The sequence below is a fragment of the Pristiophorus japonicus genome, chromosome 3 (genome assembly GCF_044704955.1).
Source record: "Pristiophorus japonicus isolate sPriJap1 chromosome 3, sPriJap1.hap1, whole genome shotgun sequence".
Taxonomy (NCBI): domain Eukaryota; kingdom Metazoa; phylum Chordata; class Chondrichthyes; family Pristiophoridae; genus Pristiophorus; species Pristiophorus japonicus.
This window is the reverse complement of record NC_091979.1, coordinates 296071467-296215645: the sequence shown is the minus strand read 5'-3', so window position 1 is coordinate 296215645 and position 144179 is coordinate 296071467. Positions and strand designations below refer to the sequence as shown.

Here is a 144179-nt window from a genome sequence, read left to right as displayed (position 1 = left end):
CCCTCCTCTTCCTGGGCTGTTTCACAGGGCTCACTCCAGGCTTTCCAGGCAGGAGCTTCAGCAGGGAGTTCCTTCTCTCACAGCAGCACAGCTCCAACTGAATAGGCCACGCCTCCAAAGCTCCACCATTGGTCCACAGATTCCCTGAAAGTAGCAGGCCAGGTGGATAAGGTGGTTAAGTAGGCATACTGAATGCTCGCCTTTATTGGCCGAGGCATAGAATATAAGAGTAGGGAGGTTATGCTTAAATTTTATAATACCTTGGTTAGGCCACAACTGGAGTACAGTGTGCAGTTCTGGTCGCCGTATTATAGGAAGGACGTGATTGCACTCGAGAGGGTGCAGAGGCAATTTACTAGAATGCTGCCTGGAATGGAGAATCTTAGTTATGAGGACAGATTGGATAGGCTAGGTTTGTTCCCATTGGAACAGAGGAGGTTGAGAGGAGACCTCATTGAGGTGTACAAAATATTGAGGGACCTGGATATAGTGATAGCAAGGGCCATTGGTGGAGGGGTCTATTATGAGGGGCATAGTTTTAAGGTGATTAGTGGAAGGTTCAGAGTGGATTTGAGGGGGGCGTTTTTACGCAGAGGGTTGTGGGGATCTGGAACTCGCTGCCTGGAAGAGTGGTGGATGCAGTAACCCTCACCACATTTAAGAGATGGTTGGATGGGCACTTAAAGTGCAGTAACGGACCTAGAGCTGGTAATTGGGATTAGACTGGATAACCTCTTGTTGGCCGGCGGAGATATAATGGTAAGTACTGCAGGAAACTGAATACGGCCAGGGTGATCTCCTGGACTAGTTTCGATCACCTGGGTGGGTCGGAGAGGAATTTTCCCAGATTCTTTTCGCCCAAATTGACCTGGGTTTTTATCTGTTTTTTCTCTCTCCCAGGAGATCACATGGCTCCGGTTGGGGTGGAGTGTAGAATGTTTCAGTGCAAGTGGTGTCGCAGTTGTGTGGGGCGGACTCGTTGGACTGGGTGCTCTTTTCCTGTCCGTCATTGTACATTGTTCATAGGTTTATATGTAACCTTCAGGGCTGCTGACTGAGGGTCGTGCGGCTCTTTGTCGGCCGGCAAGGACACGATGGGCCGAAATGGCCTCCTTCCGCGCTGTAAATTTCTATGTTTCTATGTTTCTATGTTCTATTTTCCATCCCTCGGGAACCTACTATCAGCAAGGGCAGACATCAATGACGAGGTCCAACTCCGCCTCCAGTGCGCCAGCGCAGCCTTCGGTCGCCTGAGGAAGACCTTGTGTGAAGACCAGAACCTCAAATGTGACCCTTAGCTACAGGGCAGTAGTGATACCCGCCCTCCTATATGGCTCAGAGACGTGGACTATATACAGCAGACATCGCAAAGTGCTGGAGAAGTACCACTAACGCTGCCTCCGCAAGATCCTGCAAATCCACTGAGAAGACAGACGCACCAACATCAGTGATCTCGCCCAGGCAACATCCCCAGCATTGAAGCACTGACCACACTCGACAAGCTCTGTTGGGCGGGCCACATCGTCCGTATGCCCGACACGAGACTCCCTAAGCAAGTGCTCTACTCAGAACTCCTACACGGCAAGCGAGTCCCAGGTGGGCAGAGGAAACATTTCAAGGACACCCTCAAAGCCTCCTTGGTAAAGTGCATTATCCCCACCGACACTTGGGAATCTCTGGCCCAAGACTGCCCTAAGTGGAGGAAATGCATCGTGGAGGGCGCTGAGCACCTCAAGTCTCGTCGCTGAGAGCACGCAGGAATCAAGCGCAGGCAGCATAAGGGGCGTGCGGCAAACCAGACTCCCCACCCACCCTTTCCTTCAACGACTGTCTGTCCTACCTGTGACAGAGACTGTAATTCCCATATTGAACTGTTCAGTCACCTGAGAACTCACTTTTAGAGTGGAAGCAAGTATTCCTCGATTTCGAGGGACTGCCTATGATGATGGTGATGTTTTATGAAGCCAAAGTCCATTCGACTGGAATGCTGTTCCTGTATCTGGAAGGCCCTTACTGCATCTCTCTTGAGCTCCTGGGCAGTATACAGGGAAAATACTGTTTAACAATCCCTCGCTCACCTCCAGCTTGCAATAGTCTTCTCTCCTTTGTGACCTTTCTCAATTTTATGGATCTGCTGTGGTCTGTTGTCCTGTGAACATTCCCCCTTTGACTTAGTTCCATGTATGGCACGCTGCTGCAGGGAAAATGCCCTGCAAATGCCTGACAAGTACCCTCAATTCAGGTTCAGGTTAAAGAGGACCACACAAAATGGAGTTAGTAGTTAAACTGAGTAATCAAAACTAATTAAGACCATGAAGATGTTTATTTAAACAAACATTCCTTACCAGTAATAAGAGGACTGGACTCGGGAATGGCTCGTAATTGGGACATAGGAAGCAGAGTACAGTAATTCAATTAGATCAAGGCTATCTGCACCTCACCTCCATGTTACTGTTTGCTCCATATCCCTTGATACTCTTACCCCAAAAATCGATCAACCTCAGTCTTAAAAGCTCCAATTGCCCCCAGTATCCACAGACTTTGTGGGAGAGAGTTCTAGATTCATACTACCCTTTGTGTGAAAAAGTGTTTCCTGATTTCCCTCCTAAATGGCCTAGCTTTAATCTGCAGGTTATATCCCCTCGTTCTTGATTTCCCCACCAGAGGAAATAACATGATGACGTAAATATGTCATGCCCTATTTGATCCTGCAAATAACCCTTTGTTAAAGAAAGATTGAAAAGTTAGTGGAGTAAAGGTAGAACCTGGTATTCCTAGGTATCCATGCCTTATTAACTTTGACATCTTCCAGAATTCTTGCGTGACTGTTAGAAACGATTGACACCAAAACAGGTAAGCCCTTTGGACATGTGTCACCTGATTGGCCAATGGAATGGAAGGGGGGTTTTGCTTTGAATTTGGACTATATAAGATGGTGCTCAGTGTTGTGTAGGCATGCCTGTTCACTGTGTGATGTCTGTAACACTGCCATGCAACATTGAATGTACCCTTGTACTGTACACACCTTACCGGTACACCAGAGGGTGCTGTTGCTGGAGACCCAGGGGTTGCCTGCACACAGCAGGTAATCCAGTATAAAAAGGAACACACAGCTTGTTGTCAGCAATCAGGAGCTGTTAATAAAGGACTGCAGGTCTGCACAGTTTAAGTACCAAACCCTGCCTCGTGGAGTCATTACTAAAGGTGCCTACATACACGATACTCAGCACACCTCTAATTTGATTCTCTTTGTCATTGTTAGATATAGTTTCTCTTTGTTAGTTATAACAGTCAAATTATCTGGCTTTTCTCATTTAACTGTATTTGTTGTCTGAGATCAAGGAAGGTGAGAGTTAAGCTAATAAGTTCAGAGACAGTCATTCATGCATAATGTGGATTCAGCTGGAACAGAGGATCCGAGTGGAGCAGAGAACCCCACCGAGGGGGCTCATCAACGTGACATTCCACAAACTCACATTGTCATCCCAGGGAGGAAGATCAACTCAACCATGCCACTCATAAGGACAAGGTCAAGAGCTTTCTGGAACATTGCTAATCATCAGTACATAGATTCTAATGTAATTAATGTAATTGTGTTAACTTGTCAGCTATCTAAGGAGTTTACTCCTAGATTAATCTTCCCAATTTTCAGTCATCTCAGACACCGATCTTTACTATAATTTAACAGCTAGCGATTCCTAGCGATTCAATAATGCTGAAGTACAGTGCACTGAGCTACCTTTACAACTTCTGATACTCATCTTGTTAAGTAACCTTATATTATTCATTATTTGTTATTCAAATTGCTAGGTAACCCTGTCTATGACGATTTATGTCTATCATGTGTTTGCATATGCAATGTTTGAATTTACATAGTTATGATTATGTAGTCAATAAATAATTGTTGGTGCATACTTTCTTGTCTGACTTATTTCTTGATGACCTGGCAAGAAAGGGTTAATTTATTCCCTCAGTAGCTGGTGGGTAACCTAATTGAGAGTTAGTAAGGTAAATTCATATTCAATCCAAACTGGGTGATGTAAGGCAGTTCGGTAAGCCACATTTAGGCAGCATTCACTGCTAGACCTAAGCTTGCAGTAACCCCAGGTGATTCCTTAGTGAGAAGTTATGCGAGGGAGGGTTAAGAATTCACCTGGTTCCTTGACATAGATTTCTTGGGATGTCAAAACCAGTGTTCTTGCACTGCACTGTCCCTGCATCACCTCTGTATTGCAATCTAGATACATTGCAGAATCTTCTACTCGAACTCCACTTTTCCAAGGATTCAAATCTGTGAAACTTCTTCCAACATCAATTTTGTGTTCCCCTTACAACCTTCACACTTTTAAACCCACATTAATCACAACTTCTTGATTTATCTCACAAAGTTTTAAAAATTCTTTTAGACCTTTGTGGTGTTTGAGCTATGACCTTCACTTTAATTTCTCTATAAAAGATGAATAAAAGTTTGCTCAAGTTCTCGTCTAATTTTGTTGAATTCTCTTCTGTGCATTTTTAAGTAATTGGTGCTTAAGTTAGCGATATTGTTCCATCCTTACTATTACACTGATAATTGATATTCATGTTAATCTCCTGAGACCATTATCCTCTTTACTTGCAAAGAATTGAGTGAAGATGGGCAACGAGAAGAAGTCAGTGAAGAGGAAGGCAGAGGATATGAAAGAACTGGACCAGAAGAGAGAGATTGAATAATTTCTGTGGTGTATTGATTAAATAATTTATGGCTGGGGAGGGGGAACAAAAGTATATCTGGTATTGTGAAAGAGGAATGGTCAGTCAATTTATGGAGAAAGGTTCTAAGCGACACAGAGTCATGGTTCCATTCTTGCTGCTGCTCTCTGGTTATTCCCCAATGTTGGATGGAAGGCTTCACATGGTATTTCATGACATATCTCCTCTTTTAAGACTGTCCTTACAAACTACCTCTTTGACCAAGCTTTTGGTCACCTGCCTTAATGTCTCCTTCTTTGGATCAGTGTCAATCTCTTTTGTCTGATTATGCCCCTGTGAAGTGCCTTGGGACGTTTTATATGTTAAAGTTGCTGCAGAAATATAAGTTGATTTTCGAGTTGCAAACCTTCTATGATTGCCCTGGAGTCTCCAGGGTTTGAACAATAATCTCCTGGACACTGCTGTGGGCAACCCAGCAGAAAAATCAGAGTGACATTAAATAACAATTATGTCTTTTTCATATTCTTTGAACGCTTTTTAAAAATTATTTACAAAAATATTGCAGATGGGGGAGAAGGGTGTTTGATTGTCACCTGAGTGACAATCAAGAAACAGCCAATGAGTCTGTTCACTTTCCAATCAGTGTGGGAAGGCGGTGCTCTGTGAGGATGGACGTGTTAGGCGACCAATGGTGGAAGCATGGGGGCGGGACGGTTGGCGGTCATGTGATGAAATCCCCGAGAATACGTCCAACCAGAGTTGGCAAGCCTAGTTGTCATAGTAGTAGTAGTACTTTTTCTGCTAGGCCTCCATTGTACAGTCATCAAAATTGCCCACCAGAACAAAACAAAGCTGAACTTAACTACTGCCACAGCTGAGGTTGATCTTGCTGGGTGCTGGACTGTCAATGTCAAAAAATGAATGAGATTACACCCAAGAAATGGTTCAGCAAACGCCTGCATATATAATGTATTTGCATAGGACATTTGTTAGGTCAGTGACATGCAGGCACATATATAAAGATCTAAACTCCCTAGTGTCACAATATATTATTGAAAGCTTCTATCAGCACTTTAATGGTTTGCTTTTAGAATCGAATATTGCTGAGGCCCAACAGTATTCCACATGAAAGGGTTTTAAAATCATGTTGTAATTTATAAACCGTTGCTGACCCTTATAAAAAGATTGTTTGTATAGTGCTTACTCTACCAAAAAGCCAATAATACTGCCTTATTGATCAAGTCTTTTAATAAAATCAGCAGGAACCACATTCATAATCAACGAGCTGCTGACATAGCATCGCACCAATGTGTGCCAGGAAGGGCGTTGGGACAATACTGCATTATGTTGCCAAGTCTGATAGCTGTTTGACACTGGGATACATAACGATTCATCTGCAGTGTCTTACACAATTATGAAGACCAGGTTAATCATTTGAATTTATATGTCAACAGTAACTTGTATTTATTTATTGCCTTTAATGTAGTAGAACATCCCATGGTACTTCACAGGAGCGTTATCAAACAGTATTTGACACTGAGCCACATAAGGAGATATTAAAGCAGGTGCAAAAGCTTGGTGAAAGAGGAACTTCTTAAAGAAGAAGGAGAAAGTGGTCGAGATATGGAGAGGTTTAGGGAGGAAGTTCCAGAGCATAGGATTGAGACAGCTGAAGGCTTGGCCGCTAATGGAGGAGTGATTACAATTGTCGATGTGCAAGAGGTCAGAATTAGAGGAACGCAGAATTCTCGGACTAATCCTGTAGTTTGATTCCTTTTAAAAGCCGTTCTGCTCAGGGCTGAGCCAGATATTGAACTCTTACACCTTTTGAAGTTCAAGATGTGCCTTTGGAAGCTCCCCAGTGCATATATATTTTATGACCATGTCCAAAATTATGTCTGTCACTATTTATGAGCACTCCAGGACTGTTAAATTGAATTCTACCATATAAATCCATCAGCAATTTGGTCATGGTAATTAATAAATAGCAGTATTAAATAGTAAGGACGAGAAACTCCCATGGCTGACCCATTGCAAGAAACTGACAATCTATCCTGCTCTGAACCAACCAGGAACTGGTTTTGATTTTCATACTATCATTGGCTAGGGCATGGGAGGGTTTTTTTTTAAGTTTAAAGGAGATGTTTAAAAATGCATAGGCCGCAAAATTTGGCTCCATAGTGCCTGTAGTTTGGGCGCTAAGGGTGCTGATTTGGGTCCAAAATGGCGTCCACAGGGCGCATGCACCACCTTGGGCAGGTCGTTAGCGTGAGCGCTGGGAGCTTGCACCGGAAGTATGCAGAGTAGATAGATTGTGACATCATGCATATTTGACGCCAGCGCTGCCATTTTGGAGCTCAACGCTCCAGCTACTGCCCTCTCTGAACCTCGCACATTCAGCAGCACTGCTATTTAAAGGAATCATCACCAACTTGCAGCTTATTACTGATTGATTTCTACTGGCTGTTGCTGAGTTTATAGAGCTGTTTGTTGGGTTGTGCAATTATTTCAAGTTGTTAAAGTCTACAGGGAGTGGTGTGACGGGTGCTGAAGGACTTTGTCCTGACTGCAAGGATTCTGCACAAACAACAAGTTTTCCAAGACAAAAGTGTACGAGTAGGCATTCCACTTGGCCAACAGCATGACAGGGAGAATGAGCAGAGATGACATTGAGCAGGACAAGCTGCGGGGTGAGGAAGGAGCAGGAGGCCATAATTTCCAGGGTGTTTAGGGAGCAATAATCAGCAATTGATCATAACATGATAGAATTTCACATTCAGTTTGAGGGTGAGAAACTTGGGTCTGAAACTAGTGTCTTAACAACAACAACTTGTATTTATATAGCGCCTTTAACATAGTGAAACGTCCCAAGGCGCTTACAGGAGTATTATGAGATGAAAAATTTGACACCAAGCCGCATAATTAGCTTGGATGATGTGGAATCTATATGGGTAGAGCTGCAGAACACCAAAGGGCAAAAAACGTTAGTGGGAGTTGTGTACAGACCTCCAAACAGTAGTAGTGATGTTGGGGAGGGCATCAAACAGGAAATTAGGGGTGCATGCAATAAAGGTGCAGCAGTTATAATGGGTGACTTTAATATGCACACAGATTGGGCTAGCCAAACTGGAAGCAATACGGTGGAGGAGGATTTCCTGGAGTGCATAAGGGATGGTTTTCTAGACCAATATGTCGAGGAACCAACTAGGGGGGAGGCCATCTTAGACTGGGTGTTGTGTAATGAGAGAGGACTAATTAGCAATCTCATTGTGCGAGGCCCCTTGGGGAAGAGTGACCATAATATGGTGGAATTCTGCATTAGGATGGAGAATGAAACAGTTAATTCAGAGACCATGGTCCAGAACTTAAAGAAGGGTAACTTTGAAGGTATGAGGCCTGAATTGGCTAGGATAGATTGGCGAATGATACTTAGGGGGTTGACTGTGGATGTGCAATGGCAGACATTTAGAGACCGCATGGATGAATTACAACAATTGTACATTCCTGTCTGGCGTAAAAATAAAAAAGGGAAGGTGGCTCAACCGTGGCTATCTAGGGAAATCAGGGATAGTATTAAAGCCAAGGAAGTAGCATACAAATTGGCCAGAATTAGCAGCGAACCCGGGGACTGGGAGAAATTTAGAACTCAGCAGAGGAGGACAAAGGGTTTATTAGGGCAGGGAAAATGGAGTACGAGAAGAAGCTTGCAGGGAACATTAAGGCGGATTGCAAAAGTTTCTATAGGTATGTAAAGAGAAAAAGGTTAGTAAAGACAAACATAGGTCCCCTGCAGTCAGAATCAGGGGAAGTCATAACGGGGAACAAAGAAATGGCAGACCAATTGAACAAGTACTTTGGTTCGGTATTCACTAAGGAGGACTCAAACAACCTTCCGGATATAAAAGGGGTCAGAGGGTCTAGTAAGAAGGAGGAACTGAGGGAAATCCTTATTAGTCGGGAAATTGTGTTGGGGAAATTGATGGGATTGAAGGCCGATAAATCCCCAGGGCCTGATGGACTGCATCCCAGAGTACTTAAGGAGGTGGCCTTGGAAATAGCGGATGCATTGACAGTCATTTTCCAACATTCCATAGATTCTGGATCAGTTCCTATCGAGTGGAGGGTAGCCAATGTAACCCCACTTTTTAAAAAAGAAGAGAGAGAGAAAACAGGGAATTATCGACCGGTCAGCCTGACCTCAGTAGTGGGTAAAATGATGGAATCAATTATTAAGAATGTCATAGCAGCGCATTTGGAAAATGGTGACATGATAGGTCCAAGTCAGCATGGATTTGTGAAAGGGAAATCATGCTTGACAAATCTTCTGGAATTTTTTGAGGATGTTTCCAGTAAAGTGGACAAAGGAGAACCAGTTGATGTGGTATATTTGGACTTTCAGAAGGCTTTCGACAAGGTCCCACACAAGAGATTAATGTGCAAAGTTAAAGCATATGGGATTGGGGGTAGTGTGCTGACGTGGATTGAGAACAGGTTGGCAGACAGGAAGCAAAGAGTAGGAGTAAATGGGTACTTTTCAGAATGGCAGGCAGTGACTAGTGGGGTACCGCAAGGTTCTGTGCTGGGGCCCCAGCTGTTTACATTGTACATTAATGATTTAGACGAGGGGATTAAATGTAGTATCTCCAAATTTGCGGATGACACTAAGTTGGGTGGCAGTGTAAGCTGCGAGGAGGATGCTATGAGGCTGCAGAGTGACTTGGATAGGTTAGGTGAGTGGGCAAATGCATGGCAGATGAAGTATAATGTGGATAAATGTGAGGTTATCCACTTTGGTGGTAAAAACAGAGAGACAGACTATTATCTGAATGGTGACAGATTAGGAAAAGGGAAGGTGCAACGAGACCTGGGTGTCATGGTACATCAGTCATTGAAGGTTGGCATGCAGGTACAGCAGGCGGTTAAGAAAGCAAATGGCATGTTGGCCTTCATAGCGAGGGGATTTGAATACAGGGGCAGGGAGGTGTTGCTACAGTTGTACAGGGCCTTGGTGAGGCCACACCTGGAGTATTGTGTACAGTTTTGGTCTCCTAACTTGAGGAAGGACATTCTTGCTATTGAGGGAGTGCAGCGAAGATTCACCAGACTGATTCCCGGGATGGTGGGACTGACCTATCAAGAAAGACTGGATCAACTGGGCTTGTATTCACTGGAGTTCAGAAGAATGAGAGGGGACCTCATAGAAACTTTTACAACTCTGACGGGTTTAGACAGGTTAGATGCAGGAAGAATGTTCCCAATGTTGGGGAAGTCCAGAACCAGGGGTCACAGTCTGAGGATAAGGGGTAAGCCATTTAGGACCGAGATGAGGAGAAACTTCTTCACCCAGAGAGTGGTGAACCTGTGGAATTCTCTACCACAGAAAGTAGTTGAGGCCAATTCACTAAATATATTCAAAAGGGAGTTAGATGAAGTCCTTACTATTCCGGAATCAAGGGTTATGGCGAGAAAGCAGGAATGGGGTACTGAAGTTGCATGTTCAGCCATGAACTCATTGAATGGCGGTGCAGGCTAGAAGGGCTGAATGGCCTACTCCTGCACCTATTTTCTATGTTTCTATGTTTCTAAATTAGTGCTTGGTCAAAGAGGTATGTTTTAAGGAGCATCTTGAAGGAGGAATGAATGGTAGAGAGGTGGAGAATTTAGACAGGGAGGTCCAGAGCTCGGGGCCTAGGCAACAGAAGGCACAGCCACCGATGGTTGAGCGATTATAATCAGGGAAGCTTAAGAGAGCAGAAGTAGAGGAGAGCAAACATCTTGGGGGGTTGTGGGGCTGGAGGACATTTTAGAGATAGGGAGGGGCGAGGCCATAAACCTAAATAAATGCAATTGCAAAGGTATGAAGCTAGAGTTGGTTAAGTGGACTGGGAAAATAGATTAATAGGTCAGACATTTAAGGAGATATTTCATAATTTTCAATAAAGTTATATTCCATTGAGAAAGAAAGTCTCTGCGAGAAGGATGAACCATCCCTGGCTAACTGAGGAAGTTAAGGATGGTATCAAATTGAAAGAAAATGCATACAGTGTTGCGAAGATTAGTGATATGTCCTTACTATACAGTATAAATGCACACGAGGCCTATACTTGAGAGAAGGTCACTCTGTGACCAGTTACCTTTATTACCAAGACCTCAAGTGATGAAGGTGGGTGCAGCTTCCCCTTTTATACCTGAAAGTCCAGGTTAGGAGTGTCTCCCACAAGTTCACCCCCTTGTGGTTAATGTTCTCAAGGTGTACAACTTAGGTCAGCTTATACATGGGTTACAATGATAGTTGAATACATGACATCACCTCCCCCCCAAAGTCTTATTGGGATCACAGGTTAAATCTCTCTGGTGGATTACACTCCCTTGTAGAGCGCCTGAGTTGGGGCTCCGGTTGTTGGACACTGGCCTGAGTGTCTGCTGTTTGCGGTGCCTCAGGCCTGTCCGGACTGCCCACAGTGACTGGGCTCTCCTCCACTTGCTTCTGGTGTTCGGTCACCTGTGGTGGAGTAAACTCTATGTCGTGTTCTTCCTCTACTTCTTCTGTGGGGTTGCTGAACCTCCTTTTAGTTTGATTCACGTGTTTACGGCAGATTTGTCCATTGGTAAGTTTAACTACCAAAACCCTATTCCCCTCTTTGGCAATCACAGTGTCTGCAAGCCATTTGGGCCCTGCAATGTAATTAAGGACAAAAACAGGGTCATTGACATCAATACATCGCGCGCTCACATTCCTGTCATGGTAGTCACATTGTGACTGACGCCTGCTCTCAACAATTTCTTTCATAGTCATTAACTGGTGGCTACTTCAGAGGTCACAGTCAGTGCAACGTTTACACAGAGCACGGTGCATGAGCATCCCAGTTTGCGGTGGCAGACACACATAACAGTTCAGCTTGAGAAAAAGGCATTTAGAAAACTTTAATGGGGGCATTACTAGTTCACCAGCATCGCATTCTATATGCTCTAGCAAGGTGGCATGAAGAGAGAAGGGACGGTCAGAGTGTGTCGGGCTGTTGGCCATGTCGGCAGGCTGATGGAGGAGAGCCCATAGACATCAGAGCAGGAGGTCTTACCTGTCATGTATGTATGTTTGGGTTTACTAGCCACCAGGTGGCACAACTGTTGGAGGTCATTGGGCTGTGTGCACGTGTGGCGGCCCAGGTACAAAAGGCCAGCCATCTCGTAATGTAATCACTTTGGGCCCTAATAAAGTAGAGCCAGGTTTGTACCTGTTCGGAGTTTACAATATTCAGTCTATTGAGTTATTGCACATACAATATTTGGCAACAAGGTAATGAGAACCTTTGAATGCAAAAATGAGCACAATTGGAATTCTGGAGCGATTCGTGGAGGGAGAAGATTGGGCAGACTTTGATGCCCACTTGAACTAGTGCTTCGTGGCCAACAAAATGGAGAAAGAGGCAGATGCAGTTCGGCACCGGGCGGTCCTCCTCACAGTTTGCGGTCCGAAAATCTATGGACTAATAAAGAATCTCCTCTCGCTCTTAAGTCCAACAGACAAGGACAATGAAACATTGTGTACGTGACCATCTCAAAGCAGATGAAGGCATCATCATCTCAAGATATTGATTCTATATGCACGTTCGTTCTAAGGGCCAGGATGTATTGGAATTCGTTGCCGACCTAAGACATCTAGCTGGACCGTGTAAGTTCGAAACTGTGTTGGCAGACATGCTGCGGGACTTCTTTGTAATCGGCATTAACCACGAGGTGATCCTGCGTCAGTTACTGGCGGCGGAGACGCTGGATTTGAACAAAGCCATCACGATAGAACAGTTAGCCTGACATCAGTTATGGGGAAAATGTTGGAATCAATTATTAAAGATGAAATAGCAGCGCATTTGGAGAGCAGTAACAGGATCGGTCCAAGTCAGCATGGATTTATGAAAGGGAAATCATGCTTGACAAATCTTTTAGAATTTTTTGAGGATGTAACTAGTAGAGTGGACAGGGGAGAACCAGTGGATGTGGTGTATTTCGACTTTCAAAAGGCTTTTGTCAAGTCCCACACAAGAGATTGGTGTGCAAAATTAAATCACATGGTATTGGGGGTAATGTATTGACATGGATAGAGAACTGGTTGGCAGACAAGAAGGGGAGAGTCAGGATAAATGGGTCCTTTTCAGAATGGCAGTCAGTAACCAGTGGAGTGCCGCAGGGTTCAGTGCTGGGACCTCAGCTATTTACAATAAACATCAATGATTTAGATGAAGAAATTGAGTGTAACATTCCAAGTTTGCAGATGACACTAAGCTGGGTGGCGGTGTGAGCTGCGAGGAGGATGCTGAGGCTGCAGGGCGACTTGGACAGGTTAGGTGAGTGGGCAAATGCATGGCAGATGCAGTATAATGTGGATAAATGTGAGGTTATCCACTTTGGTGGCAAAAACACGAGGGCAGAATATTATCTGAATGGCGGCAGATTGGGAAAAGGGGAGGAGCATCGAAACCTGGGTGTCATGGTTCATCAGTCATTGAAAGTTGGCATGCAGGTACAGCAGGCGGTGAAGAAGGCAAATGGCATGTTGGCCTTCATAGCTAGGGGATTTGAGTATAGGAGCAGGGAGGTCTTACTGCAGTTGCCTTGGTGAGGCGTCACCTGGAATATTGTGTTCAGTTTTGCTCTCCTACTGTGAGGAAGGATGTTCTTGCTATTGAGGGAGTGCAGCGAAGGTTCACCAGACTGATTCCTGGGATGGCAGGACTGACATATGAGGAGAGACTGGATCGACTGAGCTTGTATTCACTGGAGTTTAGAAGAATGAGAGGGGATCTCATAGAAACATATAAAATACTGACGGGACTGGATAGGTTAGATGCAGGAAGAATGTTCCCAATGTTGGGGAAGTCCAGAACTAGAGGACACAGTCTAGATAAGGGCTTGGCCATTTAGGACTGAGATGAGGAGAAACTTCTTCACTCAGAGAGTCGTTAACCTGTGAAATTCTCTACCGCAGAGAGTTGTTCATGGAGTTCGTTGAATATATTCAAGAGGGAGTTACATATGTCCCTTATGGCTAAAGGAATCAAGGGGTATGGAGAGAAAGCAGGAAAGGGGTACTGAGGTAATGATCAGCCATGATCTTATTGAATGGTGGTGCAGGCTCGAAGGGCCGAATGACCTACTCCTGCATCTATTTTCTCTGTTTCTATGTTTCTATCATGCATGATGACGGAAAAAAGCTTAAAGCAGATATCATTGAAAAATCGGAACTCGGCAAGTACTGTAACCAAGATAGCATCATCATTTGGCAGAGCTGCACATGGCAGGGCCTACCCGACTGCATAACCGAAACCTGTCTGCCAATGGGAATAAATCCGATGTGGTATTGTGGGGGAAATCATTGGCATCAACAGTATTGGTTTAAACAGTATATTTGTAAAGGCTGTTCGAGAATGGGGCATCTCCAGTACATGTATCCGCAACTGAGCAAGCGTGCTGCGACACACCACGTGGAGGATGATGACCAGTCTAGTGCAGATCCAGATATGCAATCCGAGATACCAGAGGAGGAAGTGTATGGATGGTATTCGTTCCTAACAAAGAGCCAACAGATAATGATTAATGTAAAACTTAATGGTATGCCGGTATCGAAGCAATTCGACACAGGGGCGAGTCAATCAGTAATGAGCCAGAGGACATTAGACAGGCTGTGGGATACTAAGTCTGCCTAAGCTGAGTCCAGTCAATGCCAAGTTGCGTATGTACACTAAAGAACTCATAACAGTGATTGGCAGTGCAGTAATCAAGGTGTCGTATGATGGTGCGGTTCATGATTTACCATTATGGATTGTTCCAGACAATGGTCCAACGCTGTTCTGCAGGAACAGGTTAGAAAAAATCAAATGGAACTTGAATGAAATCAAAGCGTTGTCGTCGGAGGATGATACTCCATGTGCTCAAATGCTGAGCAAGTTCCCCTCGCTGTTTGAACCAGGCATCAGCAATTTCACGATAGCCAAGGTACAGATCCACGTGGACTCAGATGCAAGACCCATCCATCATAAAGCTCAGGCAGTTCTGTACATGACGAGGGAGAATGTTGAAATCGAACTGGACAGACTCCAGCGTGAAGGGATCATATCACCGGTCGAATTTGACAAATGGGCCAGCCCCATTGTTCCCGTGTTGAAAAGTGATGGCACTGTCAGGATTTGTGGAGACTACAAGGTTACGATCAACCGAGTTTCGAAACAGGATCAATACCCATTACCGAAGACTAATGACCTGTTTGCAACACTAGCTGGGGGAAAGTCGTTCACAAAGCTGGATCTGACATCAGCCTCCATGACACAGGAGCTGGTTGACATGTCGAAGAAACTTACGTGCATCAACACCTATAAAGGACTGTTTATCGACAACAGGTGCCCTTTTGGAATTCGCTCGGCTGCAGCCATATTTCAAAGGAACATGGAGAGTCTACTGAAGTCTGCTCCCAGAACCATCGTGTTCCAACATGACATACTGGTCACAGGTCGTGACTCCGCTGAACATCTGAACAACCTGGAAGAGGTTCTACATCGTCTGGACAAAGTGGGACTTAGACTGAAAGGCTCAAAGTGTGTCTTCATGGCACCGGAAATCGAATTCTTGGGGAGGAAAATTGCTGCTGCCAGTTTCAGGCCTACGGACTCAAAAGCCAAGGCCATCAAAAATGTACCCAAGCCTCAGAATGTGACGGAGATGCGTTCGTTCTTTGGTCTACTCAACTTTCTTACCTCGATTGAGCATCTTATTAGAGCAACTGCACGTGCTGCTAAGAAAAGGCAACAACTGGATTTGGGGTGCATCTCAAGATAGAGCTTTTGAGAAAGCTACCAATCTGCTTTGCTCAAACAAGCTGCTGGTACATTATGATCCATGTGAGTGTCTAGTATTCACCTGTGATGCTTCGTCATATGGAGTTTGTTGCTTGCTTCAACAAGCTAATGAGTTGGGCAAATTACAACCTGTTGCATATGCTTCAAAAAGTTTGTCTAAGGTGGAAAGAGCCTACAGCATGGTCCAGAAAGAAGCATTAGCCTGTGTGTATGGAGTTAAAAAGATGCATCAGTACCTGTTTGGTCTTCGGTTTGAACTGGAAACAGATCATAAGCCACTCATAAGAACATAAGAATTAGGAACAGGAGTAGGCCATCTAGCCCCTCGAGCCTGCTCCACCATTCAACAAGATCATGGCTGAGACCGTGGACTCAGCTCCACTTACCTGCCCGCTCCCCGTAACCCTTAATTCCCTTATTGGTTAAAAATCTATCTATCTGTGACTTGAATACATTCAATGAGCTAGCCTCAACTGCTTCCTTGGGCAGAGAATTCCACAGATTCACAACCCTCTGGGAGAAGAAATTCCTTCTCAACTCAGTTTTAAATTAGCTGCCCCATATTTTGAGGCTGTGCCCCCTAGTTCTAATCTCCCCGACCAGTGGAAACAACCTCTCTGCCTCTATCTTGTCCATCCCTTTCATTATTTTAAATGTTTCTATAAGATCACCCCTCATCCTTCTGAACTCCAACGAGTAAAGACCCAGTCTACTCAATCTATCATCATAAGGTAACCCCCTCATCTCCGGAATCAGCCTAGTGAATCGTCTCTGTACCCCCTCCAAAGATAGTATATCCTTCCTTAAGTAATGTGACCAAAACTGCACGCAGTACTCCAGGTGCGGCCTCACCAATATCCTATACAGTTGCAGAAGGACCTCCCTGCTTTTGTACTCCATCCCTCTCGCAATGAAGGCAAACATTCCATTCGCCTTCCTGATTACCTGCTGCACCTGCAAACTAACTTTTTGGGATTCATGCACAAGGACCCTCAGGTCCCTCTGCACCGCAGCATGTTGTAATTTCTCCCCATTCAAATAATATTCCCTTTTACTGTTTTTTTCCTCCAAGGTGGATGACCTCACACTTTCCGACATTGTATTCCATCTGCCAAACCTTAGCCCATTCGCTTAACCTATCTAAATCTCTTTGCAGACTTTCTGTGTCCTCTACACAACCCGCTTTCTCACTAATCTTTGTGTCATCTGCAAATGTTGTTACAATACACTCTGTCCCCTCTTCCAGGTCATCTATGTATATTGTAAACAGTTGTGGTCCCAGCACCGATCCCTGTGGCACACCACTAACCACCAATTTCCAACCCAAAAAGGACCCATTTATCCCGACTCTCTGCTTTCTGTTCGCCAGCCAATTCTCTATCCATGCTAATACATTTCCTCTGACTCCGCGTAACTTTATCTTCTGCAGTAACCTTTTGTGTGGCACCTTATTGAATGCCTTTTGAAAATCTAAATACACCACATTCATCGGTACACCTCTATCCACCATGCTCATTATATCCTCAAAGAATTCCAGTAAATTAGTTAAACATGATTTCCCCTTCATGAATCCATGCTGCGTCTGCTTGATTGCACTATTCCTATCTCAATGTCCCGCTATTTCTTCCTTAATGATAGTTTCAAGCATTTTCCCTACTACAGATGTTAAACTAACCGGCCTATAGTTACCTGCCTTTTGTCTGCCCCTTTTTTAAACAGAGGCGTTACATTAGCTGCTTTCCAATTTGCTGGTACCTCCCCAGAGTCCAGAGAATTTTGGTAGATTAGGAGGACGAGGAGGAGTGGGAGGACAAGAAGGAACAAGAGACTGCCGATGCCCCGAATGTCCAGCAAGACGACGAGGACCAGCAACAGCGATGGAGGAGGCAGCTTGCCAATGTTGGCAGTGGCAGGGCTATTCAATGGTGGCTCATAAGGGAACGCTTCGCTTAAATGGAGGGAGCTAAGGGATGCAGCTAATCATGAGCGCGCATTGTGCCACGATAAGTCCACATCAACATAACAAGTCACAGTCATACACCAGAGGTTGAAGGAAACAGTCAAAGTAATACTTTATTAAACACACAGCTGTAACATTCCCCAAACACCTCACACCTTCAAATAAATAAACATGGAGCACCTGCACCATCAAAGAAAAAAAGAAAAGAAACATCGGACTATAGACATTTTCACTGAGTTACCAGACTCTCAAATAAAACAAAATGGAGCACCTTGCCCCTTCAACTTATACAACATATCCACCATGCTGTAAATGGGATCAATGGATCCACCATGCTGTTAATGGGATCAATAGATCCATCATGCTGTAAATGGGATCAATGGATCCATCATGCTGTTAATGGGATCAATAGATCCACCATGCTGCAAATGGGATCAATAGATCCACCATGCTGTAAATGAGACCAATGGATCCACCATACTGTAAATGGGATCAATAGATCCACCATGCTGTAAATGAGACCGATGGATCCACCATACTGTAAATGGGATTAATATATCCACCATGCTGTAAATGAGACTAATAGATCCACCATGCTGTAAATGAGACCAATGGATCTACCATGTTATAAATGGGATCAATAGATCCACCATGCTGTAAATGAGACCAATGGATCCACCATACTGCAAATGGGATTAATAGATCCACCATGCTGTAAATGAGATCAATGGATCCACCATGCTGTAAATGGTATCAATAGATCCACCATGCTGGAAATTGGATGATTGGATCCACCATACTGTAAATGGGACCAATGGATCCACCATGCTGTAAATGGGACCAATGGATCCACCACACTGTAAATAGGATCAATGGATCCACCATACTGTAAATGGGATCAATAGATCCATCATGCTGTAAATGGGATCAATGGATCCATCATGCTGTTAATGGGATCAATAGATCCACCATGCTGCAAATGGGATCAATAGATCCACCATGCTGTAAATGAGACCAATGGATCCACCATACTGCAAATGGGATTAACAGATCCACCATGCTGTAAATGAGACTAATAGATCCACCAGGCTGTAAATGAGACCAATGGATCCACCATGCTGTAAATGAGACCAATGGATCCACCATACTGTAAATGGGATCAATAGGTCCACCATGCTGTAAATGAGACCAATGGATCCACCATGCTGTAAATGGGATTAACAGATCCACCATGTTGTAAATGAGACTAATAGATCCACCATGCTGTAAATGAGACCGATGGATCCACCATACTGTAAATGGGATTAATATATCCACCATGCTGTAAATGAGACTAATAGATCCACCATGCTGTAAATGAGACCGATGGATCCACCATACTGTAAATGGGATTAATATATCCACCATGCTGTAAATGAGACTAATAGATCCACCATGCTGTAAATGAGACCAATGGATCTACCATGTTATAAATGGGATTAATAGATCCACCATGCTGTAAATGAGATCAATGGATCCACCATGCTGTAAATGGTATCAATAGATCCACCATGCTGGAAATTGGATGATTGGATCCACCATACTGTAAATGGGACCAATGGATCCACCATGCTGTAAATGGGACCAATGGATCCACCACACTGTAAATAGGATCAATGGATCCACCATACTGTAAATGGGACCAATGGATCCACCATGCTGTAAATGGGACCAATGGATCCACCATGCTGTAAATGGGACCAATGGGGACACCTTTACTCAGTGGATCTTACATTGGCATTGCCCACCCCTCTGCCTCACCCCCCGCCCTCGCCTACTGCTCCCCGTCAAGGGGTCCTCAATGCCTGCAGCAAGGCCGCTCAAAGGTTAGAAACATAGAAACATAGAAAATATGTGCAGGAGTAAGCCATTCGGCCCTTCGAGCCTGCACCGCCATTCAATAAGATCATGGCTGATCATTCCTTCAGTACCCCTTTCCTGCTTTCTCTCCATACCCTTTGATCCCTTTACCTAAGGGCCACATCTAACTCCCTCTTGAATATATCCAATGAACTGGCATCAACAATTCTCTGCGGTAGGGAATTCCACAGGTTAACAACTCTCTGAGTGAAGAAGTTTCTCCTCATCTCAGTCCTAAATGGCTTAACCCTTATCCTTAGACTGTGTCCCCTGGTTCTCGACTTCCCCAACATCGGGATCATTCAGCTTGCATCTAACCTGTCCAATCCCGTCAGTATTTTATAGGTTTCTATGAGATCCCCACTCATCCTTCTAAACTTCAGTGAATACAGGCCCAGTCGATCCAGTCTCTCCTCATATGTCAGTCCTGCCATCCCCGGAATCAGTCTGGTGAATCTTTGCTGCACTCTGTCAATAGCAAGAACGTCCTTCCTCAGATTAGAAGACCAAAACTGAACACAATATTCCAGGTGAGGCCTCACCAAGGCCCTGCACAACTGCAGTAAGACCTCCCTGCTCCTATACTCAAATCTCCTAGCTATACAGACAACATACCATTTGCCTTCTTCACCGCCTGCTGTACCTGCATGCCAACTTTCTATGACTGATGTACCATGACACCCAGGTCTCGTTGTATCTCCCCTTTTTCTAATCATCGCCATTCAGATAATATGCTGCCTTCGTGTTTTTGCCACCAAAGTGGATAACCTCACATTTATCCACATTATACTGCATCTGCCATGCATTTGCCCACTTACCTAACCTGTCCAAGTCACCCTGCAGCATCTTAGCCTCCTCCTCACAGCTCACACCACCACCCAGCTTAGTGTCATCTGCAAACTTGGAGACATTACACTCAATTTCCTTCGTCTAAATCATGAATGTATATTGTAAATAGCTGGGGTCCCAGCACTGAACCCTGCAGCACCTCACTAGTCACTGCCTGCCATTCTGAAAAGGACCCGTTTATCGTGACTCTCTGCTTCATGTCTGCCAACCAGTTCTCTATCCACGTCAGTACATTAACCCCCAATACCATGTGCCATAATTTTGCACAACAATCTATTGTGTGGGACCTTGTCAAAAACCTTTTGAAAGTCCAAATAAACCACATCCACTGGTTCTTCCTTGTCCACTCTACTAGTTACATCCTCAAAAAATTCTTGAAGATTTGTCAAGCATGATTTCCCTTTCATAAATCCATGCTGACTGGGACCGATCCTATCACTGCTTTCCAAATGCGCAGCTATTTCATCTTTAATAATTGATTCCAACATTTTCTCCACTACTAATGTCAGGCTAACCAGTCTATAATTACCCGTTTTTTTCTCTCCCTCCTTTTTTAAAAAGTGGTGTTACATTAGCTACCCTCCAGTCCATAGGAACTGATCCAGATTCGATTGACTGTTGGAAAATGCATCCAATGTTTCTAGGGCCTCTTCCTTAAGTACTCTGTGATGCAGACTATCAGGTCCCGGGAATTTATTGGCCTTCAATCCCATCAATTTTCCTAACATAATTTCCTGCCTAATAAGGATTTCCTTCAGTTCCTCCTTCTCACTAGACCCTCGGTCCCCTAGTATTTCCAGAAGGTTATTTGTGTCTTCCTTCATGAAGACAGAACCAAAGTATTTGTTCAACTGGTCTGCCATTTCTTTGTTCTCCATTATAAATTCAGCTGAATCTGACTACAAGGGACCTACATTTGTCTTCACTAATCTTTTGCTCTTCACATATCTATAGAAGCTTTTGCAGTCAGTTTTTATGTTCCCAGCAAGCAGCAATACTCTATTTTCCCCCTTCTAATCAAACCCTTTGTCCTCCTCTGCTGAATTCTAAATTTCTCCCAGTCCTCAGGTTTGCTGCTTTTTCTGGCCAATTTATATGTCTCTTCCTTGGATTTAACACTATCCCTAATTTCCCTTGTTAGCCACGGTTGAACCACCTTTCCTGTTTTATTTTTACGCCAGACAGGGATATACAATAGTTGCAATTCATCCATGTAATCTTTAATTGTCTGCCATTGTCTACCCACTGTCAACCTTTTTAGTATCATTCGCCAGTCTATCCTAGTCAAATCACATCTCATACTATCAAAGTTTCCTTTCTTTAACTTCAGGACCCGAGTCTCTGAAATAACTGTGTTGCTCTCCATCTTAATGAAGAATTCTACCATATTATGGTCACTCTTCCCCAAGGGGCCTCGCACAACAAGATTGCTAATTAGTCCTTTCTCATTACACATCACCCAGTCTAGGATGGCCAGCCCTCTAGTTGGTTCCTCGACATATTGGTCTAGAAAACCATCCCTAATACACGCCAGGAAATCCTCCTCCACCGTATTGCTACCAGTTTGGTTAGCCCAATCTATATGTAGATTAAAGTCGCCTATGATAACTGCTGTACCTTTATTGCACACATCCCTAATTTCTTGTTTGATGCTGTCCCCAACCTCAATACTACTGTTTGCATGGTATGTACACAACTCCCACTAGCGTTTTCTGCCCTTTGGTATTCCGCAGGTCCATCCATACAGATTCCACATCATCCTTACTATTGCGTTAATTTCCTCTTTAACCAGCAATACTACTCCACCTGCTTTTCCTTTCTGTCTATCCTTCCTTAATGTTGAATACCCCTGGATGTTGAGTTCCCAGCCTTCGTCACCCTGGAGCCATGTCTCCGTGATACCAATTATATTATGTGTTGTTAATTGCTGCCTGCGCAGTTAATTCATCCACCTTATTACGAATACTCCTCGCATTGAGGCTTGTCTTTTTTAACACACTTTGCCCCTTTAGAATCTTGCTGTAATGTGGCCCTTTTTGCTTTTTGCCTTGGGTTTCTCTGCCCTCCACTTTTACTTTTCTTCTATCTTTTGCTTCTGCCCCCATTCTACTTCCCTCTGTCTCCCTGCATAGGTTCCCATCCCCCTGCCATATCAGTTTAACCCCTTCTCAACAGCACTAGCAAACACTCCTCCTAGGACATTGGTTCTAGTCCTGCCCAGGTGCAGACTATCCGGTTTGTACTGGTCCCACTCCCCCAGAACCGGTTCCAATGTTCCAGGAATTTGAATCCCTCCCTTCTGCACCACTCCTCAAGTCAAGTATTCATCTTAGCTATCCAAATTTGCTGACGACACAAACTAGGGGGGATTGTGAGTTGTGAGGCAGATGCAAAGACACTGCAAGGCAATTTAGATAGGTTGAGTGAGTGGGCAAACACATGGCAGATGCAGTATAATGTGGATAAATGTGAAGTTATCCACTTTGGTAGGAAAAACATAAGGACAAAGTATTATTTAAATGGTGATGGCTTGGAAAGTGTCAATGTACGGAGGGACCTGGGTGTCCTTGTACACCAGTCATTGAAAGCAAACATGCAGGTGCAGCAAACAGTTAGGAAGGTGTGATATATTCACAGAGCACAGCACACTCAGCTTTCTATACTGGCAGACAGTATCTCAGAAGTTCCCGAAGCTGACTCATTTATTCACCTTTAGTTGCAGTAACACAAAACATCCACATCCACAATGTGGAGCTATAACATTACAAGCTTACAGGTATTACACCTCGCCCTCCTTAATGAAGAAGTTGTTATAACAAACATCATACATAACTTGCATGTTTATACATAACAAAGGATATGGACTTATTTTGCCATATTTACAAATTTAACTTAACCATTTGTTTTTGGTTTCGAAGAGGATACCTTTGCTCTCGAACAGGAATTTCCTTGATTTTCATTTGAACTCACTCCAACTTCAGACTGTTTGTTTCCCTGACTCGGACTCAGACTTTCATTCTGATTCTCTCTTGGATTTGTTTCCAGTATATTGGATTTAGGATTTGCTACTGGTGTATCAAAACTATCTGATGAGTCAGAAATAATTGTTTCATTCCCACCTTCAACTCTTTCCATGTTTGTAGGTAAAATACGATCAATGTGAACAAACCTAACCTGTCCATTATCAAACATCCTGACCAAATATGTGCAAGGACCACATATCTTCACTACTCTTCCTAGTAACCATTTATGGTGATGGTTCTTCACTCTCACCTTCTGATTTAATTTCACACTTCTCTCTTTTACTCTACCTCTATTATGATTCTCTTTCTGTCTTAATTGTGTCTCTTCTATGAACTGTGCCAAATTTGGTTTTAACAACGAGAATCTGGTTCATAACCGTCGTTTGAGAAACAACTCTGTTGGTGTTCTACCAGTAGTTGTATGAGGAGTATTACGATACGTAATTAGAAAATTAGTCAATTTGTGATCCAATGACAACTGTCGTTTCTTTGGAATTGGATCTAACATTTGTTTTATGAGGGCACGTTTTACAATTTGTAGAGTGCGCTCTGCTGCACCATTAGAAGCAGGATGGTATGGTGGAACCTTGATATGTTTCACACCATTTTTGCTCGTGAACTGTGCAAATTCTTCTGAATGAGATTGTGGTCCATTATCCAAAACAATTTCTTCAGGGAGGGCAAATGAAGAAAATAACTTCGCAAAATGTCTAATGTTTTACTTGTTGTTATTTTCCACATTAGAAACACCTCGACCCACTTCAAATGGCTATCAATCACAATGAACAATTGTTGTCCTTCTAGCTCAGCAAAATTGATATGTAGCCTTTGCCACACCATGGGAGGCCATTTCCATGGCTGCAATGATACTGATGGTGGTTGCTTGCTTACCGATTGATATGTCGTACACTGACTTACGAGGTACTCAATATCTTTATCAAGACCTGGCCACCATAAGTAACTGCGTGCAAAACTCTTGGTCAAGCAATAATGTGGACTCTTGCACCCCACATGATACAATCTTTATCGACTGATAATTCATTCCTATGAATGAAGAATGGATGAATATCTTTGTCTGTTACCTAGTTTGGCCATCTATTTGCAATATAATCATACACCTTTGACATCACTGGGTCACATTTGGTTGCTCTACCAATCTCTTCAGCTGTGACTGGCAGTTCATCAGTGTATGAAAAATAAAACACTTCTTCCCTATTGTGTGTAACTTGTGATGGGGAAGGCAATCTGGACATAACATCAGCATTACTGTGATCAGCTGATCATCTGTATTCAATATCATATGTATATGCTGACAAAATCAAAGCCCATCTCTGCATTCGGGCTGCAGATAATGTTGGAACTGGGGACTTTGGATGGAGGATTGCTGTTAGGGGCTTATGGTCCATAATGATGATAAACTTATTACCATACTTATTTGTGGATCTTCTTGACCCCAAAAATTAATGTCAAAGCTTCCCTTTCGATTTACGCACAATTACTCTCTCTGGCACTGAATGTGCGTGAAGCAAAAGCAATTGGTCTCTCCTCCCCACTACTAAATACATGAGAGATTACTGCCCCAGAGGCATCACATGCTAGCTTAATCTCCTTAGATATGTCATAGTGAACTAACATGGTGCTCTCTATCAATTTGCTTTTACACTCCTTGAATGCTGTATCACATTCTTTTGACCACTTCCAATGGACCTGTTTTTTCAATAGGTCATTCATTGGAATTAATATTGTAGCCAAATTTGTAGGAACTTCTCATAATAGTTCAAAAGACACAAGAATGAACGAAGTTCAGTGACATTCCTGGGAGTGGGTGCATTTCTAATTGCATCCAGTTTTCCCATGGTTGGATGTAAACCATATTTGTCTGCTCTGTATATACGAGCAGACACTCGTACTCTGTGCTTCTCTAGCCATTTGAGGACTTCATTCAATATGTTATTATGAATTTGCCTATTTGGTGCTGAAATTAGTATGCCATCCAAATAGGAAACTACCCCTTCAATACCTTGCAAAATCTGGTTCATCACCCCTTGGAATATGGCAGGGGCGGAAGACACTCCAAACGATAGCCTATTAAATTGATATAGGCCTAGATGAGTTTTTATAGTCAAACATGACTTGGACTCCTTATCTAGTTCAAGCTGTAAGTAGGCATTCGTAAGATCCAGTTTTGAGAAAATCTGACCACCTGTCAGTGTTTGCCAAATATAGAAGATTTATTCACATGTATTGGGGACATTACCCTCTAGAACCTTGTTTACAGTTACTTTATAATCACCACACAATCTTACCTTACCATCGGACTTAGGTACAACAACAATGGGTGTAGCCCAATTACATCGATCTATCTTGGAAAGAATGTTCTCAGTCTCTAGTCTTTTAAGTTCTTGCTCAACTTTCTCCTTGAGTGCATATGGTACGGAATGTGGCTTACAGTAAACCAATCTAGTGTTTTCTGTACCCTGACACTCGCCTTGAAGCCTTGGATTGGACTGCCCATTTCGCAGAACACCATTGGATAACTCTTGATAACATCATCCGTTGATACAAATCTCATTTCAACACGAAAAATCTCATTCCAATCCAGCTTCAGTGATCTTAACCAATTTATTCCTTGTAAGGCAGGCTTGTCTCCTTTCACTACTATTAGAGGCAAGTTCTGAAATTAATCCTTGTATTTCACCAGTACAGTGATACGACCTACCACTGGAATTTTCTCTCCCGAGTAGCCTCGCAGCTGCATCTTGGATTTCTCCAATGGGAAATCACGTAATTTGTTGAGGTATAGTGACTCTGGTACTAGATTCATGGATGCACCGAATTCCATTGGTATCTTGAATCCCGCAACCTCTATGTGGATTTTGATACTTTTCAAATCGCTGTCCGTTAACCTCATGTTCCTGATGACGTGTAACTCTAACATCTCCTCATCCTGTTGTTGTTCTTCCATGCTATGTAGTCTCTGGGGATTTCTACTCATAGCTTTGAAAACTGGACTCAGCTTTGAAAGCTGGTTTACCCTTCAGTCGGCATGCCTTCGTAAGATGCCCAGTCTTTCTGCAGAAGAAACACTCTGCCTTCAAATATGGACAACTTTGAGCAATGTGTTGTCCCAGACGCCGATAGCATGACTTCGATGTGCTGTTAGAATTTCCAGTTTCTGGGACTTTGGGCCCCCACTGCCTTTTACTTTGAATCTGCAGATGATTCACCTCAGTTGACTGACGACCATAATTATTATGAAATTCTTGGGAATATTGATCGGCTATGCCCATCAACCTCACTGTCTGACAAGCAATCTCAAAAGTCAAGTCATCCGTCATCAATAACTTTCTTCTGATCGCATCATTTTTCATCCCACAAACAAAACGATCCCGCAATGCTCGGTTTTGAAAGTTTCTGAAATTACAGTAAATAGATAGCTTTTTTAATGCTACAATGTACTCACTGATATTTTCATCAGTCTTTTGATTTCATATACTGAAACGATAGCTTTCAGCAATTTCTAACGGTACCGGGTTGTAGTGCTGCTTCAGCTTCATTAAAATCACATGAAGCGTTGTGTCCTTTGGCTTGTCAGGTTCAAGCAGAATTATCAGCGTTTCATACAATTCAGGACCCGCTTCCGATAAGAAGATCACTCTCTAACATTCCAACCGGTTCTGATCAGCATTCTCTGAAACTTTGATTATGTTATTTGCAGTGAAATACATTTCTCGCCTCCCACATATGCATTAAACCTTTCCTGGTCATGTTTATATTCATGTAAGTGTCTCATTACTGCTACGGGTGCCGCCATTTTGTCTCTGCATTGTAGACAGTGTGCTCATTTTTTTTAACCTCGGATTTTGTAGCTATTTCCAAAGTCAGAGAAGCTTCCAAAGTCTTTCTGTCGGCTGGCTGAATCTTTCACCCACAAAATTTCAGCCTTATATCATCTGAAAAATACCATCTCGTCAGCAAATGTGATATATTCACAGAGCACAGCACGCACAGCTTTCTATAATGGCAGACAGCATCTCAGAAGTACGGAAGCTTCTGGTCAGCTGACTCATTTATTCACCTCTAGTTGCAGTAACACAATACGTCCACATCCACAGTGTGGCACTACAACATTACAAGCTTACAGACATTACAGAAGGCAAATGGTATGTTGGCCTTCATTGCAAGAGGATTTGAGTTCAGGAGCAAGGATGTCTTCCTACAGTTATACAGGGCCTAGGTGAGACCGCACCTGGAGTAGTGTGCGCAGTTTTGGTCTCCTTACCTGAGAAAGGATATACTTGCCATAGAGGGAGTGCAGCGAAGGTTCACCAGACTGATTCCTGGGATGGCAGGACTGTCGTATGAGGAGAGATTGGGTCGACTAGGCCTGTATTCACTAGTTTAAAAGAATGAGAGGGGATCTCATTGAAACTTATAAAATTCTGACTGGATTGGATAGACTGGATGTGGGGAGGATGTTTCCCCTGGCTGGGAAGTCTAGAACAAGGGGTTACAGTCTCAGGATACGGGGTAAGAAATTTAGGACCGAGGAGAAATGTTTTCACTCAGAGAGTTGTTAACCTGTGAAATTCTCTACCACAGAAGGCTGTGGAGGCCAAGTCACTGAATATATTTAAGAGAGAGATAGATAGATTTCTAGAAACAAAAGGCATCAAGGGATATGGGAAAAAAGCAGGAATATGGTGTTGAGATAGAGGATCAGCCATGATCATATTGAATGGCGGTGCAGACTCGAAGGGCTGAATGGCCTACTACTGCTTCTATTTTCTATGTTTCTAACTAGAAATAATGATATATTGGATCTGGTGTTTAGTAGTGAGCATGACCTCGTATCAGGCCATGTGGGGGAACATCTGGGCAAAAGTAACCACAACATTATGCGGTTCCAACTGACTAGTAGAATTAAAGGTACTGAGAACCTGCAACTCGTACCGGATTTCGGAAGAGCAAACTTCTCCAAAATGGCAGATGACTTGGAATGGATAAATTGGCTAATCCTCCTCGGTGGTGATGTAACTGGTGTTGAATATAAATGGAAAGTTTTTAAGAACAAGATTAAAAATGTGGAAAACAAACATGTACCTAAAATCAAAAGGAGGAAATGTGGTAAGAAAAAGCCAAGGTGGCTATGTACAAAGGCAAATAAGATGTAAACAGAAATGTTCTATAAATTAAATATATTTAAACTCAAATAAACAGGAACAACTAAAGAAAACGAGGGCTGCTATTAGATCAGCAAAAAGGCTAACGGAAAAAAAGGATTGCAGAACATCTGTGAAGACATTCATCCCATCTGTCTCTATTCAAATCTAGTTCTGACAAAGGACAGGACAGTGTGCTAATATACTCCCATCAATCCAGCCTTTCCATCCTGGCTTAATTCTCAAAGAATTGCAATATAAGCACAGCCTGATTTTCATAAACAATGTTGACTTAGCCTGTGCTGGGCTGGAGAATAAATGCTGGCTCCCATTTGACATCTAGAAAATAAAAGTGCTCCGAACCATTAAATCAACTTTGAGTAAAAATAAAAAATGTGCTCAAGAACTGCAAAGATCCCCTACCCTGAGCACATTTTATACTCTCATACAGTAGCAAACTGAAGGGGTGCGAGACTGCCTCTTCCAAGGAGCCTCATACTTCTCTCTGAAGTCAGGTCAGGCCTATCTCAGTTGTTTCATTGCCACCTTAGTGTTGCTGAAAAATGGCAATCCCTTTGCAAGGACACTAAAGTTGCAGTATCAACACACCTTAAGGGCCCGAACTTGGTGAAAGCCAAGGCCTGCCCAAGTGCCGCCCAAAGGACAGCCGAGAGACCTGGCGGTACTTTGCCAGGAAGATTTTTCTAAAAGATATGGCGGCAAAATAATGACTTACGCCGTGAATCTGGGCATCAGCGGGCAGGAACTCCCAATCTCGGCGGCAAATGCGATCCTTGCCAAAGTGCCACCGAGGATTGCATCGGGCCCAGGGTGGGGTGCGCACATAAAAATAAAAATTTTCATTAAAAAAAAACTCTGGAATACCTTCAGGGGACCCCATAAACATAAGTCGCTGAAAAAAAAATAATTAAAAGAAATTCACTAACCTTTTTTTGCAGGTCCTCTTACTTACTGTTGGGGTTAGACCTGCCTTCATGCAGCGGTCTTTCCCCCTGCTGCCGCACCAAACTGGCAGCTCGGCGGGCGGGAGGTCACTTACGCGACTTGTGCACCAGCGGCCATCAGCGGGCGGTTCCCAGCAGTACTCCCCTCCCACCACGGGAGACCTCCACGAAAATGGCACCGAGGGGAGACCGCCCAAAAAACTCAGCAGCAGTGGGCGGTAAGGCCACCAAGTTCAGGCCTAAAGAGTTTAGGCAATCCTAACCTAGTATTTTGATAATGAAATCTTGTTAATCACATATTTCTAATATCATTCAAGCTACTTCTGTATATTTTTGATCCATTAAAGGCACTATATAAATGCAAGTTGTTGTTGTTGATCAGAAACAACTTTGTTAATTAATTAGCTTGTCTCATGTAGATGTGATAACTTTATTATTGAATATTTGTTAATAAAATGCATTTGTAAATTCATTTATCACAGAAACAATCATTTTGATTTTGTACATGACATAGTTACAAAAAGAATCAAAATGTAGTTAACATTTTAATGTTTACCATTATAACAGATAAGTACACAAATATTTTGTCTGTATTTGACAGGTTAGCAAGCATTTAATCATTGGGTGGATACTAATGGGTTAGTTCTCAAAGGTTTCTTAAGTGCTGTTTTAATTATGATTATTTGTAACTTCAGATTCTAGGTGGGACTGGACACATATGCATCTATCAAAATGATAGAAATCCCAACTGAAAGCCAGCATAAGCAATATCATGTACAAGAGATGTTTTAATCTATCAGAATGTATTGCCATCTCTTCTGAATAAGTGCAGAATATTCCAATTGCATGATGAGGATAGTTGGCGGTGATATCTGAAGCTCATACTGCAGATGTTCGGAGTCCGTTCTCTTCAGAGGATAGCACATCTTTCAGACTAGGAGCTGCAGATCTGCTTACAACTTTAGAAGAAGCAAACGCGAAGGATTTATAATAAGGCTGAGATTTTGCATTATAAAATATATAGCAGTATTAAGAAATTATGAAAAACCTAGCAGGTGAATTTCCACAGGAGTTTTCCAGTTTGTCCGCCATAACTTTGACAGAAGAGCCAATGCAACTCTGGAAAAACAGCATAAATTCTCCCCAGTAAGTTTAGATGTAGACTTCTATAACAACTTTAATGTCAAAAACCTATCTGTGATATCAGTGGACCACATATAGCACTCATATATTCATGCATTCATATAGCACTCAACCATCTATTTTAACACAGCATTAATTTGATTATTTTAAACGGATTAAAGTCTCTGTTAAAATAGTAAACAAAGGAATGTCACATGAATGCATTAATCATTCATCCACTGATATTATCAACAGTAATTTCTAGGTAATCACTGGGAACTGTGAGAGGGGAAGATGTAATGTGAAAGAATTACTTTGGTCTTTTTGAATGAATTTATAATGTCACTGCACAAAGAACATATTTATGATTTCACTACACATATTGACCTAAGCAATTTATCCTTTTTGCATCTAGTCTTACTATGTACAATAAAAAAGTGATATACATTAATTATCTGAATTGTGCACTGAACCATAAACATGGGTGGTGCTTCAGTGGCCATTTAATAGACCTCCAGAAACTTGCTCCTGACCTCTGGGGATAAGACATAGTTATATGAATTAAGGCACACTTAGATGACTATACCACAACTGATCATACCTTAGCAGAATGATCCCAGCAGTTTTGATAGCTGTCCTTAACAAGTGCCACCTTACTATGGTGGAATGCACATAGCATTCATAACAAATGGGTGAGTTGACGGCACAAATAAATACAAATGGGTATGATCTGATAGACATTACAGAGACGTGGTTGCAAGGTGACCAGGACTGGGAACTAAATATTCAGGGGTATTTGACAATTCGGAAGGACAGACAGAAAGGAAAAGAAGGTCGAGTAGCACTGTTAATAAAGGAAGAGATCAGTGCGTTAGTGAGAAACGATATTGGCTCAGAAGATCAAGATGTTGAATCAGTTTAGATGGAGATAAGGAATAATAAGGGGGAAAAGAATCAAGAAATAATGGAGGCTTGTAAAAAAGGAACGGCAATATCATGGGCGATTTTAACCTTCATATTGATTGGACAAAGCAATTTAGCCAGGGTAGTCTTGAGGAACAATTCATAGAGTGTATCCGGGATAGTTTCCTTGAATAGTACGTTGCAGAACTAACCAGGGAGCAGGCTATCTTAGATCTGGTACTGTATAATGAGACAGGATTAATAAATGATCTCCCAGTAAAGGATACTCTAAGAATGAGTGACCATAACATGGTTGAATTTCAAATTCAGTTGGAGGGTGAGAAAGTTGGATCTCAATCCTAAGCTTAAATAAAGGTATGAGGGCAGAGTTGGCTAAGGTGGACTGGGAAAATTGATTCAAGTATGGGATAGTTGATGAGCAGTGGCAGACATTTAAGGAGATATTTCATAACTCTCAACAAAAATATATCCCAATGAGAAGGAAAGACTGTAAGAGAAGAGATAACCATCAGGGCTAACTAAGGAAATAAGGGATGGTGTCAAATTGAAAACAAGGGCATACAATGTGGCCAAGACTAGTGGGAGGCCAGAGGATTGGGAAACTTTTAAGAACGACTAAAAAAATGATAAAGAGAGGGAAGATAGATTATGAAAGTAAACTAGCACAAAATATAAAAGCAGATAGTAAGAGTTTCTACAAGTACATAGAAAGGAAAAGAGTGGCTAAAGTAAATGTTGGTCCCCTAAAGGATGAGACTGGGGAATTAATAATGGAGAACAAGGAAATGGCAGAAACTTTGAACAAATATTTTGTATTGATCTTCACGGTAGAAGACAATAAAAACATCCCAATAGTGGATAATCAAGGGGCTATAGGGAGGGAGGAACTTGATACAATCATTATCACAAAAGAAGTAGTACTCGGTAAAATAATGGGACTAAAGGCGGACAAGTCTCCTGGATCTGATGGCTTACATCCTAGGGTCTTAAAAGAAGTGGCTGCAGAGATAGTGGATGCATTGGTTGTAATCTACCAAAATTCCCTGGATTCTGGGGCAGTTTGGAAAACCGCAAATATAAAGCCCCTATTTAAAGAAAAGGAGGCAGACAAAAAGCAGGAAACTATAGACCAGTTAGCCTAACATCTATCGTTTGGAAAATGCTGGAGTCCATTATTAAGGAAGCAGCAGTAGGATATTTGGAAAAGCAAAATTCAATCAAGCAGAGTCAGCATGGTTTTATGAAAGGGAAATCATGTTTGACAAATTTGCTGGAGTCCTTTGAGGATGTAACAAGCAGGGTGGATAAGGGGGAACCTGGTGCATTTGGATTTCCAGAAGGCATTTGACAAGGTGCCATATAAAAGGTTACTGCCCAGATAAAAGTTCGCGGGGTTGGGGGTAATATATTAGTATGGATAGAGAATTGGCTAACTAACAGAAAACAGAGAGTCGGGATAAATGGGTCATTTTCCGGTTGGCAAACAGTAACTAGTGGGGTGCCGCAGGGATTAGTGCTGGGGCCTTAACTATTTACAATCTATATTAATGATTTGGATGAAGGGACCGAGTGCAATGTAACCAAGTTTGCTGATGATACAAAGGTGGGTGGAAAAGCAAATTGTGAGGAGGACACAAAAAATCTGCAAAGGATTTTAGACAGGCTAAGTGAGTGGGCAAAAATTTGGCAGATGGAGTATAATGTGGGAACATGTAAGGTTATCCACTTTGGCAGAAAAAATAGAAAAGCAAATTATAATTTAAATGGAGAAAAATAGCAAAGTGCTGCAGTACAGAGAGACCTGGGGGTCCTTGTGCATGAAACACAAAAAGTTAGTATGCAAGTACAGCAAGTAATCAGGAAGTCAAATGGAATGTTGGTCTTTATTGCAAGGGGGATAGAGTATAAAAGCAGATAAGTCCTGTTACAACTGTACAGGGTATTGGTGGGACCACAGCTGGAGTACTGCGTACAGTTTTGGTGTCCGTATTTAAGGAAGGATAGACTTGCATTGGAGGCTGTTCAGAGAAGGTTTACTAGCTTGATTCCGGCAATGAGGGGATTGACTTATGAAGATAGGTTGAGTAAGATGTGCCTATACTCATTGGAGTTCAGAAGAATGAGAGGTGACCTTATTGAAACATACAAAATAATGAGGGGGCTTGACAAGGTGGATGCAGAGAGGATATTTCCACTTATAGGGGAAACTAAAACTAGGGGACATAGTCTCAGAATGAGGGTCCGACCATTTAAAAATGAGATGAGGAGGAATTTCTTCTCTCTTGAGGGTTATAAATCTACGCAATTCTCTGCCTCTGTGGAAGCTGGGTCATTGAATATATTTAAGGCAAAGATAGACAGATTTTTGAGTGAAATGGGAATAAAGGGTTATGGGGAGCAGGTGGGGAAGTGGAGCTGAGTCCATGATCAGATCAGGCATGATCTTATTAAATGGCGAAGCAGGTTCAAGGGCCAAGCGGCCTATTCCTGCTCCTATTTCTTATGTTCTTATGATTCTGCCTAATGGTGCCAGTTGAGTAAGTAAGTTCATTCAGAATGAGATCTGCTTGCTGAAGTGTTATACATGTTACTTTACTGTAAAATTAAGGAAAAGTAACAGGAATTATTGTTTTTTTTGCAGTATTGATTACAATATCCTTAATTTTAAAATACAACAATGCAAAATCATGCCTGGACTTCATTATCATATCCAGTTATACATGTGTATCCACTAATACAAAAGCAAAGTACTCTGGATGCCACATGTGTATCCACTGTGGTTTCAAGAAGTCTTCTTCTGGTATATAAGCACATCTAAGTCAGCCTTCTTAGGTCGCACTTGTGTCAATTATAATATGTTCATATATTTGTGTACTTCCTTTAAAACTTGAGGCAAACAAAAACTCACGCTTGTTTGCTAATACACAAGTGAATGCCCTTGGAGCTTGGATGATGACCTCATTAAATTTCACAAATTTTCCTTTGACTGTGTCCCATTGAAAGATCTCAGTAAATGAGTAGTCATTTCCCAGAATGACGTATTGCCATTTGTTTATTTTAAGAGGCTGCAATACCATGGATCCTCGTGATGGAAACGTTTGAGCTTCCACAAACATGGAGCCATCCCATTTCATTAACTTGGAGTCGCCAAGGAATCTTGTTAAGCAAATATATAAATTGTCTTTGATTTTAAAATGTTTGACTGCATAGACATCTTCTGTCTCAGGAATGTCAATGCGCCAAACAAATTCTTTCTTCCCTTTGTTCCACTGATAGACAATAGGGCGCTGGGAACTACTTAACAGGATTAAATGTGGTTTGTTAGCTATTTCAAGGTACTCCACATCTATATCTCTGTGCCACTGATGCAATGACTGATGAGAGTAAAATCCATTTCCGTTCCATGTATATACAGTTGTAGTTCCACCCTTTGAACTATCTACAATAATGAAGAACCATTCTCCTTCTATTTGAAATGATTCAATGTCATTTGGTTTTCTGATTTTTAAAATGTCTATATCCTGGATTTTAATAAATTTGTCGGTAGAAATATCCCTTTTGTAAATGTGAGAGCCTCCAAAGAGCTGGGCAACAACTACAAACAGTTGACCCTCAATGATCAATGGTTTACAGAATACGGTTGAAGTGCCTGTGCAAAGAAACAAAAAAAATCAGAAACAATGTACAAAGAAACAGTAATGATATTTTCAATTTTAAATGAGAGGCATTCATACCAGTAATGTTGTCGAAATTCCTAAAGACCATTTCCACATGATCCCATTCAAAGATGCTGCAGTTCCCAGCAACAGGTTGCGCAATCGCTACATAAATATCACTCATGTAATTGAAGCTTTCAATCGATACAGACTGAAATTTCAGGGTCTGGTAGACAACAAAATCTATGAAAAAGAAATAGTACCATTTATTAATTTTAACCATTCGTCAAAATTTAACTGTTCATGCATTACTAATCCTAGAACAGGAACAATGAGTTTTTCTATGATCTTCTCCCTTAATTAGTTCACCAGCTTAAACAACTCTGGGTAAAATAAAGTTTACCTTTCAATGAAATTAGTTTTTGTAATGCTATGATCACCATAAATTAGGGCAAGCACCAGTAGGCCCTAAGGGCAGGACCATTAGTCACTGAGAAAGCACCAATAGGCACTAGGGGAAGGACCACTGGGGGAAACACCAATAGGCACCATGCGCAACCTCACTCTATCTACTATCTACCAAAAGATAACCCACACGCGGCAGTTCAGGAGCAGCGGCCGGAGGAGGGGCAGCGGCGGCCTATAAAGGCCCAGCAGCAGTCCAGGGTCGGCGGCAGTTCAGGCAGCAGCCGGAGGAGGAGCAGCGGCAGCCTATAAAGGCCCAGCAGCAGTCCGGGGTCAGCAGCAGTTCGGGAGCAGAGGAGGAGCAGCGGCGGCCTATAAAGGCCCAGTGGCAATCCAGGGTTGACGGAAGTTCGGGAGCAGTGGCCGGAGGAGGAGCAATGGTGGCCTATAAAGGCCCAGCGGCAGTCCGGGGTCGGTGGCAGTCAGAGAGCAGCAGCCAGAGGAGGAGCAGCAACGGCCTATAAAAGGCCTAGCGGCAGCGAGGAGCAGTAACAGTTGGGGAGCAGCGGCTGGAGGAGGAGCTAGCTGCAGCTGCAGCTGCAGCAGGGTCAAAAGTAAGAAAGAAGTAAAAAGTAATCAAAGTGTGATGTCACAGCCAAGAGGGTAAGGGATTGGCTAGTTGAGTGGTGAGTAGCTTTCTTTTTCTTTATCTTTTTTCTTAGCAGTAAGAAACCTTTGGCATTGTTGCCAAATTAAGTATTAAGTAATTTAATGTTTAAGTCATGGCAGGAGAGCCCAGATCCATGACATGCTCCTCCTGTGCTATGTGGGAAATCAGGGACTCTTCCAGTGTCCCTGACTACTATGTGTGCAGGAATTGTATTCAGCTGCAGCTCCTGACAGACTGCATTGCGGCACTGGAGCTGCGCATGGATTCACTCTGGAGCATCCGCGATGCTGAGGATGTCGTGAATAGCACGCTTAGTGAGTTGGTCACATTGCAGGTAAAGGTTACACAGACAGATAGGGAATGGGTGACCATCAGGAAGAGCAGTGGAAGGAAGATAGTGCAGGGGTCCCCTGCTGTCATCTGATGACAGCAGGGGACCACCTTGGGTACTTTTGGGGGAGATGGCTCATCAGGGGAGGGCAGCAGCAGCCAAGTTCATGGCACCATGGGTGGCTCTGCTGCACAGGAGGGAAGGAAAGAGTGGGAGAGCTATAGTGGAAGGGGATTCTATTGTAGGCGTCTCTGCGGCCACAAACGAGGCTCCAGGATGGTATGTTGCCTCCCTGGTACAAGGGTCAAGGATGTCTCGGAGCAGCTGCAGGTCATTCTGGATGGGGAGGGTGAACAGCCAGTTGTCGTGGTGCATATAGGTACCAACGACATAGGTAAAAAGCGGGATGAGGTCCTACAAGCTAATTTAGGGAGCTAGGAGTTAAATTAAAAAGTAGGACCTCAAAAGTAATAGTAATCTCAGGATTGCTACCAGTGCCACGTGCTAGTCAGAGTAGAAATAGCAGGATAGTTAGGATGAATATGTGGCTTGAGGAATGGTGCAAGAGGGAGGGATTCAAATTCCTGGGACATTGGAACCGGTTCTGGGGGAGGTGGGACCAGTACAAACCGAACGGTCTGCACCTGGGCAGGACTGGAACCAATGTCTTGGGGTAGTGTTTGCTAGTGCTGTTGGGGAAGATTTAAACTAATAGAGCAGGGTGATGGGAATCTATGCAGGGAGACAGAGGGAAGTAAAATGGGGTCAGAAGGAAAAGGTATAAATGAGAAAAGTAGAAGTGGAGGGTAAAAAAATCAAAAGGCAAAAATCAAAAAGGACCACATTCTAACATAATTCTAAAAGGACAAAGAGTGTTAAAAAAACAAGCCTGAAGGCTCTGTGTCTCAATGCGAGGAGCATTCGTAATAAGGTGGATGAATTAACTGTGTCATTCTCCATCTTAATGAAGAATTCTACCATATTACAGTCACTCTTCTCCAAGGGGCCTCGCACAACAAGATTGCTCATTAATCCTCTCTCATTACACAACACCCAGTCTAGGCTGTTAACGGATATGATGTAATTGGGATTACGGAGACATGGCTCCAGGGTGACCAAGGTTAGGAACTCACCATCCAAGGGTATTCAATATTCAGTAAAGATAGACTGAAAGGAAAAGGAGGTGGGGTAGCGTTGCTGGTTAAAAAGGAAATTAATGCAATAGTAAGGAAGGACATTAGCGTAGATAAGGTGGAATCTGTATGGGTAGAGCTGCGGAACACCAAAGGGCAGAAAACACTAGTGGGAGTTGTGTACAGACCACCAAACAGTCATTGTGAGGTTGGGGATGGCATCAAACAGGAAATTAGGAATGCGTGCAATAAAGATACAGCAGTTATCATAGGTGACTTTAATCTATATATAGATTGGGCTAAACAAACTGGTGGAGGAGGATTTCCTGGAGTGTATAAAGGGATGGTTTCCTAGACCAATATATTGAGGAACCAACTAGAGAGCTGGCCATCCTAGACTGGGTGTTGTGTAATGAGAGAGGATTAATGAGCAATCTTGTTGTGCAAGGCCCCTTGGAGAAGAGTGACTGTAATATGGTAGAATTCTTCATTAAGATGGAGAATGACACAGTTAATTCAGAGACTAGAGTCCTGAACTTAAAGAAAGGCAACTTCGACGGTATGAGACGTGAATTTGCTAGGATAGACTGGCAAACGATACTTAAAGGGTTGACGGTGGATAGGCAATTGCAGACATTTAAAGATCACATGGATGAACTTCAACAATTGTACATCTCTGTCTGGTGTAAAAATAAAACGGGGAAGGTGGCTCAACCGTGGCTTACAAGGGATAGTGCTAAATCCAAGAAAGAGGCATATAAAGTGGCCAAAAAAAGCAACAAACCTTAGGAGTGGGAGAAATTTAGAATTCAGCAGAGGAGGACAAAGGGTTTAATTAGGAGGGGAAAAATAGAATGAGAGTAAGCTTCCAGGGAACATAAAAACTGACTGCAAAAGCTTCTATAGATACGTGAAGAGAAAAAGATTATTGAAGACAAATGTGGGTCCCTTACAGTCAGAATCAGGCAAATTTATAATGGGGAACAAAGAAATGGCAGAACAATTGAACAAATAATTTGGTTCTGTCTTCACCATGGAAGACATAAATAACCTTCCGGAAATACTAGGGGACCAAGGGTCGAGTGAGAAGGAGGAACTAAAGGAAATCCTGATGAATCAGCAAATTGTGTTAGGAAAATTGATGGGATTGAAGGCCGATAAATCCCCAGGGCCTGATAGTCTGCATCCCACTGCACTTAGAGAAGTGGCCCTAGAAATAGTGGATGCATTGGTGGTCATTTTCCAACATTCTATAGACTCTGGAACAGTTCCTATGGACTGGAGGGTAGCTAATGTAATCCCATTTTAAAAAAGGAGGGAGAGAGAAAACGGGGAATTATAGACCAGTCAACCTGACATCGGTGGTGGGGAAAATATTGGAATCAATTATTAAAGATGTAATAGCAGTGCATTTGGAAAGCAGTGACAGGATTAGTCCAAGTCAGCATAGATTTATGAAAGGGAAATCATGCTTGACAAATTTTCTAGAATTTTTTGAAGATGTAACTAGTAGAGTGTACAACGGGGAGCCAGTGGATGTGGTGTATTTAGACTTTCAAAAGGCTTTTGACAAGGTCCCACACAAGAGATTAGTGTGCAAAATTAAAGCACATGGTATTGGGGATAAAGTACTGATGTGGATCGAGAACTGGTTGGCAGACAGGAAGCAAAGAGTTGGAATAAATGGGTCCTTTTCAGAATGGCAGGCAATGACTAGTGGGGTACCGCAAGCTTCAGTGCTGGGACTTCAGCTATTTACAATATACATTAATGATTTAGATGAAGGAATTGAATGTAATATCTCCAAGTTTGCAGATGACACTAAGCTGGGTGGCAGTGTGAGCTGTGAGGAGGATACTAAGAGGCTGCAGGGTGACTTGGACAGGTTAGGTGTATGGGCAAATACATGGCAGATATGGTATAATGTGAGGTTATCCACTTTGGTGGTAAAAACAGGAAGGCAGATTATTATCGGAATGGTGACAGATTAGTAAAAGGGGAGATGCAACGAGACCTGAGTGTCATGCTACATCAGTCATTGAAAGTTGGCATACAGGTACAGCAGGCGGTGAAGAAGGCAAATGGCATGTTGGCCTTCATAGCAAGAGGATTTGAGTATAGGAGCAGGGAGGTCTTACTACAGTTGTATAGGGCCTTGGTGAGACCACACCTTGAATATTGTATACGGTTTTGGTCTCCTAATCTGAGGAAGGATATTCCTGCTGTTGAGGGAGTGCAGCGAAGATTCAACAGACTGATTCCCGGGATGACAGGACTGACATATGAAGAAAGACTGGATCGACAAGGCTTATATTCAATGGAATTTAGAAGAATGAGAGGGGATATCATAGACATATATAACATTCTGATAGGATTGGACAGGTCAGATGCAGGAAGAATGTTCCCGATGTTGGGGAAGTCCAGAACCAGGGGTCACAGTCTAAGGATAAGGGGTAAGTCATTTAGGACCGAGATGAGGAGAAACTTCTTCACTCAGAGAGTTGTGAGCATGTGGAATACGTTCCCACAGAAAGTTGTTGAGGCCAGTTCATTAGATATATTCAAAAGGGAGTTAGATGTGGCCCTTATGGCTAAAGGGATCAAGGGGTATGAAGAGAAAGCAGGAATGGGGTACTGAAGTGCATGATCAGCCATGATCTTCTTGAATGGTGGTGCAGGCTCAAAGGGCCGAATGACCTAATCCTGCACCTATTTTCTATGTTTCTATGTTTACTACAGTCCTTTGGTGAGAAAAAAGTAAGAAAGAATTTTATAAGCATATCAAAATAAAAACAAAATAAATGATTAATAAAAAAGAAAAGAAAAAGAAGCCTGTTTGTTCTAAGACGTGGACCCTAATAAGGAGGGCATGGGTTCAGACAGACCCGCCGAACGGAGAGCTGGATCTGAACACTGGCCTGACATCCAATGTGGGTACTTGTAACTAATGGGACTGGTTCCAGCCCAACCATCGCAAAGGGTTGGTAGGGCTCTTTAGCCTTAGATGCAGCCCACCTAGGAGAAGGTACTGGAAGATGCAAGCCGCGAGAAATGCAACAATAAACCACTTCAGCTACTCTTCCCTAGTAAGTGGCTCAAGAATCTCATCCCTAGGGCAGAACATAATAGACAAACTTGTAAGATAAAGCATTTTTATAATGAAACAGAAAATATGCATGCTGAAGAGGCCGTTTTTTGAGGCAGGTCAGTCTAACTGTAGGGCCTAGCCCCACAGAGATAGCTCCCCAAAGGGAAGACATGACTAGAATTTTCTGGCGAGGTTTTGCCCCCGCAAACTGATGTTTAAAACAAAATTAACTAAAATTATCAAATTGAATCAAAATGGTAAAATAAAAAATAAAATCTGCTTCATTTGGGGTTGCAGGAAGAATGAAATACTGAGAATCACATCCACAACAGTGCACTTCTGTGGATTGAAGATGACTGCTGCTAAGCTGGGAGTTCCACTAGGAGCTCTGGAACTCTTCACTTCTATCCATGCGAATCTCCTGCCATCTTTTGCCCATTCTCTCCCAAATCTCCTCACTGTTCAAGTTCCCCTGGCTCCATCAGTTGGTGCATTTTAGCCCTAACTACAAGTTAACTGCTTTAAACCATTACCCATCCCCCAACCCTGCTCTCTGCTTGGTTTCCGAATTCAGGACATCAAGACTACAGGCTCAAAATTGGCCCACCCATCAGAGATGCGCCGACTTTGTGCGCTGAAAAGGGCGGCGATAAAATCTCCGATTCTGGCCGCTGTGTTGCCTCTCCTGGGGCTTGGCGCAGTGTGGCCAGTCGATTGGGGAGTGGAGCTAGGGCCCTGCGCCAGAAACAGTGCCGGCAGCTCTGCACATGCACCTTGGAGTGCGCGCGCATGCGCAGTAGCTCCTGCCCCCAGCCTTGTGTGCATGCTGCAGCGTGGGATCCGATGCGTCCCGCCCCTATCCCGGGCTGAGTGGCCTCACGCACAGGCCGGCCCGCTGCCTTCCCGGGCTAGAAGGCCACAACAAATACCGGGGCCCAAGCCGGGGCAGTGGGGAGAGTTTTGGTCGGAGTGGGAGGGGGACAGTTTTGATCCCGGGGGGAGGGGGGGAGCGGTGGGGGGGGTTGTGATAACTGGGTCGCCAGTAATTTTAATGAGCTTACTCAAGATGTTCCTTAACCCTGTTGATGAAAATATTTTCCTAACCAGGTTAATAGATAATACTTTCAACTAAATCATAATCAATTCTTGAACATTAGATTTGGTGGAATAATTTTGCTTGAATTTTCAAAATATTTAAAAGCATAAAACAAACAGTAAATTTCCTGGCTATATGGTATAAAATATTTCTATGATGAGTGGGCGAGCTTAGGCAGCTGGGACAACACAAGAATTACAAGCAGGAGATACTTCTATTTTTTTATTTGGATATTTTGAAAAAATTATGTAAATATGTTTTGTCTCTACTTCTTTTATTTTTGTAGTTTAAGCTTCCATGAATGCTTCTATTGTATAGTAAATTAACTTTGCGAAGTTTGTCATATGATGTCCTGTTTGATCCTATTCACATTATTTATTCAAGTCATTAAGTTCTGCTGGCCTCCGATGTACCTACCTGCGCTCTCCGCAAGGGTTTTCTGTGCGGCCACAAATGGCCACGTACGCTGGCCTAAGTTAGTTTGGAGTAACTATTAGCTGCCCAAAGTGGCCTAAATGGCGTAGGCGGCTGGTATCGGCCCCTTTTGAAAAAAACTAAACTAAACTAAACAAATCCTAACTAACTCACTTACACTGGTGCAAATTGAGTGTGCAAAATGGGTATTTTTAAGATACTGCAGAAAAATCAAGTTGCTCCAAAAAAAACGGAGCATCTCCTGGCCAATTTTGAGCCCAATGATTCTTGATTCTACATTAGACGACACTGGATTACACCACTACACTTCTGCACTGGACTACACTGGATTACACCGTAAGATTCATTTACTGTGTCAAAAATTGCTGCTAAAACATGTCCTTCCCCATTGTGACTGTTTCTCTGCTGAGCTAGGTGGCTCATTCGGTTGATTTTTCAGCTTTGTTGATTTCTATTAGTTGCTGTTGTTGTTCTGACGAGCTGGGTGACTCATTCTACTGTTTTTTCTACTTTGTTGGCTTGGCTTGTGATTTTACATTTTCTCTGCTATTTATGATCTACGGTGACCTTCAACTTCACGTCAACTTCGCCATCAGCTTCCTGCATGGCAACCGATTCTCATTACCATGGCAATAATCTCCATCCTTCAATTCTCTATGTGACAGTGTCAGCTCTGGCTCAGTGGCTAGCATTCTCGGCTCTGAGTCAGAAAGTTGTGGGTTCAAGTCGTATTCCAGGGATTTGAGCACAAAAAATTTAGGCTGATACTCCAATGCAGTGCTGAGGGAGCACTACACTTTCGGAGGTGCCGTCTTTCAGATGAGACATTAAACTGAGGTCTCGTCTGCTCTCTCAAGTGGACATAGAAGATCCCATGGCACTATTTTGAAGAAAAGCAGGGGAGTTATCCCCGGTATCCTGGCCAATATTGATCCCTCAATCAACATAACAAAAAAAGAGATTATTTGGTAATTATCACATTATTATTTGTGCGAGCTTGCTTGTGCGCAAATTGGCTGCCGCATTTCCTACAGGACAACAGTGACTACACTTCAAAAGTACTTTATTGGCTGTAAAGCGTCTTGAAACATCTGATGGTCGTGAAAGCCGCTATATAAATCCAAGTCTTTCAAGTCTTTCTTTGCCTTTCAAATAGCTTCTGGACTACACTCGTCTGCTACATCTGTCTCCGAACTTGGACATCAGTTCGTCGATGCTCCACGCCGATTCCATCCTACCTATTTCAACTTTTTCCTTCCACAAGACCTCCAACTTTAACTCTGGTCTCCCTACTATTGTCACCAACCTATTCTCTGCTACTTCCAGGAAATATACATCCCTATAATTCCTCATAACCAGGCCTATGTAACTTGAGTTTTTCCCTGTGTCTATTCATGTGCGCATTTTGACTGCCGCTCCGGTCCCGAGCTGTTAACTTCGATTTCCACTTTATTCTCCCCTTTTTCTTTTCTCTCTATCCCTTCCGAACCGGTCTCTCCTGTCGTCATGCTGCCTTTCATCTCTCCTCTCTCGGATACTCTGCCCTCTCAAATCCCTACCCCAATCTTTCATTACTCTTCAACCTTCCTGCTTTCCAGCCGCCATCCCAGGCTTGACTCCCTTAGTTAAGGCTACAGCTGCCCTCTGTGCCTCTCTTGGCATCCTCCGAAGGGTCCACCGTGGCACTCACTGTTGTCTCCTCACGAGTAGCAACCCTAACTGTCCCATCCTACTCTCTCACTGACCTTACCGTCCAATGCACCCGCAAATCTCCTCCCCTTCCAATTCACCCCTCCAAGCGCTGCCCTGTGGATGCTAGCAATGGATCAGTCATCACCAAACCTCTCTGCGTCTCCCTCCAGAATATCTGTTCACTTGCGAACAAAACCCTTACCATCCATGAGCTTATCGTGGCTGATTGCACGGCCCTGACGGAAACTTGGCTGAGGGGTGATGACACCTTACCCTTAAATAAAGCCACCCCGACTGGCTATACTGTCAACCACTTGCCCCGCCCAGACCGCCGTGGTGGCGGTGTGACTCTCATCACCAAATCACACCCCCTACTCCACCGGCACATTCTCCTCCTTTGAGCATCTCACCTTGTTCCACCCCTCTCACCTCTCATTTAAAATTCTCGCACTCTACCGCCCACCCAAGTACCATGAAAATGTTATCACCGAGATATCTTCACTACTTTCCTCCCTCAGCCTCTGAACCGAGCGACTTCTCATCCTCGGTGATTTCAACCTCCATCTCAATTGATCATAATCTCTCTCCTCTGAGTTCACTACCTTCCTATCCTCTTTTAATCTCTCCCTTCATGTGAACTCCCCAACCCATATTCATGGCCACCCCTTGACCTTGCCATCTCTTGTGGCCTCGCTATTCCCACCCTGTCAATCAAAGATAAGGCCATCTCTGACCACTTCCTTGTATCGCTCTCCACCCACATCCCCCTTCCCTCACCCAACCCTACTTCCTTCTGTGTCCGCCACTAGAAAAAACTCTCAACACTCTTACAACTGCACTTATGAAATCCCAACTGTTCAGCCTTTGGCCCTACTTTCACCATGAATTTTCTGCAGCCACACTGCTTAACCACACCTTCGTCGCCACCTTTGATGCCTTCATCCCTATTAAAACCATTACTCTTGCTCACGCTGGCCATTGCCCCTAGTACGACCCTCATCTTCACTTCCTCAAATCAAAGGGGCACAGACTTGAATGGATATGGCAGACAACTGGTTTAGCCATTCACCGCCAGATCTGGGTGGACCACATAAAGCATTATCAGGTCCTACTCTTGTCTGCCAAAACTGCTCATTATTCCAGGATCATTCTGGAATGCAAAGATAAACCCCAGCTTCGATTCTCTACTGCTAACCGTCTTCTTAAATCCCTCTCCCTGTTTCCTCCAACAACAAGTGCGAGAAGCTCTAAAATTGAGACCATCCGATCAGCTGCTTCTGCCGCTTCCCTTCCTTCCCGCAGCCCACCGGGCCAAACTTCCTCCAAGGTTCCCCCCTGCGCTAGCCCTGAACTCGCATCTTTCTCCAGTTTCTCTCCGATCTCCCCTCTTGACCTCTCCATGCTCATCTTGTCCATGAGACCCACTTCCTGCTCCCTCGATCCTATTCCCACTAGACTAATGACTACCCAACTTCCTTTTCTGGCTCCCATGTTAGCTGACATTATTATGGTTTGCTCTCCTCAGGTACTGTTCCCCGCTCTTTCAGATCTGCCTTCATCACCCCTCTCAAAAAAATAACCCTTGACCCCTCTGTCCTTGTAAATTACCACCCAATCTCCAACTTCCATTTCCTCTCCAAAGTTCTTGAACGTGTTGTCGCCTCCAAAAACCCTGTCCATCTTTCCCTGAATTCAATGTTTGAATCCCTCGAATCCGGTTTCCACCCCTGCCACAGTACCGAAACTGCTCTCATCAAAGTCACAAATGACATCCTTTGTGAGTGTGACAAAGGTAAACTATTCCTCCTCATGTTTTTCGACTTGTCTGCAGCCTTTGACACAGTTCACCACTCCATCCTCCTCCAACGCCTCTCCACCATCGTCCAGCAGGGTGCAACTGTACTTGCCTGGCTCCATTCTTATCTATCTAAACGTAGCCAGAAAATCACCTGTAATGGCTTCTCTTCCCATTTCTGCATCATTACTTCTGGGGTCCCCTAAGAATCTTTCCTTGGCCTCCTCCTATTTCTCATCTATATGCTACCCCTTGGCAACATCATCTGAAAACATGGCATCAGTTTCCACATGATGACATCCAGCTCTACTTCACCACCATTTCTCTCGACCCCTCCCAGTCTCTAAATTGTCAGACTGCTTTCCGACATCCAGTGCTGGATGAGCAGAAATTTTCTCCAGAGATAGGGAGGGGTGAGGCCATAGAGGGATCTGAAAATAAGGATGAGAATTTTGAAATCAAGGCATTGCTTAACCGGAAGTCAATGTAGATCAGCGAGCACAGGGGTGTCTGGACAACGTGGATCACTTCCCCTATCTCGGGAGCTTTCTATCAACAAGAGCAGGCATTGATAATGAGATCCAACACCGCCTCCAGTGTGCCAGTGCAGTCTTCGGCCACCTGAGGAAAAGAATGTTTGAAGATCAGTCCCTCAAAACTGTCACCAAGCTCATGGTCTACAGGGCTGTAGTAATACCCGCACTCCTGTACGGCTCAGAGACATGGACCATGTACTGTAGACACCTCAAGTTGCTGGAGAAATACCACCAGCGATGTCTCCGCAAGATCCTGCAAATCCCCTGGGGGGACAGACGCACAAACATTAGCTTCCTCATCCAGACCAACATCCCCAGCATTGAAGCACTGACCACACTTGATCAGCTCCGCTGGGCAGGCCACATAGTTCGCATGCCAGACATGAGACTCCCAAAGCAAACGCTCTACTCGGAACTCGCCCACGGCAAACGAGCCAAAGGCGGGCAGAGGAAACGTTACAAGGACATCCTCAAAGCCTCCCTGATAAAGTGCGACATCCCTACTGACACCTGGGAGTCCTTGGCCATAGACCCCCTAAGTGAAGGAAGTGCATCCGGAGGGCGCTGAGCTCCTCGAGTATGCAGAAATCAAGCGCAGACAGCGGAAGGAGCGTGCGGCAAACCAGGCTCCCTACCCACCCTTTCCCTCAACGACTATCTGTCCCACCTGTGACAGAAACTGTGGTTCTCATATTGGACTGTACAGCCACCTAAGAACTCATGCTAAGAGTGGAAGCAAGTCTTCCTCGATCCCGAGGGACTGCCTATGATGATGGGCTAGCGGGACTTGGTGTGAGTTAAGACACAGGCAGCCGAGTTTTGGATCATCTCTAGTTTACATAGGGTAAAATGTGGGAGGTCAGCATTGGAATAGTTAAGTCTAGAGGCATGGATGAGGGCTTCAAAAGCAGATGAGCTGAGGCAAGGGCAGAGATGGGCAATGTTACGGAGGTGGAAATAGGTGATCTTAGTTATGCTGTGGATATATGTTCAATAGCTAATTTCAGGGTCAAATATGACACCAAGGTTGTGAACAGTCTGGTTCAGCCTCAGACAGAGGTTGGGGAGAGCGGTGGAGTCAGCGTCTAGGGAACGGAGTTTGTGGCGGGGACTGAAACCAATGGCTTCGGTCTTCCCAATATTCAATTGGAGAAAATTTCTGCTCATCCAGGACTGGATGTCAGACAAGCAGTTTGACAATTTAGAAACCGTGGTGGGGTCGAGAGAAGTGGTAGTGAGGTAGAGCCCTTATTTCTTATGAAGCTCGGTGCCAAACTTTTATCTTATAACAGTCCTGTGAAGCACCATTGGACGTTTTATTACGTTAAAGGCACTATATAAATGCAAGTTGTTGTTGGTGAATCGTACGTCAGCATTAATAATTGCTATGGAGGCTTCAACTGCCCAGATCAATCTGCCTCCCACCAGAAGAAAGACCGATGGTGGAAGCCAACAGCAGGGATAGAGAGATAAATAGCAGAGGGGAAGCATCATAAATATTATCAATTTTTGTTCACCTAACTTTGTCTGAAGTCCATAAATTTCTGGACCCAGGGCAAATCGAATTTCCAAATTCTAACACTAGCACTGCTCATAATACAAAAATATATTTGAGTTCTATTGAATTACCTGCAATCATGCAGTCAAATTCTTTCAGTGTGAGGCTACTTATCTTTGGTTCTTTATGTTCCTGCACTGGATTTGCACAATGGATCTCATCAACTGTTGCATTGGTGCTGCTTAACCATCCCACCAGCCATTTCAATTTGCAATCACAGTGAAAAGAATTGCCTCTAAGATCTCTGTGAAGAAAAGTAGTTTTAATCAGTGTCTTATTATGAAAATTGCACAGTTAAATACTGCTATAATAATACATGATATTAATACAATATGATCTTATATTTTTTCAAAACAACAACAACTTCTAATGTAGTAAAACATCCCAATGCGCTTCACAGGAGTGTTACACGACAAAACATTCTGACAGCGAGCCACATGAGGAGAAATTAGGGCAGATGACCAAAAGCTTTGTCAATGAAGTAGGTTTTAAGGAGCATCTTAAAAGAGGAAAAAGAGGTAGAGAGGCAGAGAGGTTTAGGGAGGGAATTCCAGAAATGTTCTCCGTTGTCTTCAGTCCCCGCCAGAAACTCCATTCCTCTCCCTAGCATCTGTCGGAGGCTGAACCAGACTGTTTGCAAGTTTAGGTACATAACGTCATAGGGTTTTACGCAATCCATTTGAGATGTAATTTCCTCAAAAATGATAAGGCAATTGGTCAACAACAACAACTTGTATTTATATAGCGCCTTTAATGTAGTAAAACATTCCAAGGCGCTTTACAGGAGTATTATGAGACAAAAGATTTGATAGTGAGCCAAATAAAGAAAAATTAGGGCAGGTGACCAAAAGCTTGGTGTCATATTTGACTTTGAAATGAAGTTCCGACCACATATCTGCACCATAACTAAAACTGCCTATTTCGACCTCCGTCACATTGCCCGTCTCCGTCATGCCTCAGCTCATCTGCTGATGAAATCCTCATCGATGCCTTTATTACCTCCAGACTTGACTATTACAACGCACACCTGACCGGCTTACCACATTCTACGCTACATAAACTTGAGGGCGCCCAAAACTCGGCAGCCCGTGTCCTAACTCACATCAAGTCCTGTTCACCCATCACCCCTGTGCTCACTGATCTACATTGGCTACTTGTTAAGCAATGCCTTGATTTTAAAATTCTCATCCTTGTTTTCAACTCCCTGCATGGCCTTGCCCCTCCCTATCTCTGTAATTTCCTCCAGCCCCACAACCCACCCTGAGATATCTGCGCTCCTCTAATTCTGCCCTGTTGAGCATCCCTGATTTTAATTGCTCAACCATTGGTGGCTGTGCCTTCAGCTGCCTCGGCCCTAAGCTCTGGAACTTCTTGCCTAACCTCTCCACCTTCTTTCCTCCTTTAAGACACTCCTTAAAACCTATCTCTTTGACCAAGCTTTTGGTCACCTGTCCTAATTTTTCTTTATGTGGCTCGCTGTCAAATCTTTTGTCTCATAATACTCCTGTGAAGTGCCTTGGAATGTTTTACTACATTAAAGGCGCTATATAAATACAAGTTGTTGTTGTTGACCAATTGCCTTAACATTTTTGAGGAAATTACATCTCAAATAGATTGCGTGGAACCCTATGACATTGTGTACCTAAATTTCCAATTTGGCAGTTTTATTTAAACTTAAATTAATGAAGATTCAGGGTAAAAAATGTGAATGGATAAGAAATTGGTGGAAGGATAGGAAGCAGTAGATACACTTTAGAAGAGTTATGTCAGGTTTAGGCGGGGGGTGGGGTGGGGGGGGGAAATCTGATGTTTCCAATTTGCGTGAACGAGTTTGATTCAGAAGCTCAATGCAATCAGGTTAAATTCACAGATGATTTGATTTTGAGAATACAGGATACCAAAGAAATATGTTGGGCAAAATATGGAAGTGGGCAGAACATTGTGGAGGAAATTTAATATGGCCAAGTGTAAAGTGCTGTGTTTAGCAAGAAAAGTATAGATGACAATAATTCTGCCAAGTGGTGTTGAAATAGTTAAATATGAAATTGAAAGTGGGGTTTTAATTAACACAACATGTCCAATCACTGCACAACAACAATCAACAAAGTGATAGAATGCTGAATTACCTAACCAAAATAGCAGAATACAAGGCCAATAATGCAGTCAGGACCATTGCTCATTCGGCACTGCACAGGCAGAAGATAACGCAACATCAGCATAATTACAATTAGTGCTGCACAGCAACCTTGGCATGTAGTACATGATTCATCAGGAATACACGAGAGTCAGGAGATGGGATTTCCTGAGCAGCAGACCTTAGAGGGCTTTTGCTCACTCTTAAGCCTGTCTTGCTTCTGAACAGATACTGAAATGGCAATAGAAGACAAGAGAAGGAGGCAGTACAACTCAATTTGAAGAGGTGCTGCAATGGGAGGTCCTATAAAAGTTGAACCTTTTTGAAACAGGGAACCATCCTACAGTGAAACATACTACTAGAGCTGCATGGGTGGACCTGGCAGAAAGGGTCCACATTGTGTTCGCGGTCCACATAAGCTAGGTGCAGGTCTGAAGAAATTTGCTGGCCTCAAAGGTTGCCAAGGTAAGTGCTGTTCCCATTTTGCTTTCTTTCAAATTGTTGCCTTACAATTCCTTTTACCAGCACTTGACTGTAATCTTGTTGCTGCATCAAGGCAAATCATATGCAAACTCTGGTGCTCTTTCCAAATGTATAAGAGTGCCCTTCTTTTTCCAGGCACTTTGCATTGTCCATAGGTCAAAGTATTTGCCCTGTAGCCTATTAAATGTGGCAAATGACAAACACCTTAGCGCCTGGATCATATTTGTCTTTTTTCAAATTCCTGATTCCAACATTTTTCTCAGTTTATTTTTGCAGAAGTCTACAAATAAGAAATGCCAATGATGCAGACCAGATTGGTGGGGGGGGGGGGGTTTACCTTAACTGCGACCCTTGATTTCAAACAAAGAGAGGGTGAGCATGGAGGTAATAATACTCCTTGATATTACTCCAGGGGGAGGGGGAGAATGAAGGAGTTCTCCAAGCTCAAGGCTAGTATCATCCTTTGCTTTTGATTCTGCCTCTCATCATTCCATCACACACTGCAATATACTATAGCACTACAACTCTATAGGGCTAGAAATTTGGTATTGCCCCAGTTGAGCAGTTGCAAGTTTAGTACCAGATGTTAATTAATCTCACCGACCGCTAAATTCAGTTTCAGTGCTCAAAGAATGCAGGGGAGTGTTAAATCAGGCGCAAATGGCTAGATGAGTGACGTTAGGCTTCAAGCGATAACAAATATGAGGTATTGTGTAATCGGGAGTGCCATTAAAATGGAGGGTCACTGGCGTCTGCACACAAGCCCCCAATGATTCGGGGAGTTCAGAACAGAATATGCTGTGGGATGAAATGCAAAGTCCTTTGATGGTCCACAATATTCCTGGGACTAAGCAGTCTTTATTGTGCTATCTACCACTCATAACTGACCTTTGGAACGGAAGTTCTTTGACAGCTGGGGTGCATCTCCTTAGGTAGCGCCCCGCCAGGTTCACGCCTTCGCTCCCTGGTGCGAGGTAGTAAGGCGGAGGACGCTACTGAAGATTGCAGATTGTGCACCCAGCAAGCATTGCACGCTCGCTGAGGTTACGATTTGCATGGCGAAAGGTGCTGAGGCGCTAACTGTTATCGCCAGCGCTACGGGGACAGCGAATTTGCTGTGCAGCGTGAGATTCACACTGCCGCAGCGCTACTGCCTGATGTCCCATTAGCACCCCCACCTGGGGACGCTAACATGCTGAATTTCTCCCCCTATGTTTTGTAATGTAAAGATCTGTTTTAATGGGGTCTTAATTAATGTTCCCTTATAGCTGTGTGACGACACAGCCGTGCAGTGCTCGAGAGCATATGCGCTGTCAGCTCACCGGTTTTTTTAAATGGAAAACATAGAAACAAGGTGCAGGAGTAGGCCATTCGAGCCTGCACCGCCATTCAATGAGTTCATGGCTGAACATGCAGCACCCCATTCCTGCTTTCTCGCCATACCCCTTGATCCCCCCTAGTAGTAAGGACTACATCTAACTCCTTTTTGAATATATTTAGTAAATTGGCCTCAACAACTTTCTGTGGTAGCGAATTCCACAGGTTCACCACTCTCTGGGTGAAGAAGTTTCTCCTCATCTCGGTCCTAAATGGCTTACCCCTTATCCTTAGTTTGTGACCCCTGGTTCTGGACTTCCCCAACATTGGGAACATTCTTCCTGCATCTAACCTGTCTAAACCCGTCAGAATTTTAAACGTTTCTATGAGATCCCCTCTCATTCTTCTGAACTCCAGTGAATACAAGCCCAGTTGATCCAGTCTTTCTTGATATGTCAGTCCCGCCATCCCAGGAATCAGTCTGGTGAACCTTCGCAGCACTCCCTCAATAGCAAGAATGTCCTTCCTCAAGTTAGGAGACCAAAACTGTACACAATACTCCAGGTGTGGCCTCACCAAGGCCCTGAACTCAAATCCCCTCGCTATGAAGGCCAACATGCCATTTGCTTTCTTAACCGCCTGCTGTACCTGCATTCCAACCTTCAATGACTGATGTACCATGACACCCAGGTCTCGTTGCACCTCCCCTTTTCCTAATCTGTCACCATTCAGATAATAGTCTGTCTCTCTGTTTTTACCACCAAAGTGGATAATCTCACATTTATCCACATTATATTTCATCTGCCATGCATTTGCCCAATCACCTAACCTATCCAAGTCACTCTGCAGCCTCATAGCATCCTCCTCGCAGCTCACCCTGCCACCCAACTTAGTGTCATCCGCAAATTTGGAGATACTACATTTAATCCCCTCGTCTAAATCATTAATGTACAATGTAAACAGCTGGGGGCCCAGCAAAGAACCTTGCAGTACCCCACTAGTCTGCCATTCTGAAAAGTACCCATTTACTCCTACTCTTTGCTTTCTGTCTGCCAACCAGTTCTCAATCCACATCAGCACACTGCCCCCAATCCCATGTGCTTTAACTTTGCACATTAATCTCTTGTGTGGGACCTTGTCGAAAGCCTTTTGAAATTCCAAATACACCCTTGTCCACTCTACTGGAAACATCCTCAAAAAATTCCAGAAGATTTGTCAAGCATGATTTCCCTTTCACAAATCCATGCTGACTTGGACCTATCATGTCACCTCTTTCCAAATGCGCTGCTAAGACATCCTTAATAATTGATTCCATCATAATTCCCTGTTTTCTCTCTCCCTCCTTTTTTAAAAAGTGGAGTTACATTGGCTACCATCCACTCCATAGGAACTGATCCAGAGTCTATGGAATGTTGGAAAATGACTGTCAATGCATCCACTATTTTCAAGGCCACCTCCTTAAGTACCCCTGAATGCAGACCATCAGGCCCTGGGGATTTATCGGCCTTCAATCCCATCAATTTCCCCAACACAATTTCCCGACTAATAAGGATTTCCCTCAGTTCCTCCTTCTTACTAGACCCTCTGACCCCTTTTATATCCGGAAGGTTGTTTGTGTCCTTCTTAGTAAATACCGAACCAAAACCCGCACATGCTTGAGTTTTTGAATGGGCCATGCAGCCCCCGGAAAATTAGAGGGAACATTGATCTTAATGCTAGCTCTCTAAAAGAGCTGGTCCAGCCTCAAATGGTCACCCACTCCTACTGTGTCAAATGCCAGCACAGATACATTCAATCCGTAGGGATCGGTTAGTTAGTTACAGGAGGGAGCATTTGGTGAGGCACAGAGCACAAGTGAAAAGGATAAGTGCAAGTGAAATTGGAATGGCTGCAATCTGCCAGAGAGCCAGCTCAAGAGCATCTTCATCTGCTAAACCCAGGGATTCAGACTTCATAGGTTTGTGCCTACAGAGTTTGGTAGCTCAGCATCAGCAGTTGACAATGTGTACTAGACAACCTCCATCCCTGAAGATAGCTACTGACAGATGGGCCACGATTTCTCCACACGTGGTGGGATCAATGCAGTTGGGTTTGGTGGTGTAATAAAAGCCCGCTGCCGACTCGAGTCCGCTCTCTCTCCCGAATTTTCCCATGATTGGGCTTGTTAAACCTGCCTTGCGGGCTTCCCAGCCAATTAAGAGGAAGCGGGTCTGATGACGCCTTAAACGGACCATGCCCTCAATGATTTTGAGTTTTCAGTCACTGTCCTGCAGCATTGAGGTGCTGCAAACACTGAGACGCACTGCACAGAGATGCACAGCTACACCCGGGCTCTCCCATGCCTCCCTCCAGATACTTATGGAGGGAGTCACACTACGCAGGGAGGTCCTCTTCCCTTCCCACTGGCAGAAAGGACCTCCCCAAGACACCAACGCAGCCTGGTTGCACATTGCACAGGAGGGCACAAGCAGGTATGTCATCAGGAGGACCGGGCTGCAGTGGCGCAAACCTTTCAATGATCTCAGTAGATCACGAAACGTTACTGCAAAGCCGCACTCAACCTCATCCTGCTGTGCCACTCATCACATCCCCATCACTCTGCTTTCCCTACTCTGCCCCTACACATCCTTTCTCATACCAACCTATCTTGCACCTCCACCCATCCCTCTCTATCTACATTATCAGTTCCCCATTTCACTAGCCACCCCTCACACTCACCCTCATCCTTATCCAATCATAACAGCACACAAGGGAGGCACTTGGATCCTTTAGCCAATGTTCATGTATAGTTAATATTGATGTGTTGTAAAACATTGAAATCTTTATATTCAGGATTTTGCTTTCTTGGGCAGATTTGTGAGCACCTTTGGAAGTGGCTTAGTCAATTGTAGTGAATGATGAGACATAGGGGTACCCCCCACAATGGTGATGAATGTGAAACGAATGAATTGGGCATTGCAGAGATGCTTTATGGAGCTGGTGTGGAGTGGTGCCAACCTGGCGCATCATGTGCAGTCAGGGTGCACAGCGTGAAGTGAAGTAAATGTGGCCAAGGTGAGGCTATGCCTGGCTTCCCGGACAGCATTGTGGTCGGGTGCTGTTGCTCTGTGTACTGTGCAGCATCAAGGATTGCGGAGAAGGTTGGTGATGTTGGTGTTATGGCATTTCATGGTAGGATTCTAAGGACCAAGGTGAGATTTTTTCAAGGGCACTGATGCTGCTGGAATAGATGGCAGGTGAGGTTGAGATGACTGAAGTGCCCTGTCAATGGTGAGAGAGGTTGCTCTAAGAAGATGACAGTGGATAGAGAGTTCACTGCAAACACTTCCAAAGTGCATACAGTTCAAAGTCTCTTCCAAAACCTGAAGGCTTCTGCTTCTGACATTGGAAAGTGAACAGCTGTGAAATGGTAGCTTTTATACAACTTCTGCAGCTGTCAACTAACCAAAGTGATGGAGCGTCACTGAGAACCTGACCCCACTTACTTGGCATGAAACCCGAGGGATGGCAAAGCTGTCAAACGGTTGGTAAAGTTGTAAGTGCCTGCTTTTAACCCTCTTATCTAGTATTTAAGTACCTTTTAATGATATTAATTACCTATCCTGCCGCTTGCTGTTGGGTCTGCTATCCGAACGCAGATATGACAGCTGAGAAACTTACATGGCAGCGGGTTCAGAGTAGGATCCCGACCCGCTGTAAATCAGGGCCATTTTGACAGTGGGCCCGCCTCCAAACCCACACTCACAGGACTGGGAAGATTCCGGCCACAGCAACCAACTTCTTCTCCCACTGGAAAAACTTAGAAGGCACATATGCCTAGAAATTGGGTAGTGCCAATTCCAAATTATAGGTGTAAAATGGGTGCCTAAGGGCCCAAATGGCAAGCTCATTCCACGCAGAAGTGTGCTTCGTGCCATATTGGTAATGGCTCCTGCATAGGAATCCAGGCTGCATAACTGAAACAGGTATTAGCCCCTTTTCATATGCAAATAGGGGGCGTGACACCTGTTTGTGGCTCCCTTTACAAAATAATATAATTGTGGAGCCATGATATAATCATTAATCTTGAAATAAGGCTGAGGGCAGAAGCAGGGATTCTGCAATTTGCCAGCGAGCTGGGTCACATGTATGACTGTTGTGCACTGAATATTTCAGGCATTAAGTATAGAGGCCTTAAATTTCTTCTGAGTTTAATGGTTTATTCTTCAGATCTCGTTTTTGGCTCACAAGAATGTAAGAAACAGTTGCAGGAGTAGGTCATGTGGTCCCTCGAGCTTGCTCCGCCATTCAATAAGATCGTGGCTGATCTGATCTTGGCCTCAACTCTACTTCCCTGCCCGCTCCCCATAACCCTCGACTCCCTTATCATTCAATAGTTGGGGCTCCTAGTTGGGGTTAGTCTTCTGCCACTGGCTCTCCATGAGGTACACAGAAATTGTATAAGATGGAGCAAACTGCAGAAATCTGGAATACTTTGACCGGACTGTACAATGACTCCCACTAATGGATCAAAGCATCGGAACCTTTGTTTCAGCATCTTGGTGATCTCCACACCAAGATCCTGGTAAATGTGTATACCTCATTGCATCTTTCTTCAGGCTTCAACCTTGGTGTGTCAAAGGAGTCATAAATCAGGGCTCTCGGGATATTCTTGGTTCCCTAGGGCCATCCATGGGTAAAGTAATGAAATCCCATAAACGGGTAACATTGTATGTGTCATCTGCATGATGCAGATGCACACTACAGATTGGGAGATTTGTCAGGTGTCCCCTGCTGTTGCTTGAAATGATCCAGTAGCATCAATGGGCCCCAAGTTTGCCCCCAGGGTTAGAATGGTGCATCTCCGTGTGGTGCGCTGACTTTTTAGAACAGAAATGGTGCCTAGCCTATTATTTACCTTGGTATTCTTCCCTCCATCTGGTCGCTCCAGGCCCTTGGTGCAGCGAAGCAGAACGTGTGGAGGGCGGAGCCAGCTCCCGGCGCTGAAAACAGTGCCGGAACCTCTGCACATTCGCGTTAGAGAGTGCGTGCATGTGCAGTAGCTCCAGACCCCCGAGGCTGTGTGGGAGGGGCTCAAAGCACGCCGCCCCTAGCTCTGGCCAAATGGGCTGCCAGGGCGAAGATCAGGCCTCCTTCCCTCCCTCCCGTTTAGTTCCCCCCCCTCCCGTTTAGCTCCCGCTCCCCCCCTCCCTCCCGTTTAGCTCCCGCTCCCCCCCAGTTTAGCTTCCGCTCCCGCTCCCTCCCTGATCCACGCCGATGGCAGCAGGGTCCGCCCGCCCACCCGGCATCTTGCTGGAGGCGGGCCCTGCCTGAAGTCTTCAGCGGCCCGGCCTGACATCTGCGTCGGGGCCCGCCCGCCCCACCCGAATTCTTCGACGTGGCCAGTTCAGCCTCTCTCTCCCTCCCTCCCTCCCACTCCTCCCCTCTCCCTCCCTCCTCTCCCCCTCCCTTCCCCTCCTCTCCCCGTCCCTCCCCCTCCCCCTCCTCTTCCCACTCCCTTCCCCTCCTTCCCTCCCCCTCCTTCCCTCCCCCCCTCCTGTTTCTCCCCCATCCCCTCCTCTTCTCCCTCAATCCCCCTCCTCCCCTCCCCCTCCTCTTCCCCTCCCTCCCTCCTCTTCCTCTCCCTCCCTTCCCCTCCCTCTCTCCTTCCCTCCCCCTCCTGTTCCCCCTCATGTTTCTCCCCCCTCCCCCTCCTCTTCTCCCTCAATCCCCCTCCTCTTCTCCCTCCCTCCCTCCTCTCCCCCCCTCCTCCTCCCTCCCCCTTGCTGTCAGAAACACAGAGAGACACTGACAGAGAGAGAGAGAGACATTGACAGAGAGAAAGACACTGGGGGAACCCCATCCCAGCACGCTGTTGGAGAGCTCCCGGTGCTGCAATCGGTGTGTAGAAACTTAATTTTTTATTTATTGATTGATTTTCTAATTTTTTTAAATTTTTAATATTTTATTTATTTTATTTTATTGGTTGATTTATTGATTTATTTATCATTTATTATTGATGATGGCTCTTTATTTGTAAAAGTGAAGTGTTTAATGTTTGTAAAACCCCCTCCCCCACCCCCACCCCATCTCTCGTTCTCTACGCCTGATTTATAAGTATAGGTAAGGTTTTTCTGAGCATACAAAAATCTACAATTACTCCATTCCAAGTTAGTTTGGAGTAAGTTTTCGCTGCCTAAACTTGCAAAACAAGCGTAAGTGGCTGGACACACCCCCTTTTGGAAAAAAATCTGTTCTACAATGAAACTATTCTAACCCACTAGAACTGGAGCAAACTAAATGCCGAGAATTGTAATTTCTAAGATGCTCCATTCTAAACTAGTTGCTCAAAAAAAATAGGAGCAACTCAGGCTGAAACTTGAGCCCAATATTTCAAGACAGCGACAGCCCTTGTCCTCAAAGTGGTTTCAAGGTTCTGCAGAAACTATGGGCCCAAGTTTCCACATGATTTGCGCCTGATTTTTAGGAGCAACTGGTGGAGAACGGACTATCTTAGAAATCGCAATTCTCCACATTTTTTTTTCTGCAGTTCTAGTCAGGTAGAACAGTTCTACTTTGGAACAGAATTTTTTCTTCAAAAGTGTCCGGCCACTGACGCCTGATTTCAAATTTTCCACAGTGAAAACCTACTCCAAACTAAAGTAGAATGGAGCAAGTGAAGATTTTTGTAGAACTGAAAAAACCTGTTCTACACATTAAAAAATCAGGCGCAGGTTGCAAATTAGGCGTCCAGAACGAGGTGGGGGGGGAGGGGAACTCATTAAATTCTACAATAAATCCTTATTTATACTTCTACAAATATTATACAAATAAATCCAACCTGAATAAACATTTATAAGCAAAGAAAAGATTAAATAAACCATCTTCCTACCTGTGTGAAAGTGCTTCAGGCACGGAGAATGCTGCAGGCGTTCGTTCCCGCGGGGGGGGGGTGGAGAAGGGAACAGCCGTTTCGTTCCCGTGGAGGGGAGGGGGGGGGGAATTAAACAGCCGTTTCGTTCCCGTGGAGGGGAGGGGGGGGGGAATTAAACAGCCGTTTCGTTCCCGCGGAGGGGGGGGGGGGGGGGAATTAAACAGCCGCTTCGTTCCCGCGGAGGGGAGGGGGGGGGAATTAAACAGCCGTTTCGTTCCCGCGGAGGGGAGGGGGGGGGGAATTAAACAGCCGTTTCGTTCCCGTGGAGGGGAGGGGGGGGGGGGAATTAAACAGCCGTTTCGTTCCCGTGGAGGGGAGGGGGGGGGAATTAAACAGCCGCTTCGTTCCCGTGGAGGGGAGGGGGGGGGGGAATTAAACAGCCGCTTCGTTCCCGTGGAGGGGAGGGGGGGGGGGAATTAAACAGCCGCTTCGTTCCCGCGGAGGGGAGGGGGGGGGAATTAAACAGCCGCTTCGTTCCCGTGGAGGGGGGGGGGGGGGGAATTAAACAGCCGCTTCGTTCCCGTGGAGGGGGGGGGGGGGAATTAAACAGCCGCTTCGTTCCCGTGGAGGGGGGGGGGGGGGGAATTAAACAGCCGCTTCGTTCCCGTGGAGGGGGGGGGGGAAGCCGCTTCGTTCCCGTGGAGGGTGGGGGGGGGGAATTAAACAGCCGCTTCGTTCCCGTGGAGGGTGGGGGGGGGGAATTAAACAGCCGCTTCGTTCCCGTGGAGGGGGGGGGAATTAAACAACCGCTTCGTTCCCGTGGAGGGTGGGGGGGGGAATTAAACAGCCGCTTCGTTCCCGTGGAGGGGGGGGGAATTAAACAGCCGCTTCGTTCCCGTGGAGGGGGGGGGGAATTAAACAGCCGCTTCGTTCCCGCGGAGGGGAGGGGGGGGAATTAAACAGCCGCTTCGTTCCCGTGGAGGGGGGGGGAATTAAACAACCGCTTCGTTCCCGCGGAGGGGAGGGGGGGGGGAATTAACAACCGCTTCGTTCCCGCGGAGGGGAGGGGGGGGGGGAATTAAACAACCGCTTCGTTCCCGCGGAGGGGGGGGGAATTAAACAACCGCTTCGTTCCCGCGGAGGGGGGGGGAAGGGAACAGCCGCTTCGTTCCCGCGGAGGGGGGGGAAGGGAACAGCCGCTTCGTTCCCGTGGAGGGTGGGGGGGGGAATTAAACAGCCGCTTCGTTCCCGTGGAGGGGGGGGGGAATTAAACAGCCGCTTCGTTCCCGCGGAGGGGAGGGGGGGGGGGAAATTAAACAGCCGCTTCGTTCCCGTGGAGGGTGGGGGGGGGAATTAAACAGCCGCTTCGTTCCCGTGGAGGGGGGGGGGAATTAAACAGCCGCTTCGTTCCCGCGGAGGGGAGGGGGGGGGGGGGGGAATTAAACAGCCGCTTCGTTCCCGCGGAGGGGAGGGGGGAATTAAACAGCCGCTTCGTTCCCGCGGAGGGGGGGGGGGGGAATTAAACAGCCGCTTCGTTCCCGCGGAGGGGAGGGGGGGGGGGAATTAAACAACCGCTTCGTTCCCGTGGAGGGGAGGGGGGGGGGGGAATTAAACAACCGCTTCGTTCCCGTGGAGGGGAGGGGGGGGGGGGAATTAAACAACCGCTTCGTTCCCGTGGAGGGGAGGGGGGGGGGGGAATTAAACAGCCGCTTCGTTCCCGCGGAGGGGAGGGGGGGGGGGAATTAAACAGCCGCTTCGTTCCCGCGGAGGGGAGGGGGGGGGGGGGGGAATTAAACAGCCGCTTCGTTCCCGTGGAGGGGAGGGGGGGGGGGAATTAAACAGCCGCTTCGTTCCCGCGGAGGGGAGGGGGGGGGGGGGAATTAAACAGCCGCTTTGTTCCCGTGGAGGGGAGGGGGGGGGGGGGAATTAAACAGCCGCTTCGTTCCCGTGGAGGGGGGGGGGAATTAAACAACCGCTTCGTTCCCGTGGAGGGGAGGGGGGGGGGAATTAAACAGCCGTTTCGTTCCCGTGGAGGGGGGGGGGAATTAAACAACCGCTTCGTTCCCGTGGAGGGGAGGGGGGGGGGGAATTAAACAGCCGCTTCGTTCCCGCATTTTGATAGATTGCACGCATCCCCGGGAGAAGGACATTTGCGAGCAGAGATTTGGGCTCTTTGTCCTTCAAACTCTTATGCCTGGTGCAGGCGCCTAGCCTACTTTTACCAGCATTAGAGTTTTAAAAGTTAGAAAAATTAAATGTTATCACTAATTTTTATATTAAAAAACCCTGTCCATTTAGGCAAGTATATTTTTACCCCTATTAAAAAAAATATTTTTTTGTCTAAAACATTTAATTAAATTCTATTTCAATTAATTTTAAATATGTGAGGTATTTTTTTTAATTTATTGTATTGTACTTCTGTGTTTTGGGAGGTACTCGTACAAATGGAGCTCCCATTATCATCAATGAGAATACTCCAAATTCATTTGGGGTCCAGGCCCACATGATCTCAGGTTGCGCTTACGTTCCTGGGATGTGTGAGCCCATACGTTGGGCTGCAAAAGGAGGCCTCGGACCGCAAGTATACGATCCTCCGGGACCGCTAGGTACTTTCGTGAAAAAAACTTTGGTCGGAGGCGTCCACCTGCAGGAAGCCTCCGACCGCAATTTTTGTGCCATGATCTCTACAAGCAGATCTCCTCAATCATGTGACTTGACTGGGTCCATATGGATGGCTTCTTCTTGAATGCCTAAGATGAAAAGACCCTTGCCTTGAATGTCTCCACTGATCCACCTTTTCCAGGGTTCAATTGCAGTTCCCTTGCCAAACACAACAGATGGGAAATGGGTTGCAGCTTTAAGAAAGTGTGTATACCTTCAGTAGTGAAAGCAACAGAAAAATTCAAAGAAGTACCAAACTGTTGGCTCAAAATATGAGTACTCCCACAACTAGGAAGCAGACTCCCATTTAAGAAAAGGCTCAGACATGGCTTACTTTGGGATCTACCATTCAGGATCTGTTTTATATGGGTGCTGAGACTGCAGCACTATTCAGGCATTATAAGGCCAGCACCCCAGTAACACTTTTTGGGCCCTTAATGAATCTAGTATGTACCTGATGTGCAGGCCCTCGGTGCCACATGTACTTTATTGCCAGGAGGACAGCAAGCCTCAATGCTTGGTAATATGGATCACCTGTGTCATTAGCACAACTGGCATAGAGCAAATATATTCACACTTCAAGGTGCAGCGCTTGCTGGAGAGGGTGACTGGATTGGATGTCACCAAGGTCCAGGTCGCTGATTGGAGCATGGGCAGGTACAGCAGGAGCGGCGAGTTTGGGGTGCAGGAATGGTGAGTGACCATGAGCGACGTGATCGGGGCCCAGGAGAGGCATGAGTTCGAGGCCCAGAAGAGGGCCCAGGGCAGCATGGGCCAGCCCACACTGCAATATGTGTGCGCACTAGGTCCGAGCAGCAGAGCTGGTCTCCAGTCGTCTTGGTGAATCCTTGCCACTGGACCAAGACCTAGCTCTGTCAAGCCCGTGTGCAACGGCCACCACACGTTAAAAAAAATCCACACACAGGCATCTTCCACCCTTCAACATGTAGTTTGGGACTTGGAATATTAGGTCTTTCATTGAAAGACCTGTGAACGCATCCCTTTTTGGCATGGAAGCAAGTTATCCTCGATACGAGGGACTGCCTATGATGATGATGCTGACTTGTTGATAGATATACTGTAAGCACTTAACACACATGATTTCTCTCTTTCCAGAATAAGATTGCCCTCAGTAACGCTGAGTAGCAATTGGTGAAGATCTATTTTAGCACATTAATGGATCCTGACATAATCCCATTTCAGCAGCACTTAAAATGTCTATATACTGGAGATTTCACGTTGTAGAAAGAAAACATATACAACATTTTTAAATAAAGTACAAAATATTATGAGGTGCAAGTAACTCTTACACATTAGTTAATGCATCCAGGTCTTTGAATAAATCTTTAGGAAGGGTTTGAAGATTATTATTCGCCAAACTTCTGTTGAAAGCAAACAAAAGTGAAAGACACTACATTAGTCATATATAATTTTTAAACTGTTACCTCAGTAATTTTCCCTTCTTCAACACATATTAAAATGATTACTAAGACAGTGAGGGGAAATTATGAAAATTACCCTGCACCATCATGTTTCTCATTCGAATGCTGTAAAATTTTAAAAGACCAGTTGATCTCCTGTTTTATTGCAAATACACTATTTGTTTTAATTGAAATTGAGTAGGACTCAGCAGCTGACACTTCTAACTCCGCCTGTTCATAAATTCAGCCTTGGACATGTCAGGAGTCCAGGCCTTCAAGTTAGCATAAATTGTAAATGTTACTATTACTTCAACTTGCTTAAAGAAAGATTTACATTTATATAACACCTTTCATGACCAGTGAACGTCTCAAAGCGCTTTACAGGCAATGAAGTACTTTTGGAATGTAGTCACTGTTGTAATATGGGAAACATGGCAGCCAATTTGGGCACAAGCAAGCTCCCACAAACATCAATGTGATAATGACCAGATAATCTGTTTTGTTACGTTGATTGAGGGATAAATATTGGCAAGGACACTGGAAATAGCTCCCCTGCTCTTCTTCAAAATAACAACATCAGATTTTTTACATCCAGTTGAGTTTAACTTCCCTCCGAAAGACAGCACCTCCAACAGTGCAACATTCCCTGGAGTGCCAGCCTAGATTTTTGTGCTCAAGTCTCTAGAGTGGGACTTGAACCCACAACCTTTTGACTCAGAAGTGAGTGTGCTACCCACTGAGCCACAGCTGACACTTAGTTAAACTTTGTTATAGCTTCTACTTACTTAAATTTTCAGTTTTTGGACTTAATTAGATGCCTTGTATGAGTTGTGAAATTTGTTCCTAATAATCATGTGATCAATAACTCCACATCGACCAATGAGAAAGCAAATAAGACCCCTATCATCATGTTTTGGGATTTTTTGACCATTTTTCACAGAAAGGATTTGAATGAAGTACTGTTAATGTTAGGTTTTTAAAAGCACAGTTTAAAAGTGTATTTACATAAGTTTTTGAAGAAAGCTCTGAGAAAATAGGCAATTAAAATGTTTTTTAAAAAATTCGTCCATGGGATGTAGGCGTCGCTGGCAAGGCTGGCATTTATTGCCCATCCCTAATTGCCCTTGAGAAGGTGGCTTCTTGAACCACTGCAGTCCGTATGGTGAAGGTACTCCCACAGTGCTGAATTTGTTAAAGCGATTTGTTACAACTGAGGCTTGCTAGGCCATTTCAGAGAGCAGTGAAGAGTCAACCACATTGCTGTGTGGCTGGAGTTACATATAGGCCAGACGGGGTCAGGATAATAGATTTCCTTCCTTAAAGGACATTAGTGAACCAGTTGGGTTTTTCCAACAAAATGGTAGTTACAGAAATTAACATTTTGCTGATACAGCACAACATGTGAGCATGGCATGGATACTGCTAAGTTGTGAAATAATGCAACAACTCAGCAGAGGGCAATGAATGGATGGATTGGACAGCAATCAACTGAACTGAACCCTAAATGTTAGATACCTGTCACCAATGTACCAATGTTAACTGTCCTTTTATGCCACCTCACTTTAATGTCCCAACCAAAAGAAGGCAGCTCTGACAATGCAGCACTCCCTCAGTTTGCACTGAAGTGTCTGCCTCAATTATCAGCTCAAGTCCTGGAGGTGGGAGTTGATCTTCTGATTAAGAGGCAAGAGCTGAGCCAAGCTGACATGTAGAATTTATAGGGCCAAGTTTCAGCCTGAGTTGCTCCTGTTTTTTTGGAGCAACTGGTTTAGAATGGAGTATCTTAAAAAATTGGAATTCTCGGCATTTAGTTTGCTCCAGTTCTAGTCAGTTAGAACAGTTTCACTTTGGAACAGAATTTCTTTTCAAAAGGAGGCATGTCCGGCCACTTACGCCTGTTTTCAAAGTTTAGGCAGTGAAAACTTACTCCAAACTAACTTAGAATGGAGTAAGTGAAGATTTTTGTACGTTCGAAAAAACCTTGTCTACACTTTAGAAAATCAGGCATAGGTTACAAATTAGGCGTAGGGAATGGGGGGGGGGGGGGGGTTTAAAGGGAAGTTTACGAACATTAAACACTTCAGTTTTACAAATAAAGAGCCACCATCAATAATAAATGATAAATACATCAATAAATCAACCAATAAATTAATCCCCAAAAATTAATAAAAAATTAAAAAAATCCAATAAATAAAACATTTTCTACTTACCGACTGCAGCACCGGGAGTCCTCCAACACCGTGCTGGGACAGTCCCCCCAGTGTGTCTCTGTCAGTGTCTCCATCTGTCTGTCTGTGTGTGTGTCTCTCACTCTCTGTCTGTCAGTGTCTGTGTTTCTGATAGCGAGGGGAAAGGGAGAAGGGGGAGGGTGAGAAGGGAGATGGGGGGGGAGGGGGAGAAGGGGGGTTGGGAGGGGGAGAAGGGGGGTGAGAGGGAGGGGGAGAAGGGGGGTGAGAGGGAGGGGGAGAAGGGGGGTGAGAGGGAGGGGGAGAAGGGGGGTGGGGAGGGGGAGAAGGGGGGTGGGGAGGGGGAGAAGGGGGGTGGGGAGGGGGAGAAGGGGGATGGGGAGGGGGTGAAGGGTGGTGGGGAGGGGGAGAAGGGGAGTGGGGGGAGGGGGAGAAGGGGGGGAGGGGGAGAAAGGGGGGAGAAGGGAGAGAGGATGTAGGGAGGGAAGGAGAGAGGATATAGGGAGGGAAGGAGAGAGGATGTAGGGAGGGAAGGAGAGAGGATGTAGGGAGGGAAGGAGAGAGGAGGGAGAAAGAGGAGGGAGGGAGGAGGGAGGGAAGGAAGGAGAGAGGAGGGAGGGAAGGAGGGAGAGAGGAGGGAGGGAGGGAAGGAGAGAGGAGGGAGGGAAGGGAAGGAGAGAGGAGGGAGGGAGGGAGAGAGGAGGGAGGGAAGGAGAGAGGGGGGGGGGGGTCGCGGAGGTCCGGGGGGGGGGGGGGGGAAGAGTCGCGGAGGTCTGGGGGCAGGGGGAGAGAGAGTTGCGGAGGTCCGGGGGGGGGGAGGGGGGAAGAGAGTCGCGGAGGTCCGGGGGGGGGGGGAGAGAGAGAGTCACGGAGGTCCGGGGGGGGAAGAGAGTCGCGGAGATCCGGGGGGGGGGGGGGGGAGGGAGCGGAGGTCGGGTCGCCGGGGGGGGGCGGGGAGCAAGGGTTGGGTCGGGTGGGAGGAGCCTTATTCACGCAGCCCCAGTGAGGCCATTCGGCCAGGGCTAGGGGCTGCGTGCTTCGGGCCCCTCCCACAGATTTGGGCGCCTGGAGCTACTGCACATACGCGCCCACTGTAGCGCGCATGTGCAGAGGTCCCGGCACTGTTTTCAGCGCAGGGACCTGGCTCCGCCCCCAACAGCTCGTGCTGAGCTGCACCCAGCTGCAGAGGACCTGCAAGGAGCCGGAGAATAGGTGAGTTTTTTTTAGGCGCACTTTCTGGCGCGAAAAACGGGCGTCCAGGTCCGGGCTGCGCCATTTTAGGCGCGGCCCCAAACTTGGGCCCCATGTACCTTGATTTCCAGAAAGCCTTTGATAAAGTACTGCATAGACAGCTATTAGAAAAGATTACATAATATGGGCTTGCCGACCAGAAAGTATGTTGGATAGGTAACTGATTGCAATCTTGTAGGCCGAGAGTCGTCGTCAATTGCAGTAGATCTAAATGGGGGAGGTCAGGAGTGAAGTTCCACAAGGCTCCAGGTTGAGAATATTGCTGTTTTTGGTCTTCTTTAGGATTTGAATTAGAACATTAATTGCATCATTCACAAGTTTGCAGATAACACAAATGTGTTGGGAATTTAGACACATCAATAGGTAGAGGAGGATTTAGGGAGGGGAATGGACTTGTGTGTAGTAGATGTCCTTCAATGTGGATAAATGCAGTGTTATGTATTTGGATTTTGGAAAACCCATAGCATGCAGGGGTACCTGCTAAAGGCTATGGATTGGGAGAGGGACTGGAGGGTCATAACTGATAAGTAATTGAAGGTCCATCAGAAGCATAACAAGACAGAGGCAAAGAAAATATGATTTTAGGTTGTACTGCTAACAAAGTATCAACCCAAAAATACTATACTTGGAGTATTGTGTACAGTTTTTGTCCCTACACATCGTGGGAAATGTCGGGACCCTGGAGAAGGTAGAGAAGATAGTGATCAAAATTATATCCTGTCTTAGTTGAATTGGGACCATTTTCATTAGAGAAATGCAGACTTAGCCGGGATATGACTGTGGTCTTTAAAACAATGAAAATATTAGATTCTAACAATTGGATAGATCATTTAAAATTGATGTAGGACTAAGGTGTCTGCACATAAAATCCCCAGGCAAAGGGCTCAATTTTTCCCAATGCCGTTTTTTTTACGTATTGTCACAGTTATACCCATTTTTTTGGGCCACGACTACTGCAAAAAAAAAATTGCTAGTTTTTAAAAATTAAGTTTTTGACATGACTGCTATGGGCGCGCATGCCTAGTACAGCATCCGGTCTGCATTCAGCCATTTTTAAAGAGCTAGTTCTATGTGAGAATTTTAATTCTCAGTGGAAAAATCAAAGATATAATACAATATGCAACGTGGCTCAAGGACCAAGAATTTCTCACGGGATTAAGTGGAGACACTGGTTACTGTAATGGAGGCCAGATGGTACAAGCTGGACACCAGCAGAGGTCACATAAAAGTTTCACCAAATGAAATGAAGAAACGCTGGAACCAACTTGCAGAAGATTACTGTGCAATGGTGACCACCCTGAGGTATGGAGACCAGTGCGAAAAGAAGTGGCAGGATCTTGGTCAAGTAGTTAGTGAAGTAATATTTGTATTTAATCAATGGAATTGCAATTGTAAATGTGACCATCTGTATATGTCCGACCCAGTAGAAAGACACCCTCTTTAAAAAGTTATATTTTCATCTTTGCAGAGGAAGGTGGCACACAACAAAAGGGAAAGAACGTGAACAGGAGGAAGCCCAGCAAATCTGCACCCACTGATACCCTTGAAAGACAGGGTCGCTGCTTTGATGGGTCCTACCTGGAGGAAAGCAACCATCACTGCACAAGCTGGGCCCAAACTCGAGGGAGAGCGTAAATCCTGCAAAGTCCACAGTCTGGCTTTGCTAAATGTTAAGCACTGCGCAGGTTAGATCATGCTTAGGTTCATGGGGATGCCTCCATCAGCTACGCTTCGGTTGATGCAATGTGCTATTATTCATCGTGGTCCTTCAAATGAGCCTGCTGCCTGTGCCGTGGTGAGCCTACTCATGCCACCCTGCCCCCTCCTCTGCTGCTAACCATTTGTCTGTTCTGTTATATTTTGTGGAACCTGAGGCCAACCCTGACGAGCTGAAGCCGATGCAGAAGAAGATTCAGATGCAGATGAGCCTGAAGAGGAGAACATCTTCCAATCCCACTTTCCAGACCAAGAGCATGGGGGTGAGAGGGAGGGGCAGGGGGAGGGGATGGATGAAGTCCCCACTGTTGTACTCACTTTGGAGGTGGAGCAGGTGCCACCCATTGAGGTGCTAGCTCCTTCCCCGAGTAGTGGTTTGGGTCTTCATGGGACATTCCATGGCTTTTCACCGTCCGATGTTGGGGATTCCGGTAGGGTGCAGTAAGGCACATCCAGGGCCCCACCGTCTGAGGCTGTGGGTCCCAGTGGGATGCAGCGAGGCATACCCAGGGTGAGGAGGGGAAGGAGAGCTCCTGAGGTGCAGGATCTAACAGATGTGGTTCAGATAATGGAAATGAGTGCGGAGAGCATCGACCTTACTCGATTACTCCTGGACACCATCAGTGGGGTATCAGTGATGAGGTAGCAGGACTGTCGGGAGAAGTAACAACACTCTCACGAGACAAGGGAACACTGTCCAGGCACATGAGGGAGGGAATGTCGCAGGTAGCTGATACACTGTCGGTGAACATGAGGGAGGAAATGTTGCAGGTAGTCGATACACTGTCGATAAACATGAGGGAGGGAATGTTGCAGGTTGTTGAAACACTGTTGGTGAACATGAGGGAAGGAATGTCGGAGTTAGCTGCTGCAAAAAGGGAATATGCCCAGACCTCGTGCCACTTGACAGAATCAACTGCCACTACCATTCCAATCCCCAGACCAGCCTCTGAAGAGGCTCAAGCTAGGCCTTCCACATCACCGCCTGCCCAAACGCCCCATCAAGAAGTGCGCATAACTGAAATGTTTGAAAGAATAAGCTTGGTAGCAACCCAAGAAATGCTGCGCCACCGCCTGTGGGCAGGGGTGGAGTCAACAAGACTAAGCGCAGCTGGTGGTCTTAGAATAAGGTGGAGGAGAGAATGGGTGCAGCCTTTCTTTGCTGCTGTTATTGTTATTATTGTTGTTGTTACTGTTGTAACTGTTCTCAAATTAAAAGTTTTTGTAAGTTATTTGTAAATTTACAAGTTTAAAAATTTGTAAGTGATCTTATAGTTTTTAAGTGATCTTATCTGTAAGTGATAAGTACAAACAAGTGTTAAACTTTTGAATAAAATATATTTTAAATTATAACTGAATCATTTCCATTATTTGTTCCATTATTAACACAACTTTTTGAACTAAAGAAGACTCATTTCCATTATTTGTTCCATTAAGACAACACTTTACGGAACAGGTCCAAACAGTAAACATTGTCCATTTGGAATAGTTGCCGCTGAACCTTCAGGCAGCAAAGCGCTCACGGATGAGCTGCTGGCACAAGACCCGAGCAATCGTTAAAGGGGCACGATGGCCCGTCCTCCTCCTCCTCCTCGTCATCTGCATCTTCCTCCACATCATCAACCACTATCACCTCAGATGGTTCTTCTACTACCAGCTGCTGCTGCCACATGATGGCTAAGTTATGCAGCATGTAGCACACAACAGTGAACTGACCGACAGTCTCAGGAGAGTATTGCAAGTAGCCTTCGGAATGGTCCAGGCATCGAAAACACTGTTTCAAGATGCCAATGGGCCTCTCTATTATGCTGCGCATCGCAATGTGTGACATGTTATATTCCCGGTCAGCTTCCGTCCAGGTTACGCGTAGCCAGGTGGTGCGGCCGTACCATTTGTCTCCCAGCAGTCAGTTCAGCCCATCTGGCTGCTGCTGAAACATGGCAGATATAACGTTCTCGCGCAGGATGAGCGCATCATGGGTATACTGGCTTTGGATAGACTGGCTTTGGATGGGGTACAGAGACGATTCACTCGGCTGATTCCGGAGATGAGGGGGTTACCTTATGATGATAGATTGAGTAGACTGGGTCTTTACTCGTTGGAGTTCAGAAGGATGAGGGGTGATCTTATCGAAACATTTAAAATCATGAAAGGGATAGACAAGATAGAGGCGGAGAGATTGTTTCCACTGGTTGGGGAGACTAGAACTAGGGGGCACAGCCTCAAAATACGGGGGAGCCAATTTAAAACCGAGTTGAGAAGGAATTTCTTCTCCCAGAGGGTTGTGAATCTGTGGAATTCTCTTCCCAAGGAAGCAGTTGAGGCTAGCTCATTGAATGTATTCAAGTCACAGATAGATAGATTTTTAACCAATAAGGAAATTAAGGGTTACGGGGAGCGGGCGGGTAAGTGGAGCTGAGTCCACGGCCAGATCAGCCATGATCTTATTGAATGGCGGAGCAGGCTCGAGGGGCTAGATGGCTTACTCCTGTTCCTAATTCTTATGTTCTTATGTTCTTATGGGTGCTCCCAGGGTATCTCGCATCAACTGACATGATGCGATGCATGTCATCACAAACAAGCTGCACATTAATGGAATGGAAGCCTTTTCTGTTCCTGTACATCTTGGAATCCTCCAAAGGCGATGTGGGTACAATCAATGCAGCCCTGTACCTTTGGGAAGCCAGCAATCCCGGAGAAGCCCACAGCCCTTTCACGCATTGCCTGAGTAGTCATGGGGAATTTTATGTAGTCATTCCTCCGGGCATATAGTGCAGCAGTCACCTGCGGAATGCAGATATGTGTTGCATGTTGAGAAATGACACACACATCCCTAGTTGTGGCCTGGAATGATCCAGATGCATAGAATGAAAGTACAGCTATAACCTTCACTTCAACTGACAAAGCAGTCTTCCTGACGTTTCTAGGTTGCAGGTCTGCCTTTACTAACTCACAGATCTGGTTGCAACTTATTTGCGGAAACGCAGCCTTCTCACACAGTCTGCATCACTCAGGTGCAGGTATGAACACCTGTCTCGCTATAGCCGACGTGGGTAAGGCCTCCTGCCCATCATCCTATGTGCTCTGAGGTTCCTCATGCGATGATGTCGAATCAATCGTCTCCTCCGCAGCACCATCATGCAAAAGGCTTGCACGAGGTATGGCATTGTCAATATTGCCCCCATAATTAAATTGTACCTTTGCAAGAAGCTCAAAACAGCAGGACAATGAGTTAAAGCTTCTCTGCTCTCTCTCCCCAAGGTCAACGCCCTAGTATGGACCACACCCTGGTCTGCGCATTTGCATTAGGCTTGCTTAGAACATGAAACTAGGCATTCAAATAAGGACAATTGGGGCAACGAAGTCTAATGCAATTCTTTAATTTTCGATTTTTTTCAAAGTACCACCCCACCACCGACCGAACGTCTGCTCACCAGGCTCGAGCGACAGCTGGCAGAATTGCTCCCTCGCCCGGACACAGGGGCTCGGCAAACACCACCCCCGCTGCCCCCGCCCCCCCCCCCAGCTTCTTTTGACACTGCTGCATAGTGTAAGGCTTCTCATTGCTTTAGTTCGGCTTCCATCCCTCCCAACACCCGGGCTTCTTTTGAAGCCGAGCCCCGAGCCCGTGTCCGGGCGAGGGAGCGATTCTGCTGGTCAACGCTTCGACCCTAGAGCCCGGTGAGGAGACGTTCGGTAGTGACATGGCATTTTGAAAAAAATCTAAAATTAAAGAATTGCAATAGACTTCCATTTTCTCCATTTTATGTTTGAAAAAAATTAAGCTTCATGGTGCATATTTAATTTCTTCTTGACTCCCTCCAAAACTTTGCCTAAAAACAATGGCATCTTTCTGTGCCGATTTTTTAATGTGCAATTTTTCTTGTGCCCAGGTATTTTGGGAGTGGTCACATATGCCGTCCTAGGAGAAATGTAAGTTGGCTAAACTTGCATAAACCTGAAAACTGACGCAGACATCAGAGTGTGACGCAAAAGAAAACTAACCTAAAAAAATCATAACTGAGTTTTGCTAGCGCACAAACTTTGGGGAAACTTGGATATTTTAATTTAGGCCAAAAAAGTGGCGCGCGCCAAAGAAACGGTGCAGATAACTGGGGAAAATTGAGCCCAATCTGTAGTCATCAAACTCTGGGGCAGATTTCCTGTAGTCCTTCCCAGCAGTTTTGATGGGGCTTTTAAGGGGTGAAGCTTCCATCTTGCCCAAACTAGATCAAATGATCTCCCAGTCTGGTGTTTAATCATCATTAGCAGATTAGTGACTCTCCTTGGGGGTCCAAGCCTGGGACACAGCCTGGCCCTTTTGAAGATTTAACATTTTTCCTCTGCCCTAACAGGGGCTGATGGGCACAATGTAGAAATGTTTCCTAAGGGACCCTGGAAATCCACCTTCCCAGACTTGCACCTGGCACTCTTCACATTTTGAGGCATCGCTCCTCTGGCTGGTGTGGGAGTGAAAGTCTGTATTACCCAAATACCTTGCTATTCTTTCCGTGCAATCTGTGAGACCAGCACATGCTGAGTTAAAAGTTAAAACATGCTGAGCATGGGTTGTAAATTGGGTAAGAGGATTTTAAAGTAAAGATATTTTCACGGGAAATAAAATAGTAGAATGTGCAAGAGTCATTCAGCCATATCTCATTGTCTCAACTTGATCACTCTCTTTAGGGAGTGGAGAGTTTTATTGCAGCAATAAAACAATTAGAAGAGTTGAGTAAAAACAGAAAATGCTGGAAATACTCAGGCTGGCATTTAAAGCAGTTCGAGGGATGAGTATTCTCTTAGTTGTCGTGACTTAAAGGGATCTCCAGTTAGCAATGGGAGGATCAAGGCACATTCCTGATAAGGTTCGGTCATTTCTTAATTGAGTCTAAAAGGAGACCCAATGGATAGGGCAGGAAACAATGACAGGAGGATGGAGAGAGACACGGTAGTCCTTAGTGGAGAGTGTCCTGTTAAAAAAGATTACGGTGTTGGGGTTAAAAAGTGATAAAAAGGGAACGATGTCAGTGTTACTGTGTATAATGCTGGAGATTCAGAAGTTAGGAGAAGAGGCTGAGGCTAGAGATAGAGAAGTCTCAGGTCTTGTAGAGTAGCGAGCAGCAGAAAGAAAGAGGTAGAAAACTGGTGATTTCAGGACGTTAGGAACAGCCAGGACTGTTCTGACACTGGTACAGCATCTTGCGGAAGAACAAACCAGGAATCAAGAACTACAGAAAGGAATAACTAAGCTGCAGCAGATGGCGATTTTAGCTTGCCCATGGAGACAGAAATTGATGAAGCCTAGTGGTATTCAGAGGATTCCCCAGATCAAAGAATTGAAAAGGGGATCAAGGGACAGGGAGCATGGCCACCATTCCCTTCTGCACCCACTTTGCCTTCTTCGACTTCGGAGCCCCGAACCCGTGTGGTTCGAGTGGCAACATTAGGTCAAAAGACGGAGCAGTTAGATGACTCTTCGGCTACTCAGACGCGTGTCACCCCACAACATTACACCCGACCTTCTGATAATGCTAAGAGTTGGGGAAGCACATTCAGGTGGACAAAGCGAGAGCAGGATCATGAAACTTCCACTCACTATGGAATTCGTGAAGGGAACACAACCTTTAGTGGTTTTAGGGATTCCTGGTATGAGCGAGGAGTAGTAAAGTTACAGGACCTGGTGAAATGGGACCTGCACCGCTTCAGGATCTTAATACATTTTTCCAATGGTGGTGTAATATTCTGGGATGGAGACAGTCAGAGGACATATCGGAGAAACAGAGGATTCATACAATTCTACGAGATTTCGGGAATCACCAGGGAAAGGTGGTAGGTTTTGAAACAAACCCCAGGTCCCTGTTCGGTAGAGTAATAATTGCAATCTTTGGTGCTCACTCAGGGTGATAGTTCATAAAGCATTTTACATTATTAGCAGGGGAAAGACCCAGGGAAGCCGGAGAATGTATATTCCAGTTGTGTAAAAGCTTGATATCAACACAGAGAGATTATTTTGACTCTTCTAACCCCCTCAGTCGTGCCTGGGGCGGGACGAGAGTTTTGATAAATGGTTGGCAGGGTGTAAAGTTGTATCAGAGAGCTGAAGGTATCCCAGTCATGAAAGTGAGACAGATGTTACAGCGATGGAAGGCAGAAGGGCCTGAAAGGGTTTTGGCTCACTTGGAGAGTTGTCAGTTTGATGGTACCGGAGATCACCAGTGGGCAGATCCGAGTATTTATGCTGGGAATCAAAGGCCCATCAGTCTCTAGGCCAACCTCCTCAAAGAAATCCAATAAACTGATCTGCTCCTTCTGCAGCTATCCTGACTGCTGAATCAGACCCTGTTTTCCAAATTATCCCTTTTGCTACTACTCAAAGACTCAAACATTTGACCCGCAAAGTAACTGAGTAATCTTTCATTTAATAATTCATTTGTGTCCTTTTTTAAAGGATGTGGTCATATTTGGTATATGCAGACTAATAGAATGATACAATACATGGTTTCTCTTTTTTCTACAAGATCCACATGGCGCCAAGGTAAGTGAATTTAATAACTCACCTAGGAGAGAGAGTTCTATTCTAAGACAGATGCCTTGAACTAGAAATCTCAAGATTAAGCATAATTCTAACATTGTGAAAAGCCATACTTTGCCAGTTCATGAAAAAAATCACCAAGTGATATACCTCGTCCCTTTCAGAGACCAGCAAAGGAATCAGTTGGTACCATGCAGGTATCCATGTCACACTAGGGTAATTTTCAAACACAACCTGGCTGGTAACCTGACTTATATAGAACTCGCCCAATTTCCGTTCCATTGACTTCAATGGAATGAAAATCGGGCAGATTCTACAATGGGTGGACAATCCACTCCGTCAGGCTATTGCGCAGGTGGCAAAGTTCAAGATTACCCCCATTTTGTATAATAATACTTTTGTTCTATAGGTCACACAATAGTAGCAACAAGTTAAACACAACTTCTGCCAAATACAGTATTATAATACATGGGGTGAAATCTATTATGCAAGTAAAACTTTCAGATCATTTCCATATTGGAAACACAACAAAGATGTGGACAGCTTATGACACCATCTGTAAAATCTGTTCTCCAACATTATACTATGCCTGAAGATTTAGACTTCTTCTTCCTTATTTTATCCTTACAATGGCGCACACACTGCACATGTCACTTCAGATTATCTAACCTCAACGCATTACTTGCGTTGGACCTCTTTATTTAGAGTGAAAGCAAACCTACTGCTTAATTTTAGAGCCTTCTTCCTACGACACCCAGGGATAAGCACTGTGAAAAAGGTAAGAATTTTATAGTTGCTTTTGTAACTTTATTTTTGCAATGTTGACTACTCCTTTGTGCCAAGTATCATTTCATGGCTCTTGTTTTGCTATTGTTAACTATATGCTAACAAGCCAAGGCTACCCTGTTCAAAGATAATAAAACTGGATATAGAGCTCCTTAATTCATTAATTAAGAACCCTTTTCCTGAACTCAGCAGCATTAGAAGCAGCAAATTGATCGATTTGGACAAAGCAGTTTGCCGCTTGAATACCTGCTGTAGTCAATTACCTGCGATTACCATAAATTTAAGAAATCAATTTCAACATGATTATGTATCTCCGGATTATTCAGTAAAAGGCGAGGACTATTTAGCCAATTCTCAGAATACTGTGTGTATAATTAAATAATTTAATGTTAATAAAGATGTAACATTAACGCTAATGACTTCAATGATTTTGTATTTATTTTAAATACTAAAACCAAAGTTATTTGGACAAAGATTTACTGATTAAATAACAGCAATGTACTTACAAATGAGTAAGGGTCTTGAGGCCTCGGAGAGCATGCTTTGAAATGGACTGGATTTTATTGTTCTCTATAAAACTGGAGAAATATTAATACAGTGTTATGCCATCTTGATTATTACAAATAATCACACTAATGTAGGATGTCCAATGTTCATTCCAGTAGGAAGATTTGACATCTACTTACAGATATTCCAGATGATCAAGACCCTTAAATGCATCATTGGCAATCAAATAAAATGTGTTTGAAGTAAACAAACTGTTAAAAAAATGACAATTGATTAAAGTTTACAAAACCACACACAATTTTAAGCTTAATATAATTCATATGCTTTATACTATTCCTATTTCAAGCTACATCAAGATCAATTTGAAACTGACAAAAATAAAGTGCATTTTATGAAACATGGGACTATATCAATGCTTCCTAATCAAAAGCATAAAAATATGCAATTTTTACACCTCTTTGGTGGTAGTATTTTGGTTAAATTTCTCCCAGTTCTGTGATTCCTCCCTTGCTCTTCTTTATTGACTGAGCCTAACACCTCTGCAGTGAATGGGCGTATGGCCTGTTTCCAGATCAGTGTAGTCAAGTACCAGGGACCACCTAGGTATAACCATCCCCTCTCAACTGCTGGGAGATGCTTTAGTCTCCACTAGGCATCTCGTGCTCATTCATGCAGCTCAGATCAGGAACTGAGTGTCATGGGACCTAAATCAGCATCTGTTGTTGCTCTGTGGCTTTCCATGTGAAGATTTGCATTACTGAGCCCAAAATACAATATCTGCAAAACAAAATGTTAAAAGTAGACTAGAGCATCCAAACAATTTGATCCCAGTAGAATTGATTTTAAATGATCTCCACTGTAAATCAGATCCATAAATCTTAAGAAACCCCTAAACAACTGCATAAATAGTATCTGAAACGAACGAGCTATGTTTGATTACGAATTCAATTCAATTCTAAATTTCAGTTATTGTAATATGTTAAAATATTGCTTTTCATGTCAACATAGGTTAAATTTAATGGCTATTATGAAGTACTGTATTTCAAACAACTGGCATTTATATAGCATCTTTAATGTAGGAAAACATCCCAAGGTGTTTTACAGAGGAGTAATAAAAGAAAAATGGATGCTGAGCCAAAGAGGGCTGAACAAAAGGCTAGATGAAAAAAGAAAAGCTTACAAAGTCCTTTTGAATAATTTCTTGACTATTGCAATTTAAATTTTAGGGAAAAACAACCTTTGTATAATTCCACACCATTAATATAAGTATACAGGAGCTGATAAACAATGGCAGCTACCTGACGTGGTGAAACGTCTTGGCGCTCGCTTGCCATAAAAATCACGCGAGGAGACATGAGATGTCAGCGGTCCCAATGAGGCTGGAAAGTGCAAAGGAGGGCAGGAGCCATTGCACAAGAAGTGCAGTGCGCTCATTAGGCCTCGACTTCTCTATGATAATTGGCTAGCTGACCTATAATGTGGTTGCAACATGTAAGCCGTGCCTTCCTTGCTTGTGCTCCCCTTGAAACCCTACCTATCTTCCATCCCCCAACCCAATCGGGCCCAGTCCTCTTCTTCTCCACACTGGGAAAGTGCTTGGCACACAACAGGCAGCAAGTAACCATTCACTGGCTCCCGCTGCCTAATAATACATCCTTGGCACTCCCCAGCGCATCGTGAGAAACACACCCAGAGCGGCTGTAAATAATGCAAATAAGCTGACCTCACATTATCTACTGGGTCACGTAGATTCTGTGCAGTGCTGGCAGCACAGTACTCAGTAGCATTATCAGCCCCCGAGAAACTAGATTGGAATCTGTCCAATTTCACCTTATAGCCTCTATAATTTTTTTAAGATTCCGGAGCTCATTGCGGCTAGTTAATTTTTTATAGTCCTAAAGTCTGCACGGCAAATATTTTCCAATGTGCATCTTTTAATTGCATTAAATCACTAGTTTGAGGTTTGGCATTAACCTGCTTTGCAGAAGGGACGGTATTGGAATTTTGGGCCTAGATTTTCTTCCAATTCATAGCCAATGGATAGAAAATCTAGCCCCAGATCATTCATTCTTATTCTCAAAGAACACAGAGATCCAATTCTGAACTACACCAAAAAATGTGAAATACAAATCAATCTCACAGAAGCTGGAGGGACTTTATATTCACAAAACTTCTTTCTGGAATTTCACTGAAACCAGACTTCATGAACGACCTAAAAATGAAATGAACTGACATGAATCAAAACAAACTGAGATGCTCAACAACTAGTAAATTTATCTGTACTGGTCCACCATAAATTTAAAAAAACAAAATTGCACACAAGATCAAACAAAGCAGAATTTGACAATTACAATAAAACGTCTGTTCTTTCACAATGATTTAAAATAACTCTTATGTGTTATTGTATGTAATTTGTTCCAAAGTAATTATATTGGCTAAAAAGAAAGCAGCTAGGATCAGTACATTTACTGTTTATTCCACACACAAACAAAAAACAACACCAGGGATTCTCCACTTACTAAATGGCATGTATATATATCTATACATAATATATACAAACACGAAAGTTTCTTAGAGTCAGATTACAATAAAACTAATGCAGTTCTGGAGATGTAATACTTACAAAAAAACTACTTCTGGGGGAAAACTCTGAGGAATTGATTTTCTGTTGTCACACTGGGCAGTTTCTTCAGTACATATGCAACTTGCAGGACATTTTACAGGTCTAGGTCTTCTTGCAGCTATTTTTGAAAAAGGCAGACTCAGTATCCAGACTAAGAGGATGAATCTTTCTGCAGATTTACGAGCATTTTCCATAATGAATCCGCCCAGCACAATTCCTGCTGTTTTCTGTTTCTTGCTTTCTGGCAAAGCAACTTTTCCTCTGAATGTTTTGATCAAACTGTAGTAGTTGCACAATCCACTAAGCACACAGTAAGCTCATGAAAGCTCCCTCTCTATTGATAAATGATACACAATTTGTGCAATTCATATGCAATTTCCTCTCTCTTTATAGTACATGGGACATGCCATTCACAACTTCTTCCATATAAAACCAGTTCTGTACACATACAAAAAAAATAGCCTTTATTTCAGCTAATGTAAGTGTCCAGAACCACGCCCAGCTTTTGTGTCAGTCCAAAACTCTGGAATGGATCACAGTAATAGCAACTGAAAATTTCAGGTCCCTTTCAAAACTTAGAATGTATAATGGGAGAATAAATTATACAAAGCTTGAAGATGTATTCTTTCAGAACTTCTCAAACAAAATAAAAGCAATTATTTTTTATTTCTACACTGAGAGATGTATTAAAATTGCAATAGTTATTTACTATAAATTTATTTTAGCATAGTATATTGAATAGCCACAAGTCAAATGGGAAGCATGACAAGCTATAACTATCTTTGACAAAACTATCACAAAAAGTATGTGACGTTTCTCTATTCTCTTGATCATTTGCTATTTTCTACCACCATTTATAGCTTAGCAGCCAATTGATAATAAAAACAGTGATCTACTTTAAAAATTACTCCATCATGACTGACTATATACAAGTCACAGTTACTGGTTTCAAATTGCAAAAACCTGCATTGAATCAGCATTAACTAAAGGAATGTTCATCTTCATCAGCAAATATTGCTTTGTACTCTAAAAACACCTTTCACTTTTTCACAAACAAGGAAATAATAAATATTGCCGGATTACTGTTTTGTCTCCAATAATTTGAAAAGTTCAGTTGCTGGAACATGAGCCTGACTGAGGTGAACTGAGTATTTTTAACTGCTAATGCCTTACAGTCCCTACAGGGAATCGCATGACTGGACTACACCCAAAATTGAGAAAACTTTCTTTCACAGATGTTATTAACTTATATAAAAAGTTCTGTAAATTTAATTACTCAATCCCCTCAGCAGTCTTGTGAAATTAATAGAAAAATCTGAGTAATTTGCTGAATAACAAATTTATTTGGCATCTTCTGTAAGTCCTCTAGGTAAAGTAGTGCTTCAGTTCATGAGAATTATTATGATATGCTCATTGCATGCTGATAAAGGGGTGTTTTGTTAAAATGTACATTAATACATCTAAATTATTTGAAATGTTATTTGCAAAAACCTTCAAAGAAACAATAATCTGTAAATTGCTGCTGGTATGCTTTTGAGGGGTTAACTGAGGGTTATTTCTGAAAGTTGCAAAGGAAGTTGTATAACTTCTAACTTTCCAGTTTTCAGCGCATAAGCTAAAAATGGGATTACATATCAGAAAAGTGCAGGAAAGCCAAGACAACAGAAAAAGCAGTAATTCTCATGAACTGAAGCACTGGGCAGTGAAGTCGGACGAGGCTGCTCAGAAATTATAATATGATTTGGACAGAACAATGCCATAAATATAAAGTGTTACACGTAGAAAGGGAAAATACATGACATACATATTCTATGAATAGTGCAGAAATAGCGAAAGAGATTAGGGCTCAATTTTCTCCAGTGATTTGTGTCGGTTTTTGGCGCATGCCTTTTTTTTGGCGTAAGTTAAAAAATTAAACTTTCCCCACAGAATGTGTGCCAGTGTAACTCAGTTAGTTCCGAATTTTTAGGTTCATCTTTTTTGCACCATAGCTTATCCTGATGTCTGCGCAAGTTTTTGTCAATTATGTAAGTTTGCACCCCAAAAAATTCTCCTAGGTCGGCGTATGTGGCCACTCCCAAAAAACCTTCTGGTGAGCTATGAAAAACAAGCACACATTAAAATATTGTCACAGAAAGACGCCATTGTTTTTCAACAAAGTTTTGGAGGGAGTCAAGAACACTTAAATATGCAAAACAAAGATTAATTTTTTTAACCTAATAACTCAGTAAATGGATGTTTGATGGAATTCTGTAAGTTTTCATTTTTTTTCAACTGACATGCCACCATCGAACATCTGCAAACAGGGCTCGAGAGTCTGAGCGTCGGCCGGCAGAATCGGTCTTGCGCCCGGACACAGGGGCTCGACTGCAAAAGAAGCCCGGGGGGTGGCGGTGGGGGGGGGGGGGGGGGTCGTGGAATGCAAACAGAAAGCATCAGAAGCCTGCACTACCCATCAAATCAAGCCCAGGTGGGTGGGGGCCGTGGAAGGCATACGGAAGGCATCAGAAGTCTGCATTACCAATCAAATCAAGCCCGGGTGGGTGAGGGCTGTGGAAAGCATACGGAAGGCATCAGAAGCCTGCACTACCCATCAAATCAAGCCCGGGTGGGTGAGGGGGCTGTGGAAGGTACGGAATGCATCAGAAGCCTGCACTAAGCATCAAATGTAGCCCGGGGGAGGGGCTGGAGGAGGGGAGTGGGGAGTGCGCCTGCTCAGACCTGGGTGTGGTCCATACAGACCTTGTGGGGAGAGAGAACAAAGAACCTTGTCCTGTCTGCCTGCCATTTTGAGCTTCTTGCAAAGGTAACATTTAAGCATGGGGGCAATACTGACAATGCCATACCTTGTGCAAGCCTTTTGCATGATGGTGTTACGGAGGAGACATTGATTCGACAACATCGCATGAGGAACCCCAGAGCCCGTAGGGAGATGGCAAGAGGCTTTACCCACATCGGATAGATCGAGACAGGCGTTCGTACCTGCACCTGAGTGATGCAGACTGTGTCAGAAGGCTGCGTTTCCACAAAGAAGTTGTAACTGAGATCTGTGAGTTAGTAAAAGCAAACCTACAACCTCGAAGTATCAAGAGGACTGCTTTGTCAGTTGAAGTGAAGATTACAACTCCACTTTCATTCTATGCATCTGGATCGTTCCAAGCTACAACTGGGGATGTGTGCGCCATTTCTCAACAGGCATCACATGCCTGCATTCGGCAGGTGACTGCTGCACTATATGTCCGGAGGAATAACCACATAAAGTTCCCCATGACCGCCCAGGCAATACATGAAAGGGCAGGATTGCTGGCTTCCCAAACGTACAGCGCTGCATTGATTGTACCCACATCGCCTTGCAAGCACCTTTGAAGGATTCCAAGATGTACAGGAACAGAAAAGGCTTCCACTCCATTAATGTGCAGCTTGTGTGTGACAACATGCATCGCATCATGTCAGTTGATGCAAGATATCCTGGGAGCACCCATAATGTGCGAAAGTGTTATATCTGCCATGTTTCAGCAGCAGCCAGAAGGGCCGAGCTGGCTACTGGGAGACAAGGGTACGGCCTCGCCACCTGGCTCACGACGCCGCTATGTGTAACCCGGATGGAAGCTGACCGGGAATATAACATGTCGCACATTGCAACGCGAAGCATAATAGAGAGGACCATTGGCATCTTGAAACAGCATTTCCGATGCTTGGACCATTCCGGAGGCTACTTGTAATACTCCCCTGAGATCGTCGGTCAGTTCACTGTTGTGTGCTGCATGCTGCATAACTTAGCCATCATGAGGCAGCAGCAGCTGGTAGTAGAAGACCAACCGGAGGTGAGAGTGACTGATGATAATGATGAGGAAGATGCAGATGACGAGGAGGACGAGGAAGCCATTCAACTACCTGAACCCGGAGCACGAAGGCGCAGGAGGGCGGGCCGCATGCCCCTTTAACGATTGCTCGAGCCTTATGACAGCAGCTCATCTGTGAACGCTTTGCTGCCTGAAGCCTCAGCGGCAACTATTCCACATGGACCATGTTTACTGTTTGGACCTGTTCCGTAATGTTGTGTTGTGTTAATGGAACAAATGATGAAAATGATTCTTCTTGAGTTCCAAAAGTTGAGTTAATAATGGAACAAGTAATGTAAATGATTCAGTTATAAATCAAAAGATATTTTATTCAAAAGTTTAACAAACATTTGTTTGTACTTAACTTAACTTTAGTGGATTGGAGTGGGTGTGACAGTTGATTCTGTCAATGGGCGCGGGGTCGGGGCATGTTCCCTTATTGCAGCAGCTAACTCCAATATTCCCTCCCACATGTGCCCTGACAGTGTCTCAACTACCTCCAACATTCCCTCCCTCATGTTTGCCGACAGTGTCTCACCTACCTGTGACATGCCCTCCCTCATGTTGAGCAAAAGTGTGCCAACTATCTGCAACATTCCCTCCCTCATGTTCACTAACAGCGCATCAGCTACCTGAGAAATTCCCTCCCTCATGTTCGCCGACAGCGCATCAGCTACCTGTGACATTCCCTCCCTCATGGGCACTGACATTGTTTCTGCTGACTGAGATATTCCCGCCCTCATGTTCCTGGACAGCATTCCCATTTCTCATGATAGTGTTGTTACTTCTCCCAACAGTTTGTAATTTACCAAAATTCCCTGGATTCTGGGGAGGTCCCAGCAGATTGGAAAATTGCAAATGTAATGTTCCTATTTAAAAAAGGAGGCAGACAAAAAGCAGGAAACTATAGACCAGCTAGCCTAACATCTGTAGTTGGGAAAATGTTGGAGTCCATTATTAAAGAAGCTGTAGCAGGACATTTGGAAAAGCAAAATTCGGTCAGGCAGAGTCAGCATGGATTTATGAAGGGGAAGTCATGTTTGACAAATTTACTGGAATTCTTTGAGCATGTAACGAACAGGGTGGATAAAGGGGAACCAGTGGATGTGGTGTATTTGGACTTCCAGAAGGCATTTGACAAGGTGCCACATAAAAGGTTACTGCACAAGATAAAAGTTCACGGGGTTGAGCCTCTACTCATTGGAATTCAGAGGAATGAGAGGTGATCTTATCGAAACATATAAGATTATGAGGAGGCTTGACAAAGTGAATGTTTCCACTGATGGGGGAGACTAGAACTACAGGGCATGATCTTAGAATAAGGGACCGCCCAATTAAAACTGAGATGAGGAGAAATTTCTTCTCTCAAAGGGTTGTAAATCTGGAATTCGCTGCCTCAGAGAACTGTGGAAGCTGGGACATTGAGTAACTTTAAGACAGAAATAGACAGTTTCTTAAACGATAAGGGGTTAAGGGGAACGGGCAGGAAGTGGAGCCGAGTCCATGATCAGATCAGCCATGATCTTATTGAATGGCGGAGCAGGCTCGAGGGGCCATCTGGCCTACTCCTGTTCCTATTTCTTATGTTCTTATGAATCTTCTGTATCGTCAGGGTTGGCCTCAAGTTCTGCTAAATATAACAGAACAGACAAATGGTTAGCAGCAGAGGCAGGTGGCATGAGTAGGCTCACACAGCAGGTTGATTTGAAGGACCATGATCAATGATAGCACATTGGATCAACCGAAGCATAGCTCACGGAGACATTCCCATGAACCAAAGCATGGCTAGCCCGCACAGTACTTAACATTTAGCAAAGCCAGACTGTGGAATTTGCAGGACTTACCCACTCCCTCGAGTATAGGCCCAGCTTGTGCAGTGGTAGTTGCGACATCAAACTAGCGACCCTCTCTTCCAAGGGCGTCAGTGGCTGATTTGCTGAGCCTCCTCCTGTTTGAGTTCTTTCTCGTTTGTTGTATGCCACTTTCCTCTGCAATGATAAAAATATAACTTTTTGGAGTGGGTGTCTTTCTGTTGGGTTGGACATTTACAGCTGGTCACATTTACAATTCCATTGAATAAATGAAAATATTACTTACACTAACTACTTGACCAAGGTCCTGCCACTTCTTTTTGCACTGGCCTCGACACCTCGGGGTGGTCACCATTGCACAGTAATCTTCTGCAAGTTGGTTCCAGCGTTTCTTCATTTCTTTTGGTGGAACTTTTATGTGACCTCTGTTGATGTCCAGCTCTTGCCATCTGACCTCCATCGTAGTAACTAGTGCCTCCACTTCATCCTGTAAGAAATTCCTGGTCCTGGCACCACGTTGCATATTGTGTTGCAGCTCCGATTTTTCCAATGAGAATTAAAGTTCTCACACACAACTGGCTCTTTAAAAATGGTCGTACTGCGCATGCACGTCCATAGGAACGTCCCTTTTTTCGCGCGTGCACAGAAGGGGTGGCATCGTTTTTTTGGCGCAAACATTAGGCTCCACCGCCATAGGCTACAGGACAGGCTGCATGATGCAAATTTCAAAAAATAGAACAGGGAAACTTGCCAATTTTTTTTTTGGAGTAATTGGGGCCTAGAAAAATGGGCGTAACTCTGACAATACGCCAAAAAACAGCATTGGGGAAAATTGAGTCCAATGTTCTCAGTCTCTAGTCTTTTGAGTTTTTGCTCAACTTTCTCCTCGAGTGCATATGGGTACAGGACGTAGCTTGCAGTGAACTGGTCTAGTGTCCTTCTGTACTTGGTGACACCCATGAAATTCAAACTGGGCAAACCAATGAGGGAGAAATAAAAGCTTCATGAGCCTGATTGCTAGGACTCAGGGGACAGAAATGGCCGATGGAATCAGATGGGGCATCCCATCATTGCCCACCTCCAGGCACCAGAGCAAAGGAAAGCGCTGCAAAACTGCCAGAACTTTGTATTTGAGTCTGAGTTGAACCGTGTGGTCCCGGGGTTGCCACCTCTCTAATTCTGTGGCAGACAAGTGTGGCTGGTGAAATGGGGTAGAATTTCTAGATCGTAAAACGGACACAAAAATCTGCTATTAAATGAAAGCCGTCGTCTCTCCCTCCTCCACGGCCCGGCAATCAAACACTCCGAGCAGCCGTTACTGATCGCGCGCGCTCCCCGTCACCGAGCAACCAACCGACGGCGGCGCGTGCGCGCTCCCCGTCACCGAGCAACCAACCGACGGCGGCGCGTGCGCGCTCCCCGTCACCGAGCAACCAACCGACAGCGGGGTCGTCACGGCTCGATGACGTAATCAGCCGCGCCGCCATTTAGCGGAGGGAGTGATGAAAGGCCGCGGGTCCAAATTCGATCTTGTTCAGGTTGCGTGGGTTTAAACAAATCGTTAGATTGAGTGAGGAAGAATGCAATGCTGCGTGTTAGAGGGCGTGACATTTAAAGATTTAGCGCAGAACCACCCCCCCCCCCCCCCAATCTCGCAGATAGTGTCTTAAATTCACCGCGTGGGTTACTGTTTGAAAAGCATTTATCTGTTTTCAGTCCATACGGGGGCGTTCGAGGGGAAACGGGGCTGCGTGGTCTTGGAAGTGAAAATGTGCCTGTAATTTCTCGAGTGTTGGTTAAACCAGAAACTTCCGTAGTTGGCGAGGAAGAGAAAAGACAATAAAACTATGCATAATTTTAATTAAAAGTTGCTTAATTTCAATTAGTGGATATTTGTTTTAGTGACTGAATTATCAAGAGTGGACTGTGTACAAGGCACTAGCTAAGCTTAACTACAGTTTTAAAATGTTTTATTACTGCTACAATACACTTGCTCCACTATTTAATACATTTGTTTGACATTTAAGCCTAAAATAAGGTCGAGTGTAGAGTTGGCCCTTTTAAAACCAGAAGGACCATGGGAGAAAGCTGATAGAATCAGTAACCGAACTAGTCTAAAAAGTCTGAAATAGTCTTTATTACCTTGGGAGTGCTATTTCGATATCGGGAAATGTAAGCACTCTTGAAGCTGGCTCTCCCCCATGAGAACTGTCAAACACAGAACTAACAATATTAAGATCAGAAATGGGTAAAATAAACTGTGAAAATATAATGTTTGTATTAAGCAACAGTTTTTATAAAATGGGGAAACACTGAAAGGTTGAATAAGACATGTCAAATTGCATTGCAAACATAATTGAGTTCAAAATGATACATTTGTTGGCCCAGATTTTCTGATTTTTCATGTGCGAAAGCCTGGAACTTACAATCTGTCAAGAATCTTCTTGACTGGTCATCTGCATCCCTGGGAAATGGACATTCACTGGCAAAGATTTGGGCTATTTGCCCAACTACTGCCCAGTGAATGCCCGTGAAACTCTTGCGCTTGGTAAAAGCAGGCGTAAGGCCTTTTAACCGCGTAAGGGTTTAAATAAATTTTAAAATAGCATTTTTAAAATTATTTGACCATTCAAAAACCTGTAAAAGTTATTTTTGGCCCATTGAAAACTGCTTACATTTATTTTTCAAAAAATTACATTTTTCTAAATGTTTAACGAAAGTGTATTTTAATTTAAAACATTAAAATTAATTTTTTGTTTCAGTGTTGTGTACATGTGTTTTTTGGGTGATTTCTATTATGCCTATGCGGATTTCATACGTAAATGGAATCCCTATAGGCACAATGGGGATCACTTTTCTGATTGGTTGGGCTGGCCCATGTGATCCCATGGATGCTTGCGAACCGCATGCGCCTCTGGGATATGTGGGCCTCTATGCACACATATGCGTAGAGGCACAGGTCTCCATGGATCCAAGACCATCAGGTAGATTCATAGTTTTATTGAGATTCGGAGGCATCTGCACGTAGGAAGCCTCCGACTGCAAATTCAGGTGCATACTCTCTCAAGTGGGGTCTATTTTAACTTGCTAAAATTGATGTTAATGGGGCCTCACTGGGGTTGCTCCACATCAGTGCTGCCACATTTACAGGGGCTGATGCGTTTGCCTGTTGCAGACGATAGGCTCCTTTTAATATGCAAATTGGGGTGTTGTGATGTAAATAGGATCTCAATTGCCATTTTAGGAGCGAATTACTGGTGATGCTGGCACTGAGAATGCAAGTTTAAGGCCCCACAAAAATAATCTGGGCTGTGGCTGGTGGACTCGCTCACTGCAGTGTCACTAGATGTGTTTCTTCCTCCGCCCTAGGACTTATCTTGCTGTCAATGTGATGTCCATGCCGTTTGATATTGGCCCGAGTTGAAACTGGAGCGATTGGTTTGCTGGTGCCTTTTAAGTTATACATAAGCCTTAAAATGGCTCCAGCCTCTTTGCTGACGTAATGGGCAGGCTGCTGGTACACTCTGCCAGTCAGTCACCCAAAAATTGAAATGTCTCTAAGGTGGTGCCTCTTTTTGTTTAAGTAGAATGATTGATTATAATTAAGACCCCAATCTTTTACTGAACTAACTTCAATCTTAGTTCATTTCATCCTATTCTGCACTCTTAAGCTGAACTTTACTCTTCTGCCATTAGAATAGCAACCAGAAAGTAAGTTTGATTCTAATTAATAGACAAGTTATTATACAATATAAGTAATTGTCATATCTGGAACAACAGCTTGCATTTATATAGCACATTTAACATAACAAAACATCCCAAGGTGCCAAAAAGCTTGGTCAAAGAGGTGGAGAGGTTTAGGGATGAAATTCCAGAGCTTAGGGCCAAGGCAACTGAAGGCACGGCCACCAATGGTGGCATGATTAAAATCAGGGATGCGCATGATTAAAATCAGGGATGCGCAAGAGGCCAGAATTGGAGGAGCACAGAGTCTTGGCTAGAGGAGGTTACAGAGATAGGGAGAGGGCAAAGCCAAGAAGGGATTTTAAAACGTGGATGAGGATTTTAAAATTGAGACTTTGTCAGACATGAGAGCCAACTTAGGTCAGCGAACACAGGGGTGATGGGTGAACAATGGTGCAAGTTCGGATATAGCCAGCAGAGTTTTGGATGAACATTGTGATGCTGTAACTTAGTAGTCAATTCTGATTCACTGTAAAGTTGTGTTTTTTTCAAACAGTTTTTGGGCAAAGTAGCACCAATCTTTACTGAAAAATCCTTAGGGTAAAATATTATGGGAATGCTGAAAATTTGGTTATAATTAAAAGATACATTCTTTATATTCAGCTAATGCATGTTTCTAGCTTTATCGTAATTTATTTCATATAGTTTGATGACGGATCTAATTTGGTATTAATGGATGGTGATGGGGTTTTTAGTCACGTGTAGTAAAGCTTTGAAATGTCAATGCTTTTAATAAACAAAGCTATAAAGTCCTAAAGGCAGACGTGAAGTTAAATACGCAACACTGCATCTTTCTTCAAATGTTACTGCTTTCTTTTGTCAAAGGAGCATGGCCTTGGGGGCTATGACTCAGAATTCAGTGAGGATGAAAATGAAGCAGAGACATCCAACTGTAAAAGGTATGATACAATTGTTTTTTTTAACCAAAACACTATATTATAAGAAATATATTTTCCAGGAGTGCAAAAGAACCATATTTTATAACATCTTTTCTGTTAAATAGCAAGAAAGACAATGCTCTGCTTTCCTTTTTTAAAAAAAACAAAAGAAAAAGATTGTAAGAAAGTGAGAAGTAATAAAAATGAAGAAAAGCCATGTGCACCTGTGGCCTGGCGAGAGAAAGGACTGACAGATAGAAGCTGTCAAGAATGAGAAGGGAGAGGGAAAATAATCCCCTTTTTGGCACATAGCTGGGGTTAGGGAAAAAAGAGGGAGACATGTTTATAAGGGATAAGAGTTATTCTACAGAATTTAAAATTTCACCTGAAAGTTGAGAGTTTTACTATAATGGTAAAAGGGTTAATTTTGGAAGGATTCACTTTTGGAAGTTTTTGATTTTGTTGTATGTTGCAATTAGTTGACTGTATTTATCGCCTTTAACACAGTTAAATGTCCCAAGGCTCTTCACAGGAGCGTTATCAGACAACATTTGACACCTGATTCTAAGTAAAATAAGTGACTTTTCAGCCAGAATATTATTTAAGACACTGGAATTTGTAGTGCCCTAATTACCTAGAGAAAAAGCATGATTTTAAGCTATACATGTTTAGCTCCCATTTTTATATGGCTGCAGATATAAAGTAGTACTTATGATAGATTTATGTTGAGGTATGTTTCTTCACAAATCTTACTAAAGATTTGTAGTAACCAAGTTTGTTATTGACAGTTCCAATTGTAATTTGTTCAATTTCATTCCATCTGTGCTTTATCATAATTCAGTGTGAGTATTAAGTAGTTTGATATATTTGTTGCTTGAATTCTAGGTCAAGTAAAGATGCTGCACTACTTTCAAAGCCATTCCAAAAGGAAAAATATGCCCAGTTGGCTCACAAGCAAGTTGCAGCTCATGAATGGGACAGGTAAGAAAGTTTTGGAATTTTGTGGGGGGGAAAAAACAATATTTTTAATGTATGCATTTATTTTGTGAGTTTGGCCGGAATTTTCCCCATGTAGGCGGATTGGGGCTTCTGAGGCGGGCGGGAAACCCAGGAGATCGGGATTCCCACAGGCCCTGCCAACTTTGATGGCACGGCCTGATTTGCATTTGAGACTTTGGATTTCCTGCCCGCAGCCAGCCAGCTTGAGAGTCTGGTTGGCTGCGGGCCGGTAGGCTTCAGAAGTGAGGAGCTGGTCCAGGGGAGGAATCGTGGGAGGAGGATTGGCAATGGGTCAAGGATCGCGAGGGGGGAAGAGCGTATCGGGAGGGGTTGGGGATCTGGAGAGGGGAGAGAGCATTGGGAGGGATCGGGGTTCGGGAGGGGGGAGAGAGCATCGGTAGGGGTTGGGGATCAGGAGGGGGAGAAAAAGCATCAGAGGGGAGAGAGCCTAAGGGGTTCGGGAGGGGGGAGAGAGCATAGTCGGGTCGGAGATCGAGAGGGGGGACGAGAGCATTGGCAGGGGTCGGGGATCGGGAAGGGGGAAAGAGAGCATTGGCAGGGGTCAAGGATCCGGAGGGGGAGAGAGCATCGGCAGCAGTCGGGGATCGGGAGCGGGGAGAGGGCATCGGCACGTGTTGGGGATTGGGAGGTGGGAAAGCATCGGCAGGGGTCGGGGATTGTGGTGGGATGCGGGGGGGTTCAGCAGCGGTGGTGGGGGAGGGAGGAAGAGAGAGAATCGGAGCCAGCCACCGGAGGATCGTGGCCGGCCTCGTCATCGTTGGCTAGGGTTGAGCCGGGGAAGGTGATTGGAGGCCATGTTGGGGTTCTCCGACCATGGAGGTTGAGTATGGTCGGGACCCTGAATCCTGGAGGTAGGAATAAAGCCACTTACCTCCTGGATGCAGCAGTTCCCGCCTCTGTTTGGCTGTCGGGTTTCAGGAATTGTTTGAAACCTGACCCCATGCAGTTAAACACAAAATGGAGGGGAAAATTCATTCATCAACCAACATCACTAAAACAGATGAACTCATTGCTGTTTGTGGGATGACTGCCACATTTGCCTACAAAACAACAGTGACTACATTTCAAAAGTAATTTATTGACTATGAGGAGCTTTGGAATGTCCTGTGAATGTGGAAGGTGCTATATAAACACAAGTTTTCTTTCTGTAATTTGTAAAATTTTACTTGTTTAACAGGGAAGAAGCAAGAAACCGGCGTTTCCATCTTATTGCCATGGATGCTGTATCCTTGAAATCAGAGGTAACCTGTCAAAATACAAGGATGGGTTTGGAGAAACAGCTTGAGAAGAAAGAGTCTTGCCATCAACAGAATAACAAAAATCTATTGGTGTGTCTCATATTTCTATGAACATAGACATTGTAATTAGATTGTTGGTGCTATAAAAATAAGACTGGGCCAAAAATGAGTTTGTGAAATCTATATGCAACTGGTTCAATGCACTTTATTTTGAGAAACCACGGTGAAAGATCAAGGTCTTATTGCAGGACATCAGCAAAGTTGAAAATAGTAAAGGAAATAATGAGATTTGCTGATGCCAAGCATGAGTTTTTCAAAACCCAAAAATTGTGGGTTGAAGGAAACCCCTAACAAATAAGGAGATAATTTTAAAGTCTTGGAAAAGAATAAGTAAAAAAGTTTGGTTTCAACGTGTGGGAATACGGGGAGGAGAAATAGCACTTAGGGCTGCATTTTCGGAGGAACAAAAGAAAAAAGTTCAGAGACGCATTGACTGACTATAGTAGTATTGATAAGTCAAGAAAGATTATGATAGAGGAAGTTGACAGAATGGGGATTAGAAATTGCCTATCAGATAGCAAGTTTTTTTCTTGTATTTTGTCCAGGCAAGAGAGTCACAGATATGAGTCGTCATTAAGTCTTGGATGTGTGTAGGCTTTATAGAGAGTCGGGAGTTGCTGAGGGGAAAAAGAGGCATTTGACAAAAAGCAGGAAACTGAACACCTTGAAGACAACTTCAGCAATGGAAGAGATATGGGAGTCCCATTTAAAGTCAGAGGAGTTCGTGAGGTCACGAATGCCAATAGATGAAGACAGAGAGTGGACTCATCAAGGATAAGAGATGGTAGTTGTTGGTTAGACTTATGTAAGAATTGAAATAAACAATTCTACTTTGCCCCATTGCAGACCATGGAGGAGATTAAGGACCCAGAAATTGCGGTCGGAGGCTTCCTGCGGGGTTGCCTCCGACTGAAATTTTTTAATGAAAGTACTTGGTGGTCCCAGAGGAACATAGACTTGCAGTCCGAGGTCTCCGTTCACAGTCCGGCATATTGACTCACGTATTCCAAGAGTGTATGTGCAGCCTGGGATCACCAACCAGACCAACCAATTAAAATTGAGTATATCCATTCATAGTAATGGTGAATTCCGTTTGGATGGCGATCACCATGACTGTGAATGGGGATACCCCGAAAAACACAAACATTTTAAATAAATGAGAACACTTCACATATTTAAATTGAATTTAATTAAATGTTTTCGACAAAAATTTATATTTTTAATATGTTTTAATAGGGGTAAAAACAAACTTACCTTAATGGACATGGTTTTTAAATAGCTGTATCAAAATTCTTGATAAAATGTTATTTTTCTATCTTTTAAAACTCTTGGGGGGCCGAAATTGCCCGCGTACCGCCGACAAACCGCACAAAAATGCGATTTTGGTCAAAAAAACACCTACATACCGCTGACATACCGCCGAGCAGTATGCATACCGTCTGCCGTGCAGGACAGCCCGCATACCGCCGAAAAAGTCCTGTTTTCATCGCATACCACCAGATGCGGTAAAAAGGTGGTTTTACGCGATGGTAAATGGGCGGAGTGCACCGATATTCCATTTTGGAAATCAGATCTATCTAATGGAGAAACCAGATGTGTGGAAATTTATTGAGTAGAGTTATAAGGGTACTGGAGAGGTCGCAGAATGAGGAGGAAGAGACCTTACCTGCAAAGGATCTTCAGGGAAAAGTTTGACACTGTACAAGAGTGCTTAATTTCAATTCAAATGTTTATGTAAAAAATATACAATAATTTTAAAACTTTGAAAATTTACAACCATAATAACAACTGTAATAACACCATGATAACACGATGACCACCGCCGACACCACAAATAAAACTTCAATTACAACAAAAAGACCCTTTACTTTCCCTGCCCACGCTCTCTGTCTCTTCCACATCCGCATGCTGCACCACCCTTGGGACTATTTCCCCCCCCCTTTCTTACTTCCGCCTTTCCCTTTCCCAGTGCCCGTGGGCATGGACCTCCCCATGTTGATACCAAGCCGGCGTGCAGCACCGCATCCCAAGTGCCGTTGCTGTTGGGGGTGGGGTCAGACATTGCAGGCGCAATAACTGGGGCCTCAGGAGAAGCTCGCGATGTGGAAGGCGAGGCTTCAGGGCTCGGAGATTATGTCAGCTCTCCACTCTCGGGTGCTGTCGACCTGACTACTATGGCGCGGGGGAGGTTCCGTGCCATGTCCTGATCCCGTCGATTGCTGCATGGCTTCAATGGCGTCGGCCGTTCGCTCCATCGCAGTGATCATACACAATCTTTCCTCTGACTGCCGCTCTGATAGAGCCGCAATGTTTGTGGCTATTGTAGTCATGGCCTTGAGCAGCTCTCGACCTATGTCGATGTTGGCCTGTGACCGATGTACCATATCCTGGTACACGCCTACAGCAACCAACCATTCCTGCACCAACCTCCGTCGCTGTGGCAAAGACACTGTAACATTGGAGGTGCCTTGCTGCGCTTGGCTTGGTCCAGCAGAATCAGAGGACCCATGGGGGAATCCCCTGAATAAAGACTCCGAGATGGAGGATGTTCCATCTGGCCCACATGGAGCTGGTATATCCTCCTACATCTCCATCCCCAGCTCCACCTCCAATGGCTGCCGGATCAACGGCTGATCCTATTCCTCTTCGTTTTCCTCGTCAGGAGAGGGCTGGGTGATGCCAGAGGTTGAGGCAGTAGGTCTGTTGTCTGTTGCTGTGGTCTGAATCATCCGAGTCTGGAAGTACAAAACAACAATTAAAAAAACTTGGCACCGGGGCACGGGTCACGGTTACATTCGTACATAGTACAGTGACTTAGCGCAGTCTTACTTAAATGTCCATCACTGCTGTAGTACATCATTACATATTGCAGACAGACAATATATATATGCATTGCGTTACATGCCCCCAACATTCCAGTACATCATATGAGGCCAACATTACAGTGCAATAAACTTGCATCACATTACATCAGGCCAACGTTACAGTTACATTACATGACATGAGAGAACCGCAACACAGACTGCATTTTATTCAACTTGCCATCTTGAGTGAGTGGATCAGCTCCAATGCCAGTGGTGGCAAGGTTGCTATCCCCAACCAGGGATCGAGCAAGGATCTCAATATCAGTAAAAGGCTCCTGGGTTGTGGGTTCTCACCCCCCCCCCCCCCCCCCCCTGTGCGATGCTGATCGACTGCTATTGCAGATGTCTTCTTCTGCAGAAAGTAAAGTAAATCAAAGTAAAAAAATCTTCAATCCATTAAACATCGCACAGACACACACACGCATATATAAAAAAAACACTGCATTGATTCTTGTCATTGCCTGGAAAGCACGAATACATCGGCGTAACCTTAAGATAAATAATATCATCCGTGTGAGGGTGAGGGGGGGTGCGCATAAATAAATCATTACTCTTGCTACACTCGCCAGGTAGTTCCACCTCTTAAGGCACCTTTCCCTGGTACTTTTAGAGGACACAGCCTCCCCGATCTCATTCCATATTCGATTGTACTCCTTTGACGAGGGAGGGGGGCTTTCCACGACCACCCTTGGTTAGCTCGGAGTACCTCTCTGTTATGTGCTCCAGAAGGGCAGGTAACTCCGTCTCATCGAAGGCAGGCACTTTCAACCTCCCCTCCTTCTCGATGTTCCTGCGCTTTGATGTATTTTTCAACATTGCCGTAATCTTTTTACTGGTATGAATTTTGGTTTGTTAAATATCTCGTCTTCAAAGTGAAGAATTATTAATTGTTGGCAATATATTTCCACTGTGCTATATATTTTTAAACTCATTGCCCATCGACTACCTTGCTGCTCCTTCTCACTCTCCTCTTCAACTCATTGCACATGCGCGAGTGACCCCTGAAATCGCGGGTAAAACGCTTGTGTAAAACAAATGGGAAAGAAAAAGAATTCACGCATGCGTAGTCCCGTGCTGCACCGCCCATCGAACAGAAAGTCGATCTGGATCGACTACTAAGATACATACCGCCCGATGCAGACTGCTGACATACTGGCTCAAAAATTTTGACCACTTTTTTCCTCTTCGGTCTCGGCGGTATGCTGGCAGTGTGAAACGACATACGAGAAATGGGCGGATCTTGCGTATCAACCAATTTCGGCCCCTTACTCTGGTAAAAGAAGGCCATGCGCCAGGCATAAGAATTTGAAGGACATTCGCTGGGCAGGAGTTGGGCAAATAGCCCAATCTCTGCCCGCGAATGTCCTTCTCCCAGGGATGCGTGCGATCTTGTCAAAAGAAATTTTGACTGATCACAAATGCTGGTTCTCGGCGTGTGCACATCATGCGCCGAGAACCGGCACTTGCAGTGCCTTTTTGGGCGCGTGCACACATCATCCACACTTGGAGAGGCCGCAATTCACGGCCCAAGATTTGCAATCCTGGGATCTTGGGCAATTTTATCGACCCAAACACCTGGGATTTAGAGCATCAGATCCTAGGGTTTGCAGCTTCAGATCCCAAGACTTGAGATTATGGAAGTGATGCATCACGGAACAAAGTTTATTAAAGGAAAAACAACTGCATTTTGGACTTTGGTGGCTTTGCTACTTTTCTATTGTTTGTGATCTTTTCACTCGACAACAACAATTAGTACAGTTTTGGTGTTAAATTGAGTGATGCAGATAGTAAAAGTATATAGAATACAGATATTTAAAATATTATTGATGGCTTTGCTCTCTTTGAAGAAAGTAAATCAGGAGGACTATGGCACTTTAAGAATAAAGAATGGACAGCTAGCATTGTGTAAATTGAGCAAAGGGAAGATACCAACAAATCTTGAAGATCAGTGACAATTCTTATGAAAAAGAACACACCTATCTGTACTAATCTTGTTGATGACTACTCTGGAGGCTCCACCATATGTTGCAAAGATAAAGCACGTAACTTATAAAAATAGTTTTCAAGCAGCACTTGGACACTTGATTGCAAGAGATGGTTTGCCATTAAGATTGTTCTGTTCCTTGCCCACCTTCCAGCAGTGTTACAAGTAAAAGATTAATTTTGCAAAAGTTTGCATATTATGAAGAAAATTGTGAATGATTGATATACTGGCTCACAGGGGATAAAGATGGAAAGTTCTATAACAAAAGGGAAGATATATGAAACATAGAAGATTTATGAATGTTAATGGTTCTATGAAATCAAAAATGCATCCAGCTACTAGAAGTGAAGCTCAAATCATCTGGCCTCTGTCAATTGGCAATGTACAGTTGCAGTACGGTGGTAAGAGTTGGGAGACTTCTAAAAGCTAAACAGCAACTCATGCACATGTAATGCAACTTATAGTGCTAGACATATTATACAACAACAAGGCTACGAGCCCGCTCCTCCCCCCCCACCTCCCAGCCCCCAACTCACCATTTCATTCCTAAGTTTGATAAGTCCAACTCCAAAGCTGAAGATGATTAAGCTGAATGGAGTAGCAGTGACAGCAATCATTGTAAATGCATTGAGGATCAGTATACAGGGTACCAGTGTTGATAAAGTTGAGAGGGGCTCAAAGACACTCTTGTTCCAACTTACGACATAACCATATTAGTATGTGATGCCAAGTAAAAGGATGAGAAATATTGTCAACTTTCCAGTGTCTACGAAGAAACAAACAGTAATGCATACTAGTTCAGAGTGTTATTGATCTGAAATGCTATTTTAACATAGTCCTTATTTCTGAAGCAATGAATCAGATAGTGGCAGCATTTCAACTAATCCAATTGGCTGTAAAAGCTCTACAGTGTAGAGATGTCAATTGTCTCTCAGTTGATGCTGCCATGAAGGTTATGGACAGTTATTTGGATGCCTTATTGTGAAAATCCTTGCTTTAGGTTATAAGAAACAGGATAAAGGAACGTCGGTTTAATAATTGAAGTAAAACACGCAGGATCCAGAAGTTGTTTTTCAAACACAGATGTAGATGATATCTTTATTAATTCCTGGAATTGCTATCATGGGAAAATTGTTGGAACAGTTAATGGAAAAAGTGACTTTGAAAATGACTTTGGGACAACAACACTTCCAGATACTTCAGCTGCAACAAGTGAATGATGAAAATACTAGCAGATGCAGGAAGTGTAGCTGGCAATACAGACATCTGTTTCACATCATTTGCCTCTGCATGCACACTAACAATCTGGCAGTGGTGGAGAGAGAGCTATAACCTTTTGCAGCAAGCTTTGGGCAGGCATGGGGCTGCAGAGATTGTATAATTTTCTCCTGGCCATAATTCCAATTCTATAGATTAAATATGCATTTTCCGCAGCTAGAATAATTTCTATAAAATGCTGTTCTTGTTTTGCTGATGAGACACTTGAAACTTCGCTTTCTGAGGAGCTTTGACACTGCTTCAAATAAAAACTGGATACCTTTTGTTCTGTCTGGTGGCTTTTATGATAGATTGTTAAAATTTGAAAACATTGTTTACTAGATGTATTACCCAATGATTATGTGCAATGGTATTATACTTCTTGATCAGGTGCCAGCCTTGGCTCAGTGGTAGCACTCTCGCTTCTGAGTCAGAAGGTTGTGGTTTCAAGCTCCAGTGCTCCATTCTTGTTGCTGTGTGTTGTATTCTAATGACAGGCGTTTGCTGCCATCTACAGAGTTGTGGCATTTTTCTTAACTTTTTTTTAAGTATGCACGACACAAGAAATATATCAATGATTATTTGCTATATTATGGTGGCTCGAAAGAAGACTTAAAGAGATCAACGTAAGTAATCAAGTATGAAACAATTCAATAATTAATTCATACATGATAATGCTCAATCTGCAATATATCCCCTGGTACCGACATATCGACAGGTCGAGATAATATCAACTGAGAATATTCAAACTCTTTATTAACATCATCTCAACTCTCTAAACGTGTTACTGCCTTAGGATACATTTCATTTCATTGAGTATTTGTACAAACTTGACATTATTTACCACTATTTTACTTTTGGTTATTTGCTGCTGGAGAGGTTATTGCAGACTGTATAGAAGAGTTATTTGAACAGCCATCATATTAGGAATCATTTCACTGCATGTTATTTATTTGCATTATGTATGCCCGAAAGGTGTAGAAAACTCTTATTTAGATTTGAATTACAAACACTACCAGCACTAGTTAGTAAAATGCAAAATGGTACTTTGTAAAAAATATATTAAAAATGTAAATCATATTGTTAGTGCATAACTTTCAATAATTAACCTGTAAAGAAATACAGAACAATACAAATAAAAGTATGCTTAGCAACATAGACCATACAGCCGCTAGAGCCTGTTCCACCATTGAATTAGATCATGGCTGATCTGTATCTTAACTCCATCTACCCACCTTGGTTCCGTAACCCTTATTACCCATGCCCAACAAAAATCTTTCAATCTCAGTTTTGAAATTTTCAGTTTTGAAATTTTCAGTTTACCTAGCCTCAACAGCTTTTTGTGAGAGTTAGTTGCAGATTTCCACTACGCTTTGTGTGAGGAAGTGCGTCCTGACATTACTCCTGAATGGCCTAGTTCTAATTTTAAGGTTATGCCCGCTTTTCTGAACTCACCCACCAGAGGGAATAGTTTCTATCTACCTTATCAACTACATTTAATGATCTTAACCACACTTTAATCTTCTATACTCAAGTGAATAGAAGCCTAGCCTATGCAACCTGGTCTCAAAATCTAACCCATTTAGCCCAGGTATCATTCTGGTGAATCTGTGCCGCACCCACTCCAAGGGCAATATAGCCTTTCTGCGGTGAGGTGCCCAAAACAACGCAATACTCTAAATGGGGTCTAACTGTAACATAACTTCCTCCCTTTACATCCCAGCCCCTTTGAGATAAAGATTCCATTAGTCTTTTAAAAAAAAATTTGCTGCATCAGAGCGTGAAATTAAAATCTATTTAATAGTAAATACATCCACTAGTCTGCAGCAAAAACAACTAGATCACCAGCAAATTAAAATGGGAAAAAGTCATGCATGTATAATGCTGCAGTTTATTTGTTTATTAGTAATATAACACCGTGTATTTGACCTGGATGAAAGAAAATTACTGAGGAAAAACTAAGACATTATGTAAACCTTGATGTCAATCACGGCAGTCTGTGCAAACGAAGTTCGAAAATAAAAACCTCACCAAAGCAGTCTGTGGGGTGCAGTACTGCTTCAACTCAACATCTGTTTACTATTGCTAGCCACGAAAGGAACATTTTTAATTGAATTTTGTCTTTGAATTTGTAGCCTAAAAGGAATGGCTATGAAAATGTAAATTTCAAACTTCAATACTTGACAGTTGATCTTAGCAATGAGGTCAAATGTGCGAAACCTTAGCTGCAGATGTCTTGTAAAGATTTGTCGATATACCAGAAACCTTGAAGGGCTCCACTAGACTTGTGTTGCTCGATAAATAAATCAGTTTCTTTACTACATTGCTGGTCCAAGTCAAACACTCGTGGCCTTGATTTAATGTACCAGTGATATTTTTGAACCTGCAGTGTGCTTTATTTTGTTTTTGCATTTTAAGTCTCTATGATTACTGAGTCAGCTGAACATTTTTGTTGGCAGGGTGAATGATAAAACAGACCTGGACGTGATAAAAGAAAACCATAGGTTCTTATGGACAGAAGACGATGAAGCGGATATGACTTGGTAATCTGTGCTTTTTACAAAATGCTTATGTATAATTTTTGTCTCAGTCTTTTACATTTACTGCTTTAGTTACTGCTTATACTCACCAACTTTCTGCAGAAAACATAAGCTTGGGATGACAAAGAGTAAAGGGAAAAGCCAATATTTTGTACCGTCTTTGTTTGAATTGTATATTGGTTCGATATCTTACAATGTTTTAGTGAAACATTTAAAAAGATTTTATTAATAATTTAGTCATGTATTTGTATTTAATAAAATACTGTTTAGTTCCTTAATGTTAACTCTTGGAATGAGTATTACTTACCATCGTGTTTAAAAAATCTTGCTTTGAAGTCATGTGGAGATATAAGGCAAAATATTGGAATTTTTAATCATGTAACAAGATTTGATGTACTGTTCTATCAGTTCTGGTATCGCTGAGTTGTTGGACAGTTCTGCTGTCTGTAACTGGAATTGTAGTCTACCGATCTCCAACAAGCTCCTAGCACACACACAATGCAGACTTGACAATAGTAGAAGGACACCTGGAAAATCACTGATTGACCACATGTTTCATGCTAAACTATAAATGGTTTATAAATCAGGAATTAAGATGAACAGTATGGTACCTAACTTCCATTGGTACCTTAAACTGTTTTTGGGTTAGGTGAGTTGGGCGACTCGTTGTACTGGTTTTTCTGCTTAGTTGGTCGCTGCCTTGTGTAGTTTTACATTTTCCCTGCTGCTTCTAATCTTTGGTGATCTCCAACTTCGCATGAACTTCGCCATCATCTTCCTGCGCCGAAACCGACTCATTACCACGGCAATAACCTCCATCCTTTAATTCTCTACCATTCAAAGGCCCCTGTACACTGCAGTAAGACCTCCCTGCTCCTATACTCAAATCCCCTCGCTATGAAGGCCAGCATGCCATTTGCTTTCTTTACTGCCTGCTGTACCTGCATGCCTACCTTCAATGACTGATGTACCATGACACTCAGGTCTCGTTGCACCTCCCCTTTTACTAATCTGTCACCATTCAGATAATCTGCCCTCCTGTTTTTGCCACCAAAGTGGATAACCTCACATTTATCCACATTATACTGCATCTGCCATGCATTTGCCCATTCACCTAACCTGTCCAAGTCCCCCTGCAGCCTCTTAGCATCCTCCTCGCAGCTCGCACTGCCACCCAGCTTAGTGTCATCTGTAAACTTGGAGATATTACATTCAATTCCTTTGTCTAAATTATTAATGTATATTGTAAATAGTTGGGGTCCCAGCACTGAACCCTGCGGCACCCCATTAGTCACTGCCTGCCATTCTGAAAAGGACCCATTTATTCCCACTCGTTGCTTCCCGTCTGCCAACCATTTCTCTATCCACGTCAATACCCCCAATACCATGTGCCTTAATTTTGCACACTAATCTCTTGACTGGGATCTTGTCAAAAGCGTTTTGAAAGTCCAGATACCATCACATCTACTGGTTCTCCCTTATCCACTCTACTAGTTACATCCTCAAAAAAATCGAAGATTTGTCAAGCATGATTTCCCTTTCATAAATCCATGCTGACTTGGATCGATCCTTAACTGCTTTCCAAATGCGCTGCTATTATATCTTTAATAATTGACTCCAGCATTTTCCCCACCACTGATGTCAGACTAACTGGTCTATAATTCTCTGTTTTCTCTCTCCCTCCGTTTTTAAAAAGTGGGGTTACATTAGCTACTCTCCAATCCATAGGAACTGAGCCAGAGTCTGGAATGTTGGAAAATGACCACCAGTGCATCTACTATTTCCAGGGCCACTTCCTTAAATACTCTGGGATGCAGACTATCAGGCTCTGGGGATTTATCGGCCTTCAGTCCCTTCAATTTCCCTAACACCATTTCTAGACTAATAAAGATTTCCCTCAGTTCTCCCTTCTCAATAGACCCTCGGTCGCCTAGTATTTTTGGGAGGTTATTCGTGCCTTGTGAAGACAGAACCAAAGTATTTGTTCAATTGGTCTGCCATTTGATCGTTCCCCATTATGAATTCACCTGATTCTGACTGCAAGGGACCTACATTAGTCTTCACTAATCTTTTTCTTGTCACATATCTATAGAAGCTTTTGCAGACAGATTTTATGTTCCCTGCAAGCTTACTCTCATACTCTCTTTTCCCCCTCCTAGTCGTCCTCTGCTGAATTCTAAATTTCTCCCAGTCCTCAGGTTTGCTGCTTTTTCTGGCCAATTTATATGCCTCTTCCTTGGATTTAACACTTTCCCTAATTTCCCTTGTTAGCCACGGTTGAGCCACCTTCCCTTTTTTATTTTTACGCCACACAGGGATGTACAATTGTTGCCTATCCACCGTCAACCCTTTAAGTATCATTCGCCAGTCTATCCTAGCCAATTCATGTCTCATACCGTCAAAGTTTCCTTTAAGTTCAGGACCACAGTCTGAATTAACTGTGTCACTCTCCATTTTAATGAAAAATTATACCATATTATGGTCACTCTTCCCCAAGGGGCCTCGCACGACCAGATTGCTAATTAATCCTCTCTTGTTACACAAGACCCAGTCTAGGATGGCCTGTTCTCTAGTTGGTTTCTCGACATATTGATCTAGAAAACCATCCCTTATACACTCCAGAACAACTCCTCCACAGTATTGCCACTAATTTGGTTAGCCCGGTCAATATGTAGATTAAAGTCACCCATGATAACTGCTGTACCCTTATTGCACGCGTCGCTAATTTCCTGTTTGATGCCGTTCCCAACCTCCCTACTACTGTTTGGTGGTCTGTACACAACTCCCACTAACGTTTTCTCCCCTTTGGTGTTTCGCAGCTCTACCCATATAGATTCCACATCATCCATGCTAATGTCCTTACAATTGCTTTAATTTTCTCTTTAACCAGTAACTCCACCCCGCCTTCTTTTCCTTCCTGTCTATCCTTCCTGAATATTGAATACCCCTGGATGTTGAGTTCCCAGCCTTGGTTACCCTGGAGCCATGTCTCCGTAATCCCAATTACATCATAACAGCTAGCTGTGCAGTTAATTCATCCATCTTATTACGAATGCTTCTCGCATTGAGACTCAGCGCCTTCATAGGAAATCTGCATCCCTATAATTGCTACATAACCGGGCCTATGTAACTTGAGTTTTTCCCTGTGTCCATTTGCATACGCATTTTGGCTGCTGCTCAGGACCTGAGTTCACCACTGTTTCCACTTCTTTCTCCCCCTTTTTCTTTTCTCTCTATCCCTCTCCTGTCGTCATGCCGCCTTTCACCTCTCCTCTCTCGGATACTCTGTCCTCCCAACTCATTACTCTTCACTACTCTCCTGCCCCCATTCCAGGATTGACTCCCTCCTAGATAAGCCTACAGCTTCTTTCTGTGGCTCTATTGGCATCCTCCGAAAGGTCCACCGTGGCACTCATCACTGTTTCCTCACGAGTAGCAACCTCAACTGTCCCATCCCACTCTCTCACCGGTCTTACTGCCCAGCTTGCCCGTGGGGGTAAATCTTGCCAATCTCCTCCCCGTCCAACTCGCCCGCGCCCCCCCCCCCCCCTCCCCCCGCCCCAGTACTGACCCTGTGGATGCTGGCAGTGGATCCTCTACACATCTTACAGAATGTCCATTCGCTTGCGAGCAAGACCCTTACCATCCATGAGCTTATTGTGGATGATTGCATTGACATCGTGGCACTGACGGAAATTTGGCTGAGGGGCAATGACACCCTACCTTTAAATGAAGCATCCCCACCTGGCTATATCTTTCACAACTTGCCCCGCCCAGACCGCCGTGGTGGCGGTGTGGCTCTCATCACCAAATCACACCTTGGTCTGTCCCCCTACTCCTCTGGCACTTTCTCCTCCTTTGAGCTTAGAAACATAGAAAATAGGTGCAGGAGTAGGCCATTCAGCCCTTCTAGCCTGCACCGCCATTCAATGAGTTCATGGCTGAACATGCAACTTCAGTACCCCATTCCTGCTTTCTCGCCATACCCCTTGATCCCCCGAGTAGTAAGGACTTCATCTAACTCCCTTTTGAATGTATTTAGTGAATTGGCCTCAACTACTTTCTGTGGTAGAGAATTCCACAGGTTCACCACTCTCTGGGTGAAGAAGTTTCTCCTCATCTCGGTCCTAAATGGCTTACCCCTTATCCTTAGACTGTGACCCCTGGTTCTGGACTTCCCCAACATCGGGAACATTCTTCCTGCATCTAACCTGTCTAAACCCGTCAGAATTGTAAACGTTTCTATGAGGTCCCCTCTCATTCTTCTGAACTCCAATGAATACAAGCCCAGTTGATCCAGTCTTTCTTGATAGGTCAGTCCCACCATCCCAGGAATCAGTCTGGTGAATCTTCGCTGCACTCCCTCAATAGCAAGAATGTCCTTCCTCAAGTTAGGAGACCAAAACTGTACACAATACTCCAGGTGTGGCCTCACCAAGGCCCTGTACAACTGTAGCAACACCTCCCTGCCCCTGTACTCAAATCCCCTCGCTATGAAGGCCAACATGCCATTTGCTTTCTTAACCGCCTGCTGTACCTGCATGCCAACCTTCAATGACTGATGTACCATGACACCCAGGTCTCGTTGCACCTCCCCTTTTCCTAATCTGTCACCATTCAGATAATAGTCTGTCTCTGTTTTTACCACCAAAGTGGATAACCTCACATTTATCCACATTATACTTCATGTGCCATGCATTTTCCCACTCACCTAACCTATCCAAGTCACTCTGCAGCCTCATAGCATCCTCCTCGCAGCTCACACTGCCACCCAACTTAGTGTCATCCGCAAATTTGGAGATACTACATTTAATCCCCTCGTCCAAATCATTAATGTACAATGTAAACAGCTGGGGCCCCAGCACGGAACCTTGCGGCACCCCACTAGTCACTGCCTGCCATTCTGAAAAGTACCCATTTACCCCTACTCTTTGCTTCCTGTCTGCCAACCAGTTCTCAATCCATGTCAGCACACTACCCCCAATCCCATGTGCTTTAACTTTGCACATTAATCTCTTTTGTGGGACCTTGTCGAAAGCCTTCTGAAAGTCCAAATATACCACATCAACTGGTTCTTCTTTGTGCACTTTACTGGAAACATCCTCAAAAAATTCCAGAAGGTTTGTCAAGCATGATTTCCCTTTCACAAATCCATGCTGACTTAGACCTATCATGTCACCATTTTCCAAATGCACTGCTATGACATCCTTAATAATTAATTCCATCATTTTACCCACTACTGAGGTCAGGCTGACCGGTCTATAATTCCCTGTTTTCTCTCTCTCCTTTTTTAAAAAGTGGGGTTACATTGGCTACCCTCCACTCGATAGGAACTGATCCAGAGTCAATGGAATGTTGGAAAATGACTGTCAATGCATCCGCTATTTCCAAGGCCACCTCCTTAAGTACTCTGGGATGCAGTCCATCAGACCCTGGAGATTTATCGGCCTTCAATCCCATCAATTTCCCCAGCACAATTTCCCGACTAATAAAGATTTCCCTCAGTTCCTCCTCCTTACTAGACCCTCTGTCCCCTTTTATATCCGGAAGGTTGTTGGTGTCCTCCTTAGTGAATACCGAACCAAAGTAATTGTTCAATTGGTCTGCCATTTCTTTGTTCCCCGTTATGACTTCCCCTGATTCTGACTGCAGGGGACTTACGTTTGTCTTTACTAACCTTTTTTTCTTTACATACCTATAGAAACTTTTGCAATCCGCCTTAATGTTCCCTGCAAGCTTCTTCTCGTACTCCATTTTTCCTGCCCTCTTCAAACCCTTTGTCCTCCTCTGCTGAGTTCTAAATTTCTCCCAGTCCCCTTATTCCACCCCCTCACCTCTCATTTGAAATTCTCATTCTCCACCGCCCACCCGGGTACGGTAAAAATTTTATCACTGAGATATTTTCACTGCTTTCCTCATTGAGCCTCTGCACCGAGCAACTTTTCATCCTCGGTGATTTCAACCTCTATCTCAATTCATCCCTCCTCTGAGTTCACTATCCTCCTATCCTCCCTTAATCTCACCCTCCATGTAAATTCCCCAACCCATATTCATGACCACACCCTCTCTCATGGCCTCGCTACTCCTACCATATAAATTGCAGATAAGGCCACCTCTGACCATTTCCTTGTATCGCTCTCCACCCACAACCCCCTTCCCCAACCCAACCCTACTTACTTCTGCCTCCTCCCCTGGAAAAAAAACTCTCTCGACTCTCTCACAACTGCAGTTATCAACTCCAGACTTTGGCCCTCCATTTACCACGATATTTCTGCAGCCACCGATCTGTTCAACTACACCCTCACCTAATCCCTATTAAAACTATTACTCTCTCTCACCCTGGCCCTTCCCCCTGGTATGGCCCTCATGTTCGCTCCCTCAAGTCCAAGTGGTACAGACTTGAACGGATGTGGCGGAAAACTGGTTTCGCCATTCACCGCCAGTTCTGGCTGGACCACATAAAGCATTACCCGGTCCTATTCTTGTCTGCCAAAACTGCTCTCTATTCCAGGATAATTCTGTAATGCAAAGAGAATCCCCGGCTACTATTCTCTACTGCTAAACGTCTTCTTAAATTCCTCTCCCCTGTGTCCACCACACTCGCCTCCAACAACAAGTGCGAGGAGCTCATGGACTTCTTTGTCTCAAAGATTGAGACAATCCAATCAGTTGCCTCTGACACTTCCCTTCCTTCCCCTAGCCTACTGCGCCAAACTTCCTTTGAGGTTCCCCCCTGCTCAAGTCCTAAACTTGCATCTTTCTCCAGTTTATCTCTGATCTCCCTTCTTGACCTCTCCATGCTCATTTTGTCCATGAGACCCACTTCCTGCTCCCTCTACCCTATTCCCACTAAACTGCTGACCACCTAATTTCCTTTTCTGGCTCCCATGTTAGCTGACATTGTTAATGGTTCTCTCCTCGGGTACAGTCCCGTTTCCCCCCCCGCCCCCCACCCTCATTTATATCTGCCGTCATCACTTCTCCTCAACAAAACAACACTTGACCCCATTGTGCTTGAAAGCTAACGCCCCATTTCCAACCTCCCTTTCCTTTCCAAAGTCCTTGAATCTGTTGTCTCCTCCCAAGTCCATGCCCATCTTTCCAAGAATTCCATGTTTGAATTGCTTCAATCTGGTTTCCGCCTCTGCCACAGTACCGAAAAGGCTCTCATCAAAGTCACAAATTACATCCTTTGTGACTGTGACAAAGGATAATATTCCTCCTCATGCTTCTTGGCCTGTCTGCAACCTTTGACACGGTTGACCACTCCATCCTGCCTTTCCAGCATCATCCAGCTGGGTGGGACTGCACTCGCCTGGCTCTATTCTTATCGATCTAATCGTAGCCATAAAATCTCCTGCAACAGCTTCTCTTCCTACCCCTGTGTTACCCCTGGTGTACTCCAAGGATCTATCCTTGGCCCCTCCTGTTTCTCATCTATATGCTGTCTTTTGGCGACATCCTCCGAAAACACGCCGTCAGTTTCCACATGTACACTGACGATACCCAGCTCTACCTCACCACCGCTTTTCTCGACCTCTCCACGGTCTCTAAATTGTCAGACGACTTGTCCGACATCTAGTCCTGGATGAGCAGAATTTTTCTCAAATTAAATATTGGGAAAACTGAAGCCATTGTCTTTGGTCCCTGCCACGATCTGTGTTCCCCAGCCACCAACTCTATACCTCTCCCTAGCATCCGTCTGAGGCTAACCCAGACTGTTCGGAACCAAGGTGTCATATTTTGACCCTGAAATATGCTTCCAGCCACATATTCATGACGTAACTAAAACCACCTATTTCTACTTCCGTAACTTGCCAGTTTCTGCTCCTGCCTCAGCTCATCTGCTGCTGAAACCTTCATCCATGCATTTGTTATCTCTAGACTTGACTACTTCAACGCACTCCTGGCTGGCCTCCCACATTCTACCCTCTGTAAACTTGAGATCATCCAAAACTCGGCTGCCCATGTCCTAACTTGCGCCAAGTCCCGCTTACCCATCACCCCTGCGCTCCCTGACCTACATTGGCTCCCGGTTAAGCAACGCCTCGCTTTCAAAATTATCATTCTTGTTTACAAATCCATTGATGGCCTCGGCTCTCCTTCAGCCACATAACCCCCCCCCTCCCCCCGAGATATCTGCGCCCCTCAAATTTAGCCCTCTTGAGCATCTCTGATTATAACTGCTCAACCATCGGTGGCTGAGCCTTCAGCTGCCTAGGCCCCAAGTTCTGGAACTCCCTCCCTAAACCTCTCCATCTCTCTACCTCTCCTTCCTTCTTCAAGTGACTCTTTAAAATCTACCTCTTTGACCAAACTTTTAGTCAAATGCCATAACTACTTATCTGGCTCGGTGTCAAATTTATTTTTTTGTCAGCACCTTGGGACGTTTTACTAAGTAAAGGTGCTATATGAATGCAACTTCTTTTCTGAATCCAACATAACAAATCATTTTGGGATTCTCCATCTTTAAACTGAGTTTTTTGATAAGGTTTTATGTAGGTGTATGCCTTGATGGTGCTTCGCCTCAATGAACTGGAAATATGGTAGATCTGAATTAACTGTAGACATAACCAGTGGCATCTTGTATTTACCATTCAGGAAGAGTAGGTCTGGGATCTGGCTGAACTTGCTTTGCGGTGAATTGAGGTCTGATGCCACTGGAGAAGGAGGCCAGAATTTTAACTACATAGATACTTGCATTGAAGTGCACATAAATGAAAATGGTTTCCTTTCCTTTTAGAATATCTGAACAAAGTTTCTTCTTCTTTTAGGGAGAAAACACTGGCAAAGAAATACTATGATAAATTATTCAAAGAATATTGTATTGCTGATTTGAGTCAATACAAACACAATAAGGTATGTATCTGAAACTCTGCCACTTTATTTATAAATATACATAGGGTGAAAATGTTCATTTGGAGATTATAATGGCCTGGATTTTGCGGTAGAAATAACGGTGATGATAACAGCGTGCCTTAGTAAGGCTTCTTGGGCCGGATTTTCGGCAGGTTTGCGACCGGGTTATCGCCGCGATTTGACCTGGTCGCAAAGTCCGGGCAGAATCCTCGGGTACCTGTTTGTGGCAGCGTTTCCAAATTTCGGCGGGGAGAGCTACGCTGAGCCGCGGATTGCGTTTGTGTCGGACTTATGGCACTCTGCCGACCTGTACGCCGCGCCCAAAATAACAACAGGTCAAATCTGTCGGTGCAGCCCTAACCTGCAAAAAAAGGTACGTTTTATTTTTAAAAAATGTTTTCAACGATTCGATCATTGCACCATGAATGCTTGTGCATCGCCTCCCTTACCACCCTGGCACAGACGTAAAGGCCGAAAGTTCAGGCTGAAAACGATAGCGCTATGAAAACGGTAAGTTTTACGTATCGCTATCGTTTTCACCGAAAAACCTTGAAAGCTGAAAATCCGGCCCCTTAAATCTGATTGGTTAAAGAGGTACACAGTTGCTTGTCTTGTTCACACAGGTCCCAGATCCGCAGCAGAGGGTACATTGAAACATAGAAAATAGGTGCAGGAGTAGGCCTTTCGAGCCTGTACCATCATTCAATAAGATCATGGCTGATCATCACCTCTGTACCCCTTCCCTGCTTTCTCTCCATACCCCTTGATCTCTTTAGCTGTAAGGGCCATATCTAACTCCCTCTTGAATATATCCAACGAACTGGCATCAACAACTCTCTGCAGCAGAGAATTCCACAGGTTAACAACTCTCCTGAGTGAAGAAGTTTTTCCTCATCTCGGTCCTAAATGGCTTACCCCTTATCCTTAGACTGTGTCCCCTGGTTCTGGACTTCCCCAACATCGGGAACGTTCTTCCTGCATCTAACCTGTCCAGTCCTGTCAGAATTTTATATGTTTCTATGAGATCCCCTCTCATTCTTCTAAACTCCAGTGAATACAGGCCCAGTCGATCCAGTCTTTCTTCATATGTCAGTCCTGTCATCCCAGGAATCAGCCTGGTGAACCTTCGCTGCACTCCCTCAATAGCAAGAACGTCCTTCCTCCGATTAGGAGACCAAAACTGAACACAATATTCCAGGTGGCCTCACTAAGGCCCTGTACAACTCCCTGCTCCTATACTCAAATCCCCTAGCTATGAAGGCCAACATGCCATTTTCCACCTTCACTGCCTGCTGTACCTGCATGCCAACTTTCAACGACTGATATACCATGATACCCAGGTCTCGTTGCACCTGCCCTTTTCCTAATTTGCCGCCATTCAGATATTCTGCCTTCGTGTTTTTGCCACCAAAGTGGATAACCTCACATTTATCCACATTACACTGCATCTGCCATGTATTTGCCTATTCGCTCAACCTGTCCAAGTCAGCCTGCAGCCTCTTAGCATTCTCCTCGCAGCTCACACCGCCGCCCAGCTTAGTCTCATCTCAAACTTGGAGATATTACACTCAATTCCTTCATCTAAATCATTGATGTATATTGTAAATAGCTGGGGTCCCAGCACTGAGCCCTGCGGCACACCACTAGTACCACACTGTTTTGGCCCTCTAATCACAGGAAGTTCCAGTGCAAAAGCACATAGACGTCTGCGGGCAAGTGTAAGTGTAATGATCGTCTGGTGCCATTTGTTCATCGCTAACCGCAAAATCCGGGGCACTCATTTTATACAAGGAAACAAAAGTAATAATATTTTCATAATGAAATGTTATGGTGGAACTGTTTGATAAACTGAGGCCAGAAAGCGACTGGGGGGGAATAAAATGACTGAAGCTACATCAACAGAACAGAAAATACACCCACACTACAAGCATTGTCCTACATTCTCTGAATGCGTGCTGACGCAAAACCATTACCACTATAGAAGATAGCTATCTCATGGTTTTACTGATTATACTTCATAATGAGAATCTTTTCTTATCCCAGCAAAGCTAGTCATAGTAGTATTGCAATTAAAAAGTAACACTTTAAATAAAAATCCCCCAAAATTAATTGGAGGTAACTGCTGTTTAAATGTACATCAGTCATCAAATGGTTCTACAGTAACTTTTTACTTAACCACTATGTTCCTTATATTAATTCTATTTTAACTATCTTCTATAGTATATTCCATTTACTAGTATCAGTTTTGCATCTGACAGTTTGGATTTCGATGGCGAATGGATAAAGAAGTGATTTCAGGAAAAGGTAATGCATTTCCAATATTAAAACAAACAATAGGATTGGTTGGTGCAATGGGTTAGACACTGGCCTTCCATTTCTGAGATCTGATTCAAGTTCATGAAAGGCACTTCTATTTGGTCGTTGTAAAAGTCCCACCTATATGAGTTTGGGCAGTTTTAATCCTGTTCTTTGTGGGGTATGAGTACAGTGCAAAATCGCTGATATTGGAACTAAGTTGACAATCTGAGAGGGAAATGGAGAAATGTTGCACCAGTGCTACAGTGTTCTATACTTGGCATTTAGAAACATAGAAATTTACAGCGCAGACGGAGGCCATTTCGGCCCATCATGTCCACGCCAGCCGACAAAGAGCCACACGGCCCTTGGTCAGCAGCCCTGAAGGTTACATATAAACCTATGAACAATGACGGCAAAGCAACGAGCACCCAGCCCAACCAGTCTGTCTCTCACAACAGCGACACCACTTATACTAAAACATTCTGCACTCCACCCCAACTGGAACCATGTGATCTCCTGGGAGAGGCAAAAACCATATTTAAAAACCCAGGCCAATTTAGGGAGAAAGAAATCTGGGAAAATTCCTCTCTGACCCATCCAGGTGATCGAAACTAGTCCAGGCGATCACCCTGGCCGTATTCGATTCCCTGCAGTACTTACCATTATATCTGCGCTGTCCAACAAAAGGTCATCCAGTCTAATCCCAATTACCAGCTCTAGGTCCGTAACCCTGCAGGTTATGGCACTTTAAGTGCCCATCCAACTGTCTCTTAAAAGTGGTGAGGGTTTCTGCATCCACCATTTATCAACTTGATGAGCACAAAATTCAGGCAAAACCATCTAAGTTTCTATGATGCTTATAATCTGGATCTTTCAGCATTGTACAAATTAAGATGTCAGCCTTGGCTTTATGGTAGCACTCTTGGCTCTGAGTCAGAAGGTCTTGTGTTCAAACTCTGCTCCATATGCACATAACTTAGGCTGGCATTCTAATGTACTGAGGGAAGTGCTGCACAGTTGAAGGTGCTGTCATTTGGATGAGACATTAAGCCAAGGTCCCGTCGACCTCTCGGGTGGACGTAAAAGATTCCATGGTACTATTGGAAGAAGAGTAGGGCAGTTGTCCTGGTGTACTGCTCAGGTATAGCACAACTAGATGCAGAATACAGCTCTCTTACTCTTCTCCAACAATATGCCTCCCAACGAGACAATTGCAAATGCCATGGACAGAAATAAATAGTTAATGGTCTGGTCATAGAAACACAGAGATATCGAAACATAGAAAATAGGTGCAGGAGTAGGCCATTCGGCCCTTCGAGCCTGCACCACCATTCAATGAGTTCATGGCTGAACATGCAACTTCAGTACCCCATTCCTGCTTTCTCGCCATACCCCTTGATCCCCCCCTAGTAGTAAGGACTACATCTAACTCCTTTTTGTATATATTTAGTGAATTGGACTCAACAACTTTCTGTGGTAGAGAATTCCACAGGTTCACCACTCTCTGGATGAAGAAGTTTCTCCTCATCTCGGTCCTAAATGGCTTACCCCTTATCTGTGACCCCTGGTTCTGGACTTCCCCAACATTGAGAACATTCTTCCTGCATCTAACCTGTCCAAACCCGTCAGAATTTTAAACGTTTCTATGAGATCCCCTCTCATTCTTCTGAACTCCAGTGAATACAAGCCCAGTTGATCCAGTCTTTCTTAATCTGTCAGTCCCGCCATCCCGGGAATCAGTCTGGTGAACCTTCGCTGCACTCCCTCAATAGCAAGAATGTCCTTCCTCAAGTTAGGAGACCAAAACTGTACACAATACTCCAGGTGTGGCCTCACCAAGGCCCTGTACAACTGTAGCAACACCTCCCTGCCCCTGTACTCAAATCCCCTCGCTATGAAGGCCAACATGCCATTTGCTTTCTTAACCGCCTGCTGTACCTGCATGCCAACCTTCAATGACTGATGTACCATGACACCCAGGTCTCGTTGCACCTCCCCTTTTCCTAATCTGTCACCATTCAGATAATAGTCTGTCTCTCTGTTTTTACCACCAAAGTGGATAACCTCACATTTATCCACATTATACTTCATGTGCCATGCATTTGCCCAATCACCTAACCTATCCAAGTCACTCTGCAGCCTCATAGCATCCTCCTCGCAGCGTACACTGCCACCCAACTTAGTGTCATCCGCAAATGTGGAGATACTACATTTAATCTCCTCGTCCAAATCATTAATGTACAATGTAAACAGCTGGGGCCCCAGCACAGAACCTTGCGGCACCCCACTAGTCACTGCCTGCCATTCTGAAAAGTACCCATTTACTCCTACTCTTTGCTTCCTGTCTGCCAACCAGTTCTCAATCCATGTCAGCACACTACCCCCAATCCCATGTGCTTTAACTTTGCACATTAATCTCTTTTGTGGGACCTTGTCGAAAGCCTTCTGAAAATCCAAATATACCACATCAACTGGTTCTCCCTTGTCCACTCTACTGGAAACATCCTCAAAAAATTCCAGAAGGTTTGTTAAGCATGATTTCCCTTTCACAAATCCATGCTGACTTGGACCTATCATGTCACCTCTTTCCAAATGCGCTGCTATGACATCCTTAATAATTGATTCCATCATTTTACACACTACTGAGGTCAGGCTGACCGGTCTATAATTCCCTGTTTTCTCTCTCCCTCCTTTTTTAAAAAGTGGGAGAGAGAAAACAGTGGCTACCCTCCACTCGATAGGAACTGATCCAGAGTCAATGGAATGTTGGAAAATGACTGTCAATGCATCCGCTATTTCCAAGGCCACCTCCTTAAGTACTCTGGGATGCAGTCCATCAGGCCCTGGGGATTTATCGGCCATCAATCCCATCAATTTCCCCAACACAATTTCCCGACTAATAAGGATTTCCCTCAGTTCCTCCTTCTTACTAGACTCTCTGATCCCTTTTATATCCGGAAGGTTGTTTGTGACCTCCTTAGTGAATACCGAACCAAAGTACTTGTTCAATTGGTCTGCCATTTCTTTGTTCCCCGTTATGATTTCCCCTGATTCTGACTTCAGGGGACCTGATCATTCTAGTACTTGTGTGGATATGGCAGCTGTTTACTCAGCCTCATATTTCTGGAAGTAATCAACGACATTGTTCTGCAGTCTTTATTGTATATTCGCAGCTTCCCCATGTAGAAACAGGAACAACAGAGAACGTCTCAGAATATAGTGAACAATTTAAATATTGGAATAGCTGGAACCTCTCTAGTGTAGAGATTCTTATTGTAGATTTTTTTAAGGTTCTTGAACAAGACCCCAATTAGGCAGCAGTCAGTATGTTTGAGCAATAGATCAAGATTTATTAAGTTTACAGCATAATGTACGTAACAAAAGGTGACAATTCAGCGAGAAGTTAGCAGTCCTTGGTCCCTGGAAACTCTCGGACACAGGTGACATCGTCTTCAGTCTGTTTCTTGTTCTTCCAGCAGTCTCCGTGTAAAGTTATTCCTTGCGTATCGATGTTTTAACCTATTTGTTATCAAAGGTTTGTTTGGCCAGTGTCCATAAATGGTTTTTAACAAAATCATCCTTTTTAATTGGTTCTAATGGTCAAATTACCATTGTCACTCAGACCAAAGGTATCATCCTGGTCACGCCTGCCTTCAGTAGTTTTCCAAAAACCTTATTTTGTGTGTTATTGATGTTTTACATATTCCTTCACCTCATTGGAATTTGTCTTGTCTCTCTTGTTCCTAGCTTCAAGCTGTACCAATGGGCCCATCTCAAGCTATCTCATGTTTCTTTATTACTAACTCTTTCAAACACTAGTATTGATATTAAATGTACTCTAATTTCTACTTTACATTATAATTTTTTTTATACTAACCGTTTTGTTAGACAAACTCTAATTTCTACTTTGCATTATAACATTTTAACAATTTGACCTTCACTCGCAGCCTGTGCCTGCTTGTTTGTCTGAGCTCAGTCAAAAGCTGCTTTGACTGCTTTTGCATACATTCAAACAATTTCTAATATTTCCATGTCAGCAGCGAATCGTGGGTAAGATTAGCTGGTCAATGACTACTATTGAATCTATACATATATGATTCCTATCCACTATGAATCTCTAATACCAGTCTTTCTTACAAATCCCCACCTCGAGGATGAAATGTTTTAAACATTGATTTCTCGACTATCTTAATCTACTTTCTGACAAACATACAATGAATGTTAATATCATCTGGATAGGTAAGATTGCCGTAGAAATATTTATGTACAAAGAGTGTTGTCCCACGTTCTATGTAGTTTCCCACCACTCCATAGAGCCATAATCTCTCTGTGTTCTATCATTGCTTTGTCGATTTGGGCATTGTTAGTAGGGAGACCCAGAAATTAAGATTTTCCCCTTATAGTCCATTCCTTTGAGGGAGAGGAGCAACCTTTTGACCCCTTACTCAAATTTAATTCACTGGAACGTGTTCCAATTCTGCCCCGCCTGGGGTATCCTGTTTCTTGTGTTCTTTCCTGATCTTACCCCACCTGGGGTCTCCTCTACGTTGCTTACTTGAGGCGGAGGAATTCTTTCCGACTTCTCATTTTATGATGATATTGACTAGCCCTCTTAATCTGGATTATCAGTATATCCAAGATCAATTCACTACCTCCGATATCAATATGCTTCATGACAGTAACTTTGTCCTTTCTGAATTTTGGTATGATTTTGGCTTATGCATCAAAGTCTTGCTACATGGCGTATATATATCAAATACACTATCATTACAAGTTGGAGAACTATCAGAGCATGTAAAATAATATGAACCCAAGGGTGTGCTGACATAATTGTGCCACATAACAGGTACCAGTGCGTTTAACTCTATCCTGATTCATTAATTAGAAAGTTTCTCGATGGAGTATGTACCAATGCATTAAAACTTGTCTCACTTCCTGAGCCATATTAACCATTTCATGCCTTGCTTGTCAAGTCTGAGACCCGTTCTTCAGTGCAAATTCACCATGCATTTCCGCGTGCTAATTGCTTCATATACTACAATTCACGTCTGCACACTCACACCGGTATCTCGATGCCATCCGATATAAGCCATCTTGGGCTGTCAGGTGATCTTATCAAAAGATTGTCTGGAGATCTTTGCTCATCTTCCACTGCGTGTTCCCGATGTCTTGGGTAGTGGCCAGGCTATCAATGCGGTTTTCTTACAAAAGTTCATAGGCAAGAACACAAATGTCTCCAAGAGAAAGCTGTTGATTTACTATTCTTAACTGCACTTTCTTGACTTTCATTAGAAAATGTTAGAAAATTCCCATTTGGTGATGCACTTTCCCCGTTTCTATCTTGCATCTTAAGTGGGGCTTCCCGTTAATTACTATTCATATCTCATGAGCTCTGGAGTAACCTTACTGTCCAATACAATATTAAAGATAGAAAGCACTTTGAAGTAACCAGAGACATTCACACTTTGAAGTAACCAGAGACATTCACACTTTGAAGTAACCAGAGACATTCACACTTTGAAGTAACCAGAATATGCACTATGCTTAATCCTACCATACCATTTTCCATTAAATTTACCATCAAAACTGGTACTGCCTTTAAACTTAAGATTTTGTTTTAGTTTTTTTTCAAGATTCTCCAAAATATTCCTGTTTATATTTGTGTGAACTCGATTGCAAGCAATCTAACAGAGGTCTTAATAGACAATAAAATGTGAGTTTACGTCATTGCATTTATCGCATGCCACGCGTTCAGCAACTCCAAAATTCTTAGTATTGCATAATTTACTTAAAAAATGACTCCAGCATTATATCACATTGTTCAGCCAGTCCTACATTTGCATTTTCTTGAAGTGGCCACAAATTTTGAACTTAATATTTTTATAAAATTGATAGATTCAATGTGACCTTACTTGTTCTGTGATTTGGGGGCAAGACTGTGCCATTAAAGTCAATGATGAACCCAAGAGTGAATTCAAATGTAATTGTGTTGACAGTAGTGCTGACATTAGAATTAAAGGAAAATTTACGGCAGAGGCATGAGATATCTGAGGACAAGTACAAACCATTAATAGGTAGCCTATATAAATACAGCAAAGTCAATCTGGGACAAATTCAGTTTGTATTGTTGAGAGGGCTACATAAATACAATGACATATAGCCTGCTAAATATTGTTTAATGACTGCATTTTTGCCCAAAAACTAGTCTTTACAAATATTTGCTTAATCTATATAAACCTAGTTTTGAAATATAAAAAGTGTGAACGCATTCCTAATAAAATCACATCCACATTTTTTACAAATTTTCTCAAAAATCTGATGGACCCTAATCTCTAACAGTATAAAAAATAAGAAAATTCAGTGACGGGGAGATACTTGGCCTGTGCAAATGATAACAATTTGCATGTTAACAGAAATTAATGCTATATGCGTTTTATAAAGAGAAATAGTAGAATTGACGTTCTACCACTTGTTTTACATACAACACCTAAAATTAATTGACCGCTTACAATTACGGAAAAACCATACTATTCCTCCAACTTATTTATTTCCATTGTAATGTCATGTACTAAAACCTCCATTTATTCAACATAGTTCATAGAATCATAGAAATTTACAGCACAGAGGAGACATTTTGGCCCATCGTGTCTGTGCCAGCCAACAAAGAGCTATCCAGCCTAATCCCACTTTTCAGCTCTTGGTCCATAGCCTTGTAGGTTACGGCACTTCATGTGCATATCCAAATACTTTTTAAATGCTATGAGGGTTTCTACCTCTACTATCCTTTGAGGCAGTGAGTTCCAGACCCCCACCACCCTCTGGGTGAAAACATTTCTCCTCAAATCCCCTCTAAACCTCCGACCAATTATTTTAAATCTATGCCCCCTGGTGATTGACCCCCCCGCTAAGGGAAATAGATCCTTTCGATCCACTCTATCTAGCCCCCTCATAATTTTATACACTTCAGTTAGCTCTCCCCTCAGCTTCCTCTGTTCTAAACTAAACAACCCCAGCCTATCCAATCTTTCCTCATAGCTAAAATTGTCCAGTCCAGGCAACATCCTCGTAAATCTCCTTTGTACCCTCTCTGGTGCAATCACATCTTTCCTGTAATGTGATGACCAGAACTGCATGCAGTACTCTAGCTGTGGCCTAACTAATGTTTTATACAATTCAAGCATAACCTCCTTGCTCTTATACTCTCTGCCTCAGCTAATAAAGGCAAGTATTCCTTTTTCCTTCTTGACCACGTTATCTACCTGTCCTGCTACCTTCAGGGATCTGTGGATATGCACTCCAAGGTCCCTCTATTCCTCTACACTTTTCAGTGTCCTACCATTTATTGTGTATTTCCTTGCCTTGTTAGACCTACCCCAATGCATTACTTCATACTTCTCTGGATTGAATTCCATTTGCCACTATTTGACCAGTCCATCGATATCTTCCTGCCGTCTACAGCTTTCTTCTTCATTATCAACCACATGGACAATTTTTGTATCATCTGCAAACTTCTTAATCATACCTTACATTCAAGTCTAAATCATTAATATATACCACAAAAAGCAAGGAACCTAGTACTGAGCCCTACGGAACCCCATTGGAAACAGCCTTCCAGTCACAAAAACACCCACCGACCATTACCCTTTACTTCCTGCCTCTGAGCCAATTTTGGATCCAACTTGCCACTGTGCCTTGGATCCAATGGGCTTTTACCTCCGTGACTAGCTCGCCATGTGGGACCTTATCAAAAGCCTTGCTAAAATCCATACACACTACATCAAACACACTACCCTCCTTGTTACCACCTCAAAAAATTCAACCAAGTTAGTCAGACACGACCTTCCCTTAACAAATCCATGCTGACTGTCCTTGATTAATCCGTGTCTTTGTAAATGAAGATTTATCCTTTCCCTCAGAATTTTTTCCAATCATTTTCCCACCACTGAGGTTAAGCTAACTGGAACTGTAATTACTCGGTTTATTCCTTTCTCCCTTATTAAACAGCGGTACAACATTAGCAGTCTTCCGGCACCACATCTGTAGCCAGAGAGGATTGGAAAATGATTGTCAGAGCCTCTGCTATTTCCTCTCTTGCTTCACTTAATAGCCTGGGATCCATTTCATCCGGGCCTGGTGATTTATCCACTTGCAAAGATGCTAAACCCCTTAATACTTCCTCTCTCTCAATGTTTATTTCATCTAATATTTCACACACCTATTCCCTGATTGCAATGTCTGCATCATCGCTCTCTTTTGTGAAAACAGATGCAAAATATTCATTAAGAACCATGCCCACGTCTTCCACCTCCACACACACGAATTACCTTTATGGTCTCTAATAGGCCCTACTCTTTCTTTAGTTATCCTCTTGCTCTTAATATCTTTGGGTTTTCCTTGATTTTACTTGCCAATATTTTTTCATGCTTTCCGAATTTCCTTTTTAATTTCACCCCTGCACTTTCTATACTCCTCTAGGGTTTCTGCAGTTTTACATAAGAGCATAAGAAATAGGAGCAGGAATAGGCCTTACAGCCCCTCGAGCCTGCTATTTAATGCGATCATGGCTGATCCAATCATGTACTCGGGTCCACTTCCCTGCCCGCACTCCATACCCCCTTATTCCCTTATCAGTTAAGAAACTGTCTATCTCTGTCTTAAATTTATTCAATGTCCCAACTTCCACAGCTCTCTAAGGCAGTGAATTCCACAGATTTACAACCCTCTGAGAGAAGAAATTCCTCCTCATCTCAGTTTTAAATGGGCGGCCTCTAATTCTAGTCTCCCCTATCAGTGGAAACATCCTCTCTACATCCACCTTGTCAAGCCCCCGCATTATCTTATACGTTTCAATAAGCTCACCTCTCATTCTTCTGAATTCCAATGAGTAAGGCCCAACCTACTCAACCTTTCCTCATAAGTTAACCCCCTCATCTCCGGAATCAACCTAGTGAACCTTCTCTGAACTGCCTCCAAAGCAAGTATATCCTTTCTTAAATATGGAAACCAAAACTGTACGCAATATTCCAGGTGTGGCCTCACCAATACCCTGTATAACTGTAGCAAGACTTCCCTGCTTTTATACTCAATCCCCTTTGCAATAAAGGCCAAGATTCCATTGGCCTTCCTGATCACTTGCTGTATCCGTTTGTGTTTCATGCACCAGGAGCCGCATATCCTGATGTACTGCAGCACTTGCAATTTTTCTCCATTTAAATAATAACCTGCTCTTCGTTTTTTTTTCTGCCAAAGTACATAATCTCTCACTTCCAACATTATACTCCATCTGCCAAATTTTGAGCCCTCGGTATCTGTCATAAGCTTCTCCTGTTTTCTTTATCTTACCCTGTATACCCCTGTCATCCAGGGTGCTCTAGATTTTTTAGTCCCACCCTTTTTTAAGGGAACATATTTGCTCTGAACCCTCACTATCTCTTCCTTGAATGCCTCCCACTGCTCTAACACTTAGCTACCTTCAAGTAGCAGTTTCCAGTCCACTTTGACTAAATTACATCTCAGCTTAGTAAAATTAGCTTTTCCCCAATTGAGAACATTTATTCCTGATCTATCTTTGTTCTTTACCATCATACCCTAAATCTAGCTGAATTATGATCACTGGCACCAAAATGCTCTTCCACCTGCCCAGCTTAATTCCCTAAAACTAAGTCCAGAACTGCCCCCTCTCTTGTTGGGCTTATTACATACTGGCCAAAAAGGTTCTCCTGAATGCATTTTAAGAATTTTGCTCCCGCTATATCTTTCACACTGATTTTATCCTCGTTAACATTAGGGTAGTTGAAATCCCATACTATTATTGCCCTATTGTTTTTGCACTTGTCAGAAATTTGCCGACATATTTGCTCTTCTATCTCACTCTTGACTATTTGGGGGTCTAGAGTACAACTCCCTGCATTGTGATTGTCCCTTTTTTATTCTTCAGTTCAACCCATATGGCCTCATTTGATGATCCTTCTAGCATCATATCCCTCCTCACAGCTGTAATTGTTTCTTTAATCAATACTGAGACCCCCCTCCTCTTTTTCTGTCTCCCCCTCTATCTCAACTGATAACCCTGTAATCAGAGATATTGAGTTGCCTATCCTGCCCTTCTTTCAGCCATGTCTCAGTAATAGCTATAATACATAAGCCCATGTGTCTATCTGTGCCCTCAGTTCATCTGCCTTATTCCTTAGACTCCTTGCATTGAAGTATACAGGTTGAACCTCCCTTATCCGGACACCTCGGGATCTGGCCTGTTCTGGACGAGGGGTTAACTTAGGGGTGATACAGGTAGATATTGGGGTGGGCTGGCTGGCTTGGGGCTGGGAGTGCGGCAGAGAGATCATGGTTCGGGGGGGTGGGGGGTGCGGCGGCAGTGGATCGCGGGGGGTCAGGCCAGCGATTGCAGGAGTCGGCAGTGAGGAAGGACTTCAATTTGTTCATATCAGAGTTCTGCGCATGCACCACCCGGTGGCCGGGAATGGTTCTGAACGAGGGGTGGTTCTGGATAAGGGAGTTCGGGATAAGGGAGATTCAACCTGTATACCATTTAGCACTGCCAAGTTCCCTTGTTGTTTATTTTCTAGCCTTTGTTTCCTCACTCTCTTACTAATTTTCTGCCTTCCATTTCCAACTTTGCTTTTCTTCCTTCTGAATCTACTCTCGGGTTCCCATCCCCTGCCAAGCTAGCTTAAACCCTCCCTAACAGCACTAGCAACCCTGCCCCCCCACCCGAGGATATTGGTTCAGGCCCTGTTGAGGTGCAACCCGTCCGGCTTGTACATGTACCACTCCCCCAGAAACGGTCCCAATGCCTCAGGAATCTAAAGCCCTCCCTCCTGCACCATCTCTGCAGCCCTGCATTCATCTGTTCTGTCCTCCTATTTCTGTACTCACGAGCACGTAGCACTAGGAGTAATCCGGAAATTACGACCTGTGAGGTCATGCTTTTTAATCTCTTTCCTAGCTCCCTAAAAACTGCCTGCAGGACCTCATCCCACTTTCGACCTTTTGACATTGGTACCAATATGGACAATGACCTCTGGCTGTTCACCGCCCCCGCCCCCCCCCCTCAAAATGTCCTGCAACCATTCAGTGACATCCTTGACCGTGGCACCAGGGAGGCAACATATCATCCTAGAGTCGCGCCTACAGCTGCAGAAACACCTGTCTGTTCCCCTAACTATCAAATCCCCTACCACTATTGCTCTTCCACTCTTCTTCCTCAACTCCCCCCCCCCCCCACTCCTCCTGTGCAGCTGAGCCACCAATGGTGCCACGGACTTGGCTCTGGCTGCACTCCAAAGAGGAACCATCGCCCTCACCAGTATCCAGAACTGAAAACTGGTTAGCGAGCGAAATGCACTCAGGGGGACTCCTGCCCTACCTGCCTGGTCCTCCTTGTCTGTTGAAATACCAATACAGTCCCATGACTACAAGATGAATCAAGAGAGAGTGAGAATACCACCACTGGCAATGTTTTTGAAAATGTGTTAAAGTTCGTTAATATAATTTTTCCTACTTCAGGTCAGTTTTGCTGTGGAAACAAATATTGTGATGTGAAAGAAGGACTGAAAAGTTGGGAGGTTAACTTTGGTTACACCGAACATGGGGAAAAAAGGAATGCCCTTGTGAAACTGAGTAAGTCACATCTCTATCATGTTACTATATTTGGGTGTGAAAAGAGTTTATTAGTCTAGTTTGAGATCTGGAAATAAATCTGTTGCTGCTGATCAACTTAGTTAGTCTTTGGGACCAGGTGGTCATATCTTGTTTATCCTATTATTTGCCTGATCAGCTGATCTTGTGCTGTTAACCTTCATCTTTGCTGATTTATCATTATTTGCTTAAATTTAAAATGTAAAAATACTTGAGCTGTGTGACTTGTGACTCCCAGTATCAGGAAAAGATAACAAGATAGCTTTTTCCCTGGCTCCCATGTTCATATAAATTATAGGACAATATGTAGCAGTATGGATTGAGCTCATGAAGATCAGCTTTTCTGTTGTACTCATTCAACAGTGAACCAAGACACTTAATTCAATCTTCACATGTTTTAATGAGAATGCTGATGCCACATATTGCAGCTGTATGGATCAAAACTCAACACTTGTTAAGTTTTGAACTCTAACCACAGCCTAACTGGTGGTGGCAGACAGACTCCTTATTTAGTCAATTTCAATCAAGACTATGGAAAGTAGCCCAATCTGAAAAAATACATTAATCACTAAGGCTGAAAAAGAAGAAATTCTTATTGTCTCAGGCTGCTTGGCACATGAATAGTATCCCACAACGAGAATAAACAATTTTGAAAGAAAGAACTTGCTTTTGTATATTGACTTCCAAGTCACCGCAATGTCCCAACGTGCTTCACAGCTAATGAATTACTTTAAGTAACTCTTGTAATGTAGACAAAAACAACTGCCAATTTGCACACAACACGATTGCACAAACAGTAGTGAGATAATCTTGTTGGTTGAAGTATTAACGCTGGCCGGGATGCCAGGCCATATCCCCTCTCCTTTTCTTCGAATAATGCCATAGGATTTTCTACATCCACCTGAACAGACAGAGAACATAAGAACATAAGAATTAGGAACATGAGTAGGCCATCTAGTCCCTCGAGCCTGCTCCGCCATTCAATAAGATCATGGCTGATCTGGCCGTGGACTCAGCTCCACGCACCCGCCCTCTCCCCGTAACCCTTAATTCCCTTATTGGTTAAAAATCTATCAATCTGTGACTTGAATACATGCAATGAGCTCGCCTCAACTGCTTCCTTGGGCAGAGAATTCCACAGATTCACAACCCTCTGGGAGAAGAAATTCCTCCTCAACTCAGTTTTAAATTGGCTCCCCTGTATTTTGAGGCTGTGCCCCCTAGTTCTAGTCTCCCCTACCAGTGGAAACAACCTCTATCTTGTCTATCCCTTTCATGATTTTAAATGTTTCGATAAGATCACCCCTCATCCTTCTGAACTCCAACGAGTAAAGACCCAGTCTACTCAATCTATCATCATAAGGTAACCCCCTCATCTCCGGAATCAGCCTAGTGAATCGTCTCTGTACCCCCTCAAAAGCCAGTATATCCTTCCTTAAGTAAGGTGACAAAAACTGCACTCAGTACTCCAGGTGCGGCCTTACCAATACCCTATACAGTTGCAGAAGGACCTCCCTGCTTTTGTACTCCACCCCTCTCGCAATGAAGGCCAACATTCCATTCGCTTTCCTGATTACCTGCTGCACCTGCAAACTAACTTTTTGGGATTCATGCACAAGGACCCCCAGGTCCCTCTACACCTCAGCATGTTGTAATTTCTCCCCATTCAAATAATATTCCCTTTGACTTTTTTTTCCCAAGGTGGATGACCTCACACTTTCCGACATTGTATTCCATCTGCCAAACCTTCGCCCATTCGCTTAACCTATCCAAATCTCTTTGCAGCCTCTCTGTGTCCTCGACACAACCCGCTTTCCCACTAATCTTAGTGTCATCTGCAAATTTTGTTACACTACACTCTGTCCCCTCTTCCAGGTCATCTATGTATATTGTAAACAGTTGTGGTCCCAGCACCGATCCCTGTGGCACACCACTAACCACCGATTTCCAACCCGAAAAGGAGCCATTTATCCCGACTCTCTGCTTTCTGTTCGCCAGCCAATTCTCTATCCATGCTAATACATTTTCTCTGACTCCGCGTACCTCTATCTTCTGCAGTAACCTTTTGTGTGGCACCTTATCGAATGCCTTTTGAAAATCTAAATACACCACATTCATCGGTACACCTCTATCCACCATGCTCGTTATATCCTCAAAGAATTCCAGTAAATGAGTTAAACATGATTTCCCCTTCATGAATCCATGCTGCGTCTGCTTGATTGCACTATTCCTATCTAGATGTCCCGCTATTTCTTCCTTAATGATAGTTTCAAACATTTTCCCCACTACAGATGTTAAATTAACTGGCCTATAGTTACCTGCCTTTTGTCTGCCCCTTTTTTAAACAGAGGCGTTACATTAGCTGCTTTCCAATCCGCTGGTACCTCCCCAGAGTCCAGAGAATTTTGGTAGATTATAACGAATGCATCTGCTATAACTTCCGCCATCTCTTTTAATACCCTGGGATGCATTTCATCAGGACCAGGGGACTTGTCTACCTTGAGTCCCATTAGCCTGTCCAGCACTACTCCCCTAGTGATAGTGATTGTCTCAAGGTCCTCCCTTCCCACATTCCCGTGACCAGTAATTTTTGGCATGGTTATTGTGTCTTCCACTGTGAAGACCGAAGCAAAATAATTGTTTAAGGTGTCAGCCATTTCCACATTTCCCATTATTAAATCCCCCTTCTCATCTTCTAAGGGACCAACATTTACTTTAGTCACTCTTTTCCGTTTTATATATCGGTAAAAGCTTTTACTATCTGTTTTTATGTTTTGCGCAAGTTTACCTTCGAAATCTATTTTTTCTTTCTTTATTGCTTTTTTAGTCATTCTTTGCTGTTGTTTAAAATTTTCCCAATCCTCTAGCTTCCCACTAACCTTGGCCACCTTATACACATTGGTCTTTGATTTAATACTCTCCTTTATTTCCTTGGTTATCCACGGCTGGTTATCCCTTCTCTTGCCGCCCTTCTTTTTCACTGGAATATATTTTTGTTGAGCACTATGAAAGAGCTCCTTAAAAGTCCTCCACTGTTCCTCAATTGTACCACCGTTTAGTCTGTGTTTCCAGTCTACTTTAGCCAACTCTGCCCTCATCCCACTGTAGTCCCCTTTGTTTAAGCATAGTACGCTCGTTTCTGACACAACTTCCTCACCCTCAATCTGTATTACAAATTCAACCATACTGTGATCACTCATTCCGAGAGGGTCTTTTACTAAGAGATCGTTTATTTTTCCTGTCTCATTACACAGGACCAGATCTAAGATAGCTTGCTCCCTTGTAGGTTCTGTTACATACTGTTCTAAGAAACAATCCCGTATGCATTCTATAAATTCCTCCTCCAGGCTACCCCGTGCGATTTGAGTTGACCAATCGATATGTAGGTTAAAATCCCCCATGACTACTGCCGTTCCTTTTTCACATGCCTCCATTATTCCCTTGATTATTGCCCGCCCCACCGTGAAGTTATTATTTGGGAGCCTATAAACTATGCCCACCAGTGACTTTTTCCCCTTACTATCTCTAATCTCCAACCGCAATGATTCAACATTTTGTTCATTAGAGCCAATATCGTCTCTCACAACTGCGCTGATATCATCCTTTATTAACAGAGCTACCCCACCTCCTTTCCCTTCTTGTCTATCTTTCCGAATCGTCAGATACCCCTGTATGTTTAATTCCCAGTCTTGGCCACCCTGCAACCATGTTTCTGTAATGGCCGCCAAATCACACCCATTTGTAATGATTTGTGCCGTCAACTCATTTACCTCATTTCGAATGCTGCGTGCATTTAGGTATAGTGTTTTAATCCTAGTTTTTAAACTATGATTTTTAGTTTTGACCCCTCCTGCAACCCCTTTATATTCAGTGGCCCTTTTTGTTTTTTGCCTTGGGTTTCTCTGCCCTCCACTTTTACTCATCTCTTTTCTGCTTTTGCTTTTGTCTCCTTTTTGTTTCCCTCTGTTCCCTCTGGTTCCCATCCCCCTGCCATATTAGTTTAACTCCTCCCCAACTAGCAAACACTCCCCCTAGGACATTGGTTCTGGTCCTGCCCAGATGCAGACCATCCGGTTTGTACTAGTCCCACCTCCCCCAGAACCTGTTCCAATGCCCCAGGAATTTGAATCCCTCCCTGCTGCACCACTGCTCAAGCCACGTATTCATCTGCGCTATCCTGCGATTCCTACTCTGACTAGCACGTGGCACTGGTAGCAATCCCGAGATTACTACTTTTGAGGTCCTACTTTTTAATTTAGCTCCTAGCTCCTTAAATTCGTCTCGTAGGACCTCATCCCTTTTTTTACCTATGTCGTTGGTACCAATGTGCACCACGACAACTGCTTGTTCTCCCTCCCTTTTTAGAATGTCCTGCACCCGCTCCGAGACATCCTTGACCCTTGCACCAGGGAGGCAACATACCATCCTGGAGTCTCGGTTGCGGCTGCAGAAATGCCTATCTATTCCCCTCACAATTGAATCCCCTATCACTATCGCTCTCCCACTCTTTTTCCTGCCCTCCTGTGCAACAGAGCCAGCCACGGTGCCATGAACTTAGCTACTGCTGCCCTCCCCTGATGAGTCATCCCCTCAACAGTACTCAAAGCAGTGTATCTGTTTTGCAGGGGGATGACCGCAGGGGACCCCTGCACTACCTTCCTTGCACTGCTCTTCCTGCTAGTCTTCCATTCCCTAGCTGGCTGTGGACCCTTCACCTGCGGTAAGACCAACTCGCTATACGTGCTACTCACGTCATTCTCAGCATCGTGGATGCTCCAGAGTGAATCCACCCTCAGCTCCAATTCCACAACGCGGTCCGTCAGGAGCTGGAGGCGGATACACTTCCCGCACACGTAGTCGTCAGGGACACTTCCAGTGTCCCTGAGTTCCCACATGGTACAGGAGGAGCATATCACATGACCGAGCTCTCCTGCCATGACTTAACCCTGAGATACCCTTAAATTGGCAACAACAATTTTAAACGGTTACTTACTGATATAAAAAAGAAAAGAAAAGCTACTCCCCAATCACCAGCCAATCACTTACCCCCTTGGCTGTGACGTCACCTTTTGATTTCTTTCTACTTTTTTGCCTTTTCTCCCCGCTGCAGCTGCACAAGCTGGGCCTTTATAGGCCTCACCAACCACGCACTCCCGCCTCTTGGACTGCCGCCGCCTCTCGCTGTCACTGGGCCTTTATAGGCCTCACCAACCACACACTCCCGCCTCTCGTACTGCCGCCGCCTCTCGCTGCCGCTGGGCCTTTATAGGCCTCACCAACAACGCACTCCCGCCTCTCGGACTGCCGCCACCTCTCGCTGCCGCTGGGCCTTTATAGGCCTCACCAACAACGCACTCCCGCCTCTCGGACTGCCGCCGCCTCTCGCTGCCGCTGGGCCTTTATAGGCCTCACCAACAACGCACTCCCGCCTCTCGGACTGCCGCCGCCTCTCGCTGCCGCAGGGCCTTTATAGGCCTCATCAACCACGCACTCCCGCCTCTCGGACTGCCGCCGCCTCTTGCTGCCGCTGGGCCTTTATAGGCCTCACCAACCATGCACTCCCACCTCTCGGACTGCCGCCGCCTCTCTTGGGCCTTTACAGTCCTCACCAACCACGCACTCCCACCTCTCGGACTGCCACCCCCTCGCGCTGCCGCTGGGCCTTTATAGGCCTCACCAACCACGCACTGCCGCCTCTCGGACTGCCTCAGTTTAACATCTCATCTTAAAAATAGCACCTCCAACAATGCAGCAGTCCTTTCGGCTGCACTGAAGTGTCAGCCTATATTATGTACTCAAGTCTTGTTGTCGGGCTTGAATTCGTGACCTTACTCCGAGGCTGTCACATGTACTAGCAATGCAATGCAGCCAAAACAATCCAAGAATCGTCAACTTCATTCTAATAGACAATTCAGCAGTGTTCTTAACAACCAATATCAGCCCCCTGGACCACCGAAACACCTGTTTGTAAGGTTCAAATCCTATCATTCTGTACTTTTGTGCATTGAACAAGATACTCTGTACACTACATCAGCAATGTATAAACGTATGACTATTGTGATTCAGCAAAAATGCAATAAAAAATCTAATCAGGCCATTTATTTATAATTTTTCTAATTGATAATCAATTATGTCAATCTTTCTGAAGTTGTGTTTTAATTGAAATTTATATTTCCTTTATAGGAATGTGCCCAGAATGCTCCTACAAATTGAACTATCATCACAGGTAACTTAACCTTATTCTACATTATTGCTTAAAATAAATGCAAAGCCAGATGTATTGGATATATTTATATCGGGTTATATATTAATGATAATTTGTAAGGAAGCCAACTATCAGAATTTCTAACTTTTAAACAAATATAAGTGGGTTACATGATTAAGAAACTTCAATTGAAATGAATGGTGTTATTTCCACAGCCTTCCTTGAATCAGTGTTTTGTGTATGTAAACAAAAACAATAAAAATGCCATGTATTTATATAATAGATTAAAAATGTTAGATGGGTCATGTGATTCATTGAAACCTGTAAATATTTCCGATGGGAATTTAAGTTTTAAAATATCAACACACTTTGCTGTAACACTTGCCTATAACTATTATTGTCACACTACTAGGTGGCGCTTTAATGGGAATGCCGATGATAAATGCCAACAGTGACCTGTCACACCAATATTTGTTATGTATTTTTTCACCACAGATTACTCAAAATGCTTTCTGGAAAACTGTTCATTTGTCATTTTTTTTCTAATGTTTAAAATGTTTTTTTAAAACAATTACATATTTCACAATATAATTTTTTTCCATTGAATTACCTTTTAATACCTCAGTAAATATTTACTTAATGCCTATGTCTCCCAATAGCCTGGGCTTTGCTTAGACTTGTGACTGTTCGCTGAATGCAGATTGTGATCTTTGAATATGTACACTATATCTCATTTCCTACCAGTACTATATAGTCAGCTAAGCTGCCGGAACATTTTTCTTTGGCTTCTGGCAGCTTCAAATTATTTAAAGAAAAGCTGCCTGTAAGGCCTACTCTCCCCTGTCCTGCTCCTCTTTATCTCTCAACCTGTAATGCCCACTGTTGCCCACTGCTTCTGGCTGTGCATTCTTCCTATTGAGGGTGAAAGTGTGTCTTGAATTTCCGGTCGCTATGCCAACAAGCACCTCTGTTTCCATCCCACACTTTCACCTGCTGTCCTCCTAGCTGCGCAGTCTCCCCTCTTGAAGTTTCAACGCTGGACTCAATCTCAGAGCAGACTCCAACCCACATCTCTGTTCCTAGCCCATTCCAGCACTAGCAGGGACCCATTTCGCTTTGCCCAGCCAAATCTCAGTGTGCTCCCAGTTGTCATTCTCCTGTTAAGGCTGGAAATGCCCTCTTAAGGTTCTGCCTCCCAACCAAGTTCTGGGCCCTGACCCCAACCCAGACCTCTACCTGCAGCTCTATTCCAAGCCCAATCTTTCCGGTCCTGCTCTGAGTTGCTTGTTCTCCCCATTACAGACAAAAGATGCATTTTGAAGTGGTGGAAGTGAAACTAACTGGTTTCACATACGTTAAACAGATAAATAGCCATTAAAGACAATATCCCAAATAGAGGATTACTGTAATTGCGAGGTTGATTACAAAGTAAAACTGAAATCTAGTTTAAAGGAATGGAACAAATCTGGCCATAAGCTTAATAAATTACAATGATAAACCTAACCCAGCACACTTGAGTCCGCTGCCTAAAGCGTTCCCCTCCTGCCTTGCAATGAAATGCTCATCAAAAGTTAAAACACTGACGTGCCCCAAATCACAGACCTTCTGTTTCTTTGGACCTAGGCCATGTTGTGAAACTGATAGAGTCGATGTAGGCTGAATTCTTCAGAAATGAAGTTAGTAATCTACAGACAGAAAAAAACAAGCCCACCCATCTATTAGTACATTCTTCCAGTGCTAGCATGTTATAAAGCATCAATACCTTGCCAATTTGTGGTTTTAATCAGTATTTGTAACTCCATAAATCACCACTTTTGGAAGAGTAAAGTAATGTGTTCCAGAAAAACATGCTCAACTTAATTGATTTTCCTAATATCCTTAAAATACATTATAACAGTACTAATTGCAAGTGTAAGAATTGCTGCCAAATCTCAGGACTGTCCTAGAACTACCAGATCCTGAGACCCTTCTCAACAAATCTGACAGACCCCAGATACCTCCCCTACCTCATGCTTATGCTGAGACCACCCTCTAAAGACAGCTCGAAGTACTGCCTGAATTCAAGACCCCTCTCCCAAGTTAATCACACCCTTGGAACTTTCCAGTGCCGTCAAATCTCTGGCCCCTCTCCCAGTACCACCAGGCCTTCAGACTACCGTCATCAATTCAACCATCCCCATGACTCTCCCCAGTGATACCAGAACTTGAGCTTTCCCCATGCTGTCACAACCTAAGTAACCCTTCTTTATGGTACTATGCCATGATATCCTTACCACATTTGGCCCCTGCCCCAATACTTTCAAAACCAGGGACCCTCAAGTGTCAGCTAAACCCCACAATACAATCTCATATTCTGCTGAACTTCAGATCGCCCTTAAGAATGGTTTAAAATACTGCAAAAGTGTACAACCCCTCCCTCTTGTTACTAAATCCCAGCATCCTCATGGTGCTTCAAGATCGCAGAAGCCCCACCATTCTACTGCCAACTTCAGGACCACTTGGTGTTGCAAAGTCACTACCATTCTCTCAAAATGCTTCACTGCCAACGAATTAATTTTTGAAATGTGGTCACTGTAGGGAAACTTGTCGACCAATTTGCAAACAGCAAGGGTGCCACAAACATCAATGAGATAAGTGGCTAGATAATTTGTTTCAATACATTTTGTTGAGCGTTAAATGTTGGCCAGGACACAGGGGATAACTCCCCTGCTCTTCTTCGAATAGTGCCAGGGGATCTTCTCTACCCACCTGAGAGGGCAGAAGCGGCTGCAGTTTATCGACTCATCCAAAAGATAGCACCTCCGACAGTGCAGCACTCCCTCAGTACTGAACTGAAGTGCCAGTCTAGATTATGCACGCGAGTCTTGAAAAGTGGGGTTTGAACTCGTGACCTTTAGACTTGGGTGAGAGGGCTACCACCATGGCTCATCTCTGAAGTAATAAGGGCTCCATTTATATGTGTAAAATATAGACAGTGTGCTGTTTTAGAAATCTGTATTTATTTTTACATTATACTATTATTACTAAAAACTGATGAAGGAGGAAAGAAGTGAAAGCTGTAAAGAGGAAGCACAGAGAGGAACACCACCATGATGCCCCAGCCGAAAAGAGAAACAAGATCACAGAAAAGCACAGTTCTAAAAGCAAGGGTAGGTGACAAGAAAATACATTATCAGCAATTTTAATTGAAGGTAATTTTGCACAAAAGCACAGAATTGAAGGAATTTTATATCTGATCTAGAAGTTCCAATTTACTGAGTTGTGCTATTTGCACCTTGGACACGGCAGTGGCAGTCATGGCTCTGACCTGTGGATCCTTGCAATATTTGGTAATTTGCTGTCCACAAATGTATCAAACAGGTTACTGATTCATTGTCCAGCAGAGCCAGCACTTTCATCTCCTTTTTCATACAATAGCAACAACAGTTTGATGGGGCTGTGCAATTTCACCACAACGTTGGATTTCAAAGAGTCCAGGGACCATTAATATCCATGTGGCCGCCTGGGCCTCCATCCACAGTGCTATGGCCTATGTGAGCAGAATGGGGGTCCATTCCACCAATATGAAACTTATCAACCAGTAACACTATCACACAGGTCAGTGCCTTTCCCAGACAGCAGTCATGATACTTATATTTTCAGACTTTGCCCAGCTTATTTGAAGGAGAAGGCAGACTGCAAGGAAATGGCTACTCTCGTCTTCACTTGCTAATGATAACTTTGCAGCAGCCACTGACGGGAACAGAATACAGATATAGCGAGGTCCATGCGGTTATCAGGATTATTATACGATTACCGAAGCATCTCCTTCAGGGGAAGCTCGAGTATAAATAACAATTCAGAGTGGGGTTAAAGATCTGGTCTCTTGGTTGAGTTCTTGGAATTCCCCATTTATATAAGCTTCACCATCTATCAGTTTTAAATTATTTAACTGAGTCTCACATTTAACTGATTACCAATTGATACGAATGTTTTTTTTTCTATTTATGCAGGCAAATCTTCCACTAGTAAAATTGAAAACTGTGATGATGATGATTCTGACCAAGGTAGTTTTTCATTAACAATGCCTGCTTTGCAGCAATAGTTTCTGTGATTTTTTTTTTGTTGCTTTTAGTGTTATACGTCTTTGTTTTTTTACTTTACACAGTCAGTCCTTTTAGTTGCCATTTCTTGGTTCCTATCTCCTTATGTAGAACTACATTTGTTTCAATAGAACCCTATAAAGGTTTAATCTGTTAAAGTAACTTGTAAATAGGATGTCAGTTTTGGCTCAGTGGTAGCGCACTTTCCTCTGAGTCAGAAGGTAAAGGGGGGAAAATTGAGATCGGAGGCTTCCTTCGGACGATGCCTCTGACCCGAAAAACATTTACGAAAATACCTGGTGGTCACGGAGGAACCTACAATTGAGGTCTTGGAATCATTCACTGTGCAGCATACAGGAGATGATTTCCCTTTATGTACGGAAATGCTGGAGTCACGTGGGTCCGGACCACCAATAACTAGGTAGTATTCTCATTGATAAAAATGGGAAGTCCGTTTGTGCGAGTTCCCATTACAGGTGTACCTCTCCGGTCCGTGACTCTCTAATCCGGAAACATTCATGATTCGGCATCAGTCCCGGCGTGGGTGACGTCCCAGTTTTCCGCGCTTCCTGCCTCTATGTTCAGTGAGGCAAGGAAAGGGATGGGCAGGCGGCTGACTGAGGCGCCAAAGTTGGGCCTGAGGGAGAGAAGGGTTTAAAAAAAAAGAGCGCTAAACCAGCACACAGAGAGATCGAGGCCCGAGTTGCGCAGCCTGAGCCGGATACGTGGCGGAGGCGTTCAGGAGCCTGGGCATTGTCATCAGGTACCGGTAAGCCTAGGCTAGGCATGACCTCCCGTGGTTCAGAAAACTCTCTTTCGGCACCGGTCAGATCCCGAGGGTGCCGGAGCAGAGAGGTTCAACCTGTACTATCAATGAAAAAACCCTTCTAAAACAAGAAACACAGCATAATAAATACATTTTAAAAAATGAATTTAAATGTTTTAGAAAAAAAATATTTTTTGGAATTTTTTTTAATGTGTTTTATTAGGGTTAAAAATAAACTTCCTTTTTTTAAAAACAGGGTTTTTAACGTAAAAATGAGTATTTAAATTTAATTTTTATATGTTTTAAAACTCTTACGCTGGTAAAAGTAAGCTATACGCCTGCTTTTACCAGGTGTAAAAGTTTGAAGGGCATGAGTTGGGCAAATAGCCATTTAGGACCGAGCTGAGGAGAAACTTCTTCACCCAGAGAGTGGTGAACCTGTGAAATTCTCTACCACAGAAAGTTGTTGAGGCCAATTCACTAAATATATTCAAAAAGGAGTTAGATATAGTCCTTACTACTAGCGGGATCAAGGGGTATGGCGAGAAAAATACTGAAGTTGCATGTTCAGCCATGAACTCATGAATGGCGGTGCAGGCTCGAAGGGCCGAATGGCCTGCTCCTGCACCTATTTTCTATGTTTCTATGTTTCAACTTATTAGGCCGAAAATTCCGGCCTCGCTAGGTCCGTACAAAGTGCGCACGGACCCGGTGAGGCCTCACAAAAGCCGGTTTTCGGGGCAAGAAACACATGCGCCAAAAAACACCGTTTCCGATCTGTCAAGATTTCCGATCCTTAGACTGTGACCCCTGGTTCTAGACTTCCCCAACATTGGGAACATTCTTCCTGCATTTAACCTGTCTTAAACCCGTCAGAATTTTAAACGTTTCTATGAGATCCCCTCTCATTCTTCCGAACTCCAGTGAATACAAGCCCAGTTGATCCAGTCTTTCTTGATATGTCAGTCCCGCCATCCCGGGAATCAGTCTGGTGAACCTTCGTTGCACTCCCTCAATAGCAAGAATGTCCTTCCTCAAGTTAGGAGACCAAATCTGTACACAATACTCCAGGTGTGGCCTCACCAAGGCCCTGTACAACTGTAGTAACACCTCCCTGCCCCTGTACTCAAATCCCCTCGCTATGAAGGCCAAACCATGAACTCATTGAAGGGCCGAATGGCCTACTCCTGCACCTATTTTCTATGTTTCTATAGCAGGAATGGGGTACTGAAGTTGAATGTTCATCCATGAACTCATTGAATGGCGGTGCAGGCTAGAAGGGCCGAATGGCCTACTCCTGCACCTATTTTCTAACATGCCATTTGCTTTCTTAACCGCCTGCTGTACCTGCATGCCAACCTTCAATGACTGATGTACCATGACACCCAGGTCTCGTTGCACCTCCCCTTTTCCTAATCTGTCACCATTCAGATAATAGTCTGTCTCTCTGTTTTTACCACCAAAGTGGATAACCTCACATTTATTCACATTATACTACATCTGCCATTTATTTGCCCACTCACCTAACCTATCCAAGTCACTCTGCAGCCTCATAGCATCCTCCTCGCAGCTCACACTGCCACCCAACTTAGTGTCATCCGCAAATTTGGAGATACTACATTTAATCCCCTCGTCTAAATCATTAATGTACAATGTAAACAGCTGGGGCCCCAGCACAGAACCTTGTGGTACCCCACTAGTCACTGCCTGCCATTCTGAAAAGTCCCCACTCTTTGCTACCTGTCTGACAACCAGTTCTCAATCCATGTCAGCACACTACCCCCAATCCAATGTGCTTTAACTTTGCACATTAATCTCTTGTGTGGGATCTTGTCGAAAGCCTTCTGAAAGTCTAAATACACCACATCAACTGGTTCTCCCTTGTCCACTCTACTGGAAAAATCCACAAAAAATTCCAGAAGATTTGGCAAGCATGATTTCCCTTTCACAAATCCATGCTGACTTGGACCTATCGTGTCACCTCTTTCCAAATGCGCTGCTATGATATCCTTAATAATTGATTCCATCATTTTATTCACTCCCGATGTCAGGCTGACCGGTCTATAATTCCCTGTTTTCTCTCCCTCTTTTTTTAAAAAGTGGGGTTACATTGGCTACCCTCCACTCCATAGGAACTGATCCAGAGTCAATGGAATGTTGGAAAATGACTGTCAATGCATCCGCTATTTCCAAGGCCACCTCCTTAAGTACTCTGGGATGCAGTCCATCAGGCCCTGGGGATTTATCGGCCTTCAATCCCATCAATTTCCCCAACACAATTTCCCGACTAATAAGGATTTCCCTCAGTTCCACCTTCTTACTAGACCCTCTGACCCCTTTTATATCTGCAAGGTTGTTTGTGTCCTCCTTAGTGAATACCGAACCAAAGTACTTGTTCAATTGGTCTGCCATTTCTTTGTTCCCCATTATGACTTCTCCTGATTCTGACTGCAGAGGACCTACGTTTGTCTTTACTAACCTTTTTCTCTTTACATATCTATAGAAACTTTTACAGTCCGTCTTAATGTTCCCTGCAAGCTTCCTCTCGTACTCTATTTTCCCTGCCCTAATCAAACCCTTTGTCCTCCTCTTCTGAGTTCTAAATTTCTCCCAGTCCCTGGGTTCACTGCTATTTCTGACCAATTTGTATGCCACTTCTTTGGCTTTAATACTATCCCTGATTTCCCTTGATAGCCACGGTTGAGCCACCTTCCCTTTTTTATTTTTACGCCAGACAGGGATGTACAATTGTTGTAGTTCATCCATGCGGTCTCTAAATGTCTGTCATTGCCCATCCACAGTTAACCCCTTAAGTATCATTCGCCAATCTATCCTAGCCAATTCACGACTCATACCTTCAAAGTTACCCTTCTTTAAGTTCTGGACCATGGTCTCTGAATTAACTGTTTAATTCTCCATCCTAATGTAGAATTCCACCATATTATGGTCACTCTTTCCCAAAGGGCCTCACACAACGAGATTGCTGATTAATCCTCTCTCATTACACAACACCCAGTCTAAGATGGCCTCCCCCCTAGTTGGTTCCTCGACATATTGGTCTAGAAAACCATCCCTTATGCACTCCAGGAAATCCTCCTCCACTGTATTGCTTCCAGTTTGGTTAGCCCAATCTATACGCATATTAAAGTCACCCATAATAACTGCTGCACCTTTATTGCATGCACCCCTAATTTCCTGTTTGATGCCCTCCCCAACATCACTACTACTGTTTGGAGGTCTGTACACAACTCCCACTAACGTTTTTTGCCCTTTGATGTTCTGCAGCTCTACCCATATAGATTCCACATCATCCAAGCGAATGTCCTTCCTAACTATTGCATTAATCTCCTCTTTAATCAACAATGCTACCCCACCTCCTTTTCCTTTTATTCTATCCTTCCTGAATGTTGAATACCCATGGATGTTGAGTTCCCAGCCCTGATCATCCTGGAGCCACATCTCTGTAATCCCAATCACATCATATCTGTTAACATCTATTTGCATAGTTAATTCATCCACCTTATTACGGATACTCCTTGCATTAAGACACAAAGCCTTCAGGCTTGTTTTTTTAACACCCTTTGTCCTTTTAGAATTATGATGTAGTGTGGCCCTTTTTATTTCTTGCCTTTGTTTACTCGGCCTTCCACTATTGCTTTTTACCTTTCTACCATCTGTTTCTGACTCCATATTACTTTGCCCTATCTCGCTGCATAGGTTCCCATCCCCCTGCCATATTAGTTTAAACACTCCCGAACTGCATTAGCAAATGTTACCCCCAGGACATCAGTTCCAGTCCTGCCCAAGTGCAGACCGTCCCTTTTGTACAGGACCCACTTCCCCCAGAACTGGTTCCAGTGTCCCAGGAATTTGAATCCCTCCCTCTTGCACCACTGCTCAAGCCATGTATTTATTCTAACTATCCTGCTCCCTCTACTCTGATTAGCACGTGGCACTGGTAGCAATCCAGAGATTACTACCTTTGAGGTCCTACTTTTTAATTTAACTCCTAACTCCCTAAATTCAGCTTGTAGGACCTCTTCCTGCCTATATCATTGGTACCTACATGTACCACGACAACTGGCTGTTCACTCTCCCTCTCAAGAATGCTCTGCAGCCGCTCCGAGACATCCTTGACCCTTGCACCAGGGAGGCAACATACCATCCTGGAGACTTGGTTGCGGCCGCAGAAACTCCTATTTATTCCCCTTACAATATAGTCCCCTATCACTATAGCTCTCCCACTCTTTTTCCCACCCTTCTGTGCAGCAGAGCCACCCACGGTGGCTGCTGGTGCCTTCCCCTGGTAAATCATCTCCCCCAACAGTATCCAAAACGGTATATCTGTTTTGGAGGGAGATGACTGCAGGGGACTCCTGCACTACCTTCCTGCTCTTGCCTTGTCTCTTGGTCACCCATTCACTATCTGTCCTAACCCTTACCTGCGGTGTGACCAACTCACTAAATGTGCTATCCACAACATTCTCAGCATCGCGCATGCTCCAGAGTGAGTCCATCCGCAGCTCCAGTGCCGTCATGCGGTCTGTCAGGAGCTGCAGCTGGACACACTTCCCGCACATATAGTAGTCAGGGACGCTTCGGAGCATGACACGGGTCCGAGCTCTCCTGCCATGACTTAACCCTTAAATTAACTTACTTACTAAAATTTACTTAAACACTAAACAGCTACTTAGTAGTTCACTGCCAATTAAACCAATCTAAAAGTCAGTCTAAAAGAGAGTTATACTTACCAGTCGAACAGCCATCCACTTACCAGCTTGGCTGTGACATTACCTCTCGATTTCGCACCCCTCTATCTTTGTCTGCAACTGGTTGGGCTGGTCTCTGGGCTTCCGTCTCCTACTCTCGCACTCCTTATCAGCTGCTCTATTGTCAGCAATGGTAGGAAAAACAAGACAAAACAGCACTTGCCACCCCCGCTTGCCCGAACTCACCCACTTACCAAACTCACAAATGCCACTCTATGCTGTTGCACTCCGTGCTCTGCACGAGCTGCCTCTTTTTGGCCACAACGCAGAACTTGAGCACATAATTTAGCATAATTTCTCCTGGTGTTCTGGCTAGCATTTATTCCTGAAACAACATCTCCAAAAACATAGTAACTGGGCCTTCATATCACTGCTGTTTGTGGGACCTTGGTATGCAGAAACTGGCTGCCATGTTTGCTTATATAACAATTCAAAAGTAATTCATTGGCTTTAAAGCCCTTTGGGAAAACCTGAGAACGTGGTGGGAGCTATATAAATGCAAGCTCATTCTTTCTATCACTTTCTACCCATTGGCATCTTATTTTAACAAAATACTCGCAGATGTGTGACAAAACTGAAGTATTTTTGCTTGTGTTGTTTGGGTTTGGTGATTTGTCCTTTAAATCCAGTCTCAATTCATAAGCGGCTTTGAAAATCTACAGTTAAAATTCTTGTACCATGTTTAAATCAGTGTTTTTCTCCTACAGCCTTTCTCTTTTTTTCCTCCGCATATTTTTCTCCTATCTTCTAGCATTATATGCATGGACCTTTCCCCTGTTTTTTTTCCATCAGCTACATATACATATTTTTATTCTCATTTATTTTCAGTAACTCACCCAGATGATATTTTATACCATCTAACAGGTTCCTGCTCTGTTCAACTTAAGTTCTCTGTGATTGGAGTATCTGTTCTCTTTCCTCCTGCCGTTCCACCTCTCCTTTTCTTTCCTTTCCTCTTCCCCGCCCCCCCCCCTTTCCTCTTCCCCTTCTCCTCTCTACCGCCCCCCCCCCTCGTCGGCCTCTTTCCCTCCACCCCCCCCCCCTTGTCCACGCCCCTCCCCGCCGCCTCTTCCCTTGATCCGAACTTCCCCCCTCACCTCTTTTTTTCCCCCCTTCCCTCCTTCACTTTCAATTTTTGCACTTTTCCACATTACAGAGGGGCTTGAAAATCTTTGCTTTCAATTCTGGCAAAGGGTCTTGTACCTGAAATGTTTTTCTTCATCTTGCTTCTTGCTACTTGCTTCTTGTGTATTGGCAACATTTTATCTTTTTCTTTCAAATGTCCCGCCTTTACAGTTTTTATTTTTAAAGCCTGCTGGAGTTTTAAATTGTTTTTGTTTTGTAACACGTTCAATGTTTATTCCCAATCTTTGCTTCCTGTCTGCCAACCAGTTCTCTATCCACGTCAATACATTAGCCCCCAATCCCATGTGCCTTAATTTTGCACACTAATCTCTTGTGTGGGACCTTGTCAACAGCCTTTTGAAAGTCCAAATACACCCATCCACTGGTTCTCCCTTGTCCACTCTTACTAGTTACATCCTCAAAAAATTCTAGATTTGTCAAGCATGATTTCCCTTTCAGAAATCCATGCTGACTTGGACCGATCCTGTCACTGCTTTCCAAATGCGCTGCTATTACATCTTTAATAATTGATTCTAGCATTTTCCCCATTACCGATGTCAGGCTAATTGGTCTATATTTACCTGTTTTCTCTTTCCCTCTTTTTTTTAAAGTGGGCTTACATTAGCTACCCTCCAATCCATAGGAACTGATCCAGAATCCATGGAATGTTGGAAAATGACCACCAATGCATCTACTATTTCTAGGGCCACTAGGAAACACAAAGGTGTTGGAATGAAGATAAAGCACATCTATTTCAAATTTTTCTGGAGTTGGGGGTTCTTCCAGAGAGGGTGTTGAAGTTCCTTTAACTTTGCAGAGATTCTCTATTTGGCTTTTTGAAGTCAGGATAAGGGGACTGGCTGCTATTCAGTTTTCCTGAGATAAGGTACTGGAAGAGGCTGTTGCAGGACCACCAGGTGGCTACTGTGTAGAAGTTCAGGACATTTTACAAAAGTTGGTTAACAATATTGAAGCCAGCAGTTCGAACTAGTGATACTAGGACTGATTTAAAATAGAAATTTGCTGTTTACAACGCTACCTATGGACAGGACCAGTGCTGCAGGCAGAGGTTGCCACTTTTACAATGTTTTCAGTCCATTTTGAAATGGAATGTTGTGATTCACTACAATTTTTAGCAAAGTTTGGAACAGTAAACATTCTGAGAAATATGCTATTGTTTAAAGAACTTTAACAATTCTTTATAGCTGGACTAAATATAATTTCTAACAGGTTTCATTGCAAAGTCACTCTGTTCCTTGGTTTGAGTAATTCACTTGATTGCATATCTGTTCAATCCAGTTGTGCTTTTCTTTAAGTAACTTAGTCTAGTCAGCAACTTGTGTGAGCTTTTCTTTCTGTGCTTCCACGATGAATAGGATCTTCGGCCGTGTTTACCAATTGTATCCAGAAGTGAGTCAGACCACAACTACAGTTCAGCACCTTGCCTCTGCTGAGCAAATGGATGTAGTCAGGTGTTTTTACTTCAACTACTGGGTTACTTCAAAACAGTGAACTTTAAAAAAGAAATCCCGAATTAATCGGCCATATTAGTGAAATCCTATCACTATTTGCTCATTTTGTATTTTTGTCATGATGTACTGTTGAAATGTAACTACTCAGTATGCCATGGCACTTATTTTTGAAATATAATTGTTAAATCAGAGTCAGACGATAAACCGGATGCAGATGATCCCTCAGAGGCTGAATACTGGAAAGGACCAGCTCAGGTTATTGAAGAAAAGACCAGGTATGTTTTCCTATTTAAATTATATATTTAAAAAGCCATGAATTAGCATGAGCATAGTATTCTAGATTCTGCTATGATGTATCTGCCCAGTGGTAATGATAATTAAAAAGGATGTAAGCTGCACAACAATTCAGAATCATCACACAAGCATGAATTTACCAAAACTGGCTCCACTGTCTCTCATGGCATTCTATTCCCCTTTTTCACCACCCAATATATTAAACCTGAATTGTCTGTTCATCTTCCCTCTTCAGAGTTTTTAGTTATGCCAAATAATTTATTAGGGTTCAGCTTTTATCTACCACTGAATCTTAAAAATGTTAAGATCTTTTTCTCCAGTGTAAGCATTTTCAGTTTCCTTTGTCTACATAACCAATTCCTGGTATCAGTTTAGCTGCTTTGTTCTGTATCTTCTCCCAAACCAGGAAGTCCCCACTGTAATATGGTGACCAGAATTGTACACAGTCCTTTTATATGCAGCTGAAATGGTGCTTGTATATTAGCACACTATTAACTCACTGGGACTTTTGTTCGAGCTCCCTAGCTATACACCCTGAGTGTTTAATTCACTGCACTTGGTTTTAATGAGTCTGTGCTTCCAACAGAAATAGGTAACTCTAGTGGCATAGCTACCATCGGCACAGGCACAGCCGGCTGAATATCCTCCTTCTGCAGCAAAGCTGCCATTAATATTTGACATTTAGACTGTTTGTTGTTAATTGTTAACTGTTTTCCTGTGAGGATTGGTAGTTTTAAAAAAAATAATTGCCATCTGTTTTATTGCTGCCATGCTTTTATTTAAAAACATGTCCAGAGAGTAACTTGTGCCAAAAACATCAAGATCGTTATTTTAGCTGAAAAAGGCTTATGTCATGATGGAGAGAACACCCGATATACTGTTAACATCAGCGAGAGAGAATAAGGGACATGCATAATGCATAAAGGGAACAATCATGCAATTCTGCCTTAGAAGTCTCTTCAAAAGACAGGCTTAATTATAATTTCTCCTAGTTTGGTAGGTGATCTAGCCATGTATGCGAATTGTAATGAATGGTGAAAACATTGTCAACATTTTTCTACACCCCCTCCATCCCAACCACAGGAATCAACCCATTGTTTCCGACTGAACAAATTAATAAAATAAACTAGGTGAAAACAATTGCATTTGGTGGGAACCGTGTGACTGTAAATGTATTTTCAGTCATGTGGTTACTGTGGCGAATTTCCCACTCGCAGTCAAAGTCTCTGCTGTCAGCCTCTCTCCATGCATATAGCCTCAGTGAGGAACCTTATGTACTGCCACTCCTTGCCCAAATACAGCCCTCTTCGCAGTCCCAGCCAGCCTATGGAGCCAACCTCCCTGCTAATGCAATAGCAGTCTTATTGTGAAGCCACATATTCTGCAAGTGGATGCAAGGTAGTAAACGCTATATTTGAGTCCGCAGCAGTCCCAAACGCTGTCCTCTCCCCCCTAGCCTTGACCGTGTGGATGAATGGGTATATTTCTCCCCACCATATCCATCCCACATCCAGTGGCAGACCTAGGCCCTGGGCTCCTCTTTGCTTCCCAGCCCAACAGTTTCTTGCTCATCTGTGTGTTCACAACGTATTTTTTGAGCAATCAATACTGATCAGGCCAGATCCAGATCCAGAATGACATTTAGAGGAAGACCATCCAATCTGAGGTGATGCGTCACATCTGCTCTCTCCCTGCCCCAACTACCCCTCCATCCCAGTCACAGACCCTGACCCTCTTCCTCCCCTTCCTCTTACCTACTGACAGATTAAATGATTTCTGCACCTATTAGAGTCAAAACGTAAATCTGGTTCTGGATCTCACAAAGTGCAAGGAATTTTTCAGTGTTTTTCAAAAGGGAGCAAGGACTGGCTGGGACTGCAAAGATATACAGAGAAAAAGTGGAAGATGGGAAAGGAGAGATGTGAAGACAGAGTATATAACAGAGATAGTTGGAGAATGAGAAGTGACCAAAGGAAAGATAAACCTCAAAAAGCATGAAAAAGAGTTGGAGAGAGATACAGCGATGATGACTAGAGTGTGAGAGCAGCATGGAAAAAGGTAGTCAAAAAGAGTAGAAGACGAGAAGAAAGCAGTTGAGACAGAAATAGGAAGTGGAGGTGAGTAGAGACAGTTGCAGGAAGAGAGGGACTTTTTCCTTGTTTGTGTGCGATGCCACAGGACGTCATGTTATAAAGTGAAAACTATACTAAACCCTGTTCTTCATCTGCAGGGAGGATGAATTTGACAAATATTTTGAAGACATGTTTCTGTGATCTGTGCTTTGAAGAGGAATTTACCTTTTAGGACTCGAACTTAATTTTACAGGCAACAAATTTTATTTTTCACATTTAAATCTAAACATTGAAAAGCCCAGAAGATAATTAAGTTTGAAAACTGAAAATCCAAGCCACTGAGTTGTGAACATAACTAGAAATATTTTGCTTACGTTCAGTAATATGTTGGGATCATCTTGGGGAATCACTGACATCTCCAACTTAATAATCCACTTTGAATTGTTAAGTTTCAATGGTAAGAATACTCCAAATGAACAGAAAATATATTTTATAACTTGAGGTAGATTTGTTCCTTAAACATGGCACAAAGCTTTACTTATTAACTTCATTTGTTTACTGTTTTTAGTTGTTCCTGTGTGTGTGAGCATGAGTATTTATCAATGAAATCATATAAAAGAACCAGTGACTTGTCAGCTTATTGTATGAAGGTAGCATTAAATTAGGTTTTCTGTTTTTATTAAATGAAGAACCAACCAATTGTACAGATACAACAATTGTGCTTCTTTCGTAACTTTTTGATTTGAACAGTATGTCATTTATTATGCTGTTGTATTTTCCTCAAATAAACCACACATTTGAGTTTTTTAATTAAGTGAGTTTTTCATCGGGTATAGCTAATTTGGTGTCCACAATCTCATGAGATGAAACTGTCTTGTTCTGTCTTGGTCAAATCAAATCGCACGGGGTAGCCTGGAGGAGGAATTCATAGAATGCATTGTTTCTTAGAACAGTATGTTACAGAACCTACAAGGGAGCAAGCTATCTTAGACCTGGTCCTGTGTAATGAGACAGGAATAATAAACTATCTCCTAGT

At 43.7% G+C, this 144179-nt stretch overlaps 2 protein-coding genes across 7 annotated transcripts; one reads left to right on the top strand and one right to left on the bottom strand.

The window, feature by feature from the left end:
- Positions 1 to 29879: 29879 nt before the first annotated feature.
- Positions 29880 to 85292, bottom strand: LOC139260338 (leucine-rich glioma-inactivated protein 1-like). Of its 4 annotated transcripts, XM_070876833.1 has the most exons (10): positions 84248 to 85292; positions 83995 to 84138; positions 78309 to 78426; positions 77826 to 77897; positions 75865 to 75936; positions 75685 to 75756; positions 62597 to 62668; positions 47910 to 48082; positions 35178 to 35342; positions 34124 to 35092 (listed from the first exon to the last, which is right to left on the bottom strand). In XM_070876833.1, the coding sequence occupies exons 4-10, from the start codon at positions 77888 to 77890 to the stop codon at positions 34272 to 34274; spliced, it is 1440 nt and encodes a 479-aa protein (XP_070732934.1). In that variant the 5' UTR covers positions 77891 to 77897; positions 78309 to 78426; positions 83995 to 84138; positions 84248 to 85292; the 3' UTR covers positions 34124 to 34271. The 4 variants fall into 4 exon arrangements, with proteins under 4 accessions (XP_070732935.1, XP_070732934.1, XP_070732932.1 ...); XM_070876834.1 differs by lacking the exons at positions 34124 to 35092; positions 83995 to 84138; positions 84248 to 85292 and adding exons at positions 29880 to 30356; positions 81155 to 82429; XM_070876831.1 differs by lacking the exons at positions 83995 to 84138; positions 84248 to 85292 and adding an exon at positions 81155 to 82429.
- A 112-nt stretch (positions 85293 to 85404) lies between these two features.
- Positions 85405 to 143931, top strand: fra10ac1 (FRA10A associated CGG repeat 1). Of its 3 annotated transcripts, XR_011592779.1 has the most exons (15): positions 85405 to 85499; positions 88531 to 88604; positions 89469 to 89564; positions 90781 to 90826; positions 97556 to 97632; positions 99466 to 99549; positions 108321 to 108405; positions 110664 to 110709; positions 122227 to 122340; positions 128542 to 128584; positions 131603 to 131712; positions 132556 to 132609; positions 140968 to 141052; positions 142914 to 143188; positions 143302 to 143931. XR_011592779.1 is itself a non-coding variant. In XM_070876830.1 (14 exons), exons 1-14 carry the CDS (start codon positions 85464 to 85466, stop codon positions 143342 to 143344), a joined length of 993 nt encoding a protein of 330 aa, XP_070732931.1. In that variant the 5' UTR covers positions 85405 to 85463; the 3' UTR covers positions 143345 to 143931. The 3 variants fall into 3 exon arrangements, 1 of the variants encoding a protein (XP_070732931.1); XR_011592780.1 differs by lacking the exons at positions 142914 to 143188; positions 143302 to 143931 and adding an exon at positions 131981 to 132160 and having other exon boundaries at positions 140968 to 140999; XM_070876830.1 differs by lacking the exon at positions 142914 to 143188.
- The last annotated feature ends 248 nt before the right edge of the window (positions 143932 to 144179 follow it).

Excerpts from the sequence above, each read along its gene's own strand:
- LOC139260338 (XM_070876831.1), bottom strand. The coding sequence starts at position 81,263 with ATGTGGGTAAAGCCTCTTGCCATCTCCCTACGGGCTCTGGGGTTCCTC. Across the intron at positions 78,427-81,154 it reads ATGCAAAAGGCTTGCACAAG|CTGCAAGAAGACCTAGACCT; the intron begins GTATGGCATTGT and ends TTTCAAAAATAG. Across the intron at positions 75,757-75,864 it reads CTTGATCATCTGGAATATCT|TTTTATAGAGAACAATAAAA; the intron begins GTAAGTAGATGT and ends ATATTTCTCCAG.
- fra10ac1 (XM_070876830.1), top strand. The coding sequence starts at position 85,464 with ATGAAAGGCCGCGGGTCCAAATTCGATCTTGTTCAG. Across the intron at positions 108,406-110,663 it reads GTCAATACAAACACAATAAG|TTTGGATTTCGATGGCGAAT; the intron begins GTATGTATCTGA and ends TGCATCTGACAG. Across the intron at positions 110,710-122,226 it reads AGAAGTGATTTCAGGAAAAG|GTCAGTTTTGCTGTGGAAAC; the intron begins GTAATGCATTTC and ends TTCCTACTTCAG.